A 144,179-nucleotide genomic window follows, 5' to 3' on the forward strand; every position below is an offset into this window, starting at 1 on the left:
TTAAGGTGTCCTTTTATTATGAAAAAGCACATAGAATCTGAGAACTGATAAAGATGGAGTTCAAGTTTCTTGGGTAACCTTGTGTTCCTGAGATGACAACACGTTTCAAACTTTAGCTCTAGAAGTTTAGACAAGAATGATCAAATCTGAGCACAACAGAATAGACTTCCAGAGATATCCATGAGGAATCTTATCAAAGGCTATTCCCTGAGACATGCAAGGGTAGTGAAAATGTAACTGAGTACAAAAAAAAAAACAAAACAAACAAACAACAACTTCTAAAATCAATTTGCTCTCTCTCTCCCTTTAAAGCAATTGTTAAAATTAGTTGGCATATTAAAGAATGCAACTATAATTCTTCACTTTTGGAAACTATAACATGAAAAAGTTAAGCAGACTTAATGGAATCCTCAAATGATGAGAACTTTTAAAGAATGCAATCGCAATTTTGTACTTTTGAAAAATGTGATGTGAAAAACAAATCCAAAATACTTCTCTATGTAAATTAAAGCTTCAGCCATGGTATTCAAAATTAAAATGATTTACATAATCTACTATACTTTTTTTTTGGTAATTAACCTTCCTGAGGCTGATTTTGTTCTTAGTATTTGCTTAACTAAAGTGCCTAATAAAATTTCTACAGAATATATTACTCTCTTCATAGATGAATATTATTTTAAACCACAATCTGACAAAAATCTAACTACATTTAATTATGCTTGATTAATCCAAATGTCACTGAGAGATTTATAGAATAGAGAAATATTTTTCAGGTTAAGTTCATCCTCTTTTTCACTGCAAGCTTCCTGGATCCACTATTACCACAAACCTGCGACTCAGTTCTAACATTTTTTTAAAAATTCCACCAAAAATAACTAGACCACGGGACTCCACACATCAAACTCTACTGCTTATCCTTTTCAAGAGCTGTGCAGACTCCACCAAAGACTTAAGTCACCACTTCAAATTGGGAAGCGAGCCACCCCTGTGGAGACAGCAGTGCTGGAGGGAAAAGAATACAGAGACGAGGAGTCGTCAAACACGAATATGCGTTTATTAAATGCTGCAGTCTTAATGCGAGATAAGAGCTGGGCTTTCTTTTAATACAGGCACTTAACTGTATCCCACTTTCAAAGGTTTTCAGTAGTGATGCCCTAAGGTGCTTTCATTTATATGCAAATACACGCCTAGCTACCCTCCCTAGAAACCAGTCGGACAGGTGTCAGAAGACCCCCCGAGTGTCCTCCTCAGCTCTGAGGGCGCAGGATCTCTACCAAGAGCCCCCCACCCTGCCCCAAATAGCTACTTGCATCCCAGCTCCACTGACCCATCACCAGCATCCTGGGCAATTCAAGTCCAGGTTTTAGAGATAGATGAAAAGGCATAAACAAAGGTTTCTCAAGGATTCCAGGACCTCGATATTGCTGTCCTTTTATTTTCTTCATTTAGGGGGTGGGAAGGGGCACGGGTTGAACACCACAGAGGCCAACTTGCAGACTTGAGAAGGAAGCCTCCTCGGTTAACCCTCTCTCCCGCCTCTCAGATCAGTTTGCCAGTGTTCCAGACAGTCTTTCCTCCTGACAAGCGGCATCACCCTCCAGAGGCTGGAAGTGGGAGGATCTGGTTTCGGTCATGAGTTCTGAAGTTCTGCAAAAACCATCCTGGGGTGTGGCTTGGCCTGCGTTTCCATTGTGAGGAGACACCGGCCCACACCATCAGTGCAATGTGACAACTGAACCTGGCTCATGCGCCCACCATTCCCCGCTGGCCAGCGAGACAAGGAAACGCCAAGGGGCTCAGCCTGGGCGCAAGGCAGCAGAGCCAGGCTGGGAACACAGCCTCTCCAGATGCAGAGGAACACACAGAGGAGACAGGGTGTCAGCGCTCACCAATGCGGCCTCGTTGAACAAACACAACCATACCATCCGTGAGGATGGAAACGCTTGCAGGGTTTTGTGTCACCTGCCCCCTAACCTGGCCCTTGCCGGCCCCTTCCCGCCTTTTTCTCTCAACTGTACTAGAAACTCTCCCTGGTGAGGGTCTCGCCCACCTGAATGTGGGCTCGAGAGGCTGGGCTCAGCCTGCTGTCATCACGGTGTGTGCCCAGCACTGGACATTTCAAGTGCATGGGAGACACTAGCTATTTAAAGGGAGGAATGAATACGGCTTTCCTTTCCATGAATCCGCTTTCCACCCTCTTCACTTCCTTCATCCCTCACATGTGGACACATGATCCATGCTGCGCTTCACACCAAGAGGGAACCAGAGCAGAGACCCTGAACTGAGGGGAAGGCGGTGCCCAGGGCAGAGTCAGGCACACTGAGCAAGACTGTCACCCCTGCTTGTGCATCGTGTGCTTGGCTGAAGGGAGGAAAGTGTGCCTTGTCGGATACTGGTCCACTGAGGGAAGGCAGCTTCAATTCTACAAACAGGCCAAATAAAACACTCAACCTGTGATCACCCTGTAAATGCACTTTCGAAACATCAATTTGTGTGACAGTAGGTCCCAGGCCTATGAACCATCTCAGTGTATACTTGTGAATATCAGCAACCATCCTGATGAGGACTTAATGCCTTTCTATTTCTTAATGAACCACGTTTTGAGATGGGTTGCTGAAAAGACAAGACAACCTGTGTCACAGTAAAAGCTCTCATAGGAATAACTCTCTCAGTCAGGCAGTTCGACTAGCAACCTGTTAGTTTAAAAAAAAAAAAAAACAGGAACAGTTTAAACTTCTCTTGGTAACAACTGATTATCTGCTAGTTTGAAATATTCTATCCTATTTAATGAATTAATAAATCTGTCAATGGCTAGTCACTTTTGAAGTTCATTAAAACGTCACCTGCCCTCTTGTTTTCAAGCCAGAAGGTACTGATCTCTCTAACTGATGGACCAGGAACTCAAGGTAAAAGCTATCTTTTTACAAAGAATAAACAAACATCTGGTATTGATGAAATTATTAATGGTGCCTTCCTGCTAGCGGCATGGCTTCCATCTGCTGACTAACATATAGCTTATGGTTGGGAAGGACATTATCGTCAAAGTCAATGTTTAAGCACCTGGACTGCTGGGAAGATGGCAGAGTAAGTCCATGTTTATATACGTGCTCCTGCCCTTCAACACACACATCCAAAAGCTGAAAAGGAAGCTGTCTATGGGGAAACTAATAAAAGCCACCACGCCATACCAAGGACTCCAGGGAAGCCTCTGACAACTAAGCTACGGACTCATCAGAGAAGGCTTCTTCAATCTGTCAAGCAGCCCACAGTTGCTGGGCAGTCGCTGAGAGGGTTTCAAGGGACTCGACTAATTATCTCTGAACTTGGAGAAACAAAGCCTGGTGGTGGTCAGGACAAGCCGAGGGCACGTTTCCCCAAGCAAACCTAGGAGGGGAGGTTAACATCTCACGTGCCCATCTGTGTGAAGAGGAGACCAACAGTAACGCGGGAGCTAAACACACAAACACTGACTACACGTAATCTGGCAGAGCAGAGGCACAGACCCTCTGAACTTGTGGGGGCGACCTCTAGTGGACATAGGGAAACGCGAGGGGACCCCTCTCCCCAAGTGGGACCCAGTCAGCCCAAGGGCAGAGCATTCAACAGTGTCCATGAAGGCACTCCGGGAGGCTTTGCTTCCCTCCTCCTTCCCCCGCATCCAGAGAGCAGAATGGAAAACAGACTGCCTCTGCCCCACACCCCATCAGCATCCAGCCTGCCAATTTCAGGGCTCAGGTGAGCAAACGTGTTTCACTTAAAAAAGGAGGCATTCAAGGACGACTTATTCATACTCTTCTTGGCAGACAGAATTGGTCCCATGCAAAGACCAAAATAATAAGCAGAAAAAGCCATCATGATACTTGTACAACAATAAAAGAGCAAAACGACACAGAAGAAAAGGAATGAAAGAAGCAAAAGATAGATACACACACTCTGGAAAAAAGAATGATCTCAGAAACCACAAAAATGGTAGACCACATAGGTCAGCTTTCCAAGAAATGAAATAAGGGGTCAAAGAGGACAACACAATGAGAGAAAAAGCTGGCAGAGCTAAGCAAAAGACACAGAGAAAAAAGATAAAACTGTAGCCAAAGTGAAAGCCACATGGGGGCCAAATCGAGGCCTAGAATCAACATCACAGGAAATGGAGACAGTGAAATGGGAGGTTAAGATTGGAGAAAAAACATCACACAGCAGGAAGAAAGACAAGGAGACCAAAACGATCAAAGGCAAGATAAATGTGGAAGACAGAGAACGGAGAGCCAACATAGGGGCAAACTGCTGAACAAAGAGAACCAACAAAGGGTAAGAAGTGAGGGAAGGCATGAGTGTCAATGTCTGATGCTCACTGCATACCAGAAAAAGCCAACAGATAACTGTTGGCTCCAAGATACACTCGACTGAAGTTACTGCATGTCAAGGACAAACATGAAATCACAAGTACCAGGGCCAACGAGCAGATCATCCACAAAAAAGGAAGAAAAATCTATCTGGACTCAGCTCTCTCTGAACCACCAGACACTAGAAGACAACAGAGTGACGTCTCTAAAGAACCGAGGGAAAAAAGACGTGATCCAAGAATCTGATAGCCAGCCAAGTTACTGTTCGTAAAAGATGCCATCTGAAATGATGCGAGAACACTCAACGGAAGCTGTAATCCCGTCCACTGAAAGATAAAAGCAACGACTCTCGGATGTAGAGTCTTTGTACGAGAGGGCTGGCAGTGAGCACTGACTTCATTCAAACACAGAATTAAGCCTAAATAACTCCAGTAATTACCTACAGTTAGACACTTTCAAGTCACCTGTCTTTCTAGGTAAAAGCTGCTAAATCCATTTGATGATCTCTAACTCTGCAAAATGACAATGCACAAAATAGAACCTCTCCCAAATGAAATTCTCTGACACTAAAGAAAATTTTTGGTTTCTGTCTTACCCTTGAGGGTTAATATAGTCAGGAAATTTCTCAAAAAAGATCATGCTAATTACCTGGGGCAGTGCTGAGGGCACAGGCTGAGGGCCAAGAAGACCCAGCTGCTAGCTTTGGTTCTTCCCTGCCACTGTGATGAACCACTGAACTGCTTTGGAACTTATATGAAAAACTGCATAATACCTGCATGGTTCAGCACACAGGAGCGAAAGGATCAAACGGGATGCTGTACGTGAAAGTTCTTTGGAATCTGTAAGCAAGGGTATAAAACCATGTTACCTGATTGGATGGAAAGTGAAGTCGCTCAGTCGTGTCCGTCTCTTGGCGACCCCATGAACTGTAGCCTACCAGGCTCCTCTGTCCATGGGATTTTCCGGGCAATAGTGCTGGAGTGGATTGCCATTTCCTTCTCCAGGGGATCTTCCCAACCCAGGTATCAAACCCGGGTCTCCCGCATTGTAGACAGATGCTTAACTGTCTGAGCCACCAGGGAAGTCCGATTGGGTGGAAAGAACACTATATTAAGCAGTCAAAATCAGTCATTCAGAGACAAAGAAAGGATCAGATGGCTCCCAAGAATCCATCCCTAAGTCCATCCTTTCATGTCTCTCCATTTTCAAGTCATCTCTTAACACTTTTATAAAGAGGAAATACTATACTTTCATAGCTCCTGACCAGAATTATTTTTAATTTGAAAACAAAGATAGTTTAAGAACTAAGAAAGATGCCGCCCACCATCCGAGGTAAATGTCTGTCCACTTCCATTCACTGAATCAGTTAATATTCATTAAGCACCTACTATGTGCCAGGCCCTGCTTCAAAAAGTAGATGCTTGAAATTGAGGAAATGACAGGGAAGTACAGGGGAATTGGGAGAACTAAACAAATTTAGCTGAAAAACGGTTAATGTCTATGTATATTACAACATGTAGAAAGATGACCAGATACCTAGAGACAAAGCACAGCAAACAGAAAGGAGAAATGAATACTTGGGGTGGCTGAACTGTGTGAATGCAAGATGTTCCTGAAACTCTTCTTATGGTTGCTTTGGAAGCAAAGTTAATTTCCTAATTCAGAAAACAAAGACACAATTTAAAAAAGAAAAAGAAAACAAAGACAGGAGAGGCAAGACTGTCCTGAAGTCAGACAGTTAAGCCAGAAATACATCAGCAAAGGACTATCAATGAAGTCATTAAAACACTGAAAGACATCTTCAGTTTCAAAAAAGACCTGAAAAGAAAGGAATGTGATCCCCTCCAGTGTATCAAGCATAGAAGAGTAAAGAGCTGTATAGCTGGAAAGGGAGGCCAAGGAAGAGGCTGAGAGACAAGCTGACATAGGAAAGCTGGGGTCTTTAAACTCAAAGGCCATTTTTTTTTTACATCTTTATATCACATGGAAATAATCACATGGAACAGCCCCATTCCCAAGACACTGACTCGACCTTCAAAAAACAGGCCTTTATGCAGACCATCTCATTACTTGTGTCTTGGGAGTAACGTTGGTCTTTTTCTTACCAGACTAGATTATGAATTCCCTGACGAGAGTCTTCTAAGGATGGAAGAGATGAGGTCTTCCGAAAGACAAAGGAATCACCATGAGCTCAGGTAATGTAATGAAAGAGTATTAGCTTTGGTGGAACAAAGAGAAACAGAGTCGTCCTCCATGCGAGTGCAGTGGATCAGAACACGGCTCCATCCAGGGGAAAAGCCCACTGAGCTGGCAGCAGCAAAAAGAGGGTTAGTACTGTCATATGTCTAGAGGAGGAGGAATACTTTACCAGTGACAGCTTTTAAATCAGTGGACTCAACACTTCAACACTAGATGGAGAAACATTTATATGGATGTTAAAAGAGGGCAGAAGTCAAAGTAGAAGATAAATATATGAAAAATATTAGTGAAGAGAAACACACCCTGCAGAGCTGTTTAAGTTGTGGGTTTTAAATCCAGACTCTCAGATAGCTTGTGTTTCTAAGGGTAAACATGACACGACAATTCTAAAGCGGGCTGAACGTCATGAAAATATAAACAATGATGACCTGGGACATGTTCCAAATAAACTAGAAAGAACTTTTCCCTTCGATGGCCTATTTTACACCTAGTAGAGTGCATCACCACAGGGACTTAGAAAACTGCAAAGGAATATGATGTGACAAAAGGACCGTATTCAGTGGTAAATTGTTACATGAGCATAAAAACTTCACTTCCCACTCTTTACAAACTTGATAATGACTTGAAGGTAGTTTTTCACTTAAGATCTTTGAAACCAAGCAGCTAAGTGAAAAATTCCAAGACAACTTTTGGAACACTTTAATCAACAGAATGGAAGTATACAAATGAATTTCAAAATGAAATCAATGCACCCAAGAGGGAGATCTAACATGAGAGTATCTACAGCTCACAATGAGAATCTGGTCAGATGGAAGAAGGCCAGAGTCCAAAGCAGAGAGTAAAGAGGGATGCGTAAGAGAGAGGAAGGGCTCTGGGACAGAAATATCAAGACGTGCTCATCTGATGTATTCAAATTCCAGACTCCCCAAGGCCATAGTTGGTGGTTTGGGACAAACATGGTATTTGGTCACAAAGAGCAGCAGTAGAGATCGGCTGTATCTGGAATGGGGAGGGAGGCGAGAAATCTGGGGAGACTGTAGACAGTCTATGATAAAGAAGACGGAGGTATGAGGACACGGGCACTAATAAGGCTCTGTGTCCCCTTACAACAGGTGCCAACCAAACCACAGCAATGTACTATGAAAAATGACTCAAGTTACTGCTTTAGTGGAAGATATGAAGTAGCTACAGGAAACTTCTGTGGAAAAGGTCCAGCTTATATGGAGAAAAATACACATTCAAGCACTGGATTATCTATAGTGCCACATTCAGAGTTGGTGGAGGAAAGGAGCTCTTTCCAGGTGACTTGCAGAAGGCCATCTTTTCTTCATGGAGCAGACTGAAGCATTCAGTTCTTTACAAAGTTCTGTTAGTCTTCATCTTGTCCCTGCAAAGAAAATGACGGGGACAGCCCCAGTGAGTTTATCAGGACAACCTTCTCAATTGTAACTGAGATGTAGTCAGAGCATTTAGTTACAATGACAATTCAAAAACCTGCGTCTTATCTCAGAATTATTCTCTATAGTTACTACAGAAAAAGAATTAGCATTTAATGACATATATACACTAAAGCAGTTCTTTCCTCTCAGTGAAAACCCTGCTTAGAAATGAGGAACCATTGCCAATGGGCATGGGATTTCTTTGGGGAATGGTGAATATGGTCTAAAATCAGACAGTGGTGAGGAGCACACCACCCTGGGAATTTACTAAAAACCACTGAGTTGTATGCTTTCAAAGGGTGACTTTTATGGTATGTGAATTATATCTCAATAAAGTTGTAATTCAAAATCTGCTTAGAAATTAAATTTTCTTAGCATTTCTCGTTCACCTAATGAATTTAATATAACTACTAAATACTTTCCCAAGGTTGCCACCAATTATCCTATTTCTGTTAGTGAAAAATTTTCAGTGTCAGGATAGCCATTTTAGAATTTTAAAAACTGCTTTCTGGTAACATTTGGTTGCCTAATAAGATGTCAGAAATGAAGACTCAGGGACTTCCTTGATGGTCTCAATGCAGGGGGCATGGGTTTGATCTCTAGTCAGGGAACTAAGATGATACATGCTACCCAGCATGATCAATAAATAAATTTTTAAAATTTCCCCTAAATAATAATGTATCATCCTTTATAAAAAAGAAATTAAGACTCATAATGACAGTATACAACCTGCTAAACTATTTAAATAGGCTTTAAAACAATATTCAACTAAAACCATCTTTTTACAATCCAAATGGACCTTAATGTTCATAAAGACCGTTTTCTGTGCTACCCAAATAATTCCCCCTACCAGAGCCATCGCTGGAATTAACGCTCATACTGATTCCCAATATACTACTTGACTTATACGAACTGAAAATGGAATCAAGGGAAATTGAGCCAGGTGTTTCAAGCTGATTTAGCTTAACCTTGGCCAGGGATGGTGTGTATATGTATATACACACACCTGTGTGCGCACTCACACTCATGTGCATAAAACAAACTCCTCTAAATTTCATCATTTGAGGTGAGTGACCAATGCAACAACACTGCACAGAGGCCCATCACAATACTCCCAGAGGAAAAAAAGTAGCAATATAAATAACCTTTTACATCCTTCATTGGAAAGGATCAATGCTACTACAATGGTACAAAGTCACAAAGCTATATAAACTCTATTTGCCTACAAATACCTGTCTGTTGCACTTTGTTAGGAATCAAGGTTTTCAGGGTAAGAGGAAATATATACAATTAAAATAGATTAGGGAGAAATATTACAATATTAAAAGAGAATTAAAAATCAACATGAACTTATATATCTTAAATCATGTTTTATAGATCTGTCCAGAAAACAAGACTAGAAAAGATGTCATGTACACCTCCAGCTCCCAGATTAGGGTTTCTAATACCCATTAAAAGTAAACAGGAGTCTTAGTATGAGATGAACTTAGGATATCCTCTTGGGCCAGAAAGCAAGGAAGCTTTCAAAGACCAACAGGATTTCACCAATGGAACATAAAGGATATGGTCAAAATAGCTTCCAGTGGTCAAAGGTGTGCCAATTTTAGCATCAAAAAGATGGCTACTACATGCAGTGACAGGGTGAACCTCACAGAGAAGAGAGCCAGACACAAAAACAGCATGCACTGTATGTTCCATTTATTTTAAATTCAAGAAGAGAAGAGAGTCAGATATAGTGATAGGTGATAGAGTTGGAGTAATGGTTATATGGTGGGGAGGGAAAAAGGAGAAGAGTGTGACTAGAAAGTGGCCTTTTCGAGTCCTGGAGATACAGATATAAAAATTCATCATGTTACAAACTTTATATCTGTACACTTTTTATATATATGTTAAATATTGACCAAAATATACCAACAAAGCAATAAAAATCTACAACATCCATGCTGCTACTGCTGCTAAGTCGCTTCAGTCGTGTCCAACTCTGTGCGATCCCATAGATGGCAGCCCATCAGGCTCCCCTGTCCCTGGGATTCTCTAGGCAAGAATACTGGAGTGGGTTGCCATTTCCTTCTCCAATGCATGAAAGTGAAAAGTGAAAGAGAAGTTGCTCAGTCGTGTCCAACTCTTAGCGACCCCATGGACTGCAGCCTACCAGGCTCCTCCATCCATGGGATTTTCCAGGCAAGAGTACTGGAGTGGGGTGCCATTGCCTTCTCCAACAACATCCATAATACTACTTAAAAAAAAGGAAGCCTGAAACTCCCCCATCACCATTTAAGGTGGTTTCTAACTCAACATCGTCCTGGAAAATTTGCAATTTAAAAGAAAGATTTAAATGCCTATCCTGCCTTGCCAGGAGGAAATGTACTTCAGAAGGTACCTAAATGACCTTAGCTGATGAGGAAAAACTTGATAGGAGAATGTCAGCTAACTGTCAAAGGAATGACACTAGCAAAACACTCATCATTTTATAAACATTAACAAAATTACTGATTCAGGCCAAGTTTTTCAACTGGTCTTAATAACCCCTAAGTGATGGCTCTATGGTGCCAAAGTAACACTACGCAGATCATTTTCTGATTGAGAAGGGAAAATTAACCACATTGTGGAGGGACCAGGCAGTTGAATTATGGACAGTCTTAACATTACTAACACTGGATCAACCAAACTGCCTGGGTCTCAGAGTGTAATTCTGCATCCTTATTTATGAAATATTCTAGCAAAAAAAAAAATGCTCCACTGAGCCTTCAGATGAACTTCCAGTTTATGGGAGAGCCAGGGTTTCAAAGAAAAAAAATCAAACAAATCAAGGTGGGACATTTTTGCAGGACAACTGGTATGGTCTTTCAATAACAAAAAATTGTTCTACATTAAAATCTAGAGACCTACTCAGATGTGTTATGTGGTCCTGGAATCGATTTGCCTTTGGGACAAATCAGGGGAATTTTCATGATGAAAATATAATGACACAGAAAGATGGAGACAGTTAAATGAAATAAAACTAGGCTGCACAACAGTATGAAAAGCATGATCTCATTTGGGGAAAAATACATATACATATATACAAATAGCAAAACACCTGGAAGGACACAGATAAAGCTCTAAGAATGGTAATCTCTGGATTATGAGAATACAATAGTTTCTCTTTTTTTGCTTATTTATATTTTTTAACAGTGTACATATACTGCTTTTTGATTATTAAAAGATTACTTTAAATTAAACAAATAATCAGAACCCTTACTGTTGCTAGTAGAGTTGGAGCTTAAAGGTTGTCAGAAGAAAGAAAACTGGAAACCAAAGTCTGGATTATTTATTGTTGTTATTACCACAAAGTAGTAAAACTCGTTATTCTGTGATTGATCATCTTCTTCATTTTTTTAATTGTGGTAAACTATATGTAAAGCTTACTCTCTGGTTAAGATGGAAAAAAATGTTTTATTAAGTGTACAGCTCAGCAGCGTTCAGTACATTCACAGTGTTGCACCACCATCCATCTCCAGAACTTTTTCATCTTTCTCCAATGAAACTCTGTCCTCATTAAACACTAAATTTGCTTTTCTCCTACTCCCCAACCATGGCAACCACCATTCTACTTTCTTCAGGGGCCTTACATAAGTTGAAGCATACAGTATCTGTCCTTCAGGGTCTGGATTATTTCATTTATCATAATGACTTCAAGGTTTATCTATACTGTAGCATGTCACAACTTTATTCTTTTTAAGGGCTGAATAATAATAATTGGTTATATGGATAAACCCACTGTTTACCTTGATTGATAACTTTAACTTTTTTATTTTTCTGGTTTCAATCCATCTACAGACTTTCTCTAAACATTCTGTCAATTCTATGGATGATGATAAACTGAATTACTTTTTAAATAAGATTCGTGGCAGGATACACACCCTGCTTACTGCTTTTAATACCTCCATAGGGAAAGGACTCCCAGAACATCAGGTCCTCTACTGAAATGGCTACTCTGGTGACCCAGTTCTTGCTATCCTTCCTGTCTGGGGTGAAAAAATACTCCCATCTTTCTTTAGGGATCACTGCTTTTCCAGTGGCAAAACTACAAAGATGTGGCTGAAAATATCAATCATCTGGCTGGTAGACTCTGAGGAAAAATCAAATATTTTGTAATATAAAGAAAAGTAGTCAATTACTGTTTTGCCTTGTATTTGGAAGCGTCCCTGGGCTCACTGCTGGGATTGCTCCAATCGTCAGCTTCAGCTGTGCTCTTGTAATGGCGCCATGCGGACTTGTTAAAAACCGGAAGTCTCTCAAATGATTCACTTGAAAGGGCCTAAGGAGAGAAACAAAAATGTATAGTAAAGGTCTACAGTATCATCTTTCTCATGTGAAATACCAACTCAAATTTTACTATTCAAAGCATCAGAAACCTTAATGTGGAGGTATACTAAAGTTACATTTTAGCATTTTACTTAGACTGGACAGGATAAAATGAAAGCATTTTTTAAAGGAATAAAAACATTCATGCCCAAAAAACCAGTAAACATGAAGAGAACAAAAACCATTTTCGTTAATACTGATAAAGATATCCAATCGTCTTAGACCAAACACTATTGTCCACTGGGTAAATGCTCTCCCAGAGGGCCCAGAAGAAATAAAGTTTCACAGTAGATTTATAAATATAAGCTCATAAAGTGATATCAAATAGCATATTGTTTCTATGTATTGGCATCTAAGATAAACACCCCAAATAAAGGGTTATTTTATGATATAACATATAAAACACTACATAGCTGCTAAAAGGATGAGCCAGTTCTATGTGAACTGATACGGAAGTATCTCCAAGATATACTGGAAAGTAGAACAGAGCAAAGTGCTAAAATAATCACTGGTGTGAAAACAATTAAATTCTCTCTCCATATGTTTATCAATACAGAATCAACTTCTAAGAGGATTCACATGAAACTGGTACCCATGGTCACCCCAGAAAAGAGAACCCAGTGGCTCTGGGCCAGTAATGGGAGACAGTTTTCCCTTTCACAGCTTTAAATTTTCATACAATGTGCCCCTATTACATAATCAAAAAGTACTCCAAATATTCTAGAGTTTCAGTTCAATTCAGTTGTTCAGTCATGTCCAACTCTTTGTGACCCCATGGACTGCAGCACACCAGGCCTCCCTGTCCATCACGAACTCCCGGAGCTTGCTCAAACTCATGTCCATTGAGTTGGTGATGCCATCCAACCATCTCATCCTCTGTCATCCCCTTCTCCTTCCACCTTCAATCTTTCCCAGCATCAGTCTTTTCAAATGAGTCAGTTCTTCACATCAGGTGGCCAAAGTATTGGAGTTTCAGCTTCAGCATCAGTCCTTCCAATGAATATTCAGGACTGATCTCCTTTAGGATGGACTGGTTGGATCTCCTTGCAGTCCAAGGGACTCTCAAGAGTCTTCTCCAACACCACAGTTCAAAAGCATCACTTCTTTGGCTCTCAGCTTTCTTTACAGTCCAACTCTCACATCCATACATGACTAATGGAAAAACAATAGCCTTGACTAGATGGACCTTTGTTGGCAAAGCAATGTCTCTGCTTTTTAATATGTTGTCTAGGTTGGTCATAACCTTCCTTCCAAGGAGTAAACATCTTTTAATTTCATGGCTGTAGTCACCATCTGCTGTGATTTTGGAGCCCAAAAAAGTAAAGTCTGACACTGTTCCCACTGTTTCCCCATCTATTTCCCATGAAGTGATGGGACCGGATGCCATGATCTTAGTTTTCTGAATGTTGCGCTTTAAGCCAACTCTTTCACTCTCCTCTTTCACTTTCATCAACAGGCTCTTTAGTTCTTCTTCACTTTCTTCCATAAGGGTGGTGTCATCTGCATATCTGAGGTTATTGATATTTCTCCCGGCAATCTTGATTCCAGCTTGTGCTTCATCCAGCCCAGCGTTTCTCATGATGTATTCTGCATATAAGTTAAATAAGCAGGGTGACAATATACAGCCTTGACGTACTCCTTTCCCTATTTGGAACCAGTCTGTTGTTCCATGTCCAATTCTAACTGTCACTTCCTGACCTGCATACAGATTTCTCAAGAAATTTCTCAAGCAGAACAGGTGGTCTGGTATTCCCATCTCTTTCAGAATTTTCCACAGTTTGTTGTGATATTCTAGAGTTTAGAAGTAAATAAAAGTTTGATACCACCACTGAATGAGAAAAGTTGTATCACAGAGAACTTTGTTATCTGATCAGACTTTAAGGTAAACATATTATAAGCACTGAAATCTTGCAACTTTAAGCCAGCAAGTCTCTAAAATAAAAGACTTCAGTTTATGAAAATCTGTCTTTTAAATGAGTCCTTTTAATGGATATGCAAATTTTAAAAAAAATCACAACTTAGAATTAAGGTTTTTAAAAATCAGTATTTAAATTTTCATATCTCCATATTTCCTATTTTGCTTTGAGCATAAAATCAAGGGTAGGTCATAACTTGGTTTTCACATAAAAGTGAAGTAAATCCTAGTTGAATATAAGAATTCATATATATATTAAATCATATATATATGATTATTCATATATATGAGATGATGATACAGTGCTAATCTGCTTTAGTTATTAGAACTTACAGCTTTAAAAAGTAAAGATGCTTTCCTGTAACAGAAATAAAATGCAGTACCTTTAAATAAATGACAGCATCAGTACCCACGCCTTCCATAGAATAGAGTTTTAGATCTCCTTGAAAATATCTAGCATACAGACGAGAAATTGGCAAGCCATAACCAAATCCAGCCTATTGAGAAAAGAAAATTAATACACTGAGAAAGGCACAAAATGCTAACACGTTGATCCTGAGGACCATCTGAAAGATTAGAATCAATTCTTGATTCATATTTAAAGCAAATACATTGACCCAACCCATACTATGACACACATACATGGCATCTATGGCAAACAATCTATTTTCATCCTCCAAAAATATTTCTCACGTGTTTGGAAAAGAATAGAAACACTCCTATTTTGACTAAGCTTTTTTTAAATATCACAAATAATGCTTTTAATTATTTAGCTTCTTATACTACTCACATAACAGAAACTGACAAATCTATGTTGTTGTTATTTAGTCACTAAGTCACGTGTAACTCTCTTGCAATCCCATGGACTATAGTCCATCAGGCTCCTCTGTCCATGGGATTGCCCAGGTAAGAATACTGGAGTGAATGGGTTGCAAATCCTTCTCCCAGGAGACTAATGCTTTTTGAACGTTTTAAAGTAATTGTTTAGCATTGTTTAAAAACAAATCCCAAATCAAGTGGGATTTGAACTGGAAACTCAACTAAACCACATCATTCCAAAGTTCTATTAACTGATTTCTTTGCTCTTTATAGTGAACATTCAATTGAGTAGCACAGGAGTTGAAACCTATCAGTACCAAGGCTAACACAATGAAAAGAAAGTGATCTCCTAAGGGCTACTTCCTAAAGCTGTGGAACACTACAGTATTTTGACATGTGGTTGTCCATGTATTTTTAGAGACAAGAAAGCAATGCCAGTACCCTCCTGTACCTCTGTGTCATAGAACCCTGACTGTAACAGGTTGTCGGGGGGCAGGGAAAGATTTCCGATACTGACAAGAATAAGAAAAATTGAGACTGATTTCAAAAACTCTGGGTTGGAGAGGAAGGGGCTGTTCCTCAAGCTTTGGCCCCTTTGATTAAGTCCACTGACAGGTTAGTGAAGGAGGCAGTGGGCAAACACACACCAGTGGTTGGGTGGGCTTTAGGTTCGGACAGATGAAATCCACTTTTTGTGCAACTAGCAGTTTGCTCAACCTAAGACTGTTTTCTTACCCCAAAAATGTAATAAAAAGCTTACATAAGAGCTGTTGTAAGAATTAAATGATATAAGGAGTGTAAAGTCTTGGGACAGTGTCTAAGACACAGCAGAATGAAAGAAATGGAAGCTACTATGACGGCTACCACACAGCAGTAATTTTACTAAGCTCTGCAGCTTTCAACTGCTTTCTAACAGCTTTCCTAGATTCCCTCCTTGGGGTTAGGGCCTAAACAAGGGTTGGGTGTGATAGAGTACACCATCATGGAAGGGCTGCAGGACAGGCAGAACACGGTCAGGAGCAAAGACGAGGCAGCCGAAATGGTGACTGAGGTCACCCCAGCAAAGAAATCAGCGGACTCTGGAGGAGGCTGAGGAAACCTGCCTCCTCCAGTCAAGCAAGGCCCGGAGCCAGCTCCCAGGGCTACCAGGGAACAGCGGAGAACACCTGAGCCCGATGCAGTCATGAGTGTGAAGAGACGGGTGACCCCAGGGTCCCACGGAATGCAAAGGAGGGGCCTCTACCTCAGATTTGGTCAAGTTCTGGAAAGTCTTCCCAGGGTGTCAAAGGATCAATAGGAGTTGGCTGGGACAACATTTCCAAAAAAGAAATGCATGTGTCACAGCACAGGGCTGTAACACAGTAAGGTGCTTGATGATGAAATTACATTTCCTAGTAGTACATACCCACATGCCTGCTTACAGGCTGAGGAGAGCTAACTGGGAGACATGCTGGTGGAAGCATTTCTTCAAAAGTAGAGCCACATAGCACACTGGAAAGAATACAGACAGACATGGCCAGTGCTGGCTTGACCATCATAAGCTCAATGACCCTGGGCAAACAGGTAACCTCATTTCCTCATCTATAACATGTGAGGTCAGATGCATACTTTTTAAAACTCTTACTTCAATTGCTCAGTTTCATTAAAAAAAAAAAAATGACATCACAGCTGTCCTCAAGATGCTATTTTGAGACCTGGAAGAGATGAGCCATATTCCTTTTAAACAACTGGTGAAGGCTCTAGATTTGCTTGTGGCATTTTGTTTTCCTTTTGACATTTGTTTAAATAGGTACCAGAAAACTAGTCAAGGTGATGGGTTTCAAAACTGATCTCTCAAATATTTTCTTGAATCCTATATAAACGACTTCCTCTCTGCTTTCAATATGCTCTGTTAACAAACTGTCTTGAATAAATGATGCTAAGTGTTGGATTTTATTCATACAAATAAAACATAATCTTATGTGCTTATCAGGCAGGTAAGACTTGAAAATGAAAATGTACACCCTGAACTATTTCGCAGAATGATAGCTATGTTGCTGTGTTTAATGACAAAGGGTTCAATTGTTGTTTGTCAATTAGAAACACTCAGCGGGGGAAGAAAGTGTGGCCCTACCAGGATCTAAATGCTGCCATGGCAACCAGAGGCTTTCCTCACTGCCTTAATAGAGCTGAAGATTTTTTCCACAGTGAGACAGAAAAGGCTCTGAAAATGCATACACAACCTATATGTTTCCTGCTTATGTTATTTCATGTAAAAAATGTAATGTGTTCATAATTTAACATTTAATTATATAAACAAATTTGGCAGGGGAAGTTCTAAGGCCCTGGATGATCCAAGCCATGGAGGTATGCAGTGCCCAGGGTCTGCTGCAGCCAGACACACGGTGCTGTTCCCCGTTCACCTGCTATTAAACTTCCACCCCCGCCAAGGGGAACACCAGGTGGTAAATAGTGCTCTGGCAGCCGTCTTAACCATGACGTTTTTCTCTCTATTGGGAAGGCAGGCATTCAGCTCTGAGTGTTTTTTACACACAAATTAGAGAAGAAATCTGAGGCCAAAAGAGTCATAAAGAAAGTGGCAATAGCATAAAACTCCCCCCTCCTTCAAACAAGGTGGAAAACATTCAAATTCAACAAGGCTAATGCAACACCCTGGGGAAACGGCCTGCCCTGTCCGTTTTCGCGTTAATGGTCCTTCCTCCAACAACAGCTTGACAGGCTTACCAATGGGGCGGCTCGGGTAGGCTCCAGGCTAGGTCTCGGAGCAGTTGAATACATGTAGTTAAAAAGGCGATCTATTTTTCGGAGTGGAACCCCACCACCTAGGTCACTTATCTGTAACGTACAAAAATATTAAAAGAAGAAAAAGTCATCATCCATATACTTAGCAGGTGGCAAGGAGTTCATTACATAAAGTATATGACAGATTACTCTAAACTGTGCAAGGGCTTCAACTCCCAAAGAAATACAGTCCCTTTGTGAATGGTATAAAACAAGGGAGGTGGGCAACTGGGGTCAGCATCCAATAGGCTTGGATTTGAGATCTTGATCAGCTCCCTAAAAATGGGGTTCTAATGAAGTTTAAACAAGGTAACTTAAGCCAAGGATCTAATGTAGTACTTACAAATAAAAACTCCCAAACTCATTCTACAAGGCGACCATCATCCTGATACCAAAACCACAGGCCAATATCAATGATGAACACAGATGCAAAAATTCTCAACAAAATTCTAGCAAACAGAATCCAATAACACATTAAAAGGATCATATATCATGATCACATGGGCTTTATCCCAGGGATGCAAGGATTCAACATTCATGAATCAATGTGATATACAATATTAATAAACTGAAATATAAAAACCATATGATCATCTCAATAAATGCAGAGAAAGTCTTTGATAAAATTCAATACTCATTTATGATAAAAACTCTCCAGAAAGGAGGCACAGAAGGAACCTATCTCAACATAATGGGCTTCCATGGTAGCTCAGATGGTGAAGAATCTGCCTGTAACACAGGAGACCTGGGTTCGATCCTTGGGTTGAGAAGATCCCCTGAGGAGGTCATGGCAACCCATTCCAGTATTCTTGCCTGGAGAATCCCCATGGACAGAGGAGCCTGGCAGGCTACAGTCCATGAGGCTGCAAAGAGTCGGACACAACTGGGCGACTAAGCACAGCTCAGTACATCGCAACATAATAAAGGCCATATATGACAAACCCCCAACAAACATTTCTCTCAATGGTGAAAAACTGAGAGCATCTCCTCTAAGATCAGAAACAAGACAAGGGTGCCCATTCTTGCCACTATTATTCAACATAGTTTTGGAAGTCCTAGTCATGGCAATCAGAGAAGAAAAAGAAAAGGAATCCAGATTGAAAAAGGAGAAGTAAAACTCTCACTCTTTGCAGATGACATGATACCATACATAGAAAACCCTAAAGATGCCATCAGAAAATTACTAGAGCTAATAAATTAATATAGTGAACTCACAGGATATAAAATATACAGAGATCATTTGCATTCCTATCAGCTAACAATGAAAAATTGGGAAGAGAAATTAAGGAAACAATTCCATTCACCACTGCAGCAAAAAGAATAAAGTACTTAGGAGTAAACCTAAAGAGATAAAAAACCTGTATTCAGAAAACCATAAGACACAGATAAAAGAAATCAAAGAAGACACAAACAGATGGAGAAATATACTATGTTCTTGGATTGGAAGAACCAATACTGTGAAAATGTCTATACTACCCAAAGCAACCTACAGATTCGATGCAATTCCTCTGAAACTACCAATGGTATTTTTCAAAGAACTAGAACAAAAATATTTCACAATTCATACAGAAACACAAAAGACCCTGAATAGCCAAAGCAATCTTGAAGAAAGAAAAATGGCGCTGGAGGAATCAACTTTCCAGACTATACCACAAAGCTAGTCATCAAGACAGTATGGTACTGGCACAAAAACAAATATAAACCAATGGAACAAGACAGTCTAGAGATAAACCCACGCACCTTATCTTTGACAAAGGAGGCAAGAATACACAATGGAGAAAAGACAGTCTCTTCAATAACTGCTGCTGGGAAAACTGGAACCCTACATGTAAAAGAATGAAACTAGAACACTTCCTAACACCATACAAAAAGTGAACTCGAAATGGATTAAAGACTTAAATATAAGGCCAGAAACTAGAAAGCTCTTAGAGGAAAATACAGGCAGTACACTTTTTGACATAAATCACAGCAGGATCCTCTTTGACCCAGCTCCAAGAATAAAAATAAACAAATGGGACCTAATGAAACTTAGAACCTTTTGCCCAGCAAAGAAAACAATAAACAAGATTAAAAGACAACCCTCAGTGTGGGAGAAAATAATTTCAAACAAAACAACTGACAAAGAATTAATCTCCAAAATATATAAGCAGCTCATATAGCTCAATATCTGAAAAATAGAGAGCTTAATCAAAAAATTGGCAGAAACAGCAAAGGAAACTACAAACAAGGTGAAAAGACAACCCTCAGAATGGGAGAAAATAATAGCAAATGAAACAACTGACAAAGAATTAATTTCCAAAATATACAAACAGCTCATATAACTCAATACCAGAAAAACAAACCACTCAATCAAAAAGTGGGGAAAAGACCTAAAAAGACATTTCTCCAAAGAAGACATACAGATGGCTAGCAAACACATGAAAAGATGCTCAACATCACTTGTTATTAGAGAAATGCAAATCAAAACTACAGTGAGGTTATCATCTTACACTAGTCAGAATCAGTTCAGTTCAGTCGCTCAGTTGTGTCCGACTCTTTGCGATCCCATGAATCGCAGCATGCCAGGCCTCCCTGTCCATCACCATCTCCCAGAGTTCACTCAAACTCAGGTCCATTGAGTCGGTGATGCCAACCAGCCATCTCATCCTGGGTCGTCCCCTTTCCCTCCTGTCCCCAATCCCTCCCAGCATCAGAGTCTTTTCCCATGAGTCAACTCTTTGCATGAGGTGGCCAAAGTACCAGTCAGAATAGCCATCATCAAAAAGTCTACAAATAATAAATGCTGGAGAGGGTGTGGAGAAAAGGGAACCCTCTTGCATTGCTGGTGGGAATGTAAACTGATACAGTCACTATGGAAGACAGTATAGAGCTTCCTTAAAAAGCTAGGAATAAAGTGAAAGAGGAGAGTGAAAAAGTTGGCTTAAAACTCAGCATTCAGAAAACCAAGATCATGGTGGCAAACAGATGGGGAAACAATGGAAACAGTCAGAGATTTTAATTTTGGGAACTCCAAAATCACTGCAGATGGTGACTGTAGCCATGAAATCAAAAGATGCTTGCTCCTCGGAAGAAAAGCTATGACCAACCTAGACGGCATATTAAAAAGCAAAGACATTACTTTGCTGACAAAGGTCCATCTAGTCAAAGCTATGGTTTGTCCAGTAGGCATGTATGGACATGAGAGTTGGACTATAAAGAAAGCTGAGTGCTGAATAACTGACACTTCTGAACTATAGTGTTGGGAGAAGACTCTTGAGAGTCCCTTGGACTGCAAGGAGATCAAACCAGTCCATTCTAAAGGAAATCAGTCCTCAATATTCATGAAGGACTGATGCTGAAGCTGAAACTTCAATACTTTGGCCACCTGATGCCAAAACCTAGAGCCTATTATACAGAGTGAAGTAAGTCAGAAAAAGAAATACTGCATACTGACACATATATATGGAATCTAAAAAAATGGTACTGATGAATTTATCTTCAGGGCAGCAATGGAGAAACAGACATATAGAACAGACCTATGGACACGGGGGAGGGAAGGAGGGAGAGGATGAGATGTATGGAGAGAGGAACATGGAAACTTACAATACCATATGTAAAATAGATAGCCAATGGGAATTTGCTGTGTGACTCAGGGAACTCAAACAGGGGCTCTGTGACAATCTAGAAGGGTAGGATGTGGAGGCAGATGGAAGGGAACTTCAGGAGGAAGGGGACATTGGTGTACCTATGGCTGATTCTTGTTGATGTATGACAGAAAACCACAAAATTCTGTAAAGCAATTATCCTTCAATTAAAAAAAAAAACAGGCAGAAGACCTGAACAGATTTCTCCAAAGAGGACATATAAATGGCCAATAGACACACGAGAAGATGCTCAATATCACTAATTATTAGAGAAATGCAAATCAAAACTACAATGAGGGAGGTGGTCCTAAGATGGCGGAGGAAACAAATTCATTGAAAGAACATTTGAACGCTAAGCAAACTCCACAAAACAACTTCTGAATGCTGGCAGAGGACATCAGGCACCCAGAAAAGCAGCCCATTGTCTTTGAAAGGAAGTGAAGTGAAATCGCTCAGTCGTGTCCGACTCTTTGCAACTAGAACAAATAATTTTACAATTTGTATGGAAATACAAAAAGCCTCAAATATCCAAAGCAATCTTGAGAAAGAAGAATGGAACTAGAGGAATCAAGCTGCCTGACTTCAGGCTCTACTACAAAGCCACAGTCATCAAGACAGTATTGTACTGGCACAAAGACAGAAATATAGATCAATGGAACAAAATAGAAAGCCCAGAGATCAATTGACGTACCTATGGACACCTTATCTTTGACAACGGAGGCAAGAATATACAATGGAGAAAAGACAATCTCTTTAACAAGTGGTGCTGGGAAAACTGGTCAACAAAGAATGAAACTAGAACACTTTTTAACACCATACACAAAAATAAACTCAAAATGGATTAAAGATCTAAATGTAAGACCAGAAACTATAAAACTCCTAGAGGAAAACATAGGCAAAACACTCTCTGACATAAATCACAGCAGGATCCTCTATGACCCACCTCCCAGAATATTGGAAATAAAAGCAAAAATAAACAAATGGGATCTAATTAAACTTAAAAGCTTTTGCACAACAAAGGAAACTGTAAGCAAGGTGAAAAGACAGCCTTCAGAATGGGGAAAAATAAGAGCAAACGAAGCAACTGACAAAGAATTAATCTCAAAAATACACAAGTAACTCCTGCAGCCCAATTCCAGAAAAATAAATGACCCAATCAAAAAATGGGCCAAAGAACTAAATAGACATTTCTCCAAAGAAGATATACAGATGTCTAAAAACACATGACAAGATGCTCACCATCACTCATTATCAGAGAAATGCAAATCAAAACCACAATGAGGTACCATTTCATGCCAGTCAGAATGGCTGCTATCCAAAAGTCTACAAACAATAAATGCTGGAGAGGGTGCGGAGAAAAAGGAACTCTTTTACATTGTTGGTGGGAATGCAAACTAGCATAGCCACTATGGAGAACAGTGTGGAGATTCCTTAAAAAAACTGAAAACAGAATTGTCATATGACCCAGCAATCCCACTGCTGGGCATACACACCGAGGAAACTGGAATTGAAAGAGACATGTGTATCCCAATGTTCATCACAGCACTGTTTCTAATAGCCAGGACATGGGAGCAACCTAGATGTCCATCGGCAGATGAATGGATAAGAAAGCTGTGGTACATATACAAAATGGAGTATTACTCAGCCATTAAAAAGAATACATTTGAATCAATTCTAATGAGATGGATGAAACTGGAGCCTATTATACAGAGTGAAGTAAGCCAGAAAGAAAAACACCAATACAGTATACTAACACATATATATGGAATTTAGAAAGATGGTAATGATAACCCTGCATGCAGGACAGCAAAAAAGACACAGATGTATAGAAGAGTCTTTTGGTCTCTGTGGGAGAGGGAGAGGGTGGGACGATCTGAGAGAATAGCATTGAAACATGTATATTATCATATGTGAAACAGATCACCAGTCCAGGTTCGATGCATGAAACAGGTGCTCAGGGCTGGTGCACTGGGATGACCCAGAGGGATGGGATGGGGAGGGAGGTGGAAGGGGGGTTCAGGATGGGGAACACATGTAAACCCATGGCTGATTCATGTCAATGTATGGCAAAAACCACTACAATACTGTAAAGTAATTAGCCTCCAACTAAAATAAATCAATTAAAAAAAAAACTACAATGAGGTTATCATCTCACACCAGTCAGAATGGCCATCATCAAAAAATAAAAGCCTTATTACCCTGATGGTGAGAATGTAAACTGATATAGCCAGTATGGAGAACAGTATGAAGACTCCTTAAAAAACTAGGAAATAAAACTACCATATGAACCAGAAATCCCACTGCTGGGCATATACCCTCAGAAAACCATAACAGAAAAAGACACATGTACCCTAATGTTCGTAGCGGCAATATTTACAATAGTCAGGACAGGGAAGCAACCTAGATGTCCATCCACAGATGAATGGATAAAGATGTGGTACATATATACAATGGAATATTACTCGGCCATAAAAAAGACACTCAAAGCCAGTTCTCTTTCCTTCCCTTTGATTCTTCAATGTCTACACACTATGAAACTAACTGATAATTCAAGTGTATGTACAAATATAGCAGTTACCTTAATGGATAAGTCTTCTTTACCCAGAGTAACCAGGGTTTTAACAGCTGGGTAGCCCTCTTTTCTATCTTCATATAGTTCAACTGTTGCTCTCATTGAGTTCTGAAATCACAGAACCTTTTTTTTAGCGTGACACCCATTCACAAACTACTACTTTAAAGAAGCTAGCAAAACTTTACCAATACACAACAATTCTTTTGTGGGGCAAATATTAGTTGGATTTCTATGGCACTTTTTTCTCCCTCTAAAGAACTTAACATGCGTTCAGATCAAGGAAAAATTTTCTGAGGCTTTGTTTTTTCATCTCATTTCAGTCTCATCCACCATACTAAATGCTTATTTTTCTTTCCTTCCTTTTTTTCTTTTTGTTTTTGCTTTAGGATATTAAAATTATTCAACTTTTTAACCAAGAGGGATGTTTTTATCACATGTAATGAGGCTGTAAAGGCTCACTGACTCACTTTAAATTTGATTATCAGTCTGCATTTACAGAGCACTCTTCCTCTAAAGAAGGTGGAAAACCAGAGAGGATTTTGGCTTCCCACAAAAATAAATCATTTGGCTGGGGAAAAAAAAAGAAGTCAAAGAAATGTCAAGTGAAAAGAAATTCTGAAAAAGCCACAGCTTTTGAAGAACAAGTTCACAACTGAATGCCCATCTCAACCTTAAATGTCACATCAGTAACACTATAATTTGGGGAAGCAAATCAGCATAACTGATTTTTCTGGTGTTCAGTTTAGGGTTTTACACATTGGAAGAAATGGAATTTTACTAAAGTGCCTTGTGCTTGTAATACTGCTACTTACATGCCATTAGTTATCAGTTAATAAAAGCAACAGTTTAAGTTGTAGAGAGTTACTTTTTTTGGTTCTATTTTTTATGTGTGTGGGGGGGTCCTTTTTGGTCCAGCCCATCCACATCTTTCCCCTCTGCCTCTGCCAGAGCTTCTGAATTTTCTAAAATGACTCAACTGTGTAAGAGTGTTAACGTATCTTTCAGGACTGGAACAATTGCTAATGCATCAACACGGTTAACACTTAGAAGCATAAAAGAGGCATAAACGTGTTTTTATTTTGATCTGGCTACCACTAATCAAGTTTGTGCCAGGCTTGGAAACTAAAAAGCATCTCTAAGCTCATATTTAAAGAAAAAACACTATGGATTTTACATAAAGTCACAATGGTAAAACTAAGCTTCAAAATCAATATGTACCAATATTCACAAAAACTATAGTATACACAGCAATTTTTCATCTCTGTACAAATTATAAAACCCACAGGATATCAGAAATAGCATTTTTTAAATGGTTATGCAAAACCTTTTTCTTATGCTAATCTAATGAATCCATTATGCCTGAATCAAAGTAATTTAAAATGAAGACTTCTTTCCATATTTTCAAATTCCACTTACCTTGAACAACTCAAAGAGCATGTGAAAGAGGTGTGAGGGCACATAGACTACCTGAATAGGTTTGTTTGGAGCTTTGGCTGAAAACAGAGACAAAACCGTCAATGAGTAAAGACGAAGACTAGAAGAAAGTCAAGAATGTTGTTGCATCCGTACTTCCAAGTATGTAAAAAAAATGCTACAAAAAGCTAATGGAGGCTTCCAACTCTAAAAGCAGGATGAAATTCCGCTCCTTCACTTACCAGCTGTATGACCTTGGGCAAATTTTTCTCTTTGGAACTTAAGTCGAGCAAAGCTGTGGAATATCATTACCTATGTCCTAATGTTCTGAGCATTACATAGGGCACCCAAAAATCCCCTGCATGGTGCATGCTTAGTCACTCAGTTGTGTTCGACTCATTGCAACCCCATGGGGTGTAGCTGGCCAGGTTCCTCTGTCCATGGGATTTCCCAAGCAAGAATACTGGAGTGGATTGCCATGCCCTCCTCCAGGGGATCTTCCCAACCCAAGGACTGAACCTGTGGTCCTGTGTCTCCTGCATTGGCAGGCAGATTCTTTATCACTGAGCTGCCATGGAAGCCCTCAAGTATCTCTTGGTATTTCTCAAAATGGGGGCTACCCTCCACCACCACCAGTGACCCCGGAGGTCAACCAGAGGGAGGTGAAACCACAGAGCAAAAGGGGCACATTCTCTTGGAGAAATGGATGAAATAGGAACATTAAGTTCTGTTAAACTATGACAAACACGGCATGCTATCAGCAGCTAGCAGACCAACCACCAGAGACCTACAGTCCTTTCTCCTTGTGTCAGAGACGTTCCGAGGAAAATCTGTGAAACCCTGAACCCCAGCATAGGCTTGAGAGTAGATATTGGACAATTTAGGCTTTCCTCCTCCTCATGACCCGGAATCATTAAGAGATCGACACTGCATAAACTTTCTCAAGTAGAAATGTTATGATTTCAACTTAACTACTTCCTCTACTAAAGCAAGTAATTAACAGTAATATAAAGGAGAGTGAGCATTTGTTTGCATCTGAGCAGTTTACAAAGAGCTTGCAAATACATTACTTGACTGAACCTTCATGACAAGAGAGAAGTTGAGAAGAGCTTCCTTTATGTGAAAAGGTGAAAGTTCTCTACTTAATAAGGAAAGGGGGAAAAAGAAATCTGTGCTATAATAGTTTTGCTGTCACACCTCAAATTGCAAAAGCATCACATGGCTGTAGAGTATGTATATATTTAAGTTAAATGTACTCTGTACATCTCTAGATTTTGAGAAAGAGCAAACACATTCACATAACTTACATCGTAGTACATTGTTATAACTTTTATTATCAGTTACTGTTGTTAATCTCTTTCTGTGCCTAATTTTAAGTTAAATTTTATTATAGGTATGTATGTCTATAAAAAAACAAAGTATATAAACAGGGTTTGGTACCATCTGTGGCTTCAGGCATCCACTGAGGGTCTTGGAATGTATCCCCTATGGAAAAGGTAGGACTACTATACTGATGATTTTTTAAGTTTTTAAAAGAAGAAAAGTAAAAGTTGCTGTACCCTTTTCCCATCACTCTGCACACAGAGGCAGCTTTAATATTATGTATGCTTCAGTCTTTCAGTTCCTGTTTTTTCCATTCTATTCTGTAACCCTAATGAACTCTTAGGTACTTTGTCTACAGGCTCTTTTTAAAAAGCTGTAATTAGAAAAGATGCAACCACCCTTATGTTCACAGCAGCCAAGAAATGGAAATAACCTAAATGTCCATGAACAGATAATGAAGATGTAGTACATATATCCAATGGAATGCTATTCAGCCATAAAAAGGAAGGCAACAATGCCATTTGCCACAACATGGATGCAACTAGAGATTATCATGCTAAGTGAAGACAAATATCATGATATCACTGATTTGTGGACTCTCAAAAATGATATCAATGAACTTACTTACAAAACAGAAATAGACTCACAGATATAGAAAAGAAACTTATGATATATGCAATATGGAAAACAAAAAAGCAAATTTATGATTACCAAAGGGGAAAGTGGGTAAGGAGGGATAAGTTAGGAGTTTGGGATTAACATATACACACTACTATATATAAAACAGATGACCAACGAGTATCTACTCTACAGCACAGGGAGGTACCCTCAATATTTTGTAATAAGCTATAATGGAAAATAATCTGAAAAAGAATATACACACATATATAACAGAATCACTTGAAACTCACACAACATCAACTGTTTCAATAAAAATTTAAAAAATAAAATAAAGTGGGTTTCCTGTAAAAAGTATATATGTTGGTAACATAACCAGGTAAATATTGCCCACTTCAGCATGGCCACAGGAACGTTCCAGAAAGACGGTTCCTTCCTTATAAGTCCAATGTGTTGAGTTATGCATCATTGGAAGGAGAATGTTCTCAGGCTTAAGATGAAATGGATTCACTTTATCCACCTCCAACAGCTCAAAATCATGATACCTTTTTAGGTTGCCAAATGTTTGGACCATGTATTTCTGATACAGTTTGATCTATTTCCTAGAGTTTCTAACTCCTCCTCCTCTTGGGTAACTGGACAAGAGATGTAATAGACACATAAGTGATGCATAGCCATCACTTCAACTGTTTTTGACTGAAGTTCTAGAATGTTGTCTGCTATTTCTTATATCTACATTATACACACCATCTGGTAAGTCACATAACCTACCTCAGAAAGCTATTCATGCAAGACACATTTCTCAATCTTTATACCTCTGATTCACTTGATTGGAGGTTTAACTAGGTACACCATTCGGGTTTGAAATCACTTTATTTTGGCATTTAGAAAGGCAGGGGGGGTCTTCTGATCAGGACAATGCAGCTAAGTTCAATCCAAGTCAGGTTTTCATTCATGCTGCTGGTATTTTGCCCAAAGTCTGATATACCTTGGTTGTAATATTCTTGTTGAAGAATGAGGAACTAGATTATTCATTTGAGGGAGCTGGTGTTGACTTCCCCTGGCAGCTTTCCCCTAAGTGGGAAGACTGACTTGAAGCTCTGAGTGCCTGGTCAAGACTTTTCCACTGGCTTTAGGATGAGCAGACAGCCAGTCAGCCTCTGACTGGAGGGTCCCCCAAATGTTTGAATGGAGAGGGCTTTACTTTGGGAAAAGTTACACAAACAGCCCTAGTTTTTCCCAGGTTGTTCTGGAAGAAACTATTTTGTTTGCCCCAGGGAAAATGCTAGTGGCTGTCAGCAGGAGAGCAGAGCCGAGTCAAGCTGCTCCCAGTACCCATCCTTACCCCACCTTAGACCGGTTCTCCATTTATCCCATCTTCTGATGTCCCAATCCAGTCCTTGGCCCCTCCCAGCTCTGCCCCCAGCACCCCTCCAGGATCATCCGGTGCCATTTCTGCCGCAGCCTCCTCCTTCGTGGCTTCTTCTGCTCTGTCCCGTCAATCAGCTAGTGCGCTTCCGCCTGGTTACTCTCTGGCTGGAGGTGGGATCAAGGACCGACTGATGAGTCCCCCTGGGTTCTCAGCTGTTTCTGTTTATATTCCCTGTGGTCTTTTTAACGGAGCCCCAGGAACACGCTGAGTGCTTGGTCCCTCTTGTACCAGAAGGCATGATTAGTTATATAGTCTTCTGAGATCAACCTCTTCAGTCCAAATCTCAGGGAAATTGAAGTACTTTTGATAGCTTTTTTTCAACCAGCATTCTGTAGGAGCCATCTGAGGGCTTGCTCAATTACTTGTACTTTTCTTCAAGAACATCATAGTTTAGATATCTTTCCTTCTTTTTTAAACCATGTCAAGTGTTTTGGTCCATAGCTCTTCCCTAATCCTGGGCCTAGCCAGGGGCCTGACAGAGTGGACCCTTAATAGATGTTTGCTGGCTTTCTAAAATAAGGCATAAATGGAATATGAATTTTCACCTAAGGGCACATTTCTAAAAGTCAGTGGAAAAAGTGGCCCAGATTTTTCATGCTCAAGACTCAAGAAATAATGAAGTCTCTATTTGTATAGTCACTGCTCCAAACATCATTAGTTGAAAAGACATTTAATAAATGCCAACAGAACCCTATGTTGGATATAAAGAATTTAATTTTCAGATAGTTGTCCTATAAGAATGAAAAAAAAAAAAGGAGACCAAGCAGAGAAAATGAGAAACTTGATCCATGATTGGTTGAACTCGTGGATGCAGAAGCATTGGATATAGAGGGCTGACTGTACTATGCCAATTCATATAAAAGACTTGAGCATCCATAGATTTAGGAATTCACAGGCAGTTGGGGAGAGGTCCTAGAACCAATCCTCTGCAGACACCAAGGGAGGGGTATATATTAATAGGAACTCAATGCATTTGGGTCTCCAGCATTCCATTTCTATAATGGGCACAATACAAGGATGGGAATGGGGGGAAGGGATAGCGAGGGATGCACATGTAGACACAGCTATACTTAAAATGGATAACCAACAAGGACTTACTCTCTAGTACAGGGAACTTTGCTCAACATTACGTGGAAGCCCCGATGAGAGGGGAGTTTGGGAGAGAACAGATACATGTATATGTATGGCTGAGTCCCTTTGCTGTTTACCTAAAATTATCACAACGTTGTTAACTGGCTATATACCAACATAAAATTTAAAAGTTTTAAAGAAAATAAATAAAATTATTTCTCATATCTTACTGGGTTAATGTAAGGATTAAATGAAATAACAGTGATAAACTAGTTTACCCAGAGCCTGCCACACAGTAAGCCATCAATAAATAAATGTTGGCTATTACCATTACTAAAAAATTAATTTCAACAGTGTCAACACAGCTACAGTAAGGGCTTTTTCAATTCTTGTGCAGAAGCATCTAACTAAAAATATCCACAGAAGTATCCAATATGAGGAAACTAGACATAGGTCAAAGATCCCAGGATAGATGCATACTTTTTCTATGAACCCTCTTGTAACAAAATACACATAGTATGAACGGAAATTTTTACTTTTCCAACAAAACCTAAAGCTATGAATCAACCTCTTGACAAGAAAGACTAATCTAGAAAAGGTGAAAAAAATGCCAGTGTGGTAACCAGAAGTCTTATCTTTCCCAAGTCAACCTTGACTTCCAGTAGCCAGCCTTTATTACATGTCTAGCACATGCCTATGCTCTATTTGAGGACTTAGAAAATTTATCCTTCCATCACCTCACAAGGAGAGCTCACAGCTGAGTGTCAGAGGTGAAGTGACTTGTCTCCTAAGTGTCAGGATACAGATTTCCACCCCCTGAGCTGGCTACAAACTTCATGTCTTTCAGCCATGCTGCTTTACCATGTGAACGCAAAAAAGGTAAGTAAAAAGGTTTACTTACTTCATGTTTTGGCAGTTGCCAAAAGAGAAAGAGAACGTGGAAACGAGAAAAAGCACAGTGGAATAGCCACCTATCTTTGGAGCAACCACATGGGTTGCTGTGGGTAACTAACCAGTAATATTTGAAACCTGATGTAAGGTAAGTAAAATTCTGTTATTTTTAATGTTGCTTGAAATGTATTACTAAAAGGAAAAAAAAGGAAGATTACTACAGCTAGGCCCCCATATATAAAATGCTAGTGATGACTGTAAATACTGATGGTATTCACACACTATGTTCTGCATAACCCTATTTACTCCCTTCTCAAGGGACTGCAATGGGCAAGAAAAAAAAGAAAATGAGATGAGGGGTCAGTCAATCTAACAGAACTTAACATTCTCAGGTAGCAACAAATTTTTCTTTGAGGGTAATGGCAGCCTTACTCCTCTAAAGTGCAGAGCAGAGGGCAGTGAGTGCTATCACTGACGATTGTTCAAGGGACCCGGTGGACCCAGCAGGGTTGGAAAATGGGAGCGTCCTGAAGAAGGTGCTATGCTAGTTCACACAGGCTCTGAAAATGAATCCACAGAGTCTGGATCTGATTCCTAGCTGGGAAAGAGTCTGCTACAAAAACCCAGTGTCTGCTTAAGGTATTCATGACTGACCTCTGACCTGCTGTCTCTATGATGAAGCTTGTGAGAGCTCCAATGCAGTCCTGAACTGCACTCGCAAAGAGCTTTGGCATTCAAGAAATAACAAGTAGAAATCCTAACGACACCACCCAAAGCCACAGGAAACTAGAGGCTATCTGTAACCACCAGCATTCATTTCTCTCAGTGATGGCAGAAGGGGCTTCAAAAATCACACATAAGATGGTGCCAAAAATGCTTGGAAAGCTTCTCTTATGGTGGGGTGGACTGCCCAGAGAGATGGGGAAGGAATGCGCTGACCTGGTTGGCACCAGGCATCAGCAAGACCAAGCAAGTGAGGCTGGCACTCATGCCAAAGAGCAATTAATCACTACCGGTGAGTGCAAGTTCCACGTCTGATGAACAGAAATCTGGATGGTGAGGTCAGGTTCCACCTAGCCAGTAGGGAGAAATAAAGCTGCTTCTCAGAAATACTCAAGCAAAATCTACTTGGTCCTAGAGGTGTATTTTGGTAAAATAGGGGTGCAACTCTTTTCAGAGAACCCAACAGACTTGGCAAGCAGCTTTGATTCTCTATCTCCCAGTAGAATATTGGGGCAGGGGAATTGTCATGGCAGTCTGAAGTCTTCACATTTTCAACTCATTATAAGAGAAATAGATTTTTGGAATATTTTTGAGAGGGCATGTGGTTTATCTTTAATGCATAGCCTAAGAACCCATACCCTAAGACTCAGTCACTCTGCTTCTAAGAATGTAACCAACAGAAATACTTCCATACATTCATGTTTTCCCATCCTCCAAATACACACCCCCACACACACCCCTTCATGCCCCATCATATGGAACATGGGGAAATTAGAAATCCTAGATGCCCATCCAACGGAAAAATGATTACATAAATTAAGATAATCTACACCACGGACAATCTCTAAAAGACAGAAATACATGCCAAGATCTTTAAGGTAAAGTGAAATACGTAGGTTAAAGAACATGTATGGTTTTAGACTCATTTATGTAAAAAACAAAACTGTATGGGAGACAGAATAGTGGGGACTTTTACTTCTTATTCTACATTTATGTTTGTATTTTTATGGTAAGCATGTCTCTTTCATAACTTACAATAAAAAAGTGCACGTAAATATAGTTTCATACAACTAATATAAATATCAGCTAAAATGCCACTATTCAGGGAGCTGCTATTTGTATTATGATGGTAATAAATCCTTTGACATATTATCCAATGAACCTGAACAATAGAAAACTTTTATAGCCTATGTTTACAACTTTTCTCAAATATTAAATATTCTGTAAAGCATTATTCTGAATGGCTACATAGTATTCTATCTTATAGGTATGTCAGAATTAATAACCCCTGCGGTGGAGAAGGCAATGGCACCCCACTCCAGTACTCTTGCCTGGAAAATCCCATGGATGGAGGAGCCTGGAAGGCTGCAGTCCATGGGATCGCTGAGGGTCGGACACGACTGAGCCACTTCACTTTCACTTTTCACTTTCATGCATTGGAGTAGGAAATGGCAACCCACTCCAGTGTTCTTGCCTGGAGAATCCCAGGGGTGGGGGAGCCTGGCGGGCTGCCGTCTATGGGGTTGCACAGAGTCGGACACGACTGAAGTGACTTAGCAGCACGGTGGAAAATTGGGTTGTTTTCTAATTTTTCTCTATAAGAAAATCACTGTGGGGTTTCCCTGGTGGCTCAGTGGTAAAGAATCCACCTGTCAATGCAGGAGACACGAGTTCAATCCCTGGTGCAGGAAGCACCCATATGCCACGGAGCAACTAAGCCCATGCACCGCAACTACTGAGCCTGCCCTCTAGAGTTTGAGAGCTGCAACTACCAAACCCCCCGTGCCCTAGAAGCCTGTGCTCCACAAGAGAAGCCACTGGAGTGAGAAGCCCACATATCACAACTAGAAACTAGCCTCCACTCACCACAGCTAGAGAAACCGGGCAGTAAAGAAGACCCAGTGCAACTATAAATAAACAAATAAAATTTTTTTTTAAAACCTACTGAGATCATCATTCTTATACATAGATCTGTGCAATCTCTATGTTCTTATAATAAATTTTCTGAAGTTTATTTACTGGACCAAAGAATATAAACATTATTAATTTAATGTACTAGGCGAAGAGATAGAACACTGTTAGCCTTTTATTAAAGAAAGGCTACCCTGGAGAAGGAAATGGCAGCCCACTTCAGTATTCTTGCCTGGAGAATCCCATGGACAGAGGAGCCTGGCAGGCTACGGTTCATGGGATTGCAAGAGTTGGACACAACTTAGCACTATCTTTTATCTCTTTTATTTTTTAACATAACAATAAACAAAACTAAGTCAAAAAAAAAATAAATAAATAAAAGAAAGAAAGAAAGGCTACACCAATTAAAACTTACACCAGAAATATGCAAGTGTTGGGGAAAGGTATTTTTCTGGGCATCAATTCAAAGCATTAAAATGTTTTAATCACTGCCATTTTTAAAGACAAAAATATCATTTGTTTTCCTTTGTCCTTTTTTGATTATTACAGTTAAACACCTTCCCATTTGTTTAATGACTGTTGGCATCTGTTATTTTGAGAACTGTGTGTTTATGTCTTTGTGCATCTTCTACCTTGATCACTTCTGTTCCAAAACCTGGGGGTTCTCATAGATTACTGTACAAAAACTCGTTGACCAAAGACACAGAAAGGGTTTTAAGAACACATAAAAGATGACAAAGCAACACAATTTGAGGATCTCAGTGAAATACAGTTCAGGTAGAGTCAGGTTTTTAGTCAGCTCATTTGTATCTAAGGTTAAAATGATTTTTCTTTTACCATTGAATTCTTCAACTTCCAGCTCTGGAGCTACCAGATAATACTGTTCACAAAGCATCTTGGCGGTTTCATACGCATCTGCAAAGAGAGAAAAAAAAAGTCTACCTGATGCACTAATATCATGGACTCAAACAGACAGGCTTAATAAACAAGGACAATGTGTAACCTGACACATTTAGAATTAAGCAATTACCGCCTTAAAAAAAAAAAAAGCCTTTTTGGGCTACAAAAAAGGAATCACAGTAACTAAACCAAAATTCCTCTTTTAGTTTTAATGACCACAAGAATATCAAAATGCTTATTCATGACAACATGCTGCTATGCTGTGCTTAGCTGTGTCCAACTCTGCAACTCCATGGACTATAGCCCATCAGGCTCCTCTGTCCATGGCGATTCTCCAGGCAAGAATACTGGAGTGGATTGCCATGCCCTCCTCCAGGGGAATCTTCCAACCCAGGGATTGAACCCAGGTCTCCCAATGACAACATAAGCCAGCTCTATACAAAACAAACTTTTAAATATTCCTGCAAGGCATTTTTCATGATAATCTATAAATTCAAGACTGTATTCCTGACCAGTCTGCAACCTGACTAAACTGTACCAAAAAGATATGTGTTGCAATTTCAAAAATAGCAATGCTAAGCCTCTTAAGATCTTCCAATTCTTTGTAAGTGAAACACCAACATGTATTTTATAAATGAATGGATTTCCGTGAGCCACACAATTTAAGCTACTGGAGATACTACTCTTGCTTTAAAATGTCCTTTAAATCACCTACACTTCAATAAAATTTTTTAAATGTCCTTTAGGTAGTTAAAGGTAACAGGCTGTGCTGTGCTTAGTCACTCAGTCGTGTCCAACTGTTTGTGACCCCATGGACTGTAGCCCTCCAGACTAGAATCCATAGGGATTCACCAGGCAAGAACACTGGAGTGGGTTGTCATGCCCTCCTCCAGGGGATCTTCCCAACCCAGGGATCAAATCCAGGCCTCTCACATTGCAGGTAGCTTCTTTAACAGCTGAGCTACCAGGGGAGCCCAGGTAACAGGTTGGGGCTGTTATTGTATCAAAATCTGAGGAGCAACAGTTTGCTTTTGAAAGAAAAAACAGATAAAGGGTTAGAAGATCAGAGCCATGAAGGTTGAAGGGAAGAGAGAAATCAGGAAGTTACAACCCAAAGATGGGAACAAATTCAGAAAGCGACAGTCAATTGTTTTATACTGCATGTGTGCCTTTTCTCTTCACCTGTAAGCAATCTGAGGTCAGGGTTTGTGCCTTACACTGGTTTTGTAACTCACATAGAACTCATTCCATGACTGTTAGATAGCCAACAAATATTCCTTGACTTGATCAACTGTGGGCTGCCCTGATAGCTCAGTTGGTAAAGAATCCGCCTGCAATGCAGGAGACCTCGGTTTGATCCCTGGGTTGGGAAGATCCCCTGGAGAAGGGAAAGGCTACCCACTCAAGTATTCTGGCCTAGAGAAGTCCATGGACTGTATAGTAGATGGGGTCGTAAAGAGTTGAACATGACTAAGTGACTTTCACTTTCACTTAATCAAGTGTAAGCCTTTTGATAATTTATTTTTAAAAAAAAACAGGTTTATTGAGATATAATTCTCATACAAGTTACCCATTGAAAGTGCACATACAATTCAATGATTTTTAGTTTACTTGCAAAGTTGTGCATCCATGACCGCAATTAATGTTACACTTCCAATTCCCCCAAAGGAAACTCCATAACCATGGACAGTCATTACCCCACTCCCATCCAGCCCTAGGTAATCACTAATCTACTTTTTGTCTCTACAGATTTTCCTATTCTGGACATTTCATATAAATGAAATCATAGAATATATGGCCTTTTGTGACTTTTTTCTTTCACTTAGCATAAAGTTTTCAAGAGTCACCCATGTTAGAGCATGCATCGGTAGTTAATTTCTTTTTATCACTGAATTAATAGTGCATTGTGCAGATATATCACATTCTGTCTATTCATTTATCCACTGACAGACATTTGGATTGTTTCCACTGTTGGGGTATTACATGTGAACATTCACACATTCATTCACACTGCTATGAACATTCACGTGCAAGTTATTTTGGTGAAGATTTATTTTCATTTCCCTTGGGTATATACCTAGGAGAGAAAAACTGCTTGATCATCTAGCAGCTTTATATTTAAATGTCTGAAGAACAGTCAGAGTGTCTTCCAAAGTAAGGAGATTTTTTTTAAAGTTCCATCTTTATCATTTCTAAAGATCAGATATTCAAATTGCTTTAAAATGCTTCGGGGTCACATTTGCAATGTCCTCCACTGGCTATCAGCTCTTTGGAGACAGGCTCACATTTCTTTTCAACTCTTCACATCAGTACTGTGCATAAAGGAGCCACATTCAAGATTCAAGAAGGAAGAGGAAAAAATGGAAGGAAGGAAGGGGGGAAAATAAGCCTGACAGAAATTAAGTATATAAAAAATTGACAATGTCAACCTAAAATAATACAAAAGATAAAATTAGGGTATGTTCAGACTGTAAGTTTTGGTTCATTTACCTCGTATCACTACTAAATTTCAATTTTGCCTAATATTTGACTTTAGAGTAAAAATTCTTACTCTATTAAACTTTTAGAATTAAACCACTATAAAGAACCACAGAAAGAGACATCAGAATCTCTTTGACAAGAGGAAATAATGAGGGCTAGCCAAAAGAAACATTAGCCAGAGGAGAAAGAAATTTAAAGAGTTCATCAGTGTAAAAACAGATATTAAAGTAGGACTGGATTTAAACCTTAATGAAGAGAGGATAATTTAGAATTATATTAAGTTCACAAGTTTTTTTCATAGGGTATAATAAAACTCATCAAATATCTCTAAAGTTCTTTTGAAATAAGAAAAGAAATCCAGACATACTCTTTGGGCTGTGGCTACACCACCAAACAAGGCTACATCTCCACCTAGTGACACGACAGCACAAAGCTGACCAAGAACTTCCAACACTTAAAGCAGTAAGTACAAAACTCATCAAGTGATGCTTCATTAGCCATATACAACGCCAATACATCTCCACAAAACCGCTCCTCCAAGTACATAGCACCGTAACTGCTCTTCCATTCACGACAGAACAGGAAATGAGTCCAACTCCGCTAAAATGTGCTAGCTCCTCATGACATCAGCTTGCCCAATAGCATGAGATTATAACAGCATTATTTTTTTTTAAAGTTTGACACAAACGTAACATGTGGAAGATGGTACAGTCCAGATAGACGCAGCCAACTTCTGAAACTCAAAGACCCACCATGATTCCTAAAACCACATGTGAACAAGGATTTTTCAAGCATTTCCACAAATCACAGTGCATCAGTGCTATAATTAGGAACTGCATCATGATCCTTGAGAAACTCTAGACAAGAAGACTCACATGTATCATCAGCCAGCCAGAAGTATTTTGGGGGCAGTAATGGCAAAATCTGTATTTGCATGCATCCTTACAAATTCCCATGGCTCTCTTAAATAGAACAACTCTGCCCATATAATTCTCCAAGTACAATCAAGTATAATGATGAGAGACTTTCTTTCTGGTCAGATGGGGAACTAGTGCCCTAGAGGGGTCCCCAAAACTGCATGTGCAGAATTCCTTAGCAAGTTCACAGGTAAAATGAACCTGTGGAGATTCTGATGCAGTAGCTCTGTGTACCCTAGGAATCTGTGGTTTAAAACAATAAAAAACATTTAGCAAGTAATTCTGAAAAGAGAAGCTAGATTTGGGGACTACTGGTCGAGAAAGTCAATGCTGGGTCATGCTAATTCTGTCACTGTCACTCGCAGGATATGAGTGATCAGGGGCGCTGGAAAGTATGACAGCATATATATACTCAAATAGGACACTTCTGTTCAGGTAAAATACCATAAAAATGAAAAAGGTTTTAAAAATCACCAACATTACAACCAAATTTCAACTACTGGCTTAAAAATTCATTTCCTTTATATCTAGAGTAAAATGCAAGTTCTACTAATGAGCTTTCTAATAAAACTTTCATATTTCTTAAATAGAAACCAAAACCCTAAAATATAATAATTTATCAAATTACTTTTATCTGTGATATATTGAGTTGGCTAAAAAGTTCTTCTGAGCTTTTCATACCATCTTCCAATAATACCCAAATAAACATTTTGGCCAATCCAATATTTGAGCCATCAATCTTTTTTTTCTTTACTTTTTATTATTTAAAAAAATTTCAATCTTTTTAAGAGGTTTTTTCTTTACCAATCTTTAAAAGGAAGTATTAGGAAATGATTATTACTGCCACTGAACATGTCATTTTCATTGTTTTAAGAACCTGTTTTCAAGAGTATTGATGATAAAGTAACTAACAAAACTGTAGGTGTAGCACATTTCTACTTCCCCAAGGAAGAGTACCCTAAATGTAAACACAGAGATTAAAATAAAAAAAGACTGAGTCATTAAGAGTAGAGGGAAGGTTCACATAGCAACAAGCACAACAGATCTACTATAGCCAGGAATCCTGCATTAGATGTTAAGAAAAGCACAAAGGAATATTTAACACTGTATGGACGTTATGTTATTCAGTTCAATCGCTCAGTCATGTCCAACTCTTTGTGAACCCATGAACCGCAGCATGCCAGGCCTCCCTGTCCATCACCAACTCCCAGAGTCTACCCAAACCCATGTGCATTGAGTCGGTGATACCATCCAACCATCTCATCCTCTGTCGTCCCCTTCTCCTCCTGCCCTCAATCTTTCCCAGCATCAGGGTCTTTTCAGATGAGTCCGTTCTTTGCATCAGATGGCCACAGTATTGGAGTTTCAGCTTCAACATCAGTCCTTCCAATGAACACCCAGGACTGATCTCCTTTAGGATGGACTGGTTGGATCTCCTTGCTGTCCAAGGGACTCTCAAGAGTCTGCTCCAATACCACAGTTCAAAAGCATCAGTTCTTTGGCACTCAGCTTTCTTTACAGTCCAACTCTCACATCCATACATGACTACTGGAAAAACCATAGCCTTGACGAGACGGACCTTTGTTGACAAAGTAATATCTCTGCTTTTTAATATGTTGTCTAGGTTGGTCATAACTTTCCTTCCAAGGAGTAAGCGTCTTTTAATTTCATGGCTGCAATCACCATCTGCATTTTGAAGCCCCCCAAAATAAAGTCTGACACTGTTTCCACTGTTTCCCCATCTATTTCCCATGAAGTGATGGGACCAGATGCCATGATCTTAGTTTTCTGAATGTTGAGCTTTAAGCCAACTTTTTCACTCTCCTCTTTCATCAACAGGCTCTTTAGTTCTTCTTCACTTTCTGCCATAAGGGTGGTGTCATCTGCATATCTGAGGTTATTGATATTTCTCCTGGTAATCTTGATTCCAGCTTGTGCGTCCTCCAGTCCAGCGTTTCTCATGATGTACTCTGCATTATAAGTTAAATAAGCAGGGTGACAATATACAGCCTTGACATACTCCTTTCCCTATTTGGAACCAGTCTGTTGTTCCATGTCCAGTTCTAACTGTTGCTTCCTGACCTGCATATAGGTTTCTCAAGAGGCAGGTCAGGTGCTCTGGTATTCCCATCTCTTTCAGAATTTTCCAGAGTTTCTTGTGATCCACACAGTCAAAGGCTTTGGCATAGTCAATAAAGCAGAAGTAGATGTTTTTCTGGAACTCTCTTGCTTTTTCAATGATCCAGCAGATGTTGGCAATTTGATCTCTGGTTCCTCTGCCTTCTCTAAAACCAGCTTGAACATCTGGAAGTTCACGGTTCACATACTACTGAAGCCTGGCTTGGAGAATTTTGAGCATTACTTTAGTAGCGTGTGAGATGAAAGCAATTGTGTGGTAGTTTGAGCATTCTTTGGCACTGCCTTTCTTTGGGATTGGAATGAAAACTGACCTTTTCCAGTCCTGTGGTCACTGCTGAGTTTTCCAAATTTGCTGGCATATTGAGTCCTGCACTTTCACAGCATCATCTTTTAGGATTTCAAATAGCTCAACTGAAATTGCATCACCTCCACCAGCTTTGTTCATAGTGATGCTTCCTAAGGCCCACTTGACTTCACATTCCAGGATGTCTGGCTCTAGGTGAGTGTGAGTAATCACACCATCATGATTATCTGGGTCATGAAGATCTTTTTGGTAATGTTGTTATTAGATGTTATCATTAGAAGACTTTCCTATTCAAAATTCACCAGAGAACCCTGCTATCCATATTAGTCTCTATCCCAAACACATGCCATTGTCTGTTTACAAATATCAGAGTCTGGACAAGGATGAATCTGAGTGAACGCTGAAAAAACAAATGAAAAGGATACCGAAAATCATAAAGCTCATGCTTAAGAAGCACTACCCAAACAAAGCAAATTCATATGACCACAAAGCATTACACAGTCACAGGTATGCTTCTTTTAAGACAAGCTGAAGTCAATTCTCACAAGGTTTATCTATCATCATCTACTCAAAACCCATCCTGAGAGGAGAGAATCAGGGTTTTGTTTTTTTTTTTAAGTGCCAGAACCTCTGCTACTGCCCAAAACACAGCCAACTGGAGAAGTGAGGAAAGAACATCTAACACAAGAGCAACCAACCCACAGGCTGATCAGACGCATAAGCGTCCTGGGCAAAGAGATGGGCTGAGTTGGTGAAATTCATCTTCTGCGCATTCAGGATGGAGACAGGCAGGGCAGAAGACAAAAGGATACATGGAGAGTTATGATAGAGTAGAAAGAAGGCCTGGAGTGCCTGTCCTCACCCTTAACAAGCTGCCCTAAAAGGTCTGCCTGTCTACAGACAGGACAGTGGGGCGGGCGGCCGTGACTTGACCAGTTCAGTCGCTCAGTTGTGTCTGACTCTTTGCGACCCCATGGACTGCAGCACACCAGGCTTCCCAGTCCATCACCAACTCATGGAGCTTGCTCAAACTCATGTCCATTGAGTTGGAGATGCCATCCAACCATCTCATCTTCTGTCATCCCCTTCTCCTTCTGCCTTCAATCTTTCCCAGCATCAGGGTCTTTTCCAATGAGTCAGTTCTTTGCATCAGGTGGCCAAACTATTGGGAGTTTCAGCTTCAGCATCAGTCCTTCCAATGAATATTCAGGACTGATTTCCTTTAGGACTGACCGGTTTGATCTCCCAGTCCAAGGGACTCTCAAGAGTCTTGAGAGTGACTTGACCGACCTACTTACTAAGATACATAGAAAAAAAAAAACGCTGCTTTCTGTTGCCCAGTTCCAATCTCTATAGCTCCAACTGTAAAGTGCTTCCTGCCCTAGGATTACATTGGAACCTACTAGGTTCTCTGAATACATCTGTCTCCTGAGTTAGCGGGAGTGGGTCTCTCTTACTCATCACCTGAAGAGCCCAAAGTGAGAGCACAAGACGTTATTTCCGACTAGAACAAGGACATGCTCTCCAGACTCCATCTGTGCGCTATTAGGCTAAGCTGAGCAATGACAGCATTCAGGAACAACACAGGTGAGCTAACGTTGCTGTGACAGCTGACTTTTGTACCAAGTACTTCAGTCTGTACCTTTAAAATGATCTTACCATAGGATTCTCCATTTTGTCTCGCAGTTTCTTACAAAGAAAGGAGGGGAAACAGTCACAATGGAAGGCACTTCCCAGAGGATAATGGGAACTGCTCTACAACACTAATTCTAGCATTTGCTGCCAGGAGGCTGTAATTTGCAGATGTGTAAAGGTAGATATTAATGTGCTAAATAAGCAGCAAGGAGGCATGCTTGAGTGTGCTGCACATTCAATTACTGTGATGCAGGATGCACCCCACTCTAACACATTTATACAACTGTCTAGTCAAAAATAAAAATATTGTCCCTACCTTTCTACATAAAAGTTTCCTAGAGTCTGTCTCAAGAGATCTAAGTATGGGATCACTGTTAGTTCCTTCAGGCTTCCTAAGGCTATAAAACACACATGCACATGTGCATATCCATGTATAGGCACATGTGTGTACATGCACACACGCCTGCACACGCGCACACACACAGGTCATTTGGTCCTGACATCTGACTATGCTTACACCGCGCAGGACCTTCACAGCTGAGAAAATCAACAGCAGAGCTGTCATTAGGACTTAGAACCCCTATACCCTCTACCTCAAGCTTCCTAAAACAAAAGGAAAGGAACAAAATATGAGAGACACAGATGCCGAGTTAGAAGATTAACTGAGAAATCTCAGAAGCTAAGAGGAGAAGGGAAAAAACCAGTGACAACAATACTGTCAAGGAAGGCAGTGGGAAGACGTCACTAAGAGTTGTGGATGCCGACATGCATCTCTTCCTCTTCTGACAGTACTGGGGGGATTGGGGAGAAGAGCTGGAGAGGCCTGGAGCCTTGGGGACTCTGACTGCTGCCCTTGGGGCACCTGGCAGTGGAGGCTCCAGTGTCTTTTTGCCAGAAGATATGGAAGAACTTCTAGGCCTTCTGAGAGCTGGTGCTCTCTACTTTGTTGATTCTTTCTCAGACTTATTTTGAACCAGAAAGAGCTCCTGCGTGGGTATCCAGACACTCTGAGAATTAAGAATGGGGTCCACAGGGCACGAAACAGAAAGCTGCCTATTAAAATGTGCTTTACCCACAAGGAGGAAAGAGACTTTCATGTTTCCTTCTAGGCTGTCAAGCCAATTCTGCCACGGCAGGAAAGGCAACTGATTTAAGACTAGTGCCTCACTGAGGAATAAGGATTATATGTACCTGGCTGGGAAAACCAACTGAATATAGAGGTTATGAGTAGAGCAGATCAGATACTGAATTCATCCAGGAAGGTGGTGTGTGGTGGGCACTGGCACTGGAGATGGGGAAATACACAAGTACTACGGATTTCATAGAGAGATGCACATTATTCACAGTTGCATACCATTAAAAAGTGGGTATGAATTCAAATGTAGAAAACAATGTTCTCACTGGGTTATGAAGACAGGTGATTTTTATTTTCTTCCATCTTTTCCCACACTTTCTCAGTTTTCTTCAGTGAGCACTTTTTATGGTTAGATAGCATCACCAACTTAATGGACATGAATCTGAGCAAACTCCAGGAGATAATAAAGGACAGAGGAGCCTGGCGTGTCACAGTCCATGGGGTCGCAAAGAGTCAGACACGACTTAGTGACTCAACAATATGGTATTAGTCCTCTTAACTGACCAAACTGGGGACAGGAGTTGGATGACTGACAAAACAGCTGGATAGTAAGAAACCATAAAATATGACTACAACTGTAAATATTAACCTAAAATACACATATGAATACACAGTTTACTCCTCTACCAAACTTCTCATGTAAGGCCAAAGCCCCTCCTTTAAATAGGGGTTCCAGGTCATATTTCTTAGATAAACAATACTGCATACAGCTATGAATTCCAATTTCTATTTCCTTAAAGTGCACTAAAGATACTCGTCAAGCAATCTGAGTGCAGGTTCTTGCTCATATTTTTACTCACCGCTGCCCTGTCACCTAATAGTTACCTTGTTTACAGTTATTTCATTACATTTTTAAAAACTGTTTTTATCACGCCTTTCCAAAGCATTCAACCTGATTTTTATGGAAATCAGTTTCTTTTCTGTACTCACATTTCTTCAGTTTACATAACGTATAAATAAAGTATGTATGTTTACACATATTCATGTGGTATAACTTACACCAACAGTTTGAAGACAAGTGACCCTTAGTTAACACAGGCCTCCCCAAGCAGAAGCACCACCACTGTATTCTAGAAAGTATGTCCAACCGAAGCGTCCTCAGTGTGCTATGGTGCAATTTATGATTTATGAAGGTGGCAGAAGAGCTGATGGTGTGGAAGTTGCTTCAAAGGTTCATGCACTTTCAGAATTTAAAACCAGCCCCCACTGTTGTCTTCCTTAAAGAAAGAGGTTATTAAGAAGTGAAAAACAAGGTTTGAAAGAAGTGGTGGGGAGTGGGAAGCAGGGCAGCCCTTGCCCCGCCCCTCCCGAGTGTGAGGGGTAGCCGTGCATTGGGGAAGGTGGCAGAGGGGCGTGGGGGTAAGCTTTGCCTTTCAGTTGTGCCAGACAAGCAGTAGGAATGACTCCATGAGAGGATGGATGGAATAAACTGTGTTCACCCTAACAAGTGGGTTTGCTGAGTACAAAGTCAAAAAGGGCAGGAGAAGGAGTGAAGATAAAGCTGTGAGCGAGCCCAGAATGAGGGAGGGAGCCATCTGGCCCAGGGTCAAAGCCTCGACTGAAAAGGCCCAAGAAAGCAGGAGACACGAACTTCTAAGTTTTTTCTTTCAAATACTGACCCAACTGTCTTGCACATAATCCTCGGCTAGTGTTTGGTACAAAACTTCTGTCTCTGAGAAAAGTGATGCAAGCATGGATGAGAGTTAATTCCAGCCTTTTAGGAATTTATACCCCCATTAGAGCTTCCCTGGTGGCTCAGCTGGTAAAGAATCTACCTGCAATGCAGGAGACCTGGGTTCAACCCCCGGGTTGGGAAGATCTAGAGAAGGGAAAGGCTACCCACTCCAGTATTCTGGCCTGGAGAATTCCATGGACCGTATAGGCCATGGGGTTGCAAATAGTCGGACACGACAGAGCAACTTTCGCTTTCACTTTAGAAAGACCAACAGGAGCATTGCTACAAATGATGCCAAGCCCAGGCAGGATTGAGTAAGAGTCACACAGACAAAAAGGGCTGCAAACACCAGCTCTTGCTCTCCGCCAGCGTCCAGCCTCCTCCTCTGACTCACCGGACAGCAGCGCTAACGACTGCCGAGAATGCCCATTAGTTCTCTACTTACACTAACTCATGGCTACGACCTCTCTAAAAATCAGTGAGAGGCTTTTTGTGGAGAAACACTGAGATGATTAAAAAAAAAGGAGTATATTTTTACAGCTTTATCATAAAGAACTGCAAACATAGACATAAGCACAGAGCACAGTGTCAAGAATCCCTGTGTGCTCATCACAAGACTCAACGCTTCGCAACACAGCCCAGTCTTTCTCACTGCCCACTCTCTGGAGTCAATCCCACATGGCATTTTGTATCAAGTGTGGTATCTCAAAGAACCTCTCTTGAAGCTAAGGATGCCTTTAAAACGAACATAACCACAATGCCAATATCACATCTACAAAATTAACAATGTTTCTTGGATATCTGGGCTTCCCTAATGGCTCAAATGGTAAAGAATCTGCCTGCAATGCGGGAGACCTGGGTTCAATCCCTGATTTGGGAAGATACCCTGGAGAAGGGAATTGCTACCCCCTCTAGTGGGTATCATCAAATATTCAATTGTTTTATCAATGTCCTGCTGCTGCTGCTGCTGCTGCTGCTAAGTCACTTCAGTCGTGTCTAACTCTGTGCAACCCCATAGACGGCAGCCCACCAGGCTCTCCCGTCCCTGGGATTCTCCAGGCAAGAATACTAGAGTGGGTTGCCATTTCCTTCTCCAATGCATGAAAGTGAAAAGTCAAAGTGAAGTCGCTCAGTCATGTCTGACTCTTAGCGACCCCATGGACTGCAGCCTACCAGGCTCCTCCATCCATGGGATTTTCCAGGCAAGAGTACTGGAGTGGGGTGCCATTGCCTTCTCCTTATCAATGTCCTAAATGATTTTAAATATTTTATAATTTATGCCTGAATATTCATTGGAAGGACTGATGCTGAAGCTGAAGCTCCAATAACTTTGGCCACCTGATGTGAAGAGCTGACTTTCTAGGAAAGATTGAAGGCAGGAGGAGAAGGGGATGACAGAGCATGAGATGGTTGGATGCCATCACTGACTCAATGGACATAAGTTTGAGCAAACTCCAGGAGATGGTGAAGGACAGGGAAGCCTGGCATGCTGCAGTCCATGGGGTCGCAAAGAATCAGACAAGACTTAGTGACTGAACAACAACAATTTATGCCAGAAACAAACACAAAGGCACCAACTTATTACACAATCAATGGTATAAGTGAGAAGGCACATGACTCATGGGATTGCCCCAGGACGCTCATGAACTTGTCTACCTCCAGCCCTTGTTGGGTGCTTGCCCTGCTTCAGGAGCTCTACTTATGTTTACTCATTGAACCCTAGGATACAGGTGAATTGCCAAGAGCACCATTTTATTGATGAAGAAACTGAGGCCCAAGATGTTATATAACATGTCCAAGGTCACCTAGCTCATCTAAATGTCTATCAGCTGATGAACAGATAAAACAAAATGCAGTCTATTCACACAATGGAATAGTATTCAACCATAAAAAGAAATGAAGTACTGATTTATGTTACAACATGGATGACACTTGAAAACATTATGCTAAGGGAAAGAAACCAATCACAAAAGACCACACACTGTATCACTTCATTTACATGAAATGTCCAGAATCGGAATATCTGTAGAGACAGAAAGTAAACTAGTGGTTGCCTAAGGCTGGGGAGAGGGGCAGTGGGGAATGACTGCTAATGGGTATGGGGTTTTCTTTGTGGGGTGATGAAACACTTCTAAAATTGGATTATGGTGACAGCTGCACAACTCTGAACATACTAGAAATCCCTGAATTGTACACTTTAAATGAGTGAATTGGATGGTATGTGAATTGTACTGCAATAAAGCCTTTTTTTTTTTTAAGTAAATTACCAGAGGTTGGACATCTCTGAAGCCAAGCAGTATTTATTGACCATGTACACAGGCATATACTAAGTTCTAGGTGAGTTGCAATTTAAGTATAAGACAAAAACCCTGACTTCAAATTGCTGGCAGTTCAAGAGAAAAGGCATCTATGCAATGTATCAATATTATAATGCCCTTTTGCTTTATGGATATGTGTCTTGTCGTCCATAAGACACATATGGCAGTTGACTATGTGAACCAGGTTTTCTAGATCATAAAAGCTACTGGGCCAGGGCCAGGAGAACATACAAGCCCTGGTCAGACGGATCCTGCTTCCCTCCGCTGCCAGGGGCCTGCAGACGGTTATCTTGTAAGAGAGAAACCTACAGGTATATTCGGGAGCTGAAGCTGAGCCTATCTACTTATAACTGGAGTAATGTGAGTACATGTTTTCTAACTAAACAGAGGCCAAGGCAGCCTGACAAGCCTTGGCTGAGCTAAGGCTACCGGGGGGATATCCAGGGTAACCAAATATTAGTAACACAGGTTTTCCTTAGCTTCAGCGGCTGAAAATCTGGTGTTTCCCCACCAGGGAGGCTGCCCACACTGGGTCCTCTCCCTTGGCCCTCTAAGCTTCGATGGCAAAGGTCACTCCACTTTAGGCGGACTTGAGAGCTTTGCCAAAGAGACCAAGCCCTCCTCTACCTGTTCTCACCTAGCTACACAATCCAGATAAAGGAAGAGCAAGAGAGATCCTGATGACGATCTGGGAGAGCAATGGTCATGACAGGGTAAGATGTGGGTTTAGAGGAAGGCTGCAGGAGACACGATCCAGGAAAGGGGACAGTCTCAGAATGTGAGGCTGCGTGGGGTAACCATAACACCAAAAAAAACTGGAGAGAGCCAGGAACCCGCTCAATGATTTACAACCAGGAAGGCTTTCTGGAGCTAGCATTTACCTTAAGTGAAAATTGAGGAAAATGCTGTTCTAATGGGCTCTGTTGTACCCTGAGGCTAGTGGAACAGAGCCCAGCTCAATGTCCAGTGAACCCATGAGCGCAAATGCCTCATAGAACCTACAACCTGGAGGGCATGTCAGTAAGATGTCTACTTTTTAACCAATGCGTGAATTCAGCTGAATTTTACAACAAAGGTTTATATTCTCAAATTTTCAGACAGTGGTGGCAATCAAAACCTAGACTCTTACTTAAACTCATAAATATTTACTATTTAGCTAGAACTACAAGAAAAACCCTGGTCCGTGAAGTAGAAACTCCCATCTTGAGCATTACAAACTATGCATCATTGCCTGAGCTGCCAAGAAAGATCATATTTGGATCATGTGGCTTGGGCCCACAGTGGTCTGATGAACCAGCAAACAGTTCAGTGCCATAACCCTACAGCCAAGCTGCCTCAACGAAACTGCATCCCTAACACATCCCAATGAAACCAAATCCCTAACATGACACTGGCCTCCTTACCTTTCACAACATCAGCAACGTTGCAGGTGGGATCAATACTTCCGATGTGTTTCGGATGCGCAGGATTGGTGTCATCGCCAAACAGAAGTGCTAAACACATCCAAGAGAAAAGGGAGAGGATTAAAAACACACCCAGCTAGGATGGTCAGGCAGAGATGAATTCGGGGCTTTTAGGTTTTGAAAAGATCCTCTCATTGTGAAAGCTGTTTTAGCATCCACAGTGACTTAGCCTAACAGAATCCACTCAACTGGTTGGTGATCAGTTATCGTACAATGGAGGACCTGCCATGCCATGAAACCTGCCCCATGCAGTTAGCAGGTCCTAAAGCAGCAACATGAAGCACGTATCCAACCTGCTCTCCCCAACCCAATGTGATCTGGTTGAAAAACAGCTTCCTTTCATCCTGAGTCAAGTTAACCTACCTTCTCAGCACTATCCGAGAAAGTTATTCCAACATTCACTAAATATTTACAAAATAGTCTGCAGCATTAGGCTAGGTTTACAAAGGGTATTTTACCATGAACACTTCAAATGCCTCGATCATAGAAGTTACTTTCACCATACCACACTATTTGTGCAAGCGTTTTTAAGAGAACACTCAACTACTTTCATAATATAGAAGGTTGGCAAAATTTTACTTCTGAAAAAAAGCCCAAGTTGTGGTACATATATACAATAGAATATTACTCAGCCATAAAAAGGAATGAATTTGAGTCAGTTCTAGGAAGGTGGATGAGCCTAGAGTCTCTCATACAGAGTGAAATAAGTCAGAAAGAGAAAAGAAAGTATCAGATATTAACGCATATATATGGATTCTAGAAAAATGGTACTGATGAACCTATCTGAAGGTCAGGAATAGAGATGGAGATGCGAGAACAGACTTATGGACACAGCAGGGAAGGAGAGGCTGGGACAATTAAAGATAGTAGCACTGACATATACACACAAAGTGAAGTCACTCAGTCATGTCCGACTGTGACCCCATGGACTGTAGCCCACCAGGCTTCTCCAACAGTGGGATTTTCCAGGCAAGAGTACTGGAGTGGGTTGCCATTGCCTTCTCCAGGGGATCTTCCCGACCCAGGGACTGAACCCGGGTCTCCTGCATTGTAAGCAGACGCTTTACTGTCTGAGCCACCAAGGAAGTCCATTACACACAACCACGTGTAAAATAGACAGCTAGTGGGAAGTTGCCATATGACACAGGGAGCTCAACCTGGTGCTCTGTGACAACCTAGAAGGCTGGGATGGGGTGGGAGGGAGGTTCAAGAGAGAGGACAATTTATACAATAAATTTATAATGTATACAATTGTATACTTTATAATTATAAAATATGCATAATTTTGGCTGATTCATGTTGTTGTATGGCAGAAACCAACACAACAAATTATCCTCCAATTAAAAATAAATTTTTTTAAAAAGTCAAAAGGAGACCCCTTCAAAGAAAAAAGCAATCTGAATGCAAATGTTTATACGTGTGCCTATTTTTAAGTCAAATAAGAAATGGGAAATAACTTATACTACACAAAAGGAGAATGCTTAAATAAAATAGGTGAAGGTTTTAATTATGAAAGAGGACAAACATGGGCATTAGGCCAATATGTAAAGTGCCAAATGATTAAGTGGAAGAAAAACAAGAGATGTGCAAGTTTAATGATTGAAAACCATGTACATATATATGTGGACACACATATTCAGGTCAGAAAGAAACTGCAGTTATCTAAGTAGTTTAATTCAATAGTATTGGGGTTCTTTTTTTTTTTCTTTTAAATTTCCTGTAAATTGCCAAACATTTACATTTTCAAGAGACATACATTTAGAACAAACCCACATTTAACAGCTGCATAACATTTGTTTATCCAAATAAAGTAATATTACTAAAATAAAGATGCTCTGTCCATTTTCTGACTTAACAAAAAGGATGAATTCGACTCTAGACACTAGATGCTTTTTTCATAAAAATTATGAAATCGGACAGAGACACACTGAAAATGAGTTTAAAAGTTTTTGTGGAGATAATTTTAGTTATTCTTTTCTTATCTGCTTATCAGCCTAGATAGGAGAGTAAAACTCTCAATACAAGATTAGGGTTTGACAATTCCACATAATCTGATTTCACTGATCACTGTGAAATGTAAGATCAATTGCTCATATTGCCAACATGCCAATTTAATATTCTTAGTATCATTATCTCAGGTTTGTTTTTAAAACCAAAAAAAGAAACCATGTGCCATCGTGGATAAAGATTAGAACTGACTCTAGAGACACTGGAAGTATTCAGAGATGAACACCAGAGTGCCAGGTGCCTGTCAGATACTATGCCCCACCAGGAACATAACAGCAGAGGCTTAAATGGCAGGCAGTGGTCCTGTCTCTAATATGAGTATCTAATATGAGTATCCAAAAAGCGTTTCAAGGATTCCCTTGAGCGTTCTAAAGATTAGCCTTTTCATAGATAGAACTCACTTAGGAAAAACTGACCTAGAAGTAAAATTTCTAGACAAAAATGCAGATCAGTAATTGAAAGTGAAGCAATAGGAAAACATTTGGGCAAAATCACTCTGGTTATCTTTTCAAAACTGGACCAAGAATACCCAACTTACTGTGCTGGTTAATAAGCATGCGGAAAGAGATGCGGTTGGTATAAAATCGGTCCAGAAAATACTGGATGTTACTGCTAATGAATGGATCAAACCCAAACTTCTCCTTGTACTCGATCACTCCTTGGGCCATTGTAGGAACCACATCATTGTGTCTATTTCTGACTTTAATTAGGACTTGTAGAAAGCTGCATGGGAAGGAAACAAAAAAAGTGGTCAGTCTTTAGGTTTCATGGACTAATGCACAAATTTCCCAGCTTTATTTTGGAACTATTTACCTGCTGGTATTTTTATAGGCAGAGCCATCATTATCATCATAGGCTACAAGGAAGTACTCACAAGAAACTAAAGGATTACCCAGTTTTCGCTTGAAACTTTCTACAGAAAGTCTTCCTTCGGAAATACTTAACTTCTTAAATAAAGAAACAGAATGCTCAAATACCTTTTCAGGAATCCACTGACTTTCTAGATAAATGATTACATATGAAACAGACCCTATAAATGTTTGCTGAATACATAAGTGCAGAATTTATTGATGTTTCTTCTGACAACATGAAGACAATACCAAAAATCTCCAAGGATTTATGATGGACTCTTAAAAAGATAGCTTCCATGAAGAAATAAATGGTGTCAAACTGTTTAAAAGCAAAATTTTGAAGCAAATTTCTCACAGCAGTAAAATAGTGATGGAACACAGATAGAACAAAGGTGATTAAGACAAACCTATTCAAATGTTTGGGTACATTATTGTAAAGGTGTAGAGGGAAAACTATATTGAGAATGGTAAGTAAGAACAGAAAGGCAAGTCGATGGAACCAAATAAAAACCTTGGCACCAGGATCAAGGATGAATGAGAAGGTGTGGGTAAAAATTCAGCAATACTGATGATGAAGTGGCAATGTAAGTCAGTAGGGAAACAAATTAGTTGGGATAGCTGACTAACAATGTAAGTCATGCCCCAATTTTAAACCTTACGCCCAAAAATGGATTAAAAAACTTAAATGTAAAAGGGTGAAATTGTAGAAAAGAAAGAAGAAAACCAGGTGAGTGAGTATATAACCCTGGGAGTAAGGAAGACTGTTCTAAGCCTAATACCAAAGGCAGAAACCATGAAGAAACAAATCATAGGACTGTCTAGGATCTCAGCAATTTTATAAGGACACAAGAAAAGTGAAATCTGAGAAATATATATTCACAAGAGTTACTATTCTTAGTAAAGGAAAAGATGACCACACCCTAACAGAAAACTAGGCAAGGGGCCTGGTATCAATAGAAAATGTACCAGAGGGCACACAAATGCCAATAACTTCACCTTCGAAATAATAAAAGAAAAGCAAATTAAAACAATGCAACACTATGCTTACCGGACTGGCAAAGAATAACCACTGCTGGCTAGAGAGTGGGCACGTAGCTGATGAATTTCTAGGGGCGACTGAGCAGCCTGTATCAAAAGCCCAAAGAAAGTTATTCCCCTCCCAGGAACTGACTCTAGGAAAAGAACTGGACAAGGTCAACAGCCGTATTTCAGAACTGTTCTTCAGAGCACTACTTAGGGTACCAAGAAGACCACAAACTATTCTAAACCCAGTAACAGGAGGTCAAGTCATCTGACTTATCTACAGGCAGACCACTATGAAATTACTAACAGTGGTGTAGACCTATAATGCTGACACTGTTATCTTTGTAAAAAACAAAACAAAACATTCTGTACATATAGAAACACATACGCCAAGTTAAAAGTATGGATGGAAGGAAAATGTTAACAGTAATTCAATTTCCCAGTAATGGAAATTTGGAGTGACTATCTGCAGTCTTATGTTTCTCAATGATGAAACTCTTCTGTAATAAATACATATGTACAGAGAGAGCAAAAATGAATAAGTCAACTCAGAAATTAGAAGGTCAAAATTATTCATGAGAAATTTTCTAATGGACCATTTATCCTTTACATAATGCTCTTCCCAATGTATTCATAATGAAATATTACTAAAGTGTAACAATTCATTACAGTAGGAAAGTGACTCAACTTATCTGTAGGGAGGAGACTTGCCTCAATGGTTCAATTCTCAGACTACTTTCCCAATCTTCTGAGGCTCCTTTTCTTTTTTGCAACAAGTCTTATTTAATTTTACATTTTTGGCCACACCCAGGGCTTCCCTGGTGGTTCAGGCGGTGAAGAATCCGCCTGCAATGCAGGATACCTGGGTTCGATCCCTGGGTTTGGAAGATCCCCTAGAGGAGGCAAGGCAATCCACTCCAGCATTCTTGCCTGGAGAATTTCCACAGACAGAGGAGCCTGGTGGGCTACAGTGCATGGGGTCACAAAGAGTCAGACGCAGCTGAGTGATTAAGCACAGCACTGTGGCACATGGAACCTTAGTTCCCTGATCAGAGATCGAACCGTCACCCCCTGCATAAGAAGACAGAGATTTAACCACTGGACCACTATGGAAGTCCCAGGACTCTTCCAAACTTTGTCATTATGATCAACATCCTCATCTTCCTTGCTACTTTCACTTTACTTATGATTTCCCTGCTCACGACTCCTGTATAACTCTCACTGAGCAGAAAAGGCTGCTATGATGAACAGGACTCCCCATTCCTTCCTTTACCACAAGCATCTGGCTTCTACAACCCCAAGTCTCCCAACTAGCTTCATGGCAACCTGGGCAGGTTACTGAAACTCACTGAGAGCTGTTATCATTACAATCTCGTACACACTGGATCCAGAAGTTGGCAGCTTCTAAAGGCTTGTGTCCATAAATCACAGGACTGCAGGAAGTACACAGCAGAAATGTAACATCACAGATGCTCACAAACCTATATCCCCAAATCTGAAGCTAGAGAGGTCAGTCAGCGAAACAAACTGTCACTAGCTAAGGACTTTGGTGAAAACAAACCTTCTGGATTCAATTCATTTAACTTTGATAACTTAAATGACAGCAAAGGCCTGTAACAAGGAAAGCGTTACAGCCAGGGCTCTAATCCAATGCCTCCTCTTCCACATTTCATAGACCCATTAACAAAACATCTCGCGAAGTAAAAACAGTTCAGGTCTTTTTTTCCTTTGCATTTTAATTTACAAGTACATCCGACCTAGCTACTCACAACTCAGACCAGCAATTCTGGCAACATGGTGCATTGCAAAGAGCAACTGTACTGAGGGAGAGTAAACATGACTTAGAGACTCAGCTCTGCTCCAAACTGATGTTACAATCTTGGGGAAGTCACTTCCCATCTTGTACCTCATTTTCCTTATCTGTGAATTAAGACTGCTGGGTTAAATGCCTCGAGCTAAGGTCACTTATGTAACGTGATATTTCTCAGTTCTTTTTATGGAACACCTACACGTAATGCATTTGGTTGTCACAATGATGTGGGCCAGGTTTCTACTTGGAAATTCCTCAGCACAACGGGCCTGCTGTATGCATTCAATGATGGGTATATGAAAGAGGAGAAAAATAATGGGAAGAGGTCACAATTTCTCTTGGCGGGAGAAAAAACACACTCAGAGCTGGGTGTTTTCTGGTTAAATGAAAAAGAAAAACTGGAAATATTTCCCATCAGCATGCAAAGTTAGCAGTCTCCGTGCCTAATAGCAGCAATAGAATTCAGAAGAGTTATGTTAATAGCATACTTTTATGCTTCTCCAGAATAAAAGCATTATCTTTTCTCTGAGCTCAAATGTAATTACTGCATTGAAACTTTAAAAACAAATCATAAGGGACTAAGTACATAAACGCATGTATACACAGAGGTCAGTGCATTCTTAAAACTACCACTAGGTGGAACATTTACTGCAATATTTACAGTGGGTGCCCAGCACCAGTTCACCAGAAAGAAGCACAAATATTAAGAATTAGATCATGAGGTGTAATTTGAAAGGTCTCCTGGTACTAGTTAAATTCTTAGCTCGAATTTATAGAGTGGGGAGGGAGGTGGGAAGGGGGGGTCAGGATGGGTGGGGGAAGAGACACACATGTATACCTGTGGCGGATTCATGTTGATATATAGCAAAAACCATCACAATATTGTAAAGTAATTATCCTCCAATTAAAATTAATTAAAAAACTGCAGTGTTGAGCTGTTACCCATTAAGAAACCTAATGCCTCCATCCCACTTGTACTTCTTGGCTCTCAGTGACATGAGTTCCATTTACCAAAACATTTTTTTGACTTTCAGGTAAGTTTGGTATCCTACTTACTTATCCAAGACCTGAGGATCTTCAGGGCTCTTATTTTCATATTCTAGAAGTTCAAGAAAACTCTGCATATACCTGAAAAAGAGATACTGTGTTAGTTGCCTACCCAACATCCAGCCTCCTTCCCCTCTTCCTTTGTCACCAGCCAGTTCAGTCATGTCCAACTCTTCGTGGCCCCAATGGACTATACAGTCCATGGAATTTTCTAGTCCAGAATACTGGAGTGGGTAGCCATTCCTTTCTCCAGGGAATCTTCCCACCCCAGGGATCGAACCCAGGTCTCTCGCATTGCAGGAGGATTCTTTACCGTCTGAGCCACCAGGGAAGCCTTCAGTTCAGTTCAGTCGCTCAGTCATGTCCAACTCTTTGCGACCCCATGAATCGCAGCATGCCAGGCCTCCCTGTCCATCACTAATTCCCAGAGTTCACTCAGACTCACGTCCATCGAGTCCATGATGCCATCCAGCCATCTCATCCTCGGTCGTCCCCTTCTCCTCCTGCCCCCAATCCTTCCCAGCATCAGCGTCTTTTCCAATGAGTCAACTCTTCACATGAGGTGGCCAAGTACTGGAGTTTCAGCTTAAGTATCATTCCTTCCAAAGAAATCCCAGGGCTGATCTCCTTCAGAATGGACTGGTTGGATCTCCTTGCAGTCCAAGGGACTCTCAAGAGTCTTCTCCAACACCACAGTTAAAAAGCATCAATTCTTTGGTGCTCAGCTTTCTTCACAGTCCAACTCTCACATCCATACATGACCACTGGGAAAATCATAGCCTTGACTAGACGGACCTTTGTTGGCAAAGTAATGTCTCTGCTTTTCAATATGCTATCTAGGTTGGTCATAAGCCTTAGAGTACCTTAAATTTCCACCCAGGTATCCATCCAATCCCCTCGCTCTCCCATGGAACCCAAGTGCTTCAGGGGAAGCTGATACTATGCAGAGCTCCTGAGTGACCAGTTTTCCTCTGGGTAATCCTATTCCTCTTTTCACTAATTCCTAATTAGTCTGATAGTCCTGGTCTAAGCCTGTCATTGCATTGCATTCCCTTGAACTCAGGGGGTTGGCTCAAGAATGGAGCCTCAATTCAGGTCACTAAAATGGTGGCTCAGAGGATAAAGCGTCTGCCTGCAATGCAGGAGACCCAGGTTCGATCCCTGGGTTGGGAAGATCCCCTGGAAAAGGAAATGGAAACCCACTCCAGTATTCTTGCCTGGAGAATCCCATGGACAGAGGAGCCTGGTGGGCTACAGTCCACGGGGTTGCAGAGAGTCAGACACAACTGAGTGACTTCAAAAAAAAGAGAGCAGATTTGCTGGTGGTCTTTGGGAGAGAGGTGCATGGATGTAAAGCCTGGAACTGCTGCAGCTATTCTGTCACCAGGAGAAAATCCAGTCAGAACAGACGACAAGATGGTTGGATGGCATCACCAACTCGATGGACTTGAGTTTGAACAAGCTCCAAGAGTTGGTAATGGACAGGGAAACCTGGCCTGCTACAGTCCACGGGGTCACAAAGAGTCGGACATGACTGAGTGACTGAGCTGAACTGAATGAAGTCAACCCCATGGAAAGTAGGACCTTGAAAATCTCGTGACTCTCTGAATTACACCAACTCCAAAAGGTCATCCTATGGGAGGATCTTAGTTACCATTTATTGCTTCAGTCAGGCTTAGTTGGATTTTCTGCTAACTTGCTAATACACATATCCTAACTGGGACACAAGTCTATAGTTTGATTACCAAAAAAAAGTGCAGAATATTTAATAAGCAAGTGTGTGATCCTGAAAAGGATGCTAAGAAGTTAGAATCAGAAATAAAGAAGATTCCTTCTCAGAGTTAACCTAAATTCATCAACATGTGCATGGAGGAGAAAGAATGCCTCTTCTCAGTTCAGTCACTCAGTCGTGTCCAACTCTTTGCAACCCCATGGACTGCAGCACACCAGGCCTCCCTGTCCATCACCAACTCTGGGAGTTTACCCAAACTCCATTGAGTCAGTGATGCCATCCAACCAGCTCATCGTCAACCTTCTCCTCCATCTTCAACCTCTCCCAGAATCAGAGTCTTTTCAAATGAGTCAGTTCTTTGCATCAGGTGGCCAAAGTATTGGAGTTTCAGTTGCAACATCAGTCCTTCCAACGAATATTCAGGACTGATTTTCTTTAGAATGGATGGGTTGGATCTCCTTGCAGTCCAAGGGACTCTCAAGAGTCTTTTCCAATACCACAGTTCAAAAGCATCAATTCTTCGGCGCTCAGCTTTCTTTATAGTCCAACTCTCACATCCATATGTGACCACTGGAAAAACCATAGCCTTGACTAGACGGACCTTTGTTGGCAAAGTAATGTCTCTGCTTTTTTAATATGCTGTCTAGGTTGGTCATAACTTTCCTTCCAAGGAGTAAGCGTCTTTTAATTTCATGGCTGCAATCACCATCTGCAGTGATTTTGGAGCCCCCCCAAAATAAAGTCTGTCACTGTTTTCACTGTTTCCCCATCTAGCCTCTTTTAGGCCCTTTGAAACAGGTCCTGTTGTTGATTAGGAATACCAACATATCTCAGTCAGTGCCAGCTGACTATAATGTGTCCAATATAGATCTGGAGAATGGAGGATATAACGCGATTCAGAGATTCCAATTACTCAGAAGTGTGTGAGCTCTGCTTTGGGTCTGAACATGTCTGAACAAATTACCCCTTATCCTAATTATTTTTAGTAACTAATTACTACTAATCCTACTCTTCTGCTTTGGATAGAGGATGAGGGCATGCCACCAACTGAACATGACTGCTTAGCTTATAAACACATAAACAGGAATGACGTCTTATTAATCAGCCTCACCTGAACTTTGTGACAATGCATGACACTAAAGCATGTTCATCTCAGGATAATTTTTTAATATGGTTTCTGAGCATTTAAGGCTATGAATTAGACACTGTTAAAATCATTAGGTCAAGCCATCCTAAGAGGCCACAGTCAGCCATCCACAGTGATACCCTCAGGCCTGCCACATGTCAGCAGATTTTCAGGCTGGCACACCATCCTTACAGAAGGGGATGTCATTTAAAAAGATCTTATAAGTGGAAAGAGGTCAAAGATTATGCTGAGCTTCTCAGCCTGCAAGTCAAGAAGACACGGAGAACACACTTGACTCAGGTGAGTTTCACGGCCCAGTATACTCAAGATTCACTTTCGAAAAGAAAAGGAAACGACAGATCACGATGACGCATGCTCCTGAACTGGATTCCGAGATCAGGGTGATACAGTAATATTGAAAGATAGCTAGCCTACCCAGAATTTCCGGCCCAGTAGCAGGCCCCTAATAGTGCTTATATACTTCATGGTGGAAAATCTCTTATCATGGTCTCAAGAGCAATAAGAAAGTCTCATGCAAGCAAGCATAATACTTGCTGCTTCTAAAACAAGCTATGAATTCAGGGCAAAATCCAACTGACTCTGAGATGGAAGCCAAGGTCGCTGCCTCTCTGAGCTATCCTGGGTCCTGGGTCTGCTGCGCCAGCCATGGCTGCCTGTCTGGGAGAGGGAACTGAATACTGTACCTCTAAGACCACCCACAGACTGCTTCTCAGATGACTCATTCTCAACCCTTTAGAATGTACTATAACCAGCATTACTGAGGAATGACTGGTAAACGGCCATCCTCCAGTAGTCCGGTCTCCATTAACCCTCTAGCCACCAACTAATGAATGGCTCCACTCTCCTTGTATCCAGCCTCACGCACTCCTCCCGCTTTCTCCATGGGGACTTGCTCTCTGCTTGGAGAATACAGAGGAGACATGCAAGCATTTCCATGTAAATCCCTTTCTAAAAATACACCACCTGGTCTTCCCTCCTACCATTCAGCCACTGCCTCGCACTCTGCCTACCGAGTGGGCAGTTCAGTCACAAACTCAATTTCCTCAATTAGACAGCACGTGCTTTAAGCATCACATTAAGTTCTCCTGTTACAGATTTTTCAGCCTTTTCATGGGGCAGATGCAGCACAGCAGGTGGCTGATCTTTTTCACTTGGACATTCCCCTTCAAATGACTTAATTTGTCCTAAAATAAGTATGATCTTCCAAAAACTTTTTTAAAAGGAAAAACAGAAAAAACCATGATGGAGACTGGGTCAAAGTAACCACATTCCCCTAGTCAAAGAAAGAATCGGGAGACCTGCTCACAGGGGCCACTGCATTGGTATTCTTTCCATAATTTTCTTCACTTCCCTATTTTTTTTCCAATGAAAAATCACATTTATAACCCAAAAAATTTTAAGTCAAGAAAGTGTCTGGTACAGTTGAGAAGTTATTTCCCTTAGGACAATTATACACTGTCTTGAGATTTCTCCACCACCACCCCTCCCCCTCAGAAAAACTTGGGACTTCACTGGTGGTCCAGCAGTTAAGACTCTGCCTTCCAACGTAGGGGCTGTGGGTTCAGTCCCTGGTCGGGGAGCTAAGATTCCACATGACTCAGGGCCAAAAACCTAAAACATGCAACAGAAGCAATGCTGTAACAAATTCAACTGACTTTAAAAATGGTCTGCATCAAAAAGAAAAAAACTTAAAACTCTCAATTACCTGAAAATTCAGATTTATAACCAGAAAAAAATTGAAAAGTCAAAGAAGTGTCTCATACAGTTGAAAAGCATTTTCCTTAGGATAACAGTTAAAAAAAAAAAAAGCCCTTTAATTACCTAAGAAACCCAGCTATCCTGAATGAGTCATACCCACAGGAAGCAGTATGTGTACTTTTAGGGAGAATGGTCCCAATGTCAAATGTTCTGAGCATTCTGGGTAGACCCATCTGCCCCACACTATGTACTTACCAGCTCTGAACCAATCCCACAGAAGGGCGGTTAAGCAAGTTCTCCGGCAGAAGATTAACTTCTCTCATTGTGTTAGCCAGGCGCACAGGAAGCTCCTTTCGTAGGAACATATATGAAGTTTTCTCACACGCATTATCTCTCCCTATTAACAGATGAAAAATGTTCCATGATTTTATACCCTAACAGATGGAATAATAAAGGGTTCTCATGGTAGCCCCAGAGAAGGCGATGGCACCCCACTCCAGTACTCTTGCCTGGAAAATCCCATGGACGGAGGAGCCTGGTGGGCTGCAGTCCATGGGGTCACTAACAGTTGGACACGACTGAGCGATTTCACTTTCACTTTTCACTTTCATGCATTGGAGAAGGAAATGGCAACCCCCTCCAGTGTTGTTGCCTGGAGAATCCCAGGGACGGGGGAGCCTGGTGGGCTGCCGTCTATGGGGTCGCACAGAGTTGGACACGACTGAAGCGACTTAGCAGCAGCAGCATGGTAGCCCAGTGACTGGCTGGGAAGAAAACATTAAGTAACCCTGCAGTCTCTAGTTAAATCTTTATCCTCTGAAATAGCAAGCTTAAGAAAATAATTTAATTAGAATAGAAAAGGAGTCTTTATTCCAAGAGGCAACCTCGAAAGCTATGTTTTTTTCCTCCGCACAAATACATCCCTAGTGTTCCCAGTGGAGGAAAGAAAAGTGACCTGGGATATAATCAGAATTTGTTTTCAAATAAACCCTGTGGGAAAACTGCCAAATAGAAAACTAGGAGAAGGTGTAAATCCACTCCTGTTCACAGGGGTTTCCAGAAGGCAGCAAACCCATTCATTCCACCGACATTCACCTACTGTGGGTCGACTGCTTCCTAAGACTTTCTTCAAACATGTTTCTCTCAGGACCAGAAAGCAGCCACAGACCCTGGGTCTGACTGAGACACAGGACTCGGGAGGTGCCCAAGAAGCCAGCTCACAGGTGCCCTCAGCAGTGGAGTGGTGGCACAGTGAGAGAAAAGATACCAGGCCACATGAAAGAGGAGACCCCGAGCCCCTTCCCTGGCTGCCATGTGACCCCAGCAGTTCCATGATTGGTCTTGCCCCCAAGCCCCACCCTGCTGTAAATCCAGCGAGGATGTGACAGCAAAGACAGGAGCTCTGGGGACAGAAATGTGCTTCAGCCTCAACTCCGCCCTTGTGGGGGGTGGGAAACCCTTCTTAAGCTTCTTAACTTCTGAGTTTCAGCTGCCTTAATCTGTAGAATAGGGATGAAACATCCATTTTTGTAAAGACGACATGTGACAACATGTACAGAGCCTGGTACAGAGCCAAGTGTTGAGTGAATGTTAGTTCTTCTGTCCTGTGATACTTACAGGTCCGGCCAAACTCCCTCACGATCGGATAGGCCTGCCCAATGCCCCATGTCCCCTGCAGGCTGCTAGGAAATGGGCCACCTCAGGGCCAGGCCTGGAGAGAAGGAAGCAGGGCTCACCTCCAAACTCTCCACTTTCTTCTGCCTATGATGAGGCAGCAAATTAGAGGTTCAGAAGTAAATCCATTCTAACACTTCTAGCCCAGTTCTGGTTTCTTCCTTTCCTGTCCTCAGCAAGTGAGACTGGAAATAAAAGAACCCACTTTTGAGGCTCATCTGCAGAACCTCTTCTGCCCAATGCCCCCTGCCCCCTTCTCCATTTCCAGAAAAGTCAGAATAAAATATTAAAGTCTTAACCCATCCCTCACTTTCCTCATTCTAACTGAGTAGTATATTGAAGGCCTCCAATAAATCTTTAATTAATCAATAATTCTGCTTTTCCCTTTTCTCCTAAGGGAAATACTCCAAAAAGGAAGAGAAGTGTAGCATCTCAGCAATGACCTTCCAACACTTACTCGATACACATTTATCTGGCCTTAGATGATTAACACAATGATTCAGGCTGCTTTGCTTCAGATTATATATATATAAATATATATATATATAAAATCATTCCTGAAATGTTCTGCATAAATATAATTTTTATGGATGAACCATTGTTCATCCAAGTGCATTAAAAATGCTGATATTTCAAAACAACTTGTGGTGAACCTCATTATAAAATGAAGGACCTATTATCTAAATTAAAATAGGCATGCACGTTTGCATGTACTAGGAGAAATAGTTTGTATCCTGGTTATATAGAAAGGACATTTTCTTTAAAAAAAAAAAAAAAGCACAAAAGAAACGATGACGTTCTCCTTGGAGAAGGAAGTTAGGGAATGGGAAAGAGCGAGAACCCTGTGGTATTGAATTGGAACTGGAAGTTATCAGCATGACCTCGGTATTCTATCTGAGTTTTGGGGGCAACAAAAGTTGACCTGCTTAAGTCGCCTTGTCCACAGCATGAGGAGCCACAGATGAACCGCACAGTGGCGGTGGGGTGGTGGGAAGCAGGATGAGAAGGAGGCTCAGGAGAGGTGACAATGGGCTGGTGACAAGGGGTGATCAGGTTCATATCTGTTCTGGAAACCCACAGGGCTAGATGGCTTCTGAGCTGAAAGGTTTTCAGATTTTAGGAAGTTAAAAAAAATACATCCACTGCAAGAAAGAGCCCAGTCTACACAGACACAAGTGCAGTACAACCTGTGAACATCCACACTGAGCAGGTAGGATCATGCCCCAAGCCACTTCAGGCCAGCTTTCACCACAGACTGAGTTTGAGCACCAAGGGTATAAAAAAAGAACTTCCATTTGTCAAGTTTTGTGGATTTCAGAATTGAGATCAAAGGTGACAGAGCCTGCAGAAGAGTAATGCCAAGATTGGATGCCAGAGATGGACTTGGGTTTAAATCCTGAGTGCCCACTGGCTTCACGAATGCCACCAAGTGTCAGGACACATCTAAGAATGGGACAGAGCTCACAGAGGTTGCAGCGAGGGTTAAAAAGCGCTTAACATTTCACATGAACAGGTTTTTTAAATTGAGAAGAGGGGACTCATTAAAGCACAATCACTAATAACACCGGATGGTAGAAAGCACAACAGCCCGAGGCCACGGGGTACCAGATCAAACGGACTGATGCTAAGCCCCGCGAGCGTGACTGCATTCCCGTTCAGCGAGGTCGCCTGTGCTCATTTGATGATTCTACGTAATTAAAAAAGGATTAAAAAGGATTAAAGTATGTTCTGTGTCCCTGCCACTCACTCTTCTTTTCTTCTAAACAAAAGCCTTGAGGCTTGCATTGGTCAACTCTGCACTAACTATAGGGCAACTAACTACAGGGCGTGGCCTGAAATAACCAAATTTCAGGAAGCATTGATTCTAGCCTTCCTAGATGATCAGCCTTTCATAAACTAGTGTTGAAAGAAATCTTATTTGTCTGTATACCCATCCCCCACCCCCATGGCACTGACTGGAGTGCCTCACCTATGGAAGCTTCTCAATGATTTACTCCAAGAATAAAGAATAGTTTCAGAAGTTTGTTTTTTTTTTTTAAAGAGTACCTGCAAAAACCTCAGGTTTTGCCTCCTACATTCTAATTTAGCTTCAGAGCTGAATTCTTTGTACTTGGATACCTTAATTATACATCAGCTTAAACAGGGGGGTGTCTTTTATCGTTAGTTAACTAGCGAGCCTAAAAATATATATGGAATGCCTGATTTTTTTAACCTTTCCGTGGTTTTCCTCTTCAAAGTTTTTTGTCCTGTGTGTTAATATTAAATACTCACTTTAAATCAAAGGGTTTCAACCATTTTTTCCAGTTAACTTACCAAAAAGACACTTTGGGTTTTAATTCAATGTCCTCTCAAAAGGGCTGTGTTTTTCTAAGGCTTCTGGCATACTGAGTATTTTCCACTTATTCTTCCCAGTCATTTGACTTCATTTTTTCCCAGCTTACTTGGCTTCTCCACATTCCTTAATTTTTATTTTCTATTTTTATTCTGCATTCCTTCATGGACTTCAAACTTATTCAAATTTACCGATTAAATCTTTCCCTAGTATTAGTTCAGAAAATGAAGAAGCAGCATTGGGTGAGAGGCATGGAAAATTCTCATTTTATGAACTTAAATACACTCGTGTATTTCTTCAACTTTTCCTTCTTTTTTGATGATCCTTTAATTCTCTTCTGTTTTCTGTTTGGTTTTCATACTTCATCCTTTCATTGAGAAGTTGGAGACAGTTACTACATTTGCAAAAAAATGTGATTGCTCTGTCTAGAAAGGTTCCAAAGAGCTTTCCAGTTCACCAAGAGACAGGATAAACAGACACAGAAACACAAATGACTTTTCCCATAAATGACTTCTGATTTAACACGGTCACCAATAAGAAAGCAGCATTTGACCAGCCTTCTGAGAGCAAGAGTACTGACTGATTATTCTCTTTCTCTGGTTTCCACTATGGCCTATATTTCTGGTGAATCTCTAATCCTCTTTTCGACCAATTTACAGCAAGTAGGAAAAAATTATTATTTCTTCAGTTAATGGAGTGATCTGATAATTAAAGCATAGGGCTGAGCACATGCCTCCCCAAAATGTAGTCTCCTGTCTGGATTACTTAAAGGCTATCTTTATCCACATCTTTCAGCTTTACTACTTGGTGGGAGATGTTTTGGGAACCAAAGCAAGGGAATCAGAGAATGGAAAAGCAAGGCAAAAATAGAAAAATTAGCAGCAGGGCACCAACATCCAACAGAATGATCAGCTCATTCTGATAATGCTGCTTTTTCTAAATATCAATTAAATGTTTGCATTTACAATGCATTTTTACCACTAACCATGTTAGAACTGGACACGGAACAACAGACTGGTTCAAAATTGGGAAAGGAGTACGTCAAGGCTGTACATTGTCACCCTGCTTATTTAACTTACGTGCAGAGTACATCATGTGAAATGCTGGGCTGGATGAATCACAAGCTGGAATCAATACTGCTGAGAGAAATATCAACAATCTCAGATATGCACATGATACCAAATTAATGGCGGAAAGCGAAGAGGAACTAAAGAGCCTCTTTAGTTCAGTTGCTCAGTCATGTCCGACTCTTTGCGACCCCACGAACCGCAGCACGCCAGGCCTCCCTGTGCATCACCAACTCCTGGAGTTCATCCAAACTCATGTCCATTGAGTTGGTGATGCCACCCAACCATCTCATCCTCTGTCATCCCCTTCTCCTCCTGCTCTCAATCTTTCCCAGCATCAGGGTCTTTCCCAATGAGTCAGCTCTTCGCATCAGGTGGCCAAAGGATTGGAGTTTCAGCTTCAACATCAGTCCTTCCAATGAATATACAGGACTGGTCTCCTTAGGATGGACTGGTTGGATCTCCTTGCAGTCCAAGGGACTCTCAAGAGTCTTCTCCAACACCACGGTTCAAAAGCATCACTTCTTTGGCACTCAGCTTTCTTTACAGTCCAACTCTCATATCCATACATGACTCCTGGAGAAACTATAACTTTGACAAGACAGACCTTTGTTGGCAAAGTAATATCTCTGCTTTTGAATATGCTATCTAGGTTGGTCATAACTTTTCTTCCAAGGAGTAAGCATCTTTTAATTTCATGGCTGCAGTCACCATCTGCAGTGATTTTGGAGCCCAAAAAAATAAAGTCTGTCACTGTTTCCCCATCTATTTGCCATGAAGTGATGGAACCAGATGCCATGATCTTCGTTTTCTGAATGTTGAGCTTTAAGCCAACTTTTTCACTCTCCTTTCACTTTCATCAACAGACTCTTTAGTTCTTCTTCACTTTCTGCCATAAGGGTGGTGTCATCTGCATATCTGAGGTTATTGATATTTCTCCCGGCAATCTTGATTCCAGCCTGTGTTTCTTCCAGTCCAGCATTTCTCATGATGTACTCTGCATATAAGTTCAATAAGCAGGGTGACAATATACAGCCCTGACGTACTCCTTTTCCTATTTGGAACCAGTCTGTTGTTCCACGTCCAGTTCTAACGTTGCTTCCTGACCTGCATACAGATTTCTCAAGAGGCAGGTTAGGTGGTCTGGTATTCCCATCTCTTTCAGAATTTTCCACAGTTTCTTGTGATCCACACAGTCAAAGGCTTTGGCATAGTCAATAAAGCAGAAATAGATGTTTTTCTGGAACTCTCTTGCTTTTTCCATGATCCAGCGGATATTGGCAATTGGATCTCTAGTTCCTCTGCCTTTTCTAAAACCAGCTTGAACATCTGGGAGTTCACGGTTTATGTATTGTTGAAGCCTGACTTGAAGAATTTTTGAGCATTACTTTACTAGCATGTGAGATGAGTGCAACTGTGGTAGTTTGAGCACTCTTTGGCATTGCCTTTCTTCGGGATTAGAATGAAAACTGACCTTTTCCAGTCCTGTGGCCACTGCTGAATTTTCCAAATTTGCTGGCATATTGAGTGCAGCACTTTCACAGCATCATCTTTCAGGATTTGAAATAGCTCAACTGGAATTCCATCACCTCCACTAGCTTTGTTCGTAGTGATGCTTCCTAAGGCCCACTTGACTTCACATTCAAGGTGAAAGAGAAGAGTGAAAAAGCTGGCTTAAAACTCAACATTCAAAAAACTAAGATCATAGCATCCGGTCCCATCACTTCATGGCAAATAAGAAAGTGGAAACACTAACAGATTTCATTTTCCTGCGCTCCAAAATCACTGCCCACGGTGACTGGAACAATGAAATTAAAAGATGCTTGCTCCTTGGAAGAAAAGCTATGACAAACCTGACAACATATTAAAAATGAGAGACATCACTTGGCCGACAAAGGTCCATCTAGTCAAAGCTATGGTTTTTCCAGTAGTCATGTATGGATGTGAGAGTTGAACCATAAAGAAGGCTGAGCACCAAAGAACTGCCTTTGAACTGTGGTGTTGGAGAAGACTCTTGAGAGTCCCTTGGACAACAAGGAGATCAAACCAGTCAATCCTAAAGGGAATCAACCCTGAATATATTCATTAGAAGGACTGATGCTGAAGCTCCAATCCTTTGGCCACCTGATGCGAAGAGCTGACTCACTGGAAAAGACCCTGATGCTGGGAAACACTGAGGGCAGGAGGAGAAGGGAATGACAGAGGATGAGATGGTTGGATGGAATCACTGACTTCAATGGACATGAGCCTGAGCAACCTCAGGGAAAAGGACAGGGAAGCCTGGCATGCTAAAGTTCATGGGGTTGCAAAGATTCAGACACGACTTAGTGACTGAACAACAACAACGTTAAAATGGGTAAAATATATATTTTCAAAATAATATTTCAGGGGAATCTTTTTTGTTTTTCTTCAGTTGTATTTATAAGATTTCAATCTGTTGAAAACACTGAATTTTAAGATAGGTAATTTATTTTAGAACTTACCAGAGCTATAAGCAATGATTAACTGAACACTCCTTCCAAAGAAACAGTGGAGAGCTACCAAATGATTGTAAATATCCTTCAAAAGAATCCCTCCCCACTCATTCTAGCTTTATTTATACTTTGGGCTTCCCAGGTGGCGCTAGTGGTAAAGAATCTGCCTGAAAATGCAGGAAACACAAGAGACACAGGTTCGATCCCTGGATCGGGAAGATATCCTGCAGTAGGAAATTCTTGCCTGGAACATTCCATGGACAGAGGAGCCTGGCGGGCTACAGTCCATGGGGTCACAAAGAGCCAGACCATCTGACTGAGCACACACACCCACTTTGAAAATGTCTGTTTCACTCCATGTCCAAAAGTATTATTTCACTGCCTGGGAAGTTTAAGTTTTCCTTTGGGAAAACATACTCCTGAATTTCAAGAGATCAAGATAGGTAGTGGGTTTGAGATCTACCAAACTTGAGGCTGAGTCCACTCTAGGCTGGACCATTTGGGTTATTATTACTAACAGCAAGCCGGAAACTTCAGAGCAAAAGAGTCTAAGATCAGGCATTTCACACACCCCTCATTCCCTACCAGACTCAATGCCCCAACAACAGCCAAGTGAAAGTAAAGGCGCTCAGTCATGTCCGACTCTTTGCAACCCCATGGACTAGACAGTCTATGAACTTCTCCAGGCCAGAATACTGGAGTGGGTAGCCTTTCCCTATTCCAGAGGATCTTCCTAACCCAGGAATTGAACTCTGGTCTCCCGCATTGCAGGCGGATTCTTTACCATCTGAGCCACACAATAGCCAGCTATCATACTATTCCTCTCAGCCCAATGTCTATTTTATTATGCTCACAGATGCTGTGGGTCAGGAATTCAGAAAGGACACAGGAGGTATGGCTGCTCTGGAACCTCAGCTGGGAAAACTGAAACATTGGGGGAGTGACTGGACTGTTGGGAGCTGAAAGCATCTGAAGGCTTCCCGCTCACAAGGCTTCAGTCGACTACTTGCAGACTGAGACTGCCCACTGGAGCATCTTCTGGTGGCCCCTCCAAGGGCCTCCTCACAGTATGGCGGCCTTGGGCTAGCTGGATTCTGGGATGGCTTCAATAAAAAAGGCAGAGGCTGCATGGCCTTTTATGACCCAGCCACAGAAGTCACACTGCTAGTCCCCTTCTGTCACACTCAAATGGTCTAAGCAGCCATAGCTTGCCCAGGCTCCAGGGATAGGAGACCAGACCTCCTCTCCCGACTGCCGCCCACTTGGCGGAAGGCTGGCAAGGGCACATCATAGAACAGCATCGTCATGGCCATCTTTGTACAGTGCCATCTGTCCTCTAAGATGTTCATCAACAGGTATAGAAGATGATTTATTTCTCAAATTACACTTCAAAGCACTCTTCTACTACCTGAATTTGTTTTCTTTGGAGTCATTTTTGGGCCATTTATTTTAGTTTCTCTCGCTGTGGGCTCTCCTCAGATGGCAGGTAGCCCTTGCTTACTCAGTGAGGCAGCCTAATGACTAAGGAAGCACCCCAAAAGCCTCATGGATTACATAGGTCTTTTTGGTGGGGTCCTAACACCATACCAGCTTCCCTTATTCACCTTAAACAGTTCATTCATCGTCTTTAGAGAAAAATCCTCTTTTCACCCTTCACTTTGCCTAGGTGTAGCTGCCTGCCTACTAACATTCTCATGGTCAGGTTGGAAGGTAACCCTTCGTTTTTCATACTTATGGTTCATTCTCCAGTTTTCATTCAGCCAGCTCTACCTGTTACTCCCACCCTGTATCCCTGGTGCTGCCTTACTAAGGTAGGAGCCCCTCTGGAGGCTGCAGTGCCTCCTGAGTGTGCTCTAGACCCCAGCTATCCAATATAGGAGTCATGAGCCATTAGGGAAAACGTGAATATTCAATTACGTTATAATATCAATGATAAATTCCCCAAGTGTGATCACTGTGTCATGGATATTAGGAGAACACTTTTTATACTTATATTAGGTTGCTGCAAACGTAATTGCGATTTCGGATTGTGAATTTAAATCATTATAATTAGGCTCAAACACACCTTTATTAATCAAAATAGGAACCACTACAATCAACACATTTTTGCCAATGAGGAATAAGTTCATTTATTCCTGTAGCATAAAAATCCATGCATTTTCTGCCTCCTGCTGGTTGTGGAAGCATTTTCCCTGCAAAAAGTTGTCAAGATGCTTGAAGTGGTAGTCGGTTGGTGAGTGGTCACGTGAATATGGCAAACGAGGCAAAACTTCATAGACCAATTTGTTCAACCTTTGAAGTGTTGACTGTGTGACATGGGCATTATTGTGGAGAAGAACTAGGCCCTTTCATCTCATTGATTTGTTGAGCATACTTCTCAGATATAATGGTTTCACTGGGATTCAAAAAGCTCTAGTGGATCAGACTGGCAGCAGACCACCAAACAGTGACCCATGACCTTTTTTTGGGAGCAAGTTTGGCTTTGGGAAGTGCTTTGGCGCCTATTCTAGGTACAACCACTGAGTTGATCATGGCCAGTTGTAGTATAAAATCCAGTTTTCATCACACATCACAATCTGATTCAGAAATAGTTCACTGTTGTGAAGAGTAAGTTAAGACAATACTTCAAAATGACAATATTTTTGATCCGTGGTCAGCTCATGAGGCACCCACTTATCAAGCTTTTCCACTTTTCCAATTTGCTTTAAATGTCAAACGACTGTAGAATGGTCGATGTTGAGTTCTTCGGCAACTTCTCACATAGTTGTAAGAGGATAAGCTTCAGTGATGGCTCTCAATTGGTCGTTGTCAACTGCCAATGGCCAGTCACTACGCTCCTCATCTTCAAGGCTCTCATCTCCTTTGCAAAACTTCTTGAACCACCATCGCACTGTATGTTCATTAGCAGTTCCTGGGCCAAATGCATTGTTGATGTTGCGAGTTATCTCTGTTGCTTTAATGACCCAAAAAATACAAACAACCCTATCCGAGAATGGGCAGAAGACCAAAACAAACATTTCTCCAAAGAAGACATACAGATGGCCAACAGACACATGAAAAGATGCTCAATATCGTTAATTATTAGAAAAACACAAATCAAAACTACAATAAGGTACCACCTCACACGGGTCAGAATGGCTATCATTAAAAAGTCTACAAATAACAAATGCTGGAGAGAATGTGGAGAAAAGGGAACCCTCCTACACTGTTGGTGGGCATATAAGTTGGTGCAGCCACAGTGGAAAATAGTGTAGAGATTCCTCAGAAAACTAAAAATAAAATTACCATATGACCTAGCAATCCAAACAAAACTATAAATCAAAAAGATACATGCATCCCTATGTTCATAGTAGCACTATTCACTATAGCCAAGACATGGAAGCATCCTAAATGTCCACTGAAATATGAATGGATAACTAAGAAGTAATACACATATACAATGGAATGCTACTCAGCCATAAAAGAATGAAATAATGCCATTTGCAGCAACATGAATGCAACTAGAGATTATCATACCAAGTGAATTGAATCAGAAAGGTAAATACCATCTGATAGACATATGCGGAATCTGAAATATGACACAAATTAACCCATATCTGAAGCAGAAACAGACTCACATAGACAACAGATTGGTGTTTACCATGGGGGAGGGGGTTGGGGAAGGGATGAAGTAAGAGGTTGGGGTTAGCAGATACAACCTTTTATATATATAACAGAGGCTTTCCAGGTGGCACAGTGGTGAAGAAGCCGCCTGCCAATGCAGGAGACGTGGGTTTGATCCCTGGGTCAGAAAAATCCCCTGGAAGAAGGAAATGGCAACCCACTCCAGTATTCTTGCCTGGAAAATTCTATGGACAGACTACAGTCTGTCCTCTATGGAGGAGCCTGGCAGACTACAGTCCATGGGGTAGCAAAGAGTTGGACGTGACTGAGTGTTCATGCAAACAATAAGATCCTACTGTGTAGGTTAGGGAACTACACTCAGTGTCCTGTGATAAACCATAATGGAAAAGAATATGAAAAATGTGTGTGTATACAAACATATATAATTGAATCACTTCTGTACAGCAGGAATTAACACAACATTGTAAATCAACTATACTTCAGTTTAAAAATGAAAAAAGTTTTTAAGGAAAAAAGCAGTCATCTGAAAAAGGTCTTTCTATAATTAGAGCCATTCTACATTAAAAAAAAAAAAAACCCTACCAGAGCTATTGTATTCTTAAAAAAAAAAAAAAATCTCAAACAGAACGTGCTACTATATGCAGATCTTCCTAATGGGGTCTGAGGCCCATGCTACCTTCATGTAATGTTTTTGATGCTCTTGTAAGAAAGACAAGAGGGTGCAGGGTGATTGTGACGAGATTCTCAATTAAGGTAGGTGAGGGTTACTGGATCCTTCCCTGAAGGAGATCTGTGTTTGGCTGAGGGAAAGTGAGTAACATCAACTAGCACCTTGACCCTCTCTCTTTAAATATCTTGTTTGTTGGCTCTTAAAATATATGTGTCCTTGAACTTCCCAGGTGGCTCAGTGGTAAAGAATCTGCCTGCCAATGCAGGAGATGCAGGTTTGATCCCAGGGTCAGGAAGATTCCCCTGGAGAAGGGAATGGCAACCCACTCCAGTATTCTTGCCTGGAGAATTCCATGGACAGAGAAGCATGATGGGGTACAGTCCATAGGGTCACAAAGAGTTGGACACGACTGAGACTGAGTGCACACACACACACGAACAGATTAGTGAGAAACCTGCCCTTCTCTATGTCAGAAGGTCAAACCAAATTATACGTACATTTCACCACAGGGCCACAATTTCTGCCCTTGGCTTGGGCAATCCCTTTTCCATCAGCCCTCGTCACTCAGTTCTATGTCCCATGGATTTCAGGATTCCTCAGCATAATACCTGGCACATTGCAGGTGTTTACTATTTCCTGATGAGCACTGAAAATTCAAATACCTAGTAAGTTTCAGTATAAACTTACAATAGCAAGTAAAATTCAGGGGTTCAAGATAACATTTGCTGGTAATGGTTAATTCCTTTAATAGATCATTTCATTCTATATATCTGCTTGAGAGTATTCCAATCTTTATAGTTAGGGGAAGAGCCAGAAGGTAGACAGGAAGGTGATAATAAAGTAGCAGTATGGTGTGTCGGGCCAGAGGGACATTTTGAGAATGACTTCACAAATAAAGTGCCTGGAGTATGTGAGCAACAATCATAGCCAAAGCCACCACCCAGATTCACATCATTTTAATTCCAGAAGCAGGGTGGGTAGGGGTTAGGATCTAGTCCTAACGGTGGATGGTGAGTTAACAGAATGTCTTGTTGTCATGGAAGCAGGAACAGTTAAGTCAAGGTCACAATGTACTCATCATTGAGGTTAACTGAGGCAAAACCTTAAGTTAACCATTACAGTGAGTGAAGAAGCTTCAAAGCCAGTCACGCTAAAAGCACTATGTTTCTTGGAAAATGATTAGTTTACAGAGCTGGGACCTTCAGCCAACAAACTTGAAGATAATTAACATTGGAGGTTAAGCGCTCCCTTCGCAGGAAGCTGGTTTCATCCAGGAAACACTGTGTCACTAACTTCCCACAACAAAAGCAGAGCCAACATCTACTGAGCACCAACCATGAGCCATGCACTGTGGGGCATTTTTTCAAGTTCACGGGTGCAACAGGCCTATGGTTCAATGCTATCATTTCCATTTTATAGAAAAGGACACTGAAGTTTATGTAGTGGGATTAAGTGATTTGTCCAAGCTCACACTGGTAGGCAATGGAAATCAAGCTTTGAGTACAAGTCCACACAGACCAGTTATGGTATTTCCAGAGAGAAACAACAGGCATACTAACAAGGGTGGGTCCTTTGAATAAGTAAATAAAGTAAATGAAGTGTAAGTAAGTGAAGGAGGTAGCAATCTGATGGCTCCAAAGTGATAACACTAGACAAACATGAGATTACACAATTTCCTGATTGTTTAAGCAGAACAAATTTAGACAAAACTCCAGGATTGCTAATAGAGACTGTTTGCTAGAAAGGACTGCACTGGGGTAACAGTACATTAGGTAGGAAAAAATGGTATGTTTAAAAGCTCAATCTACCTGAATTTTAACTGTGGTTTTACTCCTAATTTTGCTTAGGTAAGATACTTAAATCATCTACGCTTCAGTGTCTTTCTTCAAAAGAGGGAAACATCTGTTTCACCTAGATGGAACTGTAGCTCCATATGTCTACTACTGTGTCTGGTCAAAAGTGGTACGCAAAGGTAAGTTCCCTTGCCTCCTAGAAAGAATAATTTCTGGCTCCCTCTGGAAGAAACAGCCAAGATGTTAGGTCAACAAGTAGCTAGCGCTGCGGGCAGCCTCCTCATTACCCGGTGCACCGCCTTTCTTGTGTGTAAAACTGGGGATGTTGGACAGGGGATCTCTAAGCTCAAGCTCCCACTGAATCAATCTACAGGGATAAGATTTTCATTTAGACACCTTACAATTATTTATCCTGCACCAATCCTGCCCAATGTACAATCTGGGACAACTCTGGAGAGAGCATTGCTAGGAATGAGTAGCCAAGAAAAGGAGCTAGAAATCAAGAAAAAGAGTACATACATAATTTACATTTGTTTTCCACAAAAATACACACACACACACACACAAAGAAACAAAGCCTCCAACGATGCTTTGGATAAAGGACAATTAGGTTAGGGGCTTCCCTAGGGGTCCAGTGGTTAAGAATCCACCTTGCAATGCAAGGGATACTGGTTCAATCCCTGGTCCGGGAAGATCTCACGTGCCACAGAGGAACTAAGACCATGCGCCACATCTACTGAGCCTGCGCTCTAGAGCCCAGGAGCCACGACTACTGAATCCCATGCGCCTAGAGCCTGTGCTCCACAGCAAGAGAAGACACTGCAATGAGAAGCCCGCACACACAACAGAGAGTTGCCCCCACAACCAGAGAAAAGCCTACGCAAAGCAACAGAAACCTGCTGAAGTGAAAAAAGAAAACAATCTTAAAAAAAAAAAGGACACCTGGGTTAACACTTCACATATACTCAGAAACCATCGCTATTACACAAACCTCCAAGGAAGAGGTAGAGACAGCATGCCACAAACTCATGGTATGCAAACATTCTGGCTACCTCATATATACTGACGTCTTTGTCCCAACTTCTCATTCATTTAGAAGCCCTTCAAAGGCAGCAACTATACCTCAATGATTCTGCAACGCTTCTCACTTTCCACTTCATTCTGAATCCAGAAAGTCTGACAAATACTGATGGACTTCTGGGAATTCCCTGGTGGTTCAATGGTTAGGACTCGGTGCTTTCACTGCCAGGGCCCAGGCTCAATGCCCGGGAACTAAGATCCCACAAGTCGCATGGCATGGTCAAAAAAAAAAAGTTGATGGACTCCTAAACATCTGAAGTGTTAACCTTTAGCATCTCAAAGACTTTATCGCTTAGTGTTTCAGAGCTCTTGGGCGAAAATTTTAACAGATCAAACAAACTTCTTAACACTGGAAGCACATTATAGTCACCAGTAAGTAAAAAGTACCAGCACCTAGATCCTACTCACAGAGACTAATTGGCATCTACAGGGTTTTTTTTTGGTGGTGGGGGGGGGGGGGCGGGCAGATGGCACTGGTTTTAGGAGTTCCCCAGATAATTCTCAGGAGTGCTCAGGGCTGAGATTCACTGACCAGCATCTAATCCCAGAAAATTCAACAGCAGGATAAACCAAAGACCTCCTCAGGCTAAGACAGTGGCTGAGCATCCCCAAATTTTTCACTGACCCATCTATTTTTAGTCTCTATTTTCCTGTTTGAGTTTTGTTTCAGCCTCCTAGGAAACTGACCACATTGGGGCACATGACAGGACCAATACAGGAACGTTAATATAGCAAAACTTTCTGCTTAATGCTTTTTACTTCATCTCAGAAGCAAGAGGAAAAATTAACCAACTGTATACAAAGTACACAGTCACGTATTAAGGAATATCTGCTACCACGCTTGAGGAAACAAAACACTGTACTCTTCTAGGACAGATTCAAGGGTAGGGTCGGGTAAACCCTGAGTCTGCTCTGGCCAACGAAAATGTAGCAATTCGCTGGGGAAAGATGCGCATGTTACACAGCACTTGGGATACTTAACTTCATGCCTTGAGAAAATGTTAAAAGAGATACATAGCGATTTATTCCCAAGAGTGACAACTATTCTACACTGACCTTCATGCCCTAGTAAGAAAGAAACATTGACACGACTCAAATGATGGAGTGGAATCAGAGGTCAAGTCTAAAAATGAAAAAGTCCCAACTACTTGGGTGATGCTTAGGGAAATAATCTACCGAGTTAGAACCCCAAATATTCAATCACAAGGAATATAAACATCGACCTGTGTAACAGATGACAAATAGCTTACTGTGGTTTTTGTGCTATTTATTATAGCAGAAAGAATCATCTCCGACAGGATGAGACACTGACTGGGAAAGGAGGTATCCTCAAGGGATATGAAGGAAATCAAACCCAGCTCTGCCACAAATATGGTGAAATGGGCTCCCTAAAGATGCTTGCAGGCTAGCTTCAATGAATGCCAAGTACCCATTCACAGTTTCCTTAGCACATTTTCTCTAAGTTAGCTAATTTACCAAAAAGAATTAAGTGGGCAAGAACAGCAAGAATCTTAGGTAATAGAAAAGGAGCTGCCATCACCAAATTTTACCAGAAATTACAAGGCAAAAGTTAGCATATGATATTTAGCTGAAATCAGCAAGTTCTCCTTTTGGAGAGAATTTACCTACTCTGTGACAAAACAGCAACAAGAGAGAAAGATACAGGGTCTTGATCATTGCTGCTGTGCAAATGAACAGCAGAACTGAGTAAGAGAGTTGATGCAAACTTCCCAGCAGAGATGGCAATGAATTCCAGGGGGATTTAGTAACAATTTACATACTGCTCTAGGTGATAAATCTGACCATGATAAAAGCATTGTAAATGATTGAGTATATTAAAACTCAGACTGTGCACTAAATAAAAAGGAAACATATTCATTGTCAACATATGTAAATAGATGGGCAAAAGCTGTAAGCCTATGGCATACAAAATGGATAAAGAATTAGAGATGATATTCTTCTCACAAGCCTTTAATTGTATACTTATCATTACTTTATTAAAGAAGAGAGTGCAATAGGAAACAATAGTTACACAGAACAATAGCTTACTGTGCAAAGTAGACACAGGGAGTTCACACAAATGATTAAAACTACAGAGCCCGGACAGACTTTATTTTTCTGGGCTCCAAAATCACTGCAGATGGTGACTGCAGCCATGAAGTTAAAAGATGCTTGCTCCTTGGAAGAAAAGTTATGACCAACCTAGACAGCATATCGACAAGCAGAGACGTTACTTTGCCAACAAAGGTCCACCTAGTCAAAGCTATAGTTTCTCCAGGAGTCACGTATGAATGTGAGAGTTGGACTATAAAGAAAGCTGAGCGCCAAAGAACTGATGCTTTTGAACTGTGGTGTTGGAGTAGACTCTTGAGAGTCTCTTGGACTGCAAGGAGATCCAACCAGTCCATCCTAAAGGAAATCAGTCCTAATATTCATTGGAAGGACTGATGCTGAAGCTGAAACTCCAATACTTTGTTTGGCCACCTGATGCAAAGAACTGACTCATTTGAAAAGACTGGGATGCTGGGAAAGATTGAAGCCAAGAGAAGGGGATGACAGAGGATGAGATGGTTGGATGGCATCACCAATTCAATGGACATGAGTCTGAGTAAACTCCGGGAGTTGGTGATGGACAGGGAGGCCTGGCATGCTGCAGTCCATGGGGTCGCAAAGAGTTGGCCACAACTGAGTGACTGAACTGAACCAGAGCCCGGTGAATAAACGGTCAAGGGCACTTTACACACTTCAAAATGAACAAAATAAACCCACAAGGGAAAAAAAAATAAAACTTTTAGCTTCTATGTTACCTATTACACAGTCATAAAACCTCATTTTGGGAGGGCTGCGGAGAAACCAGTACACTTCAACTCTGGGGACAGCCCTATAGATTAAAGCTCTATAACCCCTCAAAGCCTTCCACGTGGTAATTGCACACAGGGGCACAGATCCTAGAGCTAAGCCATCGATCACCTGGACGAACCTTAGCTATCCCAAAAGTCACCCTCCAGATAGCCAAGACTGAAGCGACTTAGCAGCAGCAGCAAGCAGGACAAACAGAGCTTTGTCATTTAAATGCAAAATAAGAGCAATCACAGCACACTTCTTTAACAGGGAGCCAAACTATCTTAGAGGTTGCAAACTTTCTGTAAAGGGCCAGAAGGTAAACAGTTTGGCTTTGGGGGCCAGTCTCCATGGCAACTACTCAACTGTGCTGCTGCAGAGGTTCAGAAGCCACATGTGCTATGTAATGAATGGACATGGCTGTGGTCCAATAAAGCTTTATTTACAAAAACAGGTGTTGCCAAAACCTAGAGCATGTACAACATAAAGACCAAACCCTAATGGGAACTATGGACTTTGGGGGATAATGATGGATCAGTGTTGGTTCATCAGTCGTAACAAACGGCCCACACACCATGGTGCAGGATGTTGATGGTGGAGGACATTTTATTTGTGGAGGTGGGTATGGGAGTTCCCTCTACTTTCTGCCCATTTTGCTGTGAACCTAAAACTACTCTTAAAAATGAAGTCTATTAACTGTAAGGCAAAAACAGGTAGCTGGCCCTTAAGACTATAGCATTCCAAGGAAACAAAAAAAAGGATTTGCCCAATTCTGGAATCAGATAATCATGGAAGCAAAATATCAGTAACAGAACACACACAAAATGAAAAGGAAAAATGGTGGTATTTTCTGCTTCCATCCAGTAATAAGACCAAGGTTTCCCAAATCTTGCCAACAACCCGATCAATTTCCCGAAGTTTAATGGGAGGAAAGCACTCAGTCATCTGTAGGTCGGTATTGTGACCTGTCCCCCCTTCGGAAGCATACCTAATTGCCAAGACAACAATCAGAGCCGGAACTACACCTGAAGTGCTCAGAGTCTCATAAACCATGTTGAAATCCAGTCATATCAGATCTTTAGGGCCCAAAAGGTCAATCCGTCCTTTAAATTTAAATATTGACCAACATGCATTAAGCCACATTAGATATCTGTCCCCAAAATGGAATTGTTCCCTTCCCCTTTCAATTCTGAATCATTGGCTTTCGTCTCTAAACAGGTGAGTCGAATTCTTGGCAATGCCTTAGAGCAGAATAGCCTGACTGCCGACAGAAAACCAGGGACAAATCCATTCTTCTCCCCAGTAGTAATCAGGCTTTAAGAAGTATGACTTTACAAACCCAAGGCTTTTCAAAGAGCAGTCTTTGGAAGCAAAGTCAACTTCTCAGTGGGCACTGGAACCTTAAAATACCTTCTCAAGGAAAAGAGAAGGCAGCTGGGCTTTCGAACCTCAAAAAGAGTCCAACAGGGAAACTGGCTGCTGCCTCCTAATAAATAAAGGCTCCAAGGTTCGCAGAACCAGTGTTAATTATGGTAGAAATCTTTTCTGTGGAAAGGCAGAGTTGTCAGACAACCTCTCTTCTGGCGGCTTTATTTCAGAGATGCTATATTTAAACGTGGGGACCTTACAGAAGTTTGCACTTATATAACCACTGACTAAATTAAAGCGACATAATGTTTAATAACCTTTAGATGAAGTCAGTAATCACCACTTACAGAGCGCCCACTCAGGGTAGAAAGCAAACAGCTGAGGTTGAGAGAGGTTACGGAGAAGAGGTGAGTGCCCACCCTCCACAGAGAGACAGTTTAGAGTAAAATCAAGTAACAGAAGCAAATATCTTTAACACAAGTGTGGCTGTGCAAAAGACAAGGGCAAAGGAACTGGAAAATACAACAGATGGTCTGTAGAGAGAGGATCAGAGTGATTAATGAAGGAACCAGAAGAGGACAGGGTAAAGCTGAAAGATGAAAAGCATGTCCAGATGAAAATGTGAATCATTTCTGATAAACACATTTGAGATTCAGAAAGTTCTACCTTTAAGTTATGTTGCACAGTCCAAGTTCTCCTTTTCTTACATCACCAAGAGAACTTTTAACTCATAACAACCACTTAATAGGAAGACCTCGGGCTTCTGCAAATATCACAAAGAACCACCATAACATGAACGGCCATTTAAAGACAGTTAATTGGTCCAAAATTCCTGACAGTAACAGATATATAGGGGGAAAAGAGAGTAAAAGTTGTACTGAGATATAAAATCAATAAATGTTTATTCTGAACATTAAAATGTAATATTTCTATTATTCTTAATAAGGAATTAATACATACAGTCTGAAGCCTCATTGTCCAATAGAAATACGTGAGCCACACGTCATTTTAAACTTCACATAAAAAGAAACAGGTGAGATTTATTTAATGCAAATACTCCCAAAATTACCATTTCAACATGGAACCAATACAAAAACATATTGAGATATTTTACTATTTTTATATTGTCTTTGAAATCCAGTACCTTATACTTAGATCTCAATTCACAGGCTAAATTTCTATCAAAAATAATTGGCCTACAATTAGATTTCATCAAATTTACAGTTCAGGTAGATTCACATATTTAAACTGTTCTAAACATACTTAAAAGTTTTCCAATTAACTGAATCAAGTTTAAACTTAAATCAACTCAGTCTCCCCGTTTCAGTCACATCAGCCACATCTCAAGAGCTCAGTAGGTTCAAGTGGCTGGTGGCGACAGAACTGGACAGAAAAGGCCGAAATACAGAAAGATAATCCCTGTTGTCAAAAATTCAAACCTAATCACTAAGAAACACAAAAAACCAAAGCAAAATGTATAACATGGTATAAAAATGAAGGGATTAAAGACAGAAAATGAAAGGAAATTATAGATGTTTATCATTACACATAACAGATCCGTCATATCAACAAATATAACTGGTTAAACTTAGCCACATAAAGAAAAGGTCTGGCTCACAAAGCAAAACCCAACTTTAAGTTTTCAAGACAATATTTAAAACAAAGTAATTCAGACAGTTTCAAGAAGAAAATTAAAACAAGGAAAAAAAGGCTCCAGATCTCAATGTTAAACAAGGTTGAATATTTAAGGCCAAAAAGACTGAACTAGTAAAAGGGTAGCACTCTGTATCCTAAAGGGTGCATCTTGCAGTGGCAGTTAAGGATATCTATGCAGCAAATGTAACATTAACAGACACAAAGCAAAAATCATAGGCAATGTGTGGAGAAACAGAACTAGGAGACTCGAACCTCTCTTAGCCCATGACAGGCCCAGTAAATTAAAAAAAAACAAAAGTTATAGAAAATTCAAATAAGATAACTAATACAGCAGATTTGATACATCAGACCCTGTAACCTGAGAAGAGAACACAACCTTATTTTCGCTTCCCAAGGAACAATGACACGAAATGAGCCCTGACTGGACTACAAAACAAACATCAAGAAATTAAAGAAATAATGATTCAGATAGCATTCTCTGATCACAACACAACAAAACTAAACATCAACAAAATGAGAATACAAGGTACATTTACACTGGAAATTTAATAACTCTTAGTTAAGAATAAAACGAAGATGAAGAGCTGGGGGGAAAAAGGATCAAATACTATACATATCAGCTGCTAAAGCAAAGTTCAGAGGCATGCTTGTCACCTTAAATACTGAAGTAAATAACAAAGAAATGAATTTTCCCATTCAAAAAGAAAAAAAATAACAACACTGCGCAGATCAGGGGGGATTAATAAAGCCAAAGTAGACATTAATGAACTGGAAAACAAAAGTCATAAAGCTAAGAACTGAATCCAATCATAAATCAACAACTAATCTCACCAAGAAAGAGGGGAGGGGGGAGAATATAGAAGGAATAAAAAAGGGGAACAGCCACAGAGAAAACTAAGACTAAGAGACTACTATCTCAGCTATGCAAACTGACTTTAAAACCTTGATGACTAGTATAATTTCCTAGAGAAATATATCAAAATGGACTCTAGCAGAGACATAAAATCTATACAGATCAATACCACAGGCTAGAGAAACCTGTCGAAGAGCAATAGTTCCCAAGACACACTAGATTTAAAAGGTTCTGTAGGTGGATCCTACCAAATCTTTAAAGAACAGATAGTTCAAAGGATAAACTATGATCTCAGGGCAGAAAAACACTTTCTCCTGAAACAAGCATGACACTGACAAGAAAATCTAATAGACTGCACATACACACAACACCCAGAGCCACACAGCACGTGGAGATCAATATAATGAACGCAGGAATTCATCATACTATTCTCTCTAGTTCTGTGTATGCTTAAAATTTTCTGTAATAAAAAACTAATGTTTTACTCGATAAAAATACTGAATCATTATGCTGTACACCTGAAACTAATCTTATAAATCAACTACTCTTCAACTTAAAAGTTTTCTTTACTCAAATAGAAAATAATTCTATCGAGATACCCTTCTTCACTTATCAAAAGTTTGACAACCATGTGGTAGAACTGTAGGAAGACAGGTACTCACAGAAACTTCCAGTGAGAGGAAAAACAGACAACCTTGATACGGAAGGCAATTTAACAATATTTATCCAAATTTCAAGGCTTCCCTGGTGGCTCAGATGGTAAAGAGTCTGCCTGCAATGCAGGAGACCCAGTGATCCAAATTGCAAATGCACATAGCCTTTGATGTAGAAATTCCATTTTGAGGAATCTGTCCTATACAAATACTCACACATGCATGACATGGTGAATGCGATAATTCACTGTAGCATGGGTTGTCATAGCAAAGACTGGAAACAACTTGCTAGCCATCAACGGGGAGCTGGCTAATGAATATAGTACATCATACAAACTCTCAGATGCCATAAAAAGAAAAAGGAAGTTCTGTAGTTATAGATATGGAAAGTTGTCTGAGGAATTAAGTGTAAAAAGCAAGGTAGAGACAAAAGTATTACGAGTTGCCAGTTATGTTAAAATGGGAAGGCAAGTGGACGAAAGTTGGAAGCTGACTTTTCTATGTCGTTTTGTACCTTCTGAATCTGGAACCATGTAACTATAATCTCAGACCAAAAAGAACCTTTTTTTTTTAATCACACCCTTTGGAATTGCACTATTGCAATTATAAACTCATAATCCATTTATAACACCTGCTATTCTTGTGACAGTTGCTAACTGTGTGAAAGGCCATGTTTTAAGTCAAGATTGAGCTCAAAAGGCATAGAGAAATAAGTCCCACAGATGAAAGGGGGACAACTCCAAATCCAGAAGATCATCTTAACTGGTGGTTCTCAACCCTGGTGATGCTGAAGAACCACCCAAAATGCCAATGCTCTATACCCCACCCTCTCAGAACATTTATAGTAAAGTTTGGGGGATGGGGCCCAGGCATGAAAACCATGCCTCTAAATGCTTTATATAGCAGTGGTCTTCAACAGAGGGTGATTTACTTTGCTCCCCTGCAGGACATGGTGCTGTCTGGAAACATGTTGGCTGTCACAACTCAAGGGTGAAGGGAGTGGTGGGTGCTACTGGATCTCGTGGGTAGAGGCCTGGGAGGCCCAGAGTGCACAGGACAGAGCCTGCACCCGCCCCACCCCTAAAAATGTCAAGAGTGCTGAGACTGAGGAATCCTCCTTTCAAATAAAATCAGTGCTTCTGCAGTAACATGCAGTTTTAGCCTTCCTTCTTAAACAGGGAAGATCATCTCATTTATTAATGTGGATATATTCACATAATAAAGCTACTTCTATGCCCACAAAAACCACAATTTGTCAGTATGGTTGTCACAAATACTGTAAACGTGAGTATACCCTCTCTCCAGTCCCTGTCCAGGTATTCTAGTCAAAAACTCGGGTCCCATTTGTAAAGCAGCCGGGGAAAAGTCACGAAGTTCACCAAGTGGCAGCCTGTGGATCGACATGGTCCATCATCTGTTCTATTTGAGCCCTGCGTCTTTTAAAATATATTGAATTGGTGCCAATCAGCTTCCCTTTCTGGAGGCAGCACATATGGGGTGGGGGCAGGGAGATTGCCACAGTCCCCCCACCCCAAGCTGACTACTCCCCACCCGGGGCCTTTTAGCATTTGAGGTGGCCCTCCCCTGCCGTGGGCTCCAATCACTCTGGGCCATAAAAGCCTCTTAACTCTTGTGCCTTCTCTCCTTAAAAATACCCCCACACCCCTTCTAAATTCTCAAACTCCCACATCACTTGCCAAAATCAGACTGCTATCCAGAGCTGGAAGAACCAAGAGAATGGTAGAAGTTGAAATGGCCTCTTTGTGTGACAACTGTCTACTGTTGTCATTAAAGATAGGCTGCCTGCCACCTGATTCATCTCTGGGCATTACAAAGGAGGCCTGAGTTTCTAGCAAATTCCACCACAATTTTATATATATAGCACTTCTGTGAGCTTCCTTATAAGGAAAAGACTTCAGTTAGTAAGTTTCTTTCATTATCCGAGATTAGAGTACCCCTCCACTACTCCCCAAATAGGTCAGAAGCTTTAAATGGGAAATACCTATCGGAAGATTTGGTAATTTCTTTGTAAAAAGCTCATCCCTCTTCCTTTGAAATTAGGATCACACAGTTTTGGAGCTGTGCTTTAGAGATGACCTTATACAACCCACATGTGTTCTTGAGGAGGAAAATGAACTCCAGTGAGTTCAGTCCCTCAGCCAAGGCCAGGCTCTGGAGTCACTGGCACAGCAAGAATTAGAACATTTCTTTCCAGATAATGGTCCCATGGGTTTTCCACAATAACACTATCCCCCACTGTGGTTTTCCTCCTCAAATAACATCTTTGCCAGAACACCTATTAATGTGGTAGATAGGAGCCGCTACAGAAATAAATCAACCGAAATGTCGCCAAGCTACCAGGGCTATCACTTCAACTTGGGAGAGTGGAAGGAGGGAACTAGGAGTCTCTGGATTCTTTTTATGTCTTTTATTGTGAATTAACCTGTCTCAGTTTACCCCACTGAAAAGTGGATACCTTCAGACTCTCTCTAAACCACACATTAGGGATGGAAACATGCTATTTATACCAACAGAGACACTTTGTTTTTAAACTTTGAAGGGGGCGGGGGCTCTGCCTGAAACCTCTAAACTTCTCACGAGTGACAGAGATGGTAAAGCAAAACTGATGAAAAGCTTCTGGGGGAGAAGATGCAAAGGTCCACCTATCACCGAATCCTGATTTCCGTCATCATTTGCTGGCAAACTGGTTTCTTAACATTTAATTTGGTCTCAACTAAAAAATTCCGCTCGTCCTGTCCCAACTGTGAACAACATCACATGGAGCTCTGGCTCTCCCCGAATGTGCTACCCACTCTGCACTTGGGTTTCTATGCCCACCTGACATCATCTCTTGACATTTACCTAAGATTCATTAAACGACCAGAGGCCCCGTTATTCTCCCTTGAGAGCTTAGAACATCTCTGCTACTCCATTTCCTTTCCCTTTCAGGATGCCGTGCTCTGACTCGATACCTGGCTGCGCACTTCGGTTTTATCATTTTCACGTGTTTCACAACCAGCTGCCCCGCATTCAGCAATTGGGAGTACTCCCGACGTGCTCGCACCGGCACCACTCTGGGGAAACGCGGTCCAGTTTTAACAGAACGTCGTGGACTCTGTTCCCATCTCAGCTAGGCCTCGGGCAGGTTGGGGGCAGGGTCTTCTGTACTCGCACCTCACTTCGTGGAAGCTGCCCACCAGCCCACCGCACAGGGGAGAAGCGAGGGGACGCAGGAGAGGCACGATGAAAGGTGTGGCACCCGACCCTGCTCTGGCGCCAGGAACCCACACGTCCGTTCTTCCCCAGCATCTAAGGCATTCGCAGCCCAGGCCTCCAACTGCTTTAACAGAACACCACCAAGACGGCAGTTCGAGTCCGGCCGCTCCGGCCACCTTAGGTGGTGCCTCAGAGCACCTTCGAGCAGAAAAGGAACGAAATGTCATTGCATAATTTATTCGACCGCAAGGTGTTTCTAAACAGGTCTTACCCAACGCAAAAAAAAAAAAAAAAAAAAACCAACTACCTAAACATAAAACCCTTGAAAAGCCACCCACATTCCGCTCCGAAGTTTTAACGGCCCGGAGGTCTGTGTCAAGCAGATTGGAAGCTAACGACGGCAGGTTTGGGAAGTCCCGCCGCCCGGGTTGATGCTCCTCAGACGCCGTTTCTGTGTCTCGGGGTGAGCCCCGGCGGGTGTGCGGGTGCCAGGCCCTACCCCTCCGTGCCCCCAAATCCGAGCCTCTGGGAGAGGCCCCGGAGCCCCGCCCGCGGTTCCCACGGACTTTGCCCGGAGGCCGCGGAGACCTGCGGCGGTGGGCCCGGAAGGTAGCGCCTCCCCACCCTGGGGTCGTGGGAACCGTGGCCCCGCACTTACCGAAGTCCAGGAACTGCTTGATGGAGAGCGGCGATGGCGAGAAGCGCGAGTAGCGCTCAATCTGCTTGGGCACCGGCTGCTTCAGCAGCAACCGGAACAGCCGCATCCTCGCCCCGACAGCGCAGAGACCAGCCGAGACGCTCAGGCGGCCGCAAGGACCGGTGCAGCTGAGCCGCGCGGATTGGGCACGTTAGCCAAGCGCGCACCCCGGCCTCCGCCTCCGCCTCCGCGCCGCTGGTGCAGCCTCCGCAGCACTAGCACCAGCAGCTCCCTGGCCGCGGCCGGTTGCCCGCGGCTTTCCCAGGCCCCGCCCACAGGGGCGGAGCCGGCCGCCGCACGTACGCGGGGCGCGCGGGGCGCGCGGGGCGCGCGGCCGCACGCGCTGGCTGCTGATTGGCCGCTGCCGCCCTGGCTTTCTGCCGCCCTGGCGCAGCCCGGCGCCGGTGCGTCCCTCCTTGCCTCCTGGGACCCAAACAAGCCCGGCAAGTGCAGCTGACCCGGGTCCCGTCCCGGGCTAGGTCCTCCGCGACTGAAAGGTGGCGGAGGTGCAGGGAGACTGGGAAGAGACCCGAAGCCCTCGCCCGGAATCCGATCCTACGCGCTGCTCAAGGCCCCTCTCTACCTAAGGCATCTCTTCCGGGAAACCCTCCCTGGATCAGCTGACTTTCACTTCAGGGTATTCGTTGCATCTTGATACGTTTTCATTTTCTGTTTACCACTTAATTAGAGAGGTTGCTTCATGCCCTCCACCACCATCGCCACCGTTGGGCAGAAACAAGCTCACCGGTTCGGATTCCTGCCTGCCCATCACCATTGGACGGAATTCATTATAACGTCATTGATTCTGTTCCGTGCTCCCCCCCGCCCCCACCCTTCACCTTCGGACAGGATTGTGAGGTCAGTGCCTCCTTATTTCGTGACTCACCACCCCTGGTTCCCACCAACCCTCCCTTCCCACCCTCCTTCATGGGCCAACACCTTTGGGCAAGATTAATTGATAAGTCACTATTTCATGCAACCACCACCACCATCATTGGACAGGGTCAATTATAAGATCACTGACACTTCATTTCGTCCCTACCCCTACCCTCCTCCTGTGAATGCCCCCTAACATCATTGGACAGGATTAATTGTAAGGTCACCATCTGTTTCATGCCCCCCCTGGCCCCCCCCCCCCCCCGTTTTGAAAGGATCAAAACACTACCACTGCAAAGGACCAAATTTAAGGTCTTAGGCACTATCTTTCAGACCCCCTCATGACCACCACCACCATAGGACAGCCCCCTGACTTTTTCATGCCTCACCACCACCACACCACTTATTCTGGACAGGAGCTTGTATTTACACTATGTTTACACACTGCGTTATTCTTTGTGTAAGAGTGAACTTGAACTCAGGGTTCAGTGTGTGAAATCATTATTTCCCAATGTGAAGGTATAAAATACAGCTTGCTTTAACCGTTTCCACCAAACTTTGCTTTATTTTTGGCAATGTATCAACTAAATGATGGTAGAATGGGACTTCCCTGATGGGGAATGACTAAGACTCCATGCTTCAATCCCTGGTCACAGAACTAGATCCCACATGCTGCAAGAAAGACTGAAGATCCCGTGTGCCACAGCTAGGACCCTGGCATAGCCAAAGAAATAAATATATTTTTAAAAATGAAAGGTAGAATATTCTCTAAGGAAAGATAAAAATTTAACTGGAAATCACTCCTTTGGTCTGGTTGGACTGGTTTTCTCAGTAGGATTATTGGTGTGTAGCTGTTTAGCTTCTGTGCCTTTGTTGGGTTTTTATGCACCCAATTCTCTACTCTGAACTTAAAAAGTCATACATATACTCAAAAGACATCCACTGGTCCTCCCTCACTTCTATATTTTCAAGTACACTTTGGTCATCTTGGTGGTGGTATGTTATGTAGACTACCATGTCTTTCTCATTCAAAACAGAAGCCTAAAAGACATACTAACAATCTCTTTAACCAGGAGCTTTGCCAGAAGAGCTAACCAATCCTGATGGTGTGCATGGGAAGACAAAAAGACCTATGGTCTGTGGTTCCCCCAGTGACTTTCTCGGGGGCAACCTGGAGGCACAGTGTACTTGGTGGCAATGTGGGAGTAGATGAACAGGAAGACAGTATCCGTGGAGAGGGAGTTTTTCCCAACCTAAGTTGCAAATTGCTGCTGATCTTTCTGAGCTCAGAAAGACTTGTTTCACTCCTTCGTTTTTTTTAACTGAACAAAATGCTACTTTACATCTATGTATTCTGATTTACTAAACTGTCATGTGCCTAGTTTTATTAATATTTCTCCAAAAGGTAGCAAAGTCTTAGAGGCTGGGAACAATATGAAAGGGTCTGGTATAATAGAAATTGTCCTAGTCCAGGACTCAAATGAATCCTAAGCTTGGTTCTATCATTAACTAGCTATGTGACCTTAAACTAGTGGGGGGAGATAAATCAGGAGCTTGAGATGAACACACCCACTACTCTTGCCTGGAGAATTTCATGGACAGAGGAGCCTGGCAGGCTACAGTCCATGGGATCGCGAAGAGTCAACACAACTGAGCGACTAACACTACTATATATAAGACAGATAACCAACAAGGACCTACTATATAGAACAGGAAACTCTACTCAATATTCTGTGATAACCTATACAGGAAAGTAATCTAAAAAGGAATATATGTTTATGTATAACTGAATCACTTTGCTGTACACCTGAAACTAACACGACATTGTGGCAAATCAACTACACTCCAATAAAATTTTTGTTTTTAAGTGTGAAAACCCGTGTGCCGCGGTATGCACTCTAACCCAGGGCCCTATTCCTTCTTGTTAATGCCTCAGACCTCAGCGCATGCATCACTTAGATCTACATCAAGGGAGGCCTTCCCCCGTCATAAATGCTACTCATTCCCCTTGCTATGTACTTTCCTGGCTCTCATGCCTCCCACTGTAACACACAAAACACTTTGTTATGGTTTTATTATTGCTGTCTATTGACTAGTGCTGTCTTTGTCGGCAATAGACATCATCCTGTAACCACTGGATCCAGGTCTGGCTTATTCACTGCTTCATCCTCAGTGTCCAGCATAAGTACCAGTCAGTATTTAGGTTCGCAATAAATATTTTTTAAATAAATGAAAACCAGCAACAACAACAAAACCTACACCAAACCGCATTCCTTTTGATCAGCTCTCAATGGAGAACAAAGGCAAGGGTAGTGTTCTGAGTAATTAAAACGATAACGGATACTTCATTACGTAATAATTTGATAAAGCCAAAATCCAAAGTGGACTGTAACAGATGAGGCAGAAAAATAACCCCTGATTATCTCACCATCAATCACTGGTGGGTGGATCTTGTCCTAAAATGCCTCCACCTTCATTTGACTTCATGAAATTCTGATCTCCCTGTCTTTTCCTCTACTCTCTCTTCACTCTCAACAAATATTTTTTGAGCACCTACTGTGTGCTCTGTGAAAGTACCTATGTTGTCTTTTCACAGTAAATCTGATGGGTGAATATTATCTTTATTTGATAGGTGAGTGAACTAAGATACACAAAGCTTAACCTAATTTAAGATTACACACCTTGTAAATGACAGTCCACATTCGAATCAAGATCTCCTGACTCAGTTCTATGTTCTTTCATAATACTGGCCTGAATTGTTCTTAATAGACTTTTTCTAAAAAAGCATTTTTAGGTTCATACCAAAATTGGGTGAAAAGTGAATTACCACACACAGCCTCCCCCACCATCAACAACCCACACCAGATGGTACCTTTGCTACAGTGAGCCTACTTCGGCACATCATTATCAACCCAAGTCCATAGTTTACACTACTATTTATTCCTGGTATTGTACAGTCTGTGGCTCTGGACAGGGGTATTCCCTGAAAAATCCACTGTTCTCTGCCTACACATCCCACCCGCCACCAAGCCCAGGCAACCACTGATCCTTTTACTGTTCCCATAGTTTTGCCTTTTTCAAAATATATAGTTGGAATTATACAGTATACAGCCTTTGCAGAGTGGTTTCTTTCATTTCCCAATGCGCATTTAAGATTCCTCCTTGTCTTTTTGTGGTTTGATAGCTCATTTCTTTTTAGGTCTGAGTAATATTCTATTGTCTGAATGTAGCAGAGTTGTATTTATCCATTTGCCTCTTGAAGGAAACTATGGTTGCACCCGATTCACTAGCCCACCTTTTGATTTGAAAAGTGGAAAATAAAGAGTGTGGAGATGAGTGAACTAGAGGAGGAACAACTATTTACGTGTTACTAAATGTATACTTTGAATCAAATATTGGTGTATCTGAAGCAGTAGCTCTATTTTCCCAAGGGTCAAGATTCTTGATTTTTTTTCAAGCTATTTTAGGTGGTTCAGATCCTCTTGAAGTCCATTTATCCTAGTCTTTTCAGTTCTAATTAAGGTTTTTTAATCTTAATGGTCTTTCTCTTGCCCCAAAAGAGGTCAGAAAAGACTTTAACTACAGGGATAGTGTGGCAGATGAACTTACTGAGAAATGAAATCTGGGTTTTGTTTTTGCTGCTCTTGGAGGGAACAAAACAAAGGGAAAGCTGATCTTCGCCCACCTAAAAGACAATGGAGACTTTGGGTCTCGGCTTTGGGCTCCTGTGCCTTGGGAAATTTATTAGCTGTTCTGTAGAGAGGGTGCTTTGGTTTCTAGGGCTGAAAACAGATTGCAAGATATTAAGAGACATTCTGGTAGTCTCTGTAATCCCACCTCGGATAAACCTCATTGGCTATAATACTGAGCAAAGCTGGTAGTCTCTGTAAATTCATTCCCTCTTCCGTTGGTAACTTACATCCCACTGCCTTTTGTTTACTTCCTAGTGCAGTGCAATTGTGCTTTGGGGGCGCTGGGGAGGTGTCCAGTGGGGAATAGCCCACTTTGGTGGTGTTAATAATAGATGAGATATATGGCTCAATCTAAAAACTCATGAGCTTAATTCAGACCACTGGCCATGGTTCATGGTTTTTGGCCTATGACCCAATTGAGGCCAATAAAAAGCAGAAGAATGGACTTTTCTCTTGTGATCCCGTGGTTAAGACTGTGCACTTCCACTGCAGGAGGGGGTACGGCTTCCATCCCTGATGGGGGAACTAAGATCCCATAGGCCAACTGATGCAGCCCCCCCCCAAATTTAAAAAGGCAGGAAGTATTTCCTGGGAGCGTCTGTAAAAGAAACTCACTTGCCATTCAGAGAAAGCTTCTGGAAGGATCTCTCTTTCTACCTCCTCCCCATCTCTAAGCACACACTCAGAAGAATTAGCGGACAACCATCTTGTGAGCAGGGTGAAGCTGACCATGTAGAAAGCAGAGCACAAGTGGGAAAAGGTTAGGTCCCTGGTGATGTTGTCAGGCAACTAAACCAAAGCAGTCCTGAAGTTTCCTCTGAGCTTCCAGTTACACAGGCTAGTACAAACTCCTTTATGGTTTAGGCCAGCTCTGGAAGATGCATATTACTTAGAGTCAGAAGTATCCTAACTGGCACACAAAGCATTTTCCAGATACCTTGCCTACACAATTAGAAACAAGACCCACATTGATGTCTGTTGATGGATGTCTTGCCAGCTTTGCAAGTGGGAACTCAAACTCAGATTTAATATGATTTCTTAAAAAGTAATATTTCATGTGTCCAAGTGTTGTAGAACAAAATCACATCTTATAATATTCAGAAGAAAAGAAACAGTTCTGGAGGATGGTTAATAAGTCATGGCAGATGCAGTCAATGGATCATTATACTGTCATTACAAATTCATTGTGTGAAGTCTATATGAGAACATGGGAAATGCACACATTTTAAGTAGGTTAAGGCAAGATACAAAACTTTATTTGAGCTCAGCTATGAAGAAATTACAAAGGCTTCATAGAAAAAAGTCTGGAAGTAAAAGAGTGAAATGCCCACAACAGCAACACCCTAAAGAGTGTTTAGGAAATTGAGTGATACTGTTTAGGAAATTCCCAAAGTTCTTCAGTGGGAAATGATTCTAAAACATGAACCAAGGCTAGGTGACATGAATGACCTTATCCAGTCCTCCACCCCAAAAGAAGAAGGTTCATTATACAAAGACATGTCGGAATCCACTGTTTTTATCCAAAGCATGATTTTATCAGTTCCGATTAATATTTACTTAGCACCCATAATTAACTGAGCATGAATCGTTATGTACAGTGGACTCTGATATCTAAGGTGCCACCTCTTACCTAGAAAACTTGGTGTTTCTTACATGAATAAGTCTAGTACAGGCTTCACCCATTCAAGCTGTTTGCCAAGAAGCAGCCACCACCCTTACCCCTGACTGTCACCACCCCTGATAGTGAACTTGACAGCAACCCTGAGTCAGTTCTCAAGTTGCTAAGATTTCATCAGAGAGCCTCGTTGTGTAGCTACCAGGAGGGCCTCTTCCCCAGGAACACCAGAGTCGTCTTATCAGCCCCAGTTCTTTTCACCTTCCTTCTCCTTCCACTGATGCCCGTGTTCTAGAGGTTTGAAGCTTTGAGGACAAGCCAGCCAGCCATTCCTCACAAGGAGATGGAGGATTCCTGCTCTCAGATAATCTGGTCCCATGTACCATCCCATGCCTGAATGTGAACGTACGTGACTGTGAAAGTCACTCAGTCGTGTCTGACTCTTTGCGACTCCATGGACTGTAGCCCACCAGGCTCCTCTGTTCATGGGATTTCGCAAGCAAGAATACTGGAGTGGGTTGCCATTCCCTTCTCCAGGGGAACTTCCCGACCCAGGGATCAAACCTGGGTCTCCTGCACTGCAGTTAGATTCTTTACCATCTGAGTCACCAGGGAAGCCTGATGCCTGAGATAACTCTAAATCAGTGATAATAAAGAAATGGGACTGGGGCCAATTGCCTACCACAATTTGAAATGTGCAATAGAATAGAATCGAAAAGGCCAAATCTCAAAATCTAAAGAGATTCAATCTCATCAGAAGTATGACTACTAAGCCCATATGGGGCTATTGAGCACCTGAAATGTGCTGACCTGAATTGAGACATATTGTAAGTGTAAAATTCACACCAGATTTTGAAGACTTGGGATGCAAAAAAAAAAAAAAAAAAACGGGAAGAGAAAGAGGAGGGAAGGAGGGAGAAAGGAAGGAAGTAAAGGAAAGCAAAAGAATATACAAAACTATCTCATGAATAATTCTTATACCGATTACATACTGAAATAACAGCATTTTACATATACTGGTTAAATTATATACATTACTAAAATTAATTTCATCTCTTTCATTTACTCTTTTTAAAATGTGGCTTCCAGAAAACGTCAAGTTAAACCTGAGGCTCACATTTGGGGCTCCTGTTAGATTTCCACTGGACAGTGCTGTGCTCGATACATTGCAGGATGCCCCTTATACCTCTGTGTACATAGACAAGGTAACTAACATCTGCTGCTGGGCTTCTCTGCGCCAGAGCTGTGCTGGGTATGGTTAGCTCTTTCAATCCTTGTATCAATCCTGCAAGGCACTCAAGAGTAGACACACTTACAGATGAGAAAACTGAGGCTCAAAGAACTTAAGTTAACTTGCCTAAGGTCATCCACTGAAGTATGAAAGAGCCAGTAAATTCAACACTGGATAATTTTTCAGGGAATTATTCATTTGCCAAGACTTTTCTCTCTGCCATGGCTCGGTGACCTATACAAGCAGAAGTGATGCCAAAAAAAATGGGAGGAGACCTGTTTTCTAAAACTGAAATTGCTTCACACGGACTAGCCTCATTAAAAAACTAAACTACACCTCCCTAGTCTTTGAGGCCAAGTTCCAAACACATGACTGGTGACAAGTGATACAGCCCTGCTTTTCTTTCCCTCGGACAGTAACCTGGAAAGAGGTTTTCAGCGGGTGCTATTGAAGAGCTAGACCTGCCCCATTCAAAAAAGATTGCTATATGTTTTTTGTCATTTTATGTTGTGTGTGTTGCCATAGGGGCATTTAGGTTATTTCTACACTGTCTTTCTTTCCTTCCTTCCTTCTTTTTACGTATTTATTTATCCACTACAAATAGTAAACAGTACAGTTGTGAATGTTATCTTTGGACAGGTATATGGACTCCATGAGAAAGTCTAATACTACAAGATAATACAAATCAATTAAGCCAGTTCATATCCTATGGATGAATAAGAGATTTTGTTAATCCATATTCTCTTCTTCAAAACTTGGTATTATCATTAATACAACATTGTAAATCAACTATACTTCGGTAAAATAAAAAAAAAAAAAACATGGTATAGTCAGCTTCATCAAATGCTCTACTTTAGGGTTTGGGTGTTGGTTCCTGGGTGTTCATACTGGTTTATGTATTTCTTTAAGAAGAGAGGCACGCATGGACCTGTGGATCTTGAGCCCAGGATTATTAACTCAGTTCTATGCAATTATGGAACCCCTGGAAAGCAGTTAGAGTCATAGCACACATATCTCTAAATGCATGTGATCAGCTCCCCTAAACACCTCAGCCCAGTGAGGGGCGCAAAGACCCAGCCTCAGTCTAGATGCTGTTCTGAGCTGGGCAGTGTCTGTCCTTTCTCCAGAGACCCCTTCCCTTCATTCAGCCTCCGCCAGACCAGCATCATACTACTGGACCTGGAGTTTCCCTTCCAAACAGGACACAATGTCAGTGTCCCATTTCCTCACCCCTTTGCCCTTTCCTAGCACCACAGCCAATGAGTTGGGTCGATAGTTTTGGTTGTGTGGGTCTTTGAGCGGTCCTCATGACACCAGGAAGGCCATCTTCTGTTCCTCACTGAGGTAAAGGATCACCCCTGGGTACTGGTCACCCCCACTTTGTTATCCCACAAGATGAGGTGTGTTGCTATTTACTGACAGTGTGGTTTTAGGCAAAAGTGATTTAACCTCTCTGAGCTTTGGTTTCCTCACTTGGAAAATGGGAGTGTTAAAGACTCCTACAAAGGTTTGTTCTGAGAACTGGAGATGGTATCCTCCTGGCCTCAGCAAGCTTTGCATTATGGAGGTTAATGCCAAGTGGCTATTCACTGTGTACAGCCTACGAGACACCTGACCTCAAAGGTCCAGGCCTAGATCTGCCACTAACTAGCTCTGTGGGTTTTGGAAAATTGCTTCATCTTTCCATGGCCAGTTCCTCATATGTCAGGTGAGAGAGCTGGACTTCAGCTGATCTCTAAAAAGGAGCTCATGAGTCTATGAGAAGAACTCTGACTACAATACTCAATTATTTATTGCTGCCAACGTAGTCACCCACAGCTATCACTCCTCAGGTACTAACTTATTCAACAGATCCTGAGTGAAGAGTGAGGACAAGAACTTTCCCAGGAAAGGAGACAAAATCATTTTGTTTTACCCGAGGGAATAATTTCCAAGTCTGAAGGGCGAAGGAAATAGTAGAAGGAGGGGGGGGATATCTACACTAAAATTTATACATAAAACCTATGTTTGTGTTCAAAACCAAGTTTGGAACTCTTTGACATTGTCCTCCAATTATTTTTTCACCACTCAAGATTATTAGATGAGTCAGAGCTATACCCTGTTTTTCCTTGTATAACCCTTTTCTTCTTTTATTCCTTTCCCTCAAAATGGCTTTCTTCTTTCACTGCATTTTTTTTCTTCTCTGCATTCCTGCTGTTGCTTTGGTTTCAGTGAGAAAGTTACTTTGGTCTCGAGTTAGTTTTCTTTGGCAGCATGACCTGAGGAACACCTGTTCTCATTCTTCAGCTATGTTCCCTTGTAGCCACGATCAAAGAGTTCCATTTGAATTAGACATAAGCTGAATTTCAGTAGACAACTGTAACAAATAGAGGACCATTTTCTCTTTCCAATATTTTAAACTTCAACCTCAGGCAACTCTTTTGGCTTTTCCCTTAGCCTCCTTGGCTTCTCACATGCTGGGAGCCTGAGCTGTATCCTCCCCTTAGACTACTCTGAACTCACCAAGCTAACAAATAGCCCTGTTGTCCTTTGCCCACCCACAGGGCTGGCCCTGTTCCTGATAGAGAACCACCGTGTACACACCAGAGGAGAAGCAGTTGCAATGAAATGTTCATTTACTCAGACTCCCTGGAGACACAAAATCTCTCCAACCACATCAGGAGAAGGAAAGGAAGAAGGAGGAGGAGAGGGTGAGTTCACAGGTCGAGTCTCAGAATAACCAAGGCTCGAGACAGAGACAGCAGCTATCAAGGACTGGAGAGCTACAAGGAAGAGCAAGTGATGGAGTGCTTATGGCCAAAGGTGGACAAGTGAACCAAGAGATGCAGCTAAGGCCCCGGGGCTACTGGTTGGGCAAAGCACATGTGTTAAGTATTTCAGCCCTTCCCCAAGAGCAGTTTCCCATTGGACTTCTCACCACCATGGTGCGTTCCCTGAAGGTTCTGTTCTCATGAACATCTGCCAGAAACACTCTGAGGAGATGAGAATCCCTAGGTTCTCTCTCCATCCACCCACCATGCCACATTTATAGTAAGGTCACCCATCATCTTCATGTCCAAAGGATATTTTTTAGTTCTTATTTTTCTTGACCACATGGTCACTTCCTTCTTGCTGAAAAACTCTTGTTTGAATTCAGTGGCTCCCTGTTTTTCTCCATGCTTTCTGGTCACTTCTGGGTCTCTTTTCCTGACATCTGCTCCTAGGCTTCATCTTAGAGTTCCCTGGAGCTCTTTCCTTCCTTCTCTCCTCCCAGGCAATCTTTCACGATCTCCACAGCTTCATTTCCATTAAAACTCTGACTACCAATAAATCTTCTGCCTCTGTATATGCAAATGCCAACTTGCCATTTCCACCTGATGGGCTCAGTGACCTCCTCAAGCTACACAGGTCCGAAATTACATTCAAGATCTTCCCACCAAATTTCTTCTCTTTCAGCATTATTCCTGTCCTTAGAAAATGGTCGTTTTGCTGACTGGGCTGATTCAACTAAGAACCTTGGACATCATCCTTGGCGTCTGCTTGGTGTCGCCTCTCACACCCGCTCAATCATCAAGTCTTTCTATTCTCTGTCCTATAAACCTCCTGAATCCTTCCTTTTGCATCTCTCCATCCTCCTGCCAACATCCTGGCCTCGGTGACCATTACTTGTCACCTGGGCTGTGGCAGTGTCCTTACACATTGGTCTCCTGACATCTTCTCTTGCCCCTCATTCCATTCTCTCACCTAATGCAGCCCAGTGAAGTGAAATTCACTCAGTCGTGTCTGACTCTTTGCAACCCCAAGGACTATACATATAAAGTCTGTGGAATTCTCCAGGCCAGAATACTGGAGTGGGTAGCCTTTCCCTTCTCCAAAGGATCTTCCCAACCCAGGGATCGAATCCAGATCTCCCACATTGCAGGCGGATTCTTTACCAGCTGAGCCACAAGCCTAAGGGATCTTTAAAGTGTGAATATGGTCAAGCCACTGTCCTTAAGGGTCTAGGAGGCCCTGCCTAGTCCAGGCCCTCCCTACTCAGCTCGCCACCTCCTCTTGTACAGCTCTCGCTCTCATTCTGTCTGCTCCAGCAATACTGGATTTATATGAATGCCTTAAAAGGTGATGTTTCGCCTGCCTACAGCTATTGGACATGCTCTTCCTTCTGTCTGAAAGGTTCTTTCCACCCCCATTGACCTGAGAGCCGATTCTTGCTCATCTTTAGAGTCTGCCTTCAACATTGTACCCTCAAGGGGGAGGGAGGGAGGGAAGGACAGACTGGGAGTTTGGGATCAGCAGATGCTAGTGTATATAGAATGGATACACAACAAGGTCTACTGTATAGCACAGGGGACTATGTTCCATATCCTGTGATAAACCAGAATGGAAAAGAATATGAAAAAGAATATATACATATATAACTGAATTGCTTTGCTGTTTAGCAGAAATGAACACAACATTATACATCAACTATGCTTCAATAAAATTCAAAAATAAAGAAATGTGATTCTCAGGAACACCTTCTCTGACCATCCAGATGGACTAGGTCTCCTCTGAATCACTCACATAGTGCCATGTGGTACTCCTTCATAGCGCAGTGCACACTTGAAGTTAATTAACAGCAGTTTTGGCTTAATGCCAGTCTTCCTCTGGAGAAAGCAATGGCACCCCACTCCAGTACTCTTGCCTGGAAAATCCCATAGATGGAGGAGCTTGGTAGGCTGCAGTCCATGGGGTTGCTAAGAGTCGGTCACAACTGAATGACTTCACTTTCCCTTTTCACTTTCATGCATTGGAGAAGGAAATGGCAACCCACTCCAGTGTTCTTGCCTGGAGAATCCCAGGGACGGGGAGCCTGGTGGGCTGCCATCTATGGGGTCACACAGAGTTGGACATGACTGAAGTGTGAGTTTACTTCAAACACTCTAGGAAAGAAAAGCTTACTAAGCAATTAATGATGTAAAAAAAATCATTGAACATATTATTTGCCTATTTTCTGGGACAAACTCTTTAAAGGACACTTGCCTTTAACTGTATGCAGCTATACTTTTGATTTTAAAATAAATCATTCAGGCAGGCCTTGCAAAACTTTAAAGTCATTTTTCATTTTAATCCTCATTATACACTTGCAATTTAAAAAATGATTTATTTTAAACAAGGAGCCTCAGAACTTCCATTGATCCCAGCTTGATTATCCCTTCTATTGATTCAGAATTAAATGGGTTTAACTGTAGGGTTTCAAAGGGAATCAGAAATTGTGTGGCAAGCCCTATCCTTCCAGAGCAATGGCTCTTGTTCACCTTGAGTGAATTTTGGACACCTGTGCTCTGATGAATAAGGGAGGGTGGAATGTTTAGGAACTTGCTTTTCCCCACCAGAATGAATGTGGTACTTTTAATGGCATCCCTTATTTTTACACATCAAGGACTTCTTCAGGTGAAAACTGATAAGTCATTACCAGGTGCTAGGCCTTTCAGAAGAAGTCCTCTGCCCTTCCTGCCTGCAGCCCACACACCATTATCATAGGTCATTTCTGCCACCCAGCTCTCTGGGAAACAGTGAATGTGATAGGATTTTTTTTTAATTTTATTGGAATATTTAGAATATTTATTTATTGGAATATTTGTTTCTTTGTTGTTGAGTTGCTAAGTCATGTCTGACTCTTTTGCAGCCCCATGGACTGTAGTCTGCCAGGCTCCTCTGTCCATGAGATTTCCCCGGGAAGAATACTGGAGTGGGTTGCCATGCCCCTTCTCCAGGGGATTTTCCCAACCCAGGGATCGAACCTGTGTCTCCTGCATTGGCAGATGAATTCTTTACCACTGAGCCACCACAGAAGCCAGGTTAGTTTCTGCTGTACAGCGAAGTGAATCAGCTACACGCCTACATATGTCCCCTCTGTTTTGGATTTCCTTCCCATTTAGGCCACCACAGAGCACTGAGTTCCCTGTGCTATACAGAAGGTCCTTATTAGTTATCTGTTTTATACACAGTAGTGTATATATGTCAATCCCAATCTCCCAATTCATGTGACAGCATTTGATTTAAACATTGCACCCCTATCCATTCAAAAAAAGTCCTCTCATTTTTATTAATTGCAAAATCAAACTGACTCCCAGTGCAAAGTCCATTCCTTCCTCTGGGACAAGGATGCTAACTACTATTAGGTACTTCCCAGACAATCTGATTTTGGGGTGGCTCCCTGTACTGCAGAGACATTTTTCATGTTCCCTAGGACTATATCTCCTTCCCTGGCATCTAGGGTTGCCATGTAAAACACAGGACATCCAGTGAAGTTTGAATTTCAGATAAACAAGAAATAAATGTTTTGTACAAGTATATCTCATGTGATATTAGGAACATACTTATACTTGAAAAACTTACTTGGTGATCATGTGAAATTCAAATCACACTGAATGCCCTGTATTGATTAACTGTTTCTGTTTGTTTTTTACTAGATCTGGCAACTCTACATGATTTTCTTCATCCCAATTTGTTTTGTTCTTTATCCTAAAATGGCATTTTTTTGGTCTTAAACAATAGTCTTTTATTTTTACAGAGAGCAGTGCAAAATGAGGCTGTTCCTCAAAGGGTGACTCGGAGCTAGAAAATCCATCCTAAGCATGAAAGGGAAAGTGTTAGTAGCTAAGTCAAGTCCGACTCTTTGTGACCCCACGGACCATAGCCCACCAGGCTCCTCTGCCCATGGGATTTCCCAGGCAAGAATACTGAAGTGGGTTGTCATTATTTTAATGGACTTCCTTCCCAATTTCATTCCTCTCTTTAAGAACAGTTATTTATTCACCTTCTACTCTTATTTGGGGAGATTAAGTTTTAGTGATCAGGGGTTATGATAGGACGGACCCAGCTTTCTGTATAAAAAGCCTCAGAGCCACACATGCGTCAGGTGAGATTAGAAGAGGGTCGATCTGGAGCCATTTCTTCTGATCATCTACCCTTACTTCTACTCCTTTGAATTCAGCAATGCCGTCTCTAAGCTGGACTTCTAAAGCATCTCTGGGACACAGTAATACAAGTCACTAAATACCTTAGGAGAAATGGTGATGATTTTAAAATTTTATCTCCATCTACCTTTTAAAAATAAACTCCTCTTTGGAAGTATAACAGGTGTGTCCAATTAATAAGTGGACACATTTTCCCAAAATGAACATACTCAGGTAAGCAACACCCAGATCAAGAAACAGAACATTGGGAAGGAAATCCTGTCACGTGCTACAATATGGGTAAGCCTTGAGGACGCTCTCCTATTGGAAATAAACTAGTCACCAAAGAATAAATACTGTATAATTCCACTCGTATGAGGTATCTAGGGTAGATACCTCTTTATTGATTTCAGATTGATAGAAATAAAAAGGAAGATGGAAGGGTAGTTACCAGGGGCTGAGGACAGAGGAGATGGGACGTTCCTGTGTAATGGGTATAGAGTTTCAGTTTTGCAAGATTAAAAAGTTGGAGATATTTGCTGTCCAATATAAATATACTTAACACTACTGAACTGTACCCTTAGAACCAGTTAAGGTGCTAAACTTTATGATAGGTATTTTTTTACCATAATAAAAGCCCGGGAGCCCTCATGTCCCTCCCCAATAACTCCTTGTCTAAGATGACAACTATCTTGATCTCTGAAAGGAGCCCTTCTGTAAAGATTCTAGAGTTAGTAAGGGGGGGAAAAAGTTTATTAGCATCCCTCTGTTCAGACAGGGAGACTCCTTCGTGTCAGAAAAGAATTTGATCATGGATATCAGAGTGCCTGGGGTACAGGAGTAGTAGCTCAAAACTGCGAATTCCCTGCTGACTGAGAGCCCTAGGCTTGCGGTTGTGGGAGGAGCTGAAGGGAAGTAAAGGGCACCGAGGAACGAAGATGAAAGTGCTGGAAACAAATGCCAGCTGCTTTGCAAACCTGCCAAAGGTTAGCCCTGCATATTCATTACAGGTTCATTCACTGATGATGCTTTTTTTCTCTTTCACTGTGTTGACAATATGGTCTGTAGGTTCATATTTGAATCCAGCCCAAAATATAGAGCCATTTTTTGTTACTGTGTGCATAGCTCTAACTGCCTGTTTTCTTACCGGGGTGTTTACTGCCAATGTGTATGGCATGAGACAAAAGAGATGTGCTTGTTAATGCTTGCCTCTGAACTCCTCAAGGGAAAATTCTAAACTCTAAGCAAATTTAGGTTCACTTCATTTTACAACCACCTTAAGATTTGATCCACTGGACTGTTTGATTATGTCCTTTTCCAAGAGGGCACCAAATGTTTCAAAGAACAGTTGACAAAACTGTAAGCGTTGATCAAGAAAATGGATAAAATTGCTATTTTAGACCACAAGTGGTAGTGACTGGGGCAGAGTTGAACAATCTTTTACAGTCTTGCAGCCAAGGGAACATGATACACCACTCTTTGATGTCAGATGATAGGTAGATATGCTGGGAGCCTGGGAAAGAAATGATCTTGTCAGATTATGCTAAGGAATAGTTATTTAGACCAGTGATCTCAGACCCAATGATCCCTTACATAACATGAATTTAGTAGTCCTCCTGTGCTGACTTGAAAGGAAATTCAAAGGTGATACCACATACTTCTACAATCACTGTAAAAAAAAATCAACATAATGACCTAGTAGAAAGGAGAAATAAAAGGAAAGTTATTTATAATAAAATAGCATGCACCTCAAAACATAAACCCTCTGGCATGGCAACACCAGACCACAAAATAAAATAGCCAGAAAAGTGAAAGTCACTCAGTCGTGTCCAACTATTTGCAACCCCATGGACTATAGAGTTCATGGAATTCTCCAGGCCAGAATACTGGAGTGGGTAGCCTTTCCCTTCACCAGGGGGTCTTCCCAACCCAGGGATCGAACCCAGGTCTCCCGCATTGCAGGCGGATTCTTTACCAGCTGAGCCACCAGGGAAGCGCAAGAATACTACAGTGGATGGCCTTTCCCTTCTCCAGTGGATCTTCCCAACCCAGGAATTGAACCAGGGTCTTCTGCATTGCAGGTGGATTCTTTACCAACTGAGCCATCAAGGAACTTATGATAATCACATCATCACTGGATGACAGCTTGAGACACAGACCAACCCATGTGTGCTTTGGTGGCAACTCAGATTACAAAAGCAGACCTGCCCATGTGGCTATGACGTCCCAACATGGTGAACAACTCTTGAAAAATTCTAAGCAAAATTAATTTAATCTTTTAATTGCCACGGTGCTTGCATTCTGGGAAAATTAGGTGCTTATTTTCACCTACACGCAGGTTCAGCAGGACATCTCAAGGTCAGTTGGAGCATAAAACAATTTCCAATTCTAGCATCTCAGGATCTTACCCTTTGAATATTACCTCCCAATCATTGTGACAACCAAAAAATGCCACCATCAATCTCTCAAAACCACCTTCACCCCTGGACAATACCCCCTCCTATTTAGTACCCCTGATTTAGAGTAAAAACAATTTACTTGCATAACCATTTTTTAAATCTTCAAATACATCACTGTTAAAGAAAAAAAAAGGATCCATATCCTCAGAAATTCCTCCACTTGTGACTCACATTCCTTCATGTTTTCTTGAACAATGTGATCTTCACTTTTACAATCCCACCAAAAAGGAATTTCCCAACCTGTGAGTTGGTAAGATCATCAAGAATCAATAAATAAAATTATATAGTATTTTTCTCTTGGGCATACTTAGTATTTTAGTCATTAAAATAAGAGGTTGACAAAGAAAAAAAACCCTGCAGGTTGTCTCATCAAGAAAAGCAATTTAATGAGAAGGTATCATGCAGAACTAGGACAGCAGTACCTATTGTAATTAGTTTTGTTCCATTTTTGCACTTATTCTGTTTGTGTTTTTCCAAAATGCTCAGTAATTGGGAACATTTTTCATTAGCAACATAAATCTAAATCAAATATCTTACAAATGCTATCAGTTCCTGTCTATAGAGCACTGCCCTCAGATGGGGTTTCATGCATTTTGGGGCCACTGGCATGCTGGAGCCAACTGGTTCTGACTCAGGAGAGTTCACTGCACTCAGCTCTTCCTAAGTCTGCATTCGGTGATGCCTTGTGGGTAGGCTGAAATCAGCAGCGATGGAAATTGTCACACCATGGAAATTGGAAAAAGCTACTAATCAGGTCCACCCTCTCCCACACATTCACCAGATACCACTGCATGGGGGTGGCTTGCAGGAAGGAACCTGACACAGAAGTATGAAAAACAAAATTTGTTATAAACTCTCTTCGAAACCCTCAGTCCAAACTGGGCTCTCTAGTGTTTCATCAAATTCTAGCAAAGTATAAAATGACAGCTCATAAATAACCAAAGAGCCAAAACAGAAACATTAATTCACTAGCATCTGAATAATTAGTACCAAGTATATGCAAACAGCCTCCTTAAATTGTCCCTGGACCAAGGCAAGGTACAAGTTAATTATTTCGTGTGCAATGGACCAATGGATAAGCTGCCAACTTGAAAGAGATAATTAAACATCGATATTTAACATTTTTCATTTTTATCAAAGGGGATCCTAACATTTAATAAGCATTGTGCCAGGTACTAAGTAAATATTATCTTGTTTGATCTTCACAACCACGATGCAAAGTAATCATTAGGGGAACCATATGAGATTGCTGATGGTTGACCATTTTTTACCTCTAGAAGTGGCAGTTTCATAAGGCTTCACCTAATATTATGTTCTCTGTGTTACAGACAAGGAAGTTGAGACCCCAACATACCAATCTGTCAAATGTCAAACAGCTATTAAGCGACTAAGCCAGGATTCCGCACAGACCTAACTGGCTCTAGAGCCCCTGTGTATTCCACCACACACACTTTCCAAATGAACAGACTGTTAAGCTCGTCTGATACACTGCCAACACTGAAAGAAATCTTAGAATTAAACCACCTTGAAATAACTCACTGTAAAAAAAATAATAATAAGGACGTGTATTTTGCCATCATCACTAAACACTGGCTTCCTGGGTTTCTTAACCATAAATGATTAGAAATAATCATCACTATTGATACATTTTAGAGACTGCATAATATTTTAATACAGATCACAACCACTATTTAATCTCTTCTTAAGAAATCAAATTAATGTTTATTTACTTAAGAAATTCCATTAACATTCAATTTATACTTTGAGAAGTTAACATTTATACTTAACAAATGACTTTTTAAAACGCTGTGCTATATTACTAGTACCAGCTAACAGAGGTCTTATGGTCACAGTCTATGATTCTCAACCCACCACTAGAATGATCAGCGCTTCAGAAAAGCATTACAATCACAAATGTTTGAACTAACGGGTATAGTACAGAACAGTGAAAGTCATTCAGTCATGTCCAACTCTTTGTGACCCGGTGGACTACACAGTCCGTGGAATTCTCTAGGCCAGAATACTGGAATGGGTAGCCATTCCCTTCTCCAGGGGATCTTCCTGACCTAAGGATTGAACCCAGGTCTCCCTCATTGGAGGTGGATTCTTTACCAGCTGAGCCACCAGGGAGTACAGAAGCATCTCTTAAATGTTTTAAATTAAAACTCACGGTAAATCTTGACATGATACACATATGCTTCTATATGGATATAAACGAAACAAAAGTGTCATGGTATGTAAAAAACACTCTGATATTTTCTATTCTATTTCATTTTTTAGAAACATGGGCCACAACTTAGTATTTCCCTTTCACAAACTCACTAATGTGCTGTAACCCCCAGTTGAACAAACACTGTCTTAGAGAACTTTATTTTACAGACCTCATGTGCATCCTCCGTTTTATTCCTTTCCCTCTAGGTTACTCTGTTCTCTTCATTTAGAACTTTGACCCCTGACTTACCAACTTCCTTCTTTAGACACGCATTTACAAACCATCGGCCCTGTGCCAGACACTGTGCTAGGAGAAGCAGGATTTGTACCCACATCCTGGGATCCCAACACTCATCCAAACAACAGGCAAATAAATGCAAACTTTCAGCTGTGCTTGTTGCTGCAAAAGACTCCAAGACAGTGGGACTTGACCTACTAAGGGAAAACTTCCTGAGGAAATGGTACCTGAGCTGAGATGTTAAGATATGTTCTATTCTGTTCTATTTCATTAAGAAAAGGCTAGCCACTCCTCATTATCCTCAACCCCTAATCTACTACCAGCTACCACAAATCTAATTTCTGTGTCTATAGAGTTGCCTATTTTGGACAGCTTATGTAAATAGAATCATATATTAAATAACATGTGGTCTTTTGTGACTGTATCCACTCAGAGTCATGTTTTCCAGCGTCATCCGTGTTAGAGTACTGTATGGATAGACCACGTTAGGTGCATCCATCTGTCAGTTGATGTACATCTGTGTTGTGTCCACTTTGGGCTATTAAGAAATGCTACTATGAACATTTGTGTACAAGTTTTTGTATGGATTTACCCTTTATTTTCCCTTGAGTATACGTTTAGTAGTACAATTGCTAGGTCAAATGGCAAGTTTAACATTTTTAGGAACTGCCGAGCTATTTTCTGAAGCAGCTGCACAATTTCATATTCCCACCAGCAGTGTATGCGAGTCCCAATTTCCCCATATTTTACAATACTTGTTTATTATCTGATTATTACCATTCTAGTGGGTGTGAAGTAGTATCACACTGTGGTTTTGGTTTGCATTTCCTTGATGGCTAATGAAGTTGAACATATTTTCATGTGTTTACTGACCATTTGTATATTATCCTAGGAGTAATACCTATTCAAATGCCTTGCCTATTTTTTAACTGGGATTTTAATCTTTTTATTATTGAGTTGTAAGAGTTCTTCATATTTTTTAGATACAAATCTCTTATCATATAATTTACAAATACTCTCTCCCATTCTGTGAGTTTTTTCACCTTCTTGATAACAAACTTTGAAAAACAAGCTTTTAATTTGATGAAGTCCCAACGCTGTATCTTACACCACACCACACACTACAACCATCAACTCCATTTTACCTCAACAATGGACTTTGATAGCACCCAAAGCAGTGAAATGGAGAAGGCAATGGCACCCCACTCCAGTACTCTTGCCTGGAAAATCCCATGGGCAGAGGAGCCTGGTAGGCTGCAGTCCATGGGGTCGCGAAGAGTCAGACACGACTGAGCGACTTCACTTTCACTTTTGCACATTGGAGAAGGAAACGGCAACCCACTCCAGTGTTCTTGCCTGGAGAATCCCAGGGACAGGGGAGCCAGGGACGGCCAGGCTGCCATCTATGGGGTCGCACAGAGTCGGCCACGACTGAAGTGACTTAGCAGTAGCAGCAAAGCAGTGAAAACTCTGCTTTCTTAAATTTCAGTGTCCTCTCTTTCAGAGTAAACCCTTTGTCCTTCTAGCTTTCTCTACCTGGTTTCTATCACATTTGCTCTGTAAACCCTCAAAGACCTCCAGCCACCAGCCTTCTACTTTCTCCCTGTTGGTCACACTTGCCTCTTGCCAACCTTATCGTCTTCCACTCTCATCCAGCCTAACCCTTTGAAAACAACACTACAGACTCTCCACTCCCAGTATATTCCACTCTTTTGCCCCACTATCTTTTTCTTACAGTCATTCTGCAACTTCCAACCACATGTCCATCTGACCATCCACCTTCTCTACTTCTGCTATTAATAGTAAGCAGTGCTGGAAAAAAGTCAGGGAACCAGGTAAGTAAACTATGGCTTATCTACTCATTGGAATGCCACCAAAATGATGTCTGATTTCTATGAAAAATAATCATGTGGAATGAGTTTATGCTATGACTTTTTATGAAAAGAAAATCTGTACATAGAAAGACTAAAAGAAACTAAACTAATGCAATGCTGGGTTTTCTTTATGCATGAAAAATAGAGATGTTTTTCTCCTTTCCTGAGTTCTTCTCATTTTCTCTGTATGTAAAATGCTTTTACTCTGAAATAAGCCCTAATACTTTATCTCTAAAAAAGATATAGTCACATTCTTTCTTCAGTTCATGTAACTTCAAATATTCATTTATTTAATATTTAATTCAGTTTTTAAAACTAAAGCATGCAGAGTCAGAAGTTTACCAGCATCCCTCAAGAAACTAATGACAGAAAAAGAAATGTAATAATAATCCTAAAGTGATATTGGGGTACACAACTTATTTCCTGTAGGTTCTGTATCATCAATATTGTATTTCGGATAGTCCTGTGTTAGTTGCTTCATTAGAGATTCAACAGCACTAGTATTAATATAAATAGCATAAAAGAGGGAGGAGAATATCGGTGAGCTGCTGCTGCTGAGTCGCGTCAGTCGAGTCCAACCCTGTGTGACCCCATAGGTGGCAGCCCACCAGGCTCCCCCGTCCCTGGGATTCTCCAGGCAAGAACACTGGAGTGGGCTGCCATTTCCTTCTCCAATGCAGGAAAGTGAAAAGTGAAAGAGAAGTCGCTCAGTCATGTCCGACCCTCAGCGACCCCATGGACTGCAGCCTTCTAGGCTCCTCCGTCCATGGGATTTTCCAGGCAAGAGTACTGGAGTGGGGTGCCATTGCCTTCTCCTGAATATAGGTGAAGTCCCATCTAAATCAAAGTGGGTATATGTATGGGTGAGTCTGCTTTTCACCTGAAACTACCACAACACTGTTAATCGGCTATACTCCAAAACAAAATAGAAAGTTTAAAGTTGAATTAGTTTGAGTTCTAAATTCCCCTAATATATTTAAAACATGGCCCCACTCACGTAAATTATCAGAGCAGACATTTACCAAGTAAAAACCCATCTATGATTCAGATAGTAGGACAAATATCTAATAGAACAAATTCCAATCTACCAAAGGAGGTGCCTTAGAGTCACAAAAGGATTTTTAGAATCTGGGTATACCTTGTATGGAACACATCATTTGGAGGGAGGAGACACCCCAACTTGGCATTGAGTTTGAGAATGAACAGCTTAAAGGAAAGTGAAACCTATTGAGACTAGTGAAGAGAGCCAATTTCAATGAAACAGATGGGGGGGGAGGATGTCTTAGTGTGGGTTCGTCCAGAAGTTGGCACTGATCCATCTGAGCAAGGAATCTGGTGCAAGTGGGTGATTTGGGAGGAGATCTCAAGGCACTTGGGCAGGGCAGTGGGGACTCCACAACAGGAAGGGGCGGGAAGGAAGCCACTTCAGAGGGTGTTTTCAAGCTAGCTGCCACCGTGGGCCGCTGGAACCTTATCCTGCCGGGGAACACAGGGTGACCAGCAAGAACAAGCGCACCTGAGCCACCTCTCATGAGAAGCCCAGGCACTTTGGGGCTGCTCTGGCATCCAGATTATGTCTCAGAGCAGAACAGCCATTGCGGACTGTTGGAAGGTGTGTGGGAACATGCAGAGAGCTGGCAGTGGAGAAACAAGTGTCTGCTATAGCTTTTCGTTTCCGTTGTATTGTTTAGTTGCTCAGGCATGTCTGACTCTTCTGCGATCCCCCTGGACTGTAGCCCACCAGGCTCCTCTGTCCCTGGGATTCTCCAGGCAAGAATACTGGAGTGGGTTGCCATGCCCTCCTCCAGGGGAATCTCCCCGACACAGGGGTCAAACCCGGGTCTCCTGCATCGCAGGTGGATTCTTCACTGCTGAGCCACCTGAGAAGCCCCATTGTTCGTTTTGGTGCTTTTGAAAAAGTGCTCTGAGTGACTTAACAGTCGTGGCTGACATCCTCTTAGGCGCACTTCCGTTGTTCCTACACCAGTGTGCACAGTGTTACACCTGTCCTGCTGGTGACACGCCGGCTTCTCCCACTTCACGGCAGGCTGAGGGCCTTGGTTTGCGCAGGTGGCTCATTCTGGTCAGACCTGTTGTCTGTTTTTGGTGGATGTGATTCCAGGGGTAGAAAACACAGCCTGCCCTGCTATTAGAGCAAAAGCTCTGGCACCTTCAAAGCTTTCCTGCCAACAACCTGCTCCAGTTTTAGACTTGTTGAACATGTTCCCCGGGCAAGGAACAAAAACCCAAATGCAGTTAGTCACTCTAGAACGGAAGCTGGCCGTTTGCATTCCAAGAGGACTAGGTCTCTCCTCTTTTCCTCCTTCCCAGCCTCTGCACCCTCTCTCAACAGGAAGCACTCAGCTTCTAAGCACTCTTCAAAGGCCCAAGAAAGATTGCAGAGTTCCTAATGTACAGTTCATGGCGTGAAAACACTTGGCAGAGGAAACAATAACAAAGCCAACGCCACCTTGCCCTTCCTGTGTGGTTATGTAATCAGGGGGCAAGCTGCTCTCCCAGGCAGAGCTAGGAGAAGGCTGGGTGGACAGTGCTGCACCCTCCATGCCCTGAAGGGTCGGCAGCGGGGGAGCCCCCTTCCAGCTGTCAGGAGGCTTTGACCCAGGCAGCGTCTGGGCGCTGCTCTCTCCTCCATCACCTGGAACTAGGACGGCCCCTATGACACGTTCCTGAGGATTTCAAAAGGCGCCCATCCCTTCCTCTGGGAGCACACTGCTGGGGACTGCAGTTTGGCAGGGCTTGGGCTAGATTTCAACTCCTGCTTGGCACCCTCAGTCAGGCATGTGAGGGCAGAGCAGACTCCCCCACCCCCAACAGTGCACATGGGTACCTTGTCCATAGTGGAAACTCTCCCAGGCACGGCAGAGACCACTCCATCCCAGGCCAGAGCTATTGCTTACTCTGTCTCACTTCTCTTGAAGTTCAAGACCCTGAAAGGTTTTTACCCACTTCAAAGGCTAGCTCCTGGCTCGGCTACAAACTGCTCTGTTTATAATTTACTTGGAAATCTCTGCCTTTTGGCAAGTTTGTTTACCTAGATCATTTGGCCTTCTGTATCAGCATTTCCCCCCAAGGCTATATATAATCACTCTTTCTGCCCCAAGTGGCATCACTTTGTGGCCAAATATTTGAGGAGGCAAATGCCCCTTTTTTTTTTTAAGATTAAATAAACAAAAAGCCTAGAGGCAAGGGATTGGTCAAATCTGGTTAAGTGGGAGGAGAGAAGTTTGCATAAGAAGACCAGGTGCCTCATGGGAGGAAAGTAAGAGATGCCAGTGCAGGGTCGCTTCCCAAAGCAGTGGTAGAGACCAGATGACTCTTAAGAAGTCATCAGCAAGGGAAAGGAGACAGGGGAAGTGGGGCTGACCCTTCACTGGATAGAGCAGGAAAGAAAGCAGGGTTTGGGACCCCTGCCCAGTGCTAACTTGGTTCTCTTGACAGCAAGCCGCCATCCTCAGGAAGAGGTGGTGTGAGCAAACCAGCAGGCTGCCCTGGAAGCATCTGGCTCCGGGATCTTGACCCTAGATGTGATCTGGGGATTCAGGGAGCCGCTGCTGGAACCACTGGCTTTAGAGACACACCAGACCTGTGGTAAGCTGCACCCACAAAACAGAAGCTTCCCACCATGCCTCTTCCCCTACTTAGGGGAGGTCTGAGTTTGTCTCACGTGACTGTATCTGATTGGTAGAACTGAAATTACTCAGCTGCCAGGGAGTCTGGGAAATGTAGTTTTAGATGTGCAGACCCTGCTATACATAAAGGCACACTGAAAGGAGGTTGAAATAGATGCTGAGCAATCATTTCCGCCATGATTCCTCCATCTGAAAATCTTCAATGGAAAGCAGGGCCTGGGCCCAGGAGACAGCAGACTCTGGCAACTATGTCCAAACTGTAGACCCTGGCGAGGGGACTAGGAGATGTTACAAGATGTTCCTGAAACTCCTTGCACCCTAATCATCCTGTAGACTGGAAGGGGAAAAAAAACACACACTAACTCCCACATATGCATTCACCTATCTTTCAAACACAGAGAGAAGGAAACTATGATTCAAAAAAATGCAATCACTAAAAACCTTCCTTACAAACATGTTTCTCACCCACAGACCTTACTGTTCTACCTTGTATGGGAATTCCATCTCCGTCCTTTCTTGCCAATTCCTATTCATCATCTGAGACTCAGCCAAGGTCACCATCTCCCCTGACCAGGGAAGTGACTCTCTGACCTCCTCAGGCTGGGGTAGATAAACTTCATCTGTTCTCTCATAATAAACTGATAGTAATGAAAATTACAGTGAACTGTGATTGCCTTACTTTGGGCCGGGCTCCAAGAGGTATGTCCTCTGACTATCTCATTTTACAGATGAGGATGCTGGTGCACAGAGAGGTTGCATAACCTGCCCACAGTCACTTATTAGTCAGTGACAGCTGTGACTGTCCCAGGCAGCACTCTGTCTTCAGAATCTATGCCTGTGGCCAATACGCTGACTTCCTCTCTTTAATCTGTTGTTACATTGCCCTCCCTGCCACAGTGATCTGCCTGTCAGTCCATCTACAGGTGAATCTATACCTCTGTCTTCTCTACAAATAAGCCATGTCTTTGTATGATGTTAAAATGGCGGGGCGGGGCGGGGAGGTGGTCAGGAAAGTAACAAGCTTTTCCTCTCTTCCAAACACACTGAAAATTCCAGGACCAGGGTCCAAATTCCTTGATCCTTCTCTCTCATCCTCTACTGTCTGTTAACACAAGGACTATTTTCTCCTTCAGCAGAGAATACCAGCCTAAATTACAGAGCAGGCTACAAAATTACTACCCTCAGCTCTCTTCTCTGCCTGTTTTCTCCAAAATAGATTCTTTCCGTTGGTTGTATAAATACAAGACAGAACCCACCACTTCTTTGAAACCACGTGGGAAAGTGTATCATCAACTTGGAGCTTTGTTGGAGCCCGCCTTCTGGCCAGGGTCCACCGAGCACTCCTTGAGAAAGGATGGGGTTCCTAGACACTCCAGCCCACGCACAGCACTCTCAGGCAAATATTTGGGAAAACGCGACATGCCCCTGGGAGTCAGGAAGCATTTCCGTGTCTGCGCTTGTGCCTCAGCTGTTTATTACCCTTTCTGTCTAACAGAGATGACACTTGCCGACAACCTCACCAGGGAAGCTAGCTGGTCAGTCCCTCTACTGGGGATCAGTCACACCTCTTTCACACTCTCCAAGTGCCAACTTACTTTCTCACTTTGCTCAGACTCCTTTGTCTTCCCTTTGTCTGATATTTGCTCTGCCCATTGGTTTTGGCTCAGTTCAGTTCTGTTCAGTAGCTCAGTCATGTCCGACTCTTGGCGACCCCATGCACTGCCACACGCCAGGCCTCCCTGTCCATCGCCAACTCTGGAGTTTACTCAAAGTCACATCCGTTGAGTCAGTGATGCCATCCAACCATCTCATCCTCTGTCGTCCCCTTCTCCTCCTGCCTTCATTCTTTCCCAGCATCAGGGTCTTTTCAAATGAGTCAGTTCTTCACATCAAGTGGCCACAGTATTGGTGTTTCAGCTTCAGCATCAGTCCTTCCAATGAATATTCAGGACTGATTTCCTTTAGGATGGCCTGGTTGGATCTCCTTGCAGTCCAGGGGACTCTCAAGAGTCTTCTCCAACACCACAGTCTAAAAGCATCAATTCTTCGGCACTCATCAACCAGGTATTACCTTTGCCCTCTTGAGGGTAACTTACAAAAGAAACTTTCTTTAACCATCTTTCAAGCACACTGTCTGGGCCTCTCTTTGGGAAAGTTCACCCTGCCTGCAGAGTGCCCTTCTGAAGCTTTGTGTCCTCTACAGGAAACGGAACAATTCAGATGGAGCAGGCGTGAGGGCTTTGCCTATCTCCTTTTGTGTAATTTACACATCAGAAAGCATCATTTCTTCTGGGCAGCACACTATTATACCAAGGCACATCGTCAGCAGGAGAGACAGGAAAACACATAAACATGCTCAAGGAGTGATATTTGTAACTCATTATTATTTTAAGACATCTGAACTCCCATCCAGGCTAAATGACCAGCTCTATCCACAACCAGCTTAGAGAATGTCAGTTCAATCTACAGACAGAGTGTGATGTTGTCAAAACAGTGTTGAGCAAACCCTCTAAGGAAAACCAAAAGAAGTTGGAGAGAATGAGACAAATATGATGGAGTCAATGAGACATGGCATTTCATCTTCAGCTAATGGTGACACCAAGCAGTACATGCACAAAAGCCAAAGTGCATCTGAGTGGGGAGCACAGGTTCTCAGCCTTGGCTGCACTTTGGAACCACTTGGGTATTTTTTAAAAGATCCCCCACGTCCAGGCCATACCCCAGGCCAGTGAAATCAGAATCTCTGGGGGTGGGTCTCAGGCATCGTTATATCTGAAAGCTCCTCAGGGATTCTGATATGCAGCCCAGTTCAAGATCCACTAGTTCAAAACGTCTGACCCTTGCTCACACCACTTAGGCTCTCCTTACAGGTGTTGTCAGGCATGGAGGGTGACGAAGAGGGCACCACCTGCCTGGTTCTGCCGCTCACTCTTGCCAGCTGCCCACTCAGCTCCTGAAGCTACCCAAAAGGTGGAAACTCAAGGTCAAAGGGATGCTCAGATGAGGATTAAGTTACTAAATATTAGAGCATTAAAAGCCAGACAGCCGAGGCACAAACATAATAAAAAGACATGAGTGTACAGTAAGTGGCAATCTGTGACAACTTTATTGGCTCTACTCCAAAGGAAGGTGTTGGATTTGCCGATGTGATGTACTGCTACCTGATGTTCAATTGAGAAAGAAAAAAAAAGACCTGGAGGGCAGGAGGGGGCTTCTGAAGTGCTGGTCATTATCTGTTTCTTCAGCTGGATTCAGATTACACACGTGTGCTGTTTGTGAAATATCGCCACCCATACAGTTACGATATGGGAACTTTTATACATATACACTGTGCTTTAGTAAAATGTTTTAAAAAGAGAGAAACCCTACACTGGTCAGTGAAAAAAGGTCATAGATGTTGTCAAAAATAGAAAGTCCCATGAACAGTATGAAAAAGCCTGTTAATAGCACTGAGCTTGATCATGGCCCCATATTAGAAACCATTCAAATCATGGGGATTTGGCTGGATAAATGAAGGGTCAGCCATGCAATGGAATACTATGTAGCTATTAAAATTTTATGTGGTAGGAGACTGTATCATGACATGGAAAAGTGTTCACAGTCTATTTTAAAGCTAGAAAAGGTGGATTATAAAACATTGTTAGATATACATTACATAACATCATGCATCTTCATGCACATTGCTTTTGAGATAAACAAATGTGTTAGGCATATCTAAGATACGAAGTCAAACAGAAAGAAAGAGAGTATGCCGACAGGACCTGGACTCAAGTCCCCATTCAACTTATCTACTGACAAGTGCTTGCCTTTGGCCAACTTGCTCAACTGTGCGAAAAGAGCTTAAACAAGATGCAGCTTTATGTGATGAAGCTTTATCACATAGCATACAGTTCATCCATGTAAAGTGTACAAGTTACTGTCTTTTAGTATATTCAAAGAGTTGTGCAACTGTTACCACACCCTGATTTTAGACATTTTTATCACCCTGTAGCCACTGGCAGTCACTCTCCATTCCTGCCAAGCCTCCTAGCCCTTGGCAACCACTCATATATTTTCTGTATATAGTTGCCTATTGTGGACATTTTCTATAAACTTCATTGTACAATGTATGGTTTTTGTGTTTTTGTCTTCTTTCCCTTAGCATAATGTTGTCAAGGGTCATCCATGTTACAGAATTCATCAGAATTTCATTCCTTTTTATTGCTAAACAATATGGCATTTTACAGGTGTATCATATTTTGCTTATCCATGCATCAGTTGGTAGACATTCGCATTTTCTATTTGTGGCTATTATGAACAATGCTACTTATAAATATTCACACAGAAGTTTTGTGAAACAGAAAGTTTTGTGAAAAGCATGTGGAGGCATGCTTTAATTTCTCCTGGATATATATCTAGGAGTGGAATTTCTGGGTGTGATATAATACAAAAATATATTTAGTCTTTGCCCACAGTTCCTGGCAGAGCTCCTAAAACTCTTGCAATTTCCTGAGCAATAGGATTTTTTTTTCACTACGCACAGCTAGCGCCTTTCAATCATACCTGAGTGTACGCTAACGAAGTGACTTTGGATGGCGACCAGAAAGATCAAGTGATCAGAAGGTTAGAAATTTCAGCCCCACCTACCAACCTCTGGGACAAGGAGGTGGTGCTGGAGATGGAACTCTGTAAAAACTCAGTGAGATTCAAAGAGTTTCCAGGCTGGTGAAGACCTGGACTTGCTGGGAGGGTGGTATAACTGGAGAAGGCATGGAAGCTCCATGCTCCCTCCCTTCTCCATACCCTGCCCTGTGCATCTCTTCGCTCTGGCTATTCCTGAGTTGTATCCTTTATAATGGGCTTCCCTTGTGGCTCAGCTGGTAAAGAATCCGCCTGCAATGTGGGAAACCTAGGTTTGATCCTTGGGTTGGGAAGATCCCCTGGAGAAAGGAAAGGCTACCCATTCCAGTATTCTGGCCTGGAGAATTCCATAGACTGTATAGTCCATGGGGTCTCAAAGAGTCAGACACGACTGAGAGACTTTCATTTCACTTCACATCCTTTATCATAAAGCCATCAGTTCAGTTCAGTCACTCAGTCATGTCCGACTCTTTGTGACCCCATGGTCTGCAGCATGCCAGGCCTCCTTGTCCATCACCAACTCCCGCAGTTTACTCAAACTCATGTCCACTGAGTTGGTGATGCCATCCAACCATCTCATCCTCTGTCGTCCCCTTCTCCTCCTGCCTTTAATCTTTCCCAGCATCAGGGTCTTTTCAAAGGAATCAGTTCTTCACATCAGGTGGCCTAAGTATTGGTGTTTCAGCGTCAGCATCAGTCCTTCCAATGAATATTCAGGACTGATCTCCTTTAGGATGGTCTGGTTGGATCTCCTTGCAGTCCAGGGGACTCTCAAGAGTCTTCTACAGTTCAAAAGCATCTCTTCCTTTATGGTCCAACTCTCACGTCTATACATGACTACTGGGAAAACCACAGCTTTGACTAGACGGACCTTTGTTGGCAAAGTAATGTCTCTGCTTTTTAATACGCTGTGTAGGTTGATCATAACTTTTCTTCCAAAGAGCAAGTGTCTTTTAATTTCATGGCTGCAGTCACCATCTGCAGTGATTTTGGAGCCCAAGAAAATAAAGTCTGTCACTGTTTTCACTGTTTCCGCATCTATTTGCCATGAAGTGATGGAACCGGATGCCATGATCTTAGTTTTCTGAATGTTGAGTTTTAAGACAGGTTTTTCCCTCTCCTCTTTCACTTTCAAGAGGCTCTTTAGTTCTTCTTCGCTTTCTGCCATAAGGGTGGTGTCATCTGCATATCTGAGGTTATTGATATTTCTCCCGGCAATCTTGATTCCAGCTTGTGCTATAAATCTAAGTATTTCCCTGAGGTCTATGAGCCATTCTAGCAAACCATTGAACTTGAGGAGGAGGTCGTGTGAACTACAGTTTATAGCCAGAAGTACACGTGGCCCAGGACACTGGAACGGACATCTGAAATGGGGGCAGTCTTGTGGGACTGAACCTTTAAATCTGTGCAATCAGCTGTTAACTCCAAGTAGTTAGTGTCAGAATTAAATTGAATCATTGGACATCCCATTTGTGTCCAGAGAACTGGTTGATTGGTGTCAGAGTACAGTACAGACTGGGTCATAAGGTAATTCTGTGTTTAACATTTTAGAGAGCAGCCAAATTGCTTTCCAAAGCAGTTGCCCTGTTTCCTCCAGCAACACATGTGGACTGCAATCTCTGCATATCCTTTCCAACACTTGCTATTGTCTGTCTTTTTTATCACAGCCACCCTAGCAGATGTAAAGTAGTACCTCATTGTAGTTTTGATTTGCATTTCTCTAATAACTAATGACATTGAGCAGCTTTTCACATGTTTATCATCCATTCATGTATCTTCCATGGAGAAGTGTCTAACGAGATCCTTCATCCATTTTTAAATTGGGTTGACGTTTTGTTATTGACTTGTACTTTTTTAATATATTCTGGATATAAGTCTTATCAGATATATGATTTATAAGTATGTTAATCCATTCTGTGAACTGTCTTTTCACTTTCTTGATGGTGTCCTTTAAAGCACAATTTTTTTTAATTTTGATGAAATCTAATTTATCAATCTTTTCCTTTAGTCATTTTTTCCCCTTTAGTGTCATGTTTAGGAGGCTTTCAGGAATCACATCTTTTCATCTTATTTTGGGTGCCAGGCACACAGTATTTGAGAACTGGGATGACATATTTTTCTTTATCTAAACTTGGGAATTCACTGATCACTGCATCATCCACCTAATATTGTGTAACAAATGACCTCAACTGAGCAGCATAAAACCACAAACATATATGATTTGGCTCATGAGCCAATGGGTTAGTCAGGCAGTTCTTCTGATCCAGACTGGCTCTCGTGTCTGTGTTTAGCTTCTAGCTCGGCAGGTGGTTGAATGATCTAGAATGACCCCACTCAACACATCTGGTGGTTGGTAGACTGTCAGATGCGATGCCTGGGTTCTCTGTGTAGCCTTTCACCAACTAGCAGGCTACCTCATGGTCAGAGTTCCAATTCCAAGTCCCAATACCTAAGCACTTTTCAAGTCTCTGCATATATCACATTTGTTCATGTCCTATTGAGCAAAGTAATTCACGTAGCCAAGCCTACATTTGAGAGATGGAGAACTACACTCCAGCTCTTAGGAGAAAAGAAGGATTTGTGGCCATTTTTGCAATTTACCACAAGCACCTCAGTGCTCCTACACTGTTAGGCTCTTACAAAGGATGTAAAAAAAGACCCTCTCCTCCTTTCAAGGAGTTTACATGTCACTATGGGCATTCATTCATTCAACAAGTGTTTACTGAGCATTTCCTATGTATCAGGCACAGTTCTGGGCTCTTGACGTATCTCAATAAGCAGAGCAGACCAAGATCCATCCCCTTTCCCCATGGAATCTACATTCTAGTGGAAATTGCAATAGAAGAGATTTCAAATAGAGTTCAAATTGTCCTGGTGTTGGGGAACATTTCTTTGGCTATACTTATATACAATCAAGATCAAATCCAAGACTTAGCCCCTGGGAACAGGAGGGAAGGAGAAATATTCCCCTCAAGAACACAGAGCAAAAGGGTAGAAGATTGCAAGACATCCAAAAAAAAAAAAAAGCAAACTCTTATGAAAAATGTGAAAAATGGAAATTTGTTCTTGTATTTTCAAAGTGAGCTTCTATCAGTCAGGGTTCAACCAGTGACACATAAATGATAGGAGATATATATTAAGAGATTTAGGGAATTCCCTAGTGGACCAGGTCTTAGGACTCTAATTGCATGAAGAGTGACTTTGTGCAGTTGCGGGGCTGGCTAGGCAAGTCTGAACTCCACAGGGCTGGCCGTCAGGAAAAACAGGCTGGAATTCCCAGGCATGAGCCAAAGCTGCAGTCTGCAGGCAGTTTCTTCTTCTCCTGGGAAACCCCAGGTCTGCTCTTAAGGCCTTTCACCCAATTGAATCACCCAGATTATCTAAAATAATCTCCCTGATTGTGGACTTTAATCATATCTACAAAATACCTTCACACAGTACCTAGATTAGCATTTAATTAAATAACTGGAGACTGTAGCCAAGCCAAGCTAACATGTAAAATTGAACATCACATGAATTGATTGCACAATTCTGTCAAAAACCACTGTATACATTAAATGGGTGAATTATATAGTATGTAAAATATATCTTAATAAAGCTGTAAAGAAAACACAGTGGTTCGTTCTATGCTTTGGGAGATCTAGTTTCAAAATTAAATGTGGACTTGGGACTTATCTGGTGGTCCAATGGTTAGGGCTCTGCACTTCCAGTGCAGGGGGCATGGGTTCGAGCCCTTGTCAGGGAACTAGGATCCTGCACACAGAAGCCAAAAAAAAAAATTTTTTTTAATTCAGAATTAAAACAAAAATTCAGAACTTAAACTGCCCATGTAGAAGAGTTCTCATGGCAGCACACTAAGTGACGAAAGAACCAAGAATAAATGTGGGCTTAAAAAAGTCTTATTATGAAAAGTGTTTGACTCAGTCCGAAAAGGCAGAACAGAAGCTGTAACCCATGAGAAACATGGGTTAGCTCACCCTGAGCCCAACATTGTTCTGTCCTCTCAGCTAGGATCGGGAGTCATTTCTCTGTAGCTTCCTTACTGCCTGCATGCCATAGACAGATTAATGTTTACTTTGCCCAGCCAGTCACCAGAGGAGACAGATGCTGGGAGAACCGAAGAGCACGGTTTGTGCTAAGAGCCCCAGAGGGCCCTTGGGCCCCTGGGCTGGTTATGGGATGTAGAATCTGGTGCCACTTAATAAAAACCATGTCACCTCCAATTAGCTCTGTGTATTCCCTGCACTCATGTGGCCCTAGCCTGTGGGCAGCAGTGAGAGCTCTGCTACCAACAAGTAGGTGGTGCATTTAAAAAAAAAAGTGTGCTGAGGGCTAGACATGTTCTGGGGTCTGAAGCAGAATGAGCTCATTCTAGGCTCCAATAGCTTGGAGGAAGCCCAGGGGAAAGGAAAGATGAAAACACTGTGGATGCAACCGGGGCGGGAGGGAGGGCACGCATCAGAACTGGGAACAAACGAAGGAGGGAAGAGGCTGGACTGGCGGAAACACTGTCCTAGGGAGGTGGCCGCAGGGCACGGAGGCTCTGAAAGAACAGGCGAAGGAATACGGACCAGATACAAGCAATCAGTGGTGTCCAAGGTGGGGGCACACACCTCAACGGGTGGCCAAGATGGATAACCCACTGCCATGGGGAAGGAAAGGCATTAACTGTGATTGATCCAAAGAATGAGAAAATAGACGCAACTAGTAGGTAATATATGGATTCCTGCCAACACCCCCTGCCCTGTCCCCCAAGTGGAGGTCAGACAGGCACAAGACAAGAACACACCAATTATTTTGAAGACAGAGTGGGAATTCTTCAGTTGAAGGGAGAAGCTTCATATTCGCTTCCTGCATGTTGCAACATTGATAAGATAAAGGGTATTTACAGATTCTAGTCTCTAGTTATGATGAAACCAACTCTCGTAAAATAAACGGGTGACTTTGAAAAATCCCACAAAGGAAACCCTGGTTAGAAATAATATGCATAAGACAAGACAAATCAAACAACCAGAAAATGTTAAGAATTCTCCTTCTCACAATGCAACAAATGATGCATTTCTCCTCCTGCTAGAACCTTCTGTGTCCACCACAGTTGTAGTCAAAACAATGATCATCTATTCAGATCTGAAGTTATACAAGAATTCAAAATTATCCAGATGCCTATTTAAAATATGGATATAAAACTAGCCCAGGGTATAGCCCATGTCTTAATATACTAGTTAATGAGAGTATATCATTAATAAACAGGTAAGAATATAATAGGTGTGTGTACTAAGGAAGGTATACAGGAAAAAAAAATGGAGTTCATTGCTGTGAGCAACATGAAGGGCTATTTCCAGAGAATATTGTATGGTACATGCGTTGTTCTAGGTTGGGTTCATCTAGAAGTGGACCTGGAGATGATTTGATGTGAGTAGCTGAACCAAGAGATGGACCCAGGAAGCATGTGAGGAGGGAAGATGAGGAGTGAGACAGACAGGGAAGGGAAGAAAATCAACATAGGGTGTGTTAGTGAGCAGGTCATCACTGTGGGCAACTGAGATGACTGGAAATTGGTATAGAACATGCCTTAGGCTTGTCCCCCCTCCCCAGGGCAGGGGTCCCCTACCCCTGGGCCATGGACTGGGCTGCACAGCAGGAGGCAAGCAGCACGCAAGCTAGTGAGTTTCATCTGTATTTACAGCCGCTCCCCACTGCTCACATTACTGTCTGAGCTCCACCTCCTGCCAGATCAGTGGCGGCATTAGATTTTCACAGGAGCGAGCACGCTACTGTGAACTGCGTATTCGAGGGATCTAGGTTGCGTGCTCCTTATGAGAATTTCTAATGCCTAATAATCTGATTCTGCATTATGGTGAGCTGTATAATTATTTCATTATATAACCCAATGTAATAATAACAAAAATAAAGAGTACCATAAATGTGCTTGAATCATCCCAAAACCATCCTCTCCCACTCCCATCCCCACACCCCGAGTCCAGTGAAAAATTGTCTTCCATGAAACTGGTCCCTGGTGCCAAAAATGTTGGCGACCACTGCCCTAGGGGAAAGGAAGATGGCGAAACTATGCCAGCTTCTGCCATCAATCGTTGAGAGCCACTCACAGGGCATTTACTCCCACTCTGCCTGTGCTTACACCAGCCCAAGGAAGCCCTCAGAATGACCATCACAGGGGCTTAGAGGAGGACGCACGCATGGGAATGGTGAGGGCCAAGAGACATGGGCGTGGCACCCCCAGTGTCTGCTCCCTGGACTTGTTTACAGTTTTACTTTTTACAATAAGCAGCATTTACTCTCTGTCTCATTGTTCTCTGTTTTTAAACTTTTCACTTGTCAAACTCCCGGCAGGGCAGTGAGCCCAGGCGTGGGAGTCCTGAAGGCCTTGGAAACAGTCTATCATAAACAGAGGCTGAAAAGCAGTCCTCCCAGCCCATCTTAAAGGAGCTCCTGGACTGTTGGGCTTTAGAGAGGAATGTGGTTTTTATAAAACTTTGCTGAGGACTCTAATATGTAACACTGAAACAGAAAAAACTGAAAGGAAGGGTTAGGACTGGGTGGTCTCCGGGAGACTCCACAAGGTTCAGAAAGTTCAATTCAGCTAAGAATGAAGCGAAAGACACCCAGTGTGGCCCTAGTTCAGAAGTCAAGCTGAGTGAACGCCAGGTCTGTCCAAGAGGATCAGAATATTTATGAGTTGTGGGCAAGTCCAGAGAAGTCTGGGTGACAAAGGAGACATTTTGAGGGGCTCCAACACCAGAGAATAGGGTGGACTTTGCCCATCATGTGCCAACACTAAGGCCATCCCATCTACCAAACAGAACCTTTAACGTGCTGTGCTGGAAGCAAAGATAAGTACTATCGACTTATTTGGCCACCACTTTGGTGCAAGTAGAACTTCAGGACCCATCTAGAAGGGTGTGCATGCGTGCTTAGTCCTGTCTGACTCTTTGCAACCCCATGAACTGTAGCCCGCCAGGCTCCTCTGTCCATGGAATTCTCCAGGCAAGAATACTGGAGTGGATTGCCATACCCTCCTCCAGATCTTCCCAACCCAGCTATTAAACCTGCATCGCCTGCATTGCAGGTGGATTTTTTTACCCACTGAGCCACCAGGAGAGCCCCACTTAGAAGGAAGGTACTGCCAAGTGGGAATGAAGTGCTCAAAAGAAGTTCCAGAGCAGCATGGAGAGGCGGCCAGAGCCATCATTCCTAATCTCAGCTGCCCAGGCAGGCCCAGCCTACGGGCAGGAGGAAAAGGGAGATAAATACAGAAGAGGCATGAGCCACCCTCACTGGCATGTCCTCCATGACGACAGATCTTACTGGGGACACAGAAGAGACAGCTGAAGTCTATTCGTTCCACCACTGAAGCAGTCGGAAGAGAAAGAGAGGCACAAAGGGAACTTAGGAGGTTGCCAAATATACATCGTCATTTCATGATTTCTTTAACTTGTTCTATCATTAGAATGGGGTTTCCCTGGTGGCTCAGATGGTAAAAGTATGCCTGCAATGCGGGAGACCTGGGTTCAAACCCTGGGTCTTGAAGATCCCCTGGAGGAGGGCATGACAACCCACTCCAGTATTCTTGCCTGGAATCCCATGGACAGAAGAGCCTGATGGGCTATAGTCCATGGGGTCGCAAAGAGTCGGATATGACTGAGCTTAGTGACTAACCACACATCATTAGAATGACTGCAGGTTATGCCAGAGGGTCATGTTAAAACACTGCTCTTATTAGTATATTAACAAAGGTAAATTGTAGGGGGCAGGTAGGGTGCATCAAGCTCATTGATCCCTTGGGAACTGGAAGGAAGAGCTACAAGATACCATGACAGAGACCATCAGTGGGTGTGAGCGGGAGTGGGCAATATGAAGGCCCAAAACTGGGAATGAATGACCGACTGGGAATGAATGCCGGCCATGTTTCTGAGGTTTTTTCCATTGATCCTCACTGCAACCCTAAAGGGAATTAACAGATAAGAAAACAGAGCCAGAGAGAGGTTGGGTAACTAGCTGTGTTAATTCATTGGGTCCACCAAGATGGGATGAGGAGTGTAAGAACCATATGGGTGAACTTCCAGGGAAAGGCTGGGGGGAAGGGGGGAGGAGATCGCAGAGCTCACCTTTGGGTGGCATGCCAGTCTGCGCCCTGTGGAGGACAGAGGATCGCTAGGAAGAGTCCTCGAGCTGTGCAGCTCTAGGAAAGTCTCAACCAGGCTGATGAGGAGACCTTGAGCCAACGTGACCCGTGGGAGGAGTCCCACATGTCCCCAGGATGGCCCGCACCAGTACTGACTGTGCCTAATCATTGGCTGGGAGCAGCCCATATGGGAAACACAGCCTCGGTGCAAACGCAGCCGTGAATTCAGAGGGGCATGAGCTGGGCCCTCAGTCAATTATGCTCCCAAAGCAGGAGGTCAGAGTGGCGCCCTTTCATGGCTGCCTTGACAACCTAAGATCGCATGACCAGCATATAGTGGGACAGGGATCTCAGCTGAGATCTTTCTGACTCTAAATCCCACCTTTTCTTTGGGGGGGGGGGGGGGGGTCACCGCACTATATACATGCGTATATATCTTGGGCATGAACTAAGCAGCATCACAGGACTGAATATAACCGGGCAGGACTCTGTGGGGTCTTCCCAGAACAGGACTCCCCTCCAATGTCTTCCACTTGCCTTTTGTCTGTAGAAAAAATTTTTGAAGAATAAATTTAATCAGAGAAGTGAGAAAAGGCAGAAAAACAGGAAAATAGTCAAGCAAGACAAAATAGTAACAGTCTAGCCACTAAACAAAGTCAAGGACCTTCAGCTCTTCCTCAAGGGCTACAGATAATATTATAAACCATGGCCTTGAGCTTTGTGGCAGACCCTGAAACCCTCACCAGGCAGAAGAAGTTAACTGTATGTTGTCCACAGTATGTAGACCCCAGCCGGGTTGGAATCAGAAGGTTGATGATGTTCACTCGCAGCTACCTCACCACCAACCAGTCAGAGGAATGTCCATGAGCTGATCATATCCCCCAACCTCCTCCCTCATGCTGTTTTTAAAAATGTTGCCCAAATCATCCCACCTCGTGAATGGCATTGAAACATGTATAATATCATATGTGAAAAGAATCACCAGTCCAGGTTCGATGCATGATGCTGGATGCTCGGGGCTGGTGCACTGGGATGACCCAGAGGGATGGGATGGGGAGGGAGGGGGGAGAGAGGTTCAGGATGGGGAACACGTGTACACCCGTGGCGGATTCATGTTGATGTATGGCAAAACCAATACAATATTGTAAAGTAATTAGCCTCAAGTTTAAATAAACAAATTTATATTTTAAAAAAAAAGTTGCCCAGAAAGCCTTTTGAGAGTTCAGGTCTTTTAAGCCCTGGCTGTCCTGGACTCCTTGCTTGACACCCTGGAATAAACTCTGCACTTTCCTTCACCACAACCCAGTGTCAGTAGACTGGCTTTACTGCACATGGGCAAATGGACCCAAGTCTGGTTCAGTCACATGAAGACAAACTTGAGACATTCCACACCGACTCCTGCAGCACATATTTCTCAAATCAAATCTAGCTGGGCCACATGCACCTTTATGAAGAGATCCAAAGAATGAAAGATTTTCATTCCTATTAAAATTGTTTTTTAGATTATCACCCACTTCTCTCCATTATTCACAGGAACACACAAATCCACAAGGATTTCCTGAGCACTCACGGTGTGTCAGAGTCTGCATTTGGTACTGGGTATCCACACATGGAATTCACGGCATGGTGGCAGAGGCAAGCATTAACAAGTAATGAAGAAAAATTATAGAGAAGGTTGTAAGAGAAAGTTCAAGGTGTCTTGAGAGAGAAAGCAGGGGGAGATCTAATGGAGATCGGGAGGTGGCATGTCCAAATATCTCAAGCAATGAATGCCCCAGAAGGAATGGCACTGGGGTCTAGCCCAAAGCATGTGTTATTGGTCCTTTGAGCATAGAAGAGCTGAAAGCCAGGTCTCCATACCTGGCTTCCCTTCAGGTAAGCTCTGTGTGTATCTTCCAAGGAGCTTAGGGTATCATTCCTAGTAGAGGGCGTTACTTGACTGCTATGTTTATAGAATTTGAATTCGTAATCCTTTGCAGTCGATTTGAAAACATAAAGATAAAATAAATATACCATACAATTCTAAGCTTGTTCTTACCCCTGAGAATAAACTAGACTTGAATGTCCTATCAGCAGGCTGTTTAGCTATTCCAGCGTAATGATGAAAACCCATGTATTTTGTGTTACCAGTTGGTAAGATGGCAGGGGTGCTTGCAGATTATATTTTTTAACAGCTGTACGGCTCCCCTATTGCCTGGTTACAAAAATGTTTGCCTTTTGGTTCACTAACTGATTTTGAGGCTCGCTTGTTATACTGCTTGTTCAGGTTTAGAAATCTTTAAACAACACGACAGCTGTTGGTTTAAGAGGCCACCACCTCAAAACAAAATGCTTACTACTGAATTCTCATCAGTTTCTCACTCCTATTAAAAATAATTCTTTTCTATAATCAGAATCCCATCACTGAAGTACTGTTAACACTGACATATTTTCTTCCAGTGTTGTTTGTACAGTTGTGATAATACAGTAGTAACAAATTTCTGTTCTTTTTTGCTTACCATCAAACAAAGCATTCTAGGGGGATGAAAATATTCTAAAACTGATTGCGGTGATGATTGTACAACTATGAATATTCTAAAAATCACTGAATTGTACATTTGTAAGTGAACTGTATGGCATGTAAATTAGAGCTCAATAAAGCTGCTATAAATTTTTTAAATAATAATTCTTGTCTATAAAAATGTCTGTATGTGTATAACTGAGTCACTTTGCTATACAGGAGAGACTGGCACAACATTGTAAATCAACTATACTTCAATAAAAAACATAATTCTCTTCCCATACAGAAGCCCATGAGACCAAGCTTTTCTTCAACAGGTTCAAAACACTCACTAATCCTCATTAATCCTCATCTCTTCCCTATTAAACAGGGACAAGTGTCATTACATCATGAGAGGCCAAAACCAGAAAGCAAATGGTTCGGTGGGCAATTACAGGTCTTACAGTAAAAACAGGGCACTGAGTTCCCACTGAGGCATCAAGGCTGAATCAGAGGACAGAGTATTAAAGCTAGAATTTTCCATGGAGATGGAGCCAGTGCTCTCCTTGAATAGCAGCTCTGATTTTCCCTCCCTTGGGCAAGGTTCTGAACCCTCTTAGGCCTGGTGTTCTCATCCATAAAATGAAACTCAAGAAACTATCTGCTTCCTCATGCGGGTGTGAGGATTAAATGAGACGGCGCACATTAGCACTTAGCAGAGCGCTTGATAAATGGTTGCTTGTTATTAGGCTCAAGGTCAATTCTCCACGGATTTTAGAGCTGTGGATACTGAAGGCAGAGAGGTGGCCCAGGGTGCCCAAGTCAGGTCAGAGCAAGGGAGAGACCAAAACCTCATCCTCTCAGTGACAAAGTAGTGAAAGGAGTTTAGCAATGATATCCATGACCGCCAACAATGCCTTTCTTTTTTTTTTAAGAAAAAATATTATTTATTTACAATATAAACAAAGTCCCATTGCTGGTTTGGGATATATGTGTGTGTGTGTGTGTGTGTGTGTGTGTGCCCACGTGCATGCACGTGTGTAGGGTCACAAATTTTCCTTCATAAGATCATAAAGCAAAACTGGCCACCCTGTTGGCATACCCTCATTTACACAAATCTGATGCGTTTTTCTGGGTTTTTCTTTTTAAAGGTAAAAAAGAGAGAGAAAGAGAACCATGTACACACCATGGAAGCTTTTTGTCAATTTCCCAACTGTGGCAAGATTTTCACCTGCTGCCTTGAAAAATCCTTGAAAACCAGCCCTGTCCAACAATGCCTTTCTAATTCAACACCCTTGACAGACTGGAGCAGACCCGTCCCTCTCACCCTCTGTAATGGCCTGAGAGTCAGAAGACCTTCAGGCACAACTCCTATCATCTTGCTACATCTCTATTCCCTCTTTTGAAAATGAGGGCTTGGCCTGACTCAAAAGGACTCAATCAGTAAGGGAATCTCATCTTCCATTACATATTGAAGACTGTCAGATTTTCAAATCCAAATTTGTTGATTTTTAAAATAACGATAAAGTGAGCTGCTTGCATGAACTCAGAGCTGAATGGTGCATCCAGGATCATAAGGACCGAGGCAGGGAGGTTTCTCTGGAACAGTCTCATGGAGCATTTGGGAGCTCTGTCTGCTTCTCCAGCTGTGGAGCCTCCAACTCTGACTCTGGCCCTCAAGACTCTGAAAACTATTAAAAGTTTTCAATAAACATCTTAAACTAATGGGACTAGATTCTGATGCTGATAACTAAGAACTCTGATGGTTACAGAATAGGATATGTTTAAAAGTAACCCAATATGACCCAGCAATCCCACTATTGGGCACCTACCCTGAGAAAGCCATAATTCAAAAAGATACATGTAGCTCAACTTTCATTGCAGCACTATTTATGATAGCCAAGACATGGAAGCAACCTCGATGTCCATCGACAGATGAATGGATAAAGATGTGGTACATATATATGGTGGAATACTACTCAGCCATGCAAAGGAGCAAAAGTGGGTCATTTGTAGTGACGTAGATAGACCTAGAGTCTGTCATACACAGTAAAATAAGTCAGAAAGAGAAATACAAATATTGTATATTAACACATAGATATGGAATCTAGAAAAAATGGTGCAGATGAGCCCATTTGCAGGGCAGGAGTAGAGGCCCAGACATAGAGAACGGACATGTGACACAGTGGGGGAAGGGGAGGGTGGAGAGAATCAAGAGTAGCACTGACATTTGCACACTACCGTGTACACAACAGAGAGCTAGCGGGAAGCTGCTGTACAGGGTGCTCTGCGATGACCTGGACGGGTGGGATGCGGGGCGGGTGACAGGGAGGCTCAACAGGGAGGAGATACATGTATACTTAGAGCTGATTCACACTGTTGTACAGCAGAAACCAACACAACATTGTAAACCAATTAGCCTCCATTAAAATCTAATAATAATAACCCAACGATGTCACCACACATCCCGAAAGGTTCGGAATCAATGTCTCAAAATATTTCTTTCAAAGTAAAAGTAACTCTGCCAAATAACAGCAAAATAAGAATGTTTTCGGTTCTTAGACATTTGCGTTTACCTGCGAGAAGGCCAATAATCTCCAAACTGAAGAATTGCCATAGGCAAAGAATCTGTTGAAAAAGAGACTCCTACTTTGCAAGATTTTGCAAATACATTTCTGGCTGTTCTACAGCATGTCTAAGAGCTTCACAAGAAGATGCTTCACATTGACCTGTAAGATGTACCTCAAAGTCAGAACTTTGCCTTACTTGTACCACCACCTTTTACTGTGAACTTGGTAATCACTATGAGACAATATACTCACTATAATCAGAAATCCCCAGAAGTCTTAACACAGTGTTTTATGTTCTGCACTGGCATGATGAAACTATTTATGGTTATCAGAAATCTCCCTAGGATAAGGGAATAGAAATGTCATTGAAAGCAAAAATGTCTCATGCATGAATATTATAAGAGATTAACTGACAAAGTCTGCCCACTTCCTCCATTATATAATGGACAATGGGAACTATTATACAATTACTCTACTCTTTTTTCTTTTAAGTCAAGGGGGAAAACTGATGGTGCCATGAATTTTGGATTTATTGAAATTTGGATAAACTTTCTCTCCGGTGAACTTTCAACATACTTTCTCAAGAACTATTTGGAGACTCATAATGTCAGTCATACATTATTTTGTTCATACATGAGACTGCTTTTTAAAAAATCTATACTTCAAAACCCCAAATACTCTACCCAAAAAAATCTGTTAGAATAAATTCAGCAAAGTTGCAGGATATAAAATGAATACACAAATAGGGAGGGTGATGGGAGGGATGTTCAAGAGGGAGGGGACATGTGTATACCTGTGGCTGATTTATGTTGAGGTTTGACAGAAAACAACAAAATTCTGTAAAGCAATTATCCCTCAATTAAAAAATAAACAAATTTTTAAAAGAAAAAAAAATGAACACACAAAAATCAGTTGCACTGTTCACACAAGAGCCATGATGTGGAAGCAACCCAAACTCCAAGGACAAATGAACAGATAAGCAAAAGAAAATATACAATGGAATATTTTTCAGCCATAAAAAGGAAGGAAATCCTATCACATGTTACAATATGGATGAACCTTGAGGTCACTATAGTAAGTGAAATAAGCCAGTCACAGAAAGACTCAATGATTCCACTTACATGAAGTACTGAGTAGTCAGACTCATAGAAACAGAAAGGAGAATGGTGGTTATAAGTAGAAAAGGAGAGTTGCTTTTTAATGGGTATAGTGTTTCAGTTTTGTAAGATACAAACGTTCTAGAGACTGGACTCACAGCAATGTGAACGTATTTAACACAATTAACTGTACAGTTAAAAACTGGTTAAGATGGTAAATTTTAGGTGATGTGCTTCTTACCATAATTTAAAAAAAAAGACCCCAAAAATTTGTACTTCAAAAAACATAAAGGTGCATTTCAAATCCAGAGCCTTCTACCATAAGAATGTGCCCCATTAACATTTGAGAATACAAAGATATTCCCATATTAGTTTTTTCTCACCCTATCTTGACTCTGCAACTGAGGTATCAGACTTGGTTTCCAATTCAAGTGAGCACTCCCTCCCCTAAGAACTGTCCAGAATGCCATGCTGAAGCTCTTACCTGCCCAAACTAGTAGAAGTCCATCTCTTCCTGCTCTCTTGTATGATAGGAATCCCTTGGGATTTTTACTGTCTGACTTGAAAATCCCTATTACTCTTTGCAGGAAATCAGAACCCTCTTGACATGAAGGAACACTACAGTCACCACCAGACCAGACGAACACTGCAGCTGAGGCACTCATTTCCCCAGAGCTGCCCAAGAAGGGGTGGTGACGAAGCAGCCAAGTGATGTGAGGAAGAGCAAATTCGGGCGCCAGAGCTCTTTGGGCCCAGCCCCATGGCCACTTGTCCAGCTAAGCCTGACCCAGGCGGACTGCACTGGGACAAGTTCGTTGGTGCCCCATACTCAAGAGCTGGGAATACCACTTCTGGTTCAGCGCTGCAGCCAGCACACTGCTCCAGTCTCACCTGCCCTTGCCCTCGGGTAGTAACTGCACTGCAGGAGGTGTGCTCCAGTCCCCCACCTCCAGTGTCTGCTGCAACAGATCTTACTTCTGAAGCTCAAGGAAAAGGCTTGGTGCACAGCCGGCCCTTCCAGAAGGCCCTCGGCCTTCTCACACCAATTTCCCCACCCTTCTGCCAGCAGCCTTCAAACTCTGTATATCAGGAGTTCGCTGAAGGAGAAATAAGGGAAACTGACCAGCGACTCAATGACAAGCCTTCTCTCTGTTTAGCGAAAGGGATGGAATGGAGGTGAGGTCAAACAGAAATATTAAGGTGGGAAGATGCACAGAATATTCTTCACCACTGACTTTTCCCCCTGGCCCCTGGGTTTACCACCTCTGAAAAGCCCAGAGACCTTTCTTCACTACACCACTCTTTCTCATTCCTGGTTCTCTTTGGATCTCCCATTCTGTCACTGAAGAAGTGCTTTAAGTCTTTATTGAGTTGAATTGTAGGTAAGGCTGGAGAGACAAGGGTTATCCAAACTTCCTTGGCTTCAGTTCAACTATTAGTGTATTTTAATAAGGCACAATTATCTCTAAAGGTGGGGGAAGGTGGGTTCATTCCAGATCTGGCAGTGAGGAGTCACCCTAAGCCTTGAACTCAGGGTGTCATCACCGCCCCCTCACCGCGGAATTCCTTGCCTGGGCCTCAGTAGAAACAGTGATCCATTTTGGAAACAATGTGACCAGCTGCAGGAAATGCGTGGGTTGTATTTGTGTGTGTGTGTGTGTGTGTGTGTGTGTGTGTGTATTGTGGATGGAGTCACATAACCCAGCTGTGGGCATGAAGAAATATGCAGAGACTGAGAACCAGATTAGAGAGGGAATGACCCGTGGGTGGCTTCCAGGTGCAGAGCAGTTTTCCGCAGAGCAGTTCAAGGTCATCCTGAAATTGGCTGGCATTTTCCCAGGAAGTAGCTTACAATTTAATGCATCTCTACAGGTTCTGAGGTTACAATCTAGATTTGAAAACATATCCAAGATATGATGTTGTGACACTTTGCTAATGACCTTAATCGTTTGAACCATACAACATCCTGTGAGATATATAGAATTATCTCCACTTTTGTGAATGAGGTTATTGCCAGTCAGAGCAGCTTTCCCAAATTCACAGGACTCGTTAGTAAAATGTGTAGATTTCAATACCCAGGGCCGTGGTACAGCCGCACCTAGAATTTCCTGCTTTCTGCCTTCTTCTCTGTTCAATAAAAAAGTACTCAGATACTCGGAAAAGAAGGTAAGGAAGACAGTTCCAGAAGGGGACTACTGCAACGGGGGTTTGCAGTGGGGCAGAGAGATTTGGCCAACCTAGGACAAGAATGAGTGGAGGTTTATAGCCAAGGAGGAGGGTAGAGGCAGCGCCCAGAAACTACTAAGGGGAAACCACAAGGATAGTGGGGTTCTTGCTAGACTGACTCAACAGGATTCTTGCTGAAGGCAGACGTGATGAGAGACATGGAGGGCGAAGACTGAGAAATTTGATCAGATATTAAGGATGGGGGTTTTCACTAAACTGACTCAGCAGGACTTTTGCTAATTAAGGACCAAGCCTACAGTTGAGGCAGAGTCAAAAAGAGAATTCAGGGGAAATTGACTCAAGTTTCGTCAAAGAATCATTGTCACCTCTTGGGATGGAGTTGGTAGCAGCCCTAGGGGATGGAGAAAGAGAGATGATAGGTGGACATCTAAGCATGGCAAGAGTGACTTCCCTGGTGGTCCAGCAGTTTAAACTCCAAGTTTCCAATGCAGGGGACCCAGGTTCAATTCCTGGTCAGGGAACTAGATCCCACATGCAGCAACTAAGAGTTCACGTGCTACAACTAAAGATCTCTCATGCTGCAACCAAGACCTGGCGCAGCCAAATCAATCAATCAAAATAAAATATAAGCATGGCAAGGGAATTGTGCAGAAAAAAGTGGCCAGATCAATCACTAGCTGAGCGCTGATGGAGAAGTGAGTAAAGGCCTACTCCTACACATTCCCAGATAGGACGCAGCCTAAAACAAGCTGGAAAAGGCTTACATTGAGATCCAAGATCTGAGGAGCTGTGTCCTCTGGGGTACTGTGTATTAGTACAGCAGTGCTAAACAGTGAGGGTACTGTACCGGACAAGGAACTATATCCAATCTCCTGGGATAAACCCTGGTGGAAAAGAGTATTTAAAAAAGAATGTCTGTATGCGTAAAACTGAGTCACCCAGCTGTACAACAGAGAATGGCACAACATTGCAAATCAACTATATGTCAATAATAATAATAAAGAATAACAATTCTCCTTCTCTGCCTACATAGTTCAGAGCTTGTTAGTTCAGAAGATTTGAACAATGAGTTTAGGGTCAAAAGCTCATCCCTAGGTGACTGTGTTTGACAAACATATGGTATGGAAGATTTCATTATTGCCTTCGATTCCCGACCCTTCCCTACATCATACCCTTCATGTTGCTGCTGCTGTTGCTAAGTCACTTCAGTTGTGTCCGACTCTGTGCGACCTCATAGACGGCAGCCCACAGTCTCCCCCATCCCTGGGATTCTCCAGGCAAGAACACTGGAGTGGGTTGCCATTTCCTGCTCCAATTCATGAAAGTGAAAAGTGAAAGTGAAGTCACTCAGTCGTGTCCTACTCTTAGCGACCCCATGGACTGCAGCCTACCAGGCTCCTCCATCCATGGGATTTTCCAGGCAAGAGTACTGGAGTGGGGTGCCATTGCCTTCTCCAACCCTTCATGTTAAGGCGCTGCGATTCCTCTCATGAGAAGCAGAGTGGATTTCCCCATCCCAATGATATAGGACTTGGCCATGTGGCAAATTTTGGTCAGTGGGATGTTCCAGGTAGCCTGCTGGTTTGAAGAGGATGACAGGCACTCACCCAACTATACCTTAGAGCCAAGCCTAGTCAAGGCCAGCCTGAGTAAGCCAATCCCCAGGTGCACGAGGAAGAATAAACAATGGTCGTTCTAACACAGTGAGTGAGTCGGGGTGGTTTAGCGCATATCACTATTGTGGCCCTAGCTGACATGAGCAGGACGTGACAATTAGCACCTCATGGTGTGTGCGATGCTCCTGCTCTCTGATGAAATGTAGCACCCCTTTTAGAACATTGTTTTCATAACCAAAAGGACAACGTGTTTACATACATACCAGTATTAAGGGAATTTCTTTGTTTTTTAAACTAAATTACAGGACAGCTGTTTCTTTTTTATTCCTTTCCATTATGGTTTATCACAGAATACTGAAGATAGTTCCCCATGCTAAATGATAGATAGGTCCTTGTTGTTTACCATAGATAGTGGTGTGTATACGTTAATACCAAACTCCTAATTTATCCCTCTCCCAGTTTCCCCTTTGATAACGGTACATTTGTTTTCTATGTTGGTGAGTCAGTTTCTGTTTTGTAAATATATTCAGTTGTATCATTTTTTAAATTCCACATATAAGTGAGATCATATGATATTTGTCTTTGTCTGACATTTCACTTAGTATGACAATCTCTAGGTCCATCCATATTGCTGCAATGGCATTATTTCTTTCTTTTTGATGACTAAGTAGTATTCCATAATATATATGTACCACATCTTCTTTACCCATTCATCAGGACAGCTGTTTCTAAAATGCCCTTAAATCCTAACCATCAAGTCTAAGCTCTTAACCTGAACCTAACTTTAACTTCTAACCTCTAACCCTAATCCAAATCTCTAACACTAACCCCAAATCCTAACTCTAATGTTTATCCAAATCCTCATCCTTTATTCAAATACAAAACTCTGCCCTCAACCCTCTCACCCCAAACCCTATCACATAACTCTAATCCATAATCCTAACCCCAACATGTAGCACTAACCCCTGGCCCAAACCCCAACCCCTTTCTCCGTGACACTCTGCTTACCTGCCACAACTCTACTCTGCTAGGGTGAGCGGCTTTTCTAGAGAAGGACTGCTATCTCCCAGAACCCTTTAGGCCAGGCGAGGCCAATCAGCTGGAAACTCTTTGGTTTATACTTCCTTTTAGGCCTGACCTTCCAATCACCTTTCCTGCCTCCTCCTGCTCCAGGAGACAGGATGACAAGCTTCAGGTATCTGGGAAATTAATTCAGGAGGAAAAACTCTTCCTTCATAATGTTTACTCAACTTACTTAGTTGAACTCCAACTCTGGAGCCAGTCTTCCCAGGCACTTTAATCCTGGTGTAACTCAAGCAAGCTTCTTTGCTTCTCTGTGCCCCAACTGCCTGTTCAATCATTTATTTGTTCGTGGGTGCTCAGTTGAGTCCGACTCTGTGCAACCCCATGGACTGTAGCCCGCCAGGTTCCTCTGTCCATGGAGTTCTCCAGGCAAGAATACTGGAGTGGGTTGTCATTTCCTATTCCAGGGGATCTTCCCGACCCAGGGATTCAACCCATGTCTCCTGCATTGGCAGGCGGATTCTTTACCACTATGCCAAATAAAATAGGTTTAAGAAGAGCACCTCTTTCATAAGATGACTAGAAGGATTGGGTTAATATATAAAAACACCTAGAACAGTACCTGGCACCATAGTAACCACCAAATAAGTGTTTGCTTTTGCTCACATTAGTATGAGTATTACCCCCTAAAAAAGTATACATTTTCCTCTTCAGACGCCCACTTACTTTTATAATGAGGGCAAAAAAACCCTAAACATGCTTATTTTAGAAATTTTACAAAGAACAGAAAAGTATAAAAAAGAAGAAAAATAGCCCATATCCAGCCAATTACTTATATTTTGAGGACAACGGATAATTTGACTTTGCTCAGTTTGCATTTTAGCAGATTTTCAATTGCGGCAGCCTGGCCCAGACAAGAAGAACTGGACTTGGATTCTATTTTGCTCTTGGCATGCAACTATAATTCCAGGCATAACATGGGGTCTCTGTATGTTTGTCTTTCCTGCTAGGTTGGAAGCTCCTGGAGCAGAGAAACAGTATCTCTTTACTTTCTGCATGTCCTGGAACGCCCAGCACAGAGCCAGACCAGGGAAGATGCCTCCTTGATGCCAGTATGCCTGGCTTCTCCCAGCTGGACCACACCACAATTCCGCTTCAAGTCTCTGCTCAGAAACACAAGATTCTAACACAACTATCTTTGAAATAAAATGTAAGGAGAAAAGAAATTCCCATTGTGACTTTAGTGGGGGGCGTTCTGCACTACCTTTTCTCAAAGATCTTAGGGCGCTTTCCTCTATTGGGTAATTTCAAATACTTTTTTCCTGCAGGGTATGTGGCTCATCAAAGTGGTGATTTTCCACTTGCAGGCATAAAAATGAAGAGAAGGCCGGCCAAAGTCATGCCCCAAAGACACATTACATGTGTTCTGAGATGACTTCTGTGAGACGCCTGCCAAAGACCACAAACCAATGGAGGGTTCTTTCACAACACAAAATAACTGTATTCTCATCAGCATCACTCACTGTCTGAAGGAAGCCTGCCAAGTGGCAGCAAATGTCACCCCAAGCAGTAAAATGAGAATCAGAAACATGAAGCTTAATGTACCATGAACATGGGTTCTGAAAAAAGGTTTTTGTTTTTTTTTTTTAAAGAAAAAGTTGGAAGAAGCAAGAGAAGATGGAACAGACATGTCAGTTTCAGGGATAAGCCTGCGTTCCGTCCATGTCCACTTCTGCCTTCTCCTTTCCCTTTCATCTTTGCAACTGGCCTGATATTCACAGCAGGAAAGCGGATCTGAGATTTGCCTTTCCCAGAAAGGCCTCGTGTGATGTTTCCGTGCAAACCGAATATTCTTACTGGAAGTGAAGTAGAGGACAGACACAATAGAAGGATGAATGTGCAAGTTTATAGTCCAAAAGAAGAACAGGCTCTTCCCCCAAATTATGAGCAGCTTCTAAATCGCACAGAACATCAGCAGAGGCAGAAAATGTACGTATGTGGATGAAAGAAATGCTGACGTCTTATATAAATCTATGCATCTGCCTCCAAAAGCGGACAATTAAGATGTAGAAGTAATCTAAGCCTGACTCTGTATACCAAAATCCAGAAAAGTGCCAGAGTTGTCTCGTCACTGGTGTTTTTCCTCCCCCATAATAGATTCTTTTCCATCTTCCATAAGCATTTTACCAGGCTATGTTTAGAATAGACGTCAGAGCTGGGAAACCAACTTGCAAACCAATACTTTCCCAATGGTGCCATCTGGTGGTACTTCTCTGTATTACAATATGGCTTTGACCTGCCTGGCGTGCTGCAGTGCATGGGGCAGCAGAGTTGGACAGAACTTAGCGACTGAACAGCAGAAGACACGGGGCCGGCAAAGGGCAAACCTGCAATTAGTCCTTTCACGATTTAAAGAGTTGAACCTTTGGGATTTGCCATGGATCGTGTGTGGAAATCATACACGAGGAAACGAAGTTTGGGGTCGTCCTGAACACTCAGCTGGCTTCATGAATTAGCGCACTCTGTCCATTTTTTTGTCCTTGTATTGAGCCATGAAAATGTTTCCAAAAGACCTCTGGGGAGGGATTTGTGAAAGTGCAACTTCTGGAGAAAGGGCTTAAAATCAGTGTATTTTAGAGAGAATCCCTTTACCTATGGGCTTCTGAACCTGGGGACCATGATCCTATTTTATGGAAAGTGAACTCCATGAAGCTTAACAAAAAGCAGTGTGTTGGCACTGATGGGCATTTTAACACAGAGGTATTTTCACAGATTCTCAAAGGATTCCACAGCTTAGAAAAAAGCTAAGAACAAACACTTATAATCCTAACCCAACCAAATTCTACCACAGTCAACAAATTCAGTTACTCAGTTTGAACTGTACTGTTATGGAGACATCATGGCTTTGAGGCAGTCAATGGTAATTACCTCGAAGCTTTTGTAAGTATTAATACTGAATTGGACCTTGTTTCCCCAGGATGTCAACCCATCAGGCTCAGCCCCACTCTCCACCCTATCACAGCACACTCTAGTTCTTCTCCAAGCCTAGATGGTCTTTCTGCAACCCTCCACCTTTCCAGACTTTCATCTGCTGGTTTTCAGATCCTCCCTTTCTCAGTTGCCTGTGTGCTAAATCGCTTCAGTTGTGTCTGACTCTTTGTAACCTCATGGACTGTAGCCCGCCAGGCTCCTCAGTCCATGGGATTCTCCAGGCAAGAATACTGGAATGGGTTGCCATGCCCTCCTCCACAGTATCTTCCTGACCCAGGGATCGAACCCAGGTCTCTTATGTCTACCTGCATTGGCAGGTGGGTTCTTCACCACTAGCGCCACCTTGTGAGAGGACGCTTCTTTGACAACTCGACGTACAATGCACTCTCTTCCATGACAACCCTTTCCACGTACAGACTGAGTTGAACTTGTTCTAAACATCCAGGGCCTCTTTTCTATTTGTTCACCGATCTCTTTTAACCAAGAGTCTTTCACCCCTTCCACTTTATAAAGAGCACTGGCCTTAATAAACAGTAAGAAAAAGGAGCAACAAACCGGAGACTGTGTGTTTCCTCTCTGCCATTGTTTGCCTCACTGCACTCGCCCCAAGCAGACTCATCCTTTCCTTATTCCTGTTTCAAATAGAACATAAAAGCTTTTTTATTGCTATCATTACTATTGTTCTCAGATCTGAGCTTATTCTGGTCTTTTGATTTCCATCTTGAGAAATTTATGACATGCTCTGTGTTTCTCCTTTAACGATGCCAGATTTCTGGCTTGGTACATCTCCCTTTAAAATCAAAGCTATCAAGAGAGCCCTCTGTGCAGCCTCGATGGTTTCCTTAGATCTGCCCTATTTTCTTTCCTCTCTAGCCCTTTTTGTGGTAATGTATCACGAACAGCATATTTTTTCATGAACAGTTTTTTTTTAGCAACCATTTCTTGCTCATCTCTATCTTTTAGATTCTCTGACCATGAGCTCATGCCCATATTTTCAGTAGATTTTTAAAAATCTTCTTTCCTAAACTCTGGAGACATGCCTGGGTACCCCCTTGGTTGGGTTGAACTGTCCTTGTCATTTCCTCCTATTTCCCATCACTCTCGCTGTCACCTCATGGATGATGATTAAGATGGATGTAGAGCTCTCCCCAGGCTTCCCTGGTGGCTCAGACGGTAAAGAATCTGCCTGCCAATGTAGGAGTGGGTCGGAGAGATCCCCTGGAGAAGGGAATGGCAACCCACTCCAGTATTCTTGCTTGGGAAATCCCGTGGACAGAGGAGCCTGGTGGGCTGCAGTCCACGGGGTTGCACAGAGTCGGACATGACTGAGTGATTAAACAGGGTTCTCCCTATGCCTTCATCAGCACCGAAAGGCAAGAAAGGTAAACAAGAGAGACAGTGGCACACGATCAAGGCCAGAGGTGAAACCAGGAAGCAATAGACAAGGCAGTTCAAGAAGGAATGCTACGCATGCTGGCTGCGTCTCCCAGCTTTCCTCTTGGGCTCAGCCTGATGCAATGGGCGAAGGGGTGGATTTTTAGAGAACCCACCATGTGGCTCCAAGATCCAGCCGTAGAGTGAACAGAAAATGTACAAGGCAAGGTTTTCCCTGGTAATCCAGGGGCTAGGATCTGCACTCCCAATGCAGGGGGCCTGGGTTCCATCCCTGCTCAGGGAGCTAGTTCCCGCACGCTGCAACTAAGACCCAGCGCAGCCAAAGAAATAAATAAAAATACATAAAAAAAGAAAATTTTGATATGAGGTAAGGGTGAGTGGAAGCTGTTGCCTCCTCCTTACCTTGGGGATGCTAGCTCCGGAGCACCAGCAGCGGAAGTCTCCTGGAACCTCCTGATCGGCAGGACATGGACCTCTTACCATCCCTAAGCCTGGGCTGTCCTGGAAACCCAGCCAGGCTGCGCAGAGCCACCCAAGGCCTCAGAGTCCACAGCTGAGGGATGCGGACCCCCAGACCAGCAAGCCCACCTAACGCCAACCCTAGAGGGGAGAGGGTGGGCAGGCAACTCCCTGAGAGACTGCCCTTGTCACCAGATGAACAATACCCAGCCGCCCTGGCCCACAGGGTAGGTGTCCTGCCTGCGAGGGCTCAGCACTCAAGTCCTCCAGACTGACAGCTTCTCACTGCCAGCCTCTGCACCCCGGCCAGGGGGCTTCCTTCAGCTGCAGAGAGTGCACCCCACAAACCCAGGGCAGCCAGGAGTTCCAGGGAGCAGCCCTCCACGAATGATGAAAGAGTGAAGTGAAAGTTTGCGACCCAATGGTCTATACAGTCCATGTAATTCTCCAGGCCAAAATATAGTGGGTAGCCTTTCCCTTCTCCAGGGGATCTTCCCAACCCAGGGATCGAACCCAGGTCTCCCGCATTGCGGGCGGATTCTTTACCAGCTGATCCACCAGGGAAGCCATGTGATAGAAGAGACATGATGGCAAAATGCCCCAGTTTCTCACCGCCAAGAGGGACCACTCAGAGATGTGTGCTACACAGCCTATCGGCTCTGCCCAGGGCTCACCTCCTCCCTGCCACCAAGAACTTGTCCTGACCGATTTCCCTTCTCTTGCCCCCACTTCCCCGTTGCCACTTCCTGGCTTTACCTCCCAAGTAAACTGCTGTGGGTGGAATCCTAGTCCCGTGGCGTTGGGGTGGGGACTCGTGCTAAGACACACCTGGATGTACTTCTGTAATTCACATCCCCCCTGCCCTTGGAGGACCGTGGTATTGAGCAGCCTATCCCAGACTAGCTACCCCACCGCCAGCCTCCCCTTGAAGGCGGCTAGGGCGCCGGTTTCCCCACTTTTCCAGGTAAGTTCGAGACTGTTAATAGCCTCGGTAGGGAGGCCAGAGGTCCCCAAGCGGCAGGACGCTGCCAAGTGGCAGACTTTTTTTTCTCTTCTAACCCTGTGTTGCCATGGCGACACCTGGTTCCACCTGAACTTAACTTTATCTCAAACCTTGAGCTAACCATTGCGGTTTTCTTATGGAAATGTTTCCTCTAAGCTATATTAATGAACTATGTATTTGTTTGGAAGTGGGACTGCCTTTCTTCAAGATTCAGGTCAATTGTTTTACGGCCCAGGATGACTCACCTTGGCCAATGCTATTTCAAAATGCATGTTGTGGGTGAGGGGCCTGGTGCCACTCTTTCAGTTTTGAGGTGTTTTCTTTCTCTAATGAGCAGCTTGCTCATAGGTATTTTTTGCTAAAAGCTAGCAAGGGGGCCCTCTTTCTGTCCCCTTCTGATGTCTATGTCAGAAGCTTTCTCATCTCTTTAATACTTTAATAAGACTTTATTACACAAAAAGCTCTGAGCAATCAAGCCTCATCTCTGGCCCCAGATCAAATTCCTCTCCTCTAGAGGCCAAGCTGGATTTAGAAAAGGCGGAGGAACCAGAGGTCAAATTGCCAACATCCGTTGGATCATCGAAAAGGCAAGAGTTCCAGAAAAACATAAAGCCTTTGAGTGTGTGGATCACAACAAACTGTGGAAAATTCTTCAAGAGATGGGAATATCACACCACCTGAACTGCCTCCCAAGAAATCTGTATGCAGGTCAAGAAGCAACAGTTAGAACTGGACATGGAACAACAGACCAGTTCCAAATAGGAAAAGGAGTACATCAAGGCTGTATACTGTCACCCTGCTTATTTAACTTATATGCAGAGTACATCAAGCGAAATGCTGGACTGGATGAAGCACAAGCTGGAATCAAGATTGCCAGGAGAAATATCAATAACCTCAGATATGCAGATGACACCACCCTTATGGCAGAAAGCGAAGAAGAACTAAAGAGCCTCTTGATGAAAGTGAGAGAGTGAAAAAGTTGGCTTAAAACTCAACATTCAGAAAACGAAGATCATGGCATCTGGTTCCATCACTTCATGGCAAATAGATGGGGAAACAGTGACAGACTTTATTTTGGGGGGCTCCAAAAATCACTGCAGATGGTGACTGCAGCCATGAAATTAAAAGATGCTTGCTCCTTGGAAGAAAAGTTATGACCAACCTAGACAGCATATCGACAAGCAGAGACGTTACTTTGCCAACAAAGGTCCATCTAGTCAAAGCTATGGTTTTTCCAGTAGTCATGTATGGATGTGAGAGTTGGACTATAAAGAAAGCTGAGTGCCGAAGAATTGATGCTTTTGAACTGTGGTATTGGAGAAGACTCTTGAGAGTCCCTTGGACTGCAAGAAGATACAACCAGTCCATCCTAAAGGAAATCAGTCCTGAATATTCATTGGAAGGACTGATGCTGAAGCTGAAACTCCAATATTTTGGCCACCTGATGTGAAGAACTGACTCATTTGAAAAGACCCTGATGCTGGGAAAGATTGAAGGCGAGAGGAGAAGGGGACGGCAGAGGATGAGATGGTTGGATGGCATCACTGACTCAATGGACGTGAATTTGAGTAAGCTCCGGGAGTTGGTGATGGACAGGGAGGCCTGGCATGCTGCAGTCCATGGGGTCACAAAGAGTCAGACACGACTGAGCGATTGAACTGGAGGCCACAAACTGGAGGCATTGCACGAGGCTCATAGCAGCAACCTTTCAGGTTCACAAGGGAGCTTCTGGGACATTGACTTACCGCTCCTGGGAACCCTGTCCGAAAGCTGCCTCCACCCAGCCCACACTCACCCTCCCTGCCCCCTCGCTGCCCCTGAGCTATGGTGCTCAGGACATGGCCCGAAGAACCCCACCCACACATCCCCATTACCTGGGGAGCATGTTGAAAACAAGCTTTCTTGGACACTACCAACTGAATCAGGATTCCTGCAGGCGAGGCCCGGGAATCTGCATTTTAAGCAATCCCTTAGGGCCCCTTTTACAGCCTGAACTTTGACATCAGCTGCTCCGAAGCATGAGCAGTCAGTAATCAGCATCATCAATTTACTCTAATCAGTTACCAGCCCAGCCTCATTCAGCAAAATCCACAGCACTCAGGTCAGGTGCATCAGCCCATTTACAGTTTCCGGGTGGCCCTCCCGGTGGTTTTGCATGTTTCTCCTGCCCTCTCAGCTTCCAGCACCGCTTTGCCCATAGTGCAAAGGGCAGAGTGCCTGGGGCTGTAGCCTTCCTCGGGGAGAACTCAGCCAATGACTGCCAGGCGTGGGCATCTGAAAGCCCAGCTGCCTAGCTTGGATCTGGGACAAACTCTTGGGGTGCAAGAGCTCCCCTGCGGATCTGGCTTCGGCTGGGTCTTCGCTCAAGTTCAACCTTCGCTTGCCCTCCTCCCCTTCCCTGTCCTGCTCTGCCCTGCCCTTCCTCCTGGAGAAACCTGAATCCTCATTTCAGGCTTTACTCCTGGAGGCATGTACCTCCCAACCTGTTTTACCTATTTTTTCCTGACTTATGCTGTGAGTGAACTTGAAAATAACTCATTACACCACAAATAACAACTCTGCTCAGTATCAAATTGTTCACCAGCAATGTCAGTTACACAGACAGAAGGAGCCTGAGTGGATGGAGGTCAGGAAAGCCAGCGCCCCTTTCCCTACTCAATCATTTCCTCTCCCTCTCAGTCGTCTTGAGATTTCACAAGCCCTTTCTGTGCTCCAGGTATTGCGCTAAGCACTTCACGTCTGGTATGCCATTTAATCCTCAGAGAAACCTTTTGCTAGTGGTACTTTTGTCACTGCCTTTTTCTTTTTTAGTTTTCAAATATTTGTTTCTTTTTGCCTGCACTGGGTCTTCACTGCTGCATGGGCTTTTCTCTAGGTGTGGCGAGCAGGAGCTCCTCTCTAGATGCGGTACGCAGCTTCTCATTGCGATGACTTCTCTCGTTGCAGAGTACGGGCTCAAGAGCACATGGGCTTCAGTAGTGGTGGCACACAGGCTTAGCTGCCCTGTGGCATGTGGGATCTTCCTGGCCCAAGGATCAAACCCACGGGAGTCGTGAGCTTTGTCTGCATCCATCTCCAGGGCTACAGAGGGATCCAGAAATTTTTCACATTTTCAATGCATTTTTTTATAACTAACACAGCTGACATTCTTCCACTGTTCAGATTCTTCTATTCTTTAGGCAGCGATTTTGTCAACTCCTTTCTTAAAATCATTCAACTCCTGAACACATGAGTAGTCAGTTCTTGCCAATATGCCAGCCAGCTCCATCTGCACCTCAAATAACTTGCTTACACTGTTCAGGCCTACTGAAGTGACCGCACATTACTGAGGAGTTAGTACAAAAGTCCTCCTCACGCTGTTTTCCAAGCTATTATCTGGAGATCCTGAAGACCTCTAGATTTTACACACACACACACACCCCAGAGCCTCTAGATTACACACACACACAGGTGCAAACTGGCCTATTAAAAGGGATTTGTCCAGGGCCCCAGGAAGCAGAGAGTGGTTCCCAAGGACACCCACAGCTCTCTAGGAGACTCACAACCCAGAAGCTCTCAGACTTAGCTTTCCTTTTCTACCTTGTTATTTCTTCGTTTTATCCCTAGTTCTAAAGGCTGTGCTGTGCTCAGTCGTGCCCGACTCTTTTGTGACCCCCATAGAGGAGCCCACCAGGCTCCTCTGTCCATGGGATTCTCCAGGCAAGAATACTGGAGTGGGTTGCCATTTCCTACACCTTCAGTAAATGTTTGTCAAATATTATAAGCTTGTCTTTGAAAAATTAAGAGGGGCTTGCATCCATTGCTGGGAACAAAGTGACTAAGCCGCAGACACAAACTGACTAAGGAGACAACCCTGACTGGGGTGGTCTGAGGGAGTATAGAAGCCTTCAGCTGGCTCTTCACAGAAATATGTAGAAGAGGGAGTCCGGGAGGACTAGATCTATGATGGTACAGAGGATGAGCAGTGGACAAAGCAGGTCCCCGCAGGAAGAGATAGCAGGCTGAAAAAGTGAAACAGGGGAGAGTTTAATAGAGACTTATCTACAAGGCAGAGAAGGCAATGGCACCCCACTCCAGTACTCTTGCCTGGAAAAATCCCATGGGCGGAGGAGCCCAGTAGGCTGCAGTCCATG

The 144,179-nt window shown here is 42.4% G+C and overlaps 1 protein-coding gene across 2 annotated transcripts; it reads right to left on the reverse strand.

Moving 5' to 3' along the window:
• Nucleotides 1-7,108: 7,108 nt before the first annotated feature.
• On the reverse strand, nt 7,109-85,866 carry PDK3 (pyruvate dehydrogenase kinase 3). Of its 2 annotated transcripts, XM_052663023.1 has the most exons (12): nt 85,659-85,866; nt 59,955-60,096; nt 55,132-55,203; nt 50,930-51,114; nt 48,325-48,414; nt 34,255-34,332; nt 25,452-25,528; nt 24,042-24,143; nt 17,784-17,894; nt 14,624-14,737; nt 12,139-12,278; nt 7,109-7,926 (listed from the first exon to the last, which is right to left on the reverse strand). In XM_052663023.1, the coding sequence occupies exons 1-12, from the start codon at nt 85,762-85,764 to the stop codon at nt 7,896-7,898; spliced, it is 1,248 nt and encodes a 415-aa protein (XP_052518983.1). In that variant the 5' UTR covers nt 85,765-85,866; the 3' UTR covers nt 7,109-7,895. The 2 variants fall into 2 exon arrangements, with proteins under 2 accessions (XP_052518983.1, XP_052518985.1); XM_052663025.1 differs by lacking the exon at nt 17,784-17,894.
• Between the last annotated feature and the right edge of the window lie 58,313 nt (nt 85,867-144,179).

Source organism: Budorcas taxicolor, chromosome X (assembly GCF_023091745.1).
Source record: "Budorcas taxicolor isolate Tak-1 chromosome X, Takin1.1, whole genome shotgun sequence".
NCBI classification, from domain to species: Eukaryota; Metazoa; Chordata; class Mammalia; order Artiodactyla; family Bovidae; genus Budorcas; species Budorcas taxicolor.

Bases quoted from the DNA above. Each gene is read 5' to 3' on its own strand.
- PDK3 (XM_052663023.1), bottom strand. From the start codon at position 85,764: ATGCGGCTGTTCCGGTTGCTGCTGAAGCAGCCGGTGCCCAAGCAGATT. The intron at 25,529-34,254 runs GTAAAAGAAAAA...CTCTGTTTTCAG, and splicing joins GGAAGTTGAAGAATTCAATG to CCAAAGCTCCAAACAAACCT. The intron at 14,738-17,783 runs GTAAGCCTGTCA...TTTTCTCAATAG, and splicing joins CTACCCGAGCCGCCCCATTG to GCTGGATTTGGTTATGGCTT.